Source organism: Cherax quadricarinatus, chromosome 34 (assembly GCF_038502225.1).
Source record: "Cherax quadricarinatus isolate ZL_2023a chromosome 34, ASM3850222v1, whole genome shotgun sequence".
Classification (NCBI taxonomy): domain Eukaryota; kingdom Metazoa; phylum Arthropoda; class Malacostraca; order Decapoda; family Parastacidae; genus Cherax; species Cherax quadricarinatus.
This window is the reverse complement of record NC_091325.1, coordinates 4,659,886-4,785,593: the sequence shown is the minus strand read 5'-3', so window position 1 is coordinate 4,785,593 and position 125,708 is coordinate 4,659,886. Positions and strand designations below refer to the sequence as shown.

The following is a 125,708-nucleotide window of genomic DNA, read 5'->3' as shown; positions in this document are numbered from 1 at the left end:
TCATGGCGGCATTAACGAAGCATTTTCTTCCCTTCCCCGACCTGATAACAAGAACCAATATAACTTCTTATTTTCCATAGCCTAACATTATTTCAAAGCTGAAAAATGCCTCTACGTGCAGCAGTCTTTTTCCCTTTTCCTAATAAAAACATTTATGGACTATTTTCACTAGCTGTTGCTTAAATCTTCGAAATGGTCAAAATTCTCATTTTATTACCGTAAACTTACAACAGGACATATACTTTTAATTTTGGCTATGATTCAGCTAAATTGGCATTCTCCGTATTACTTGGCTGATGTTTATTTTCACCTACCAATATACTACATTCATGAGGGAGCGCTAATTCCCTAAGGGGCCATACATCATCTAGGGTAATGGAAGGCAATCTAGTCGAAATTTATTTAGGCACAGGTACACACAGTTACATAAATCATAAATAATGTGTAAATTACCCAGTAGAACCCAAAAAAGTCTGATTTATTTCCACTGGGGTCCAATTCCTTGAATCAAGAGCCCCTCACCATCAAGGAACCTGTACCCGCCAGATAATGCAATTATCTAAATCGGGAACAAAGCATAATTTTTAGATTACTAAATTACCCTAAATTTGCATAACCTAGTCTGTACCTGACCAACCAGGCTGTGGTTCGTACGTCAGCTTGCGTGCGGCCAGCAGTAACAGCCTGGTTATCAGACTGATCCACCATGAGGCCTGGTCTCAGACCGGGCCGCGGGGGCATTGACCCCCGAAACCCTCTCTAAGTAAACTCCAGGCTAATTAGAGGGTCAAATCTAGCAGCAAAACACCGTTGTTACATATGTAGGCTGCTGCTCGTATTTTCTTACACAAAATTGTTTAAAAATGCGCTAAACCCATGAGTCATACAGCGCCGACTGGATATATGCTATGCAAATTAAGTTTCGACAACCAAAAATGGACACAAGTCACAGTGCCGACTGAACATTTTCTTTGCAAATGCCAAGTTTCAACTCCAAAAAAAAAAATGGCTAGAGGTGGGGAAAGACGAAATTGGGTCCTCCTTCACGTTTATATCATGACAACACTTGATAATTTAATACCAGAGTTTGCACTAGTTAATATAAGCATTAGATGTACAGACTACATGATAAAAATCAAGAAAATACGGTAAAATATCCTCACCATTTCGCCAGCGCCGCTGCCTCAAGTTTCTCCCGCGCAAGGCGTCCCCACAAGAGGGTTGTACTCAGAAACACAGCTTCCTATTGGTCAACTTGGAAGTGATACAGATATAACATGCAATCCGATTAGCTGAAATAAGAGCATCACGACTTGTAAGGCTTAATATGACTGGCTAGGGCAGCGATGGCAATGCGACTTGTATCTTGCAATGTGATTGATTAAATTCAAGACAATTTAATTTGATTGGTTGTCAAAAAATAATTTATTATATTATTACTATTATATTATTAGAGATTCGGTACTTATGCGAATTTGGCCATAATTTATTCTTAAAAATGTCCAATAATAAGTCAATAGAATTTTTATATACATGGAGAGCGCTAAACCCCAAGGGGTCATGCAGCACCTGGGGAGTGCGTGGTAATTAGGTTTGATCCAAGGAAGAGCAGATCCCATCAAATTCCTTGGATCAAGAGCCCCTCGCCATCAAGGAGCCTCCCACGAGGGACATCCAGGGGGAGATAATTATATGCAGAGGGAAGCGCTAAACCCGAAAGGGGGGCATACAGTTCCTGGGACAAGGCCATCAGGTTCGATCCGAGGAAGGGAAGAGTGGCTCCAATTCTTCGGATCAAGAGCCCTTTAACAGCATCAAGCCACTCCTCTTGATGGACGCTTGTGATGAAAAAAATATGGGGAGAGCTTATGAATTTTTTTTAGCAAATTTCACGAGGAGCGCTAAACCCATAGGAGTCAACCGGGTTTGATCCAAGGAATGAGAGGTCAGGTCAAATTCCTTGACTCGCAAGCCCTTCAGTGGCATTTTTAAGGGAATGTGCTACACAACAGCTAGGATAATGTTAGGTTATCAGGTTTGATCCAAGGGAAGGGCAGCTCCAGTTCCTTGGATCAAGACTGTCCTTACCAGCATGAAGGTGCAGGTGTCCCGTGGCTCAGGTGGTAGCCACCTCAGCTTGAAATCTGAGGGACCAGGGACTGAGTGTTAGCCCTGAACAAGTTCCCTGACACCTGCTGCCCCTGTTCACTAGCTATAAGTAGGTACTTGGATGTTAGGTTACTGGTGTAAGGGGCATCCTGGGGAAAATTATAATTATTATAAAATTAAGTGCTAAACCCATAAGGATTGTGTAGCATCCTGGGGAGAATCCAATGGTTGTAATTATAACCATATTTTTTAAAGGGGTGGGCCGGAAAGCCAGCAGAAGGCCTCGGTCAGATGACCAAAAGTTCCAGCTGCAAGTTATCATATGACTAAAACCTGCATCAGGAAACATTGTACAGTTTCCTGACAAACCTTACCTAACCTAAACCTGGGGAAGAGAAATATAGGACTCCAATTGAAACAAGACAGTCCTCGAAGACATCGTGGCTATTTTAGGTTAGCCTGAGTTACTAATCCTCCAAGTTAATATTATTATTATTATAATCAAAGAAAGTGCTAAACCAACAAGTCCAAGTTAATAACCCCAATAAAATCCTGTTGGGTGTAAAACTACAATACCTAGATTTACATCTGAGAGCCATGACCCACACCAATAGTTAGTTTTATATCTTTATTAATCACCCCATACCTATCCTGTGGGTGGTAGTCAAAGAGATTACAGAGGTACATAATGGAGGTCAGGGACTTGACAGCAAAGTTTTGATAGCTGAATAAGTTACAAAGGTAATGAACCATTAACAAGTTTACTCCTGATCACACCAATATTGTGCAGCTTCATCAAGTTGATTACTAAGAGACAACACAGTGTCAGGGGCCCCAAGACTGTTCAACTGCCTCCCAGCATACATAAGGGGGATTACCAATAGTCCCCAGGCTGTCTTCAATTATAATCAAAAAGAAGCACTAAAGAACAAGGGTTTGGCTGTCTTCAAGAGGGAGCTGGACAGGCACATGAAGTCACTACCTGACTAACCGGGCTGTAATTCATACATTGGTTTGCGTGTGCCCAGCAGTAACAGCCTAGCTTATCAAGCTTTGTTCTTCTGTGAGGCCTGGTCATGGGGCAATGACTCCCAGTACACCCTCTAGGTTTCAAGCAGTATAAAGGTCACTAGGATTATTTTATTCATTGGGAAGCACTAAGCCCATAGGGGTCACATAGTGCCTGAGGGAATGGAAGGCATTTATATTCAATCCAAGGGCAAAGTAAGTCCACTTTCTTGGATTAAAAGCCCTTTACCAGCAACCACCCTTGAGGGGTCACTGGGAGTCCATGAAACCTCACATTTTTATTATAATCATGGAGAAGTGCTCAAAGCACAAGTCACACAGCACCTGAAGACCCAGAGACAATCAGGTTAGATGCAAACAAGAAGGAAGCTCCAGATCCTTGGATTAATGGACCTTCAGCAGCATCATTACCTCTCTTGCAAAACAGACAGCTGGTAATTACTTCTCTTATATTAATCAGGGGAGTCAAACTCAATGCTCTTGCCTTACACACAGTGTCTGTGGTATAATCCCCGACCAAGTAGAAACATTGGGCAGGTTTCCTTACACCTGCTGTCCCCGTTCACCTAGCAGTAAGTAGGTACAGAAGTGTTAGTCGACTGTTGTAGGTTGCATCCTGAGAGACAAGACCAAAGGACCCCAATGGAAATATGACAGTCCTCAATGATGCACAGACTGTCTTGGGTTATCCTGTGTATTATTATTATTATTATAATCAAGGGGGGAAGTGCTAAACCCGGAGGATTATACAGCGCCTGGGGGGGGGGGGATGTGGAAGGCATTCAGGCTTAATTCGGGGAACTGGAGCACAGATCCAATTCCCTAAATCAAGAGCCTCTCACCAACATCACGGAACCTTCCTTGAGGGGTATCCTGGATAGATAACCCTCCAGGTTAAAAACCCGAACAAAACTTATAGTGCCTGTGGAATAGGAGGTATTCAAGATCTGTCGTTGGATCAAGAGCCCCTCACTGACAAGGCACCTCCCTCGAGGGTAATCGCCTCCATATCAGTTTGAGTATCTCCTTTATGGGGTATAGTGGAACCTCAAATATCGAACTTTCTTCGGTCCAGAAGGCTGTTCGAGTACCTTTACCGAATGAATTTATTCCCATCAGGAATAATGTAAATTAGATTAGTCCATTTCAGACCCTCAAAAATACTTATAAAAGCACTTACAAAAATACACTTACATAATTGGTTGTGTTGGGAGCAGTTCGATTTTTGAGGTTCCACTGTATTAGTGAATTTCTCGTGTTCACATTGCTCACTAAAAAATGTCATTAAGTATTTATTGTATTTATTTATTGTACTGGCAGAATAACAATAAAACAAATATTTTAAGCTTGTGATCATTACTACATTTACAAAAAAAAAAAAAATGATAAAGTGAATCCACCAGTGCTTTGATGTCCATTCTTTTCAAGGGATGGGGGAAAAGAGTACCTTGATGCTCTTGTAAAGGGCTCTTAATCTAAAGAATTGAAGCTACTTTCCTCTTCTGATCAAACTTTACTGTATTTTCTGGCATATAAGAACACATGGCAGAAGTATCAATGCTAAATCAGTGATCATATTCAAGGGATAATTACCCTCTTACTTTATACTAAAGTGTAACCCAAAGCCTACCCTCGACCCTGACCTTGAGCATGTAAGGCACAGGGTGATTTTCCAAGACTTTGCCGGAAAAAAAAGGCGTGCCTTTTATACCAGAAAATATGGTATGCACCTCCCATTCCCAAGGCACTATATAATCCATACAATTTCAGTTCTTTCATAAATATAGTGTCATATTACTATATCCACAAGAAATTCGTAACTGCTGAAATATTCTCTCTTACAGTCAAGTTTTTTCGGGGGAAACCATCCTGATGATTTCCCTTGCAGGTTTAGTGTTTCCCCACTGTTATAATAACTAGAAACCATTAGCACCATAGGATTAAAAAATTAAACAAAATCTTAGGTGAAGTAGAATTATTTATCACAACTCACAAAGGCAAGAGCTAAATTACTGTACTTAAAAAATTAATTAGGACTTCACTTAAAGTTCTTTTTTTTATTTTTGTACAAATCTAGATATCATATACTGTATAACTTAGATTATTTTTTATTGTATAATGACACCTTACACTGAAGAAAGGCTTTCCACTGGTCCACCAAGTAGATCATCACACAAAGAGAAAATGCAGAGTACAAGAGGTCTTTCCACTTACAAACGAACTGCCTTCCCTGCTTTTTAACATGCAAACAAATTGTTTGTATGGAAAACAATAATGCAAAAGGTGTTTAAGATTTGGTGTTCTGTTTACTGTTAAGTGCCCTGTTTCTAAGTGCAGATATGTGTAGGTCATGATGTTTGTAAGTATGGGACATCCTGTACTACAAATTTTTCATACCAACAGGTTAACAAAATATATTACTACTGTTACCAGTAAATTACATAAATACTAAAATTATACAAGCAACAGTAACTGAATGATTAGTTTTTTTAAAGTACACTGTAGCATTTGTGCAAGCTAATGACAGAATGTGATTTATTAGATGGATCAATACTAATTCTTGAATTACTATGGAATGATAACAGGATGAATAATTCAAGGGCAAATGCCCAAATACTTGTGTCTAATAATTAAGTGGTGTTAAAAATTACTTAGAACACAGCAAAACTAGACACTTTTTCTACATCGGAAAAATTACTGTAATTGTCACTGGCACTAAGTTTGTTTTTATACAGCCAAATTTAAAGTTTGGTTAGTAAATGTATGTATGAATAATCTATGTATACTGTATGTATGTATACATACATGCATATATATATTCTTAAATAGATATTTTTCAACAATTCAAAAATTTAGAGATTTTAATTGTTTAACAAATAGGAAATGTGAACTTCAACATTTCTCGATCTTCTAGGTACTGTATCACTATGGGTTACAAGTTTTAGCACCATCAGGCACACCTACGAGCAAATTATGCCTGAATATTAATGTATTATGTACCTTTCTAACATACTACAATCATTGTACTAAGTAATAAAGCAGTTTTGTAAGCCATATCTATCTTACTAAGAGTATATTTGTATATCTGACATGGCCTACTTTATAAATTATGAATAGCTAGAATACAAGCATACTTTTATGCCGACTCAAGAAAAATTCAAAATGGATCTTTTTCAGTTCTGTCTTGCATTGGAATTTCCTCCGACAGTAATATGCTGGTTCTTATTACCACATTCCTATTCATTATCTTGTTCTCAACTTGGAGTTTCACTGCAGGTTCACAAATTATCATCTCAACAGTTATCAGAAGTTATGCTGCTGGCTGGAACTGCTCCCTCTTCTTCTTGAATTCCTCTTGCCTCTTCTTTCTCTCTTCCTCTTCCTTTTTCTTATCCTCAAAGGCTCTGTAGGCAGCATCTCCTACCTCAAGAATTCGAGCCTTGGCCTCAAAAAATCTCTTGGCACCACCAACACCCACATCATCTACATTCACTTCTTCTTGGGCTGCCAGCTTCACCACCAGCTATGGGCACATCATCATTAATTATACACACAGTTAAACTATCATTTATTATTAAACTTCAAAAATGTTCTAAGCTCATATGGGTCACTCAGTGCTTATAATTTAAGCTGAAAAATCAAGTGCATTTTTCTATCATAATTTCTGAACAATGTACAAGTCAATGAATAATTAGTGTAAGCAATAAAAGATTGGATATCAAGTTGAAATAAGGCAAAAGTGAGTGAATTCAGGCACTGACATTCAAAAGAGGATTTACTGGAATATGGGTCTATGATATACGAGGTGAATCACAGGGTAAACGAGCGAAAGAAGGTACAGTGGAACCTCAAATTTCGAACTAAATCCGTTCCAGGAGCTAGTTCTAAATTTGAAAAGTTTGAAAAGAGAAGCAATATTTCCCATAAGAAATAATGGAAATACAATTAATCCATTCCAGAAACCCAAAAATATTCACAAAAAAAATACTTTTTAGAGATTAATTATACTTTTACATACACATAGGTAGTAGGCTGGTAGACAGCAACCACCCAGGGAAGTACTACCGTCCTGCCAGATGACTGTGAAACAGAAACCTGTAACTGTTTTGCATGATGGTAGGATTGCTGGTTTCTTTTTGTCTCATAAACACGCTAGATAACAGGGATATCTTGCTACTCCTACTTACACTTTGGTCACACTTCACAGACACGCACATGCATATATATATATATACATACATCTAGGTTTTTCTCCTTTTTCTAAATAGCTCTTGTTCTTTATTTCTTCTATTGTCCATGGGGAAGTGGAAAAGAATCTTTCCTCCATAAGCCATGAGTGTCGTATGAGGCGACTAAAATGCCGGGAGCAATGGGCTAGTAACCCCTTCTCCTATAGACATTTACTAAAAAAGAGAAGAAAAACTTTATAAAACTGGGATGCTTGAATGTGCGTGGATGTAGTGCGGATGACAAGAAACAGATGATTGCTGATGTTATGAATGAAAAGAAGTTGGATGTCCTGGCCCTAAGCGAAACAAAGCTGAAGGGGGTAGGGGAGTTTCGGTGGGGGAAATAAATGGGATTAAATCTGGAGTATCTGAGAGAGTTAGAGCAAAGGAAGGGGTAGCAGTAATGTTGAAGGATCAGTTATGGAAGGAGAAAAGAGAATATGAATGTGTAAATTCAAGAATTATGTGGATTAAAGTAAAGGTTGGGTGCGAAAAGTGGGTCATAACAAGCGTGTATGCACCTGGAGAAGAGAGGAATGTAGAGGAGAGAGAGAGAGAGATTTTGGGAGATGTTAAATGAATGTATAGGAGCCTTTGAACCAAGTGAGAGAGTAATTGTGGTAGGGGACCTGAATGCTAAGTAGGAAAAACTTTTAGAGAGGGTGTGGTAGGTAAGTTTGGGGTGCCAGGTGTAAATGATAATGGGAGCCCTTTGATTGAACTTCGTATAGAAAGGGGTTTAGTTATAGGTAATACATATTTTAAGAAAAAGAGGATAAATAAGTATACAAGATATGATGTAGGGCGAAATGACAGTAGTTTGTTGGATTATGTATTGGTAGATAAAAGACTTGAGTAGACTTCAGGATGTACATGTTTATAGAGGGGCCACAGATATATCAGATCACTTTTTAGTTGTAGCTACACTGAGAGTAAAAGGTAGATGGGATACAAGGAGAATAGAAGCATCAGGGAAGAGAGAGGTGAAGGTTTATAAACTAAAAGAGGAGGCAGTTAGGGTAAGATATAAACAGCTATTGGAGGATAGATGGGCTAATGAGAGCATAGGCAATGGGGTCGAAGAGGTATGGGGTAGGTTTAAAAATGTAGTGTTAGAGTGTTCAGCAGAAGTTTGTGGTTACAGGAAAGTGGGTGCGGGAGGGAAGAGGAGCGATTGGTGGAATGATGTAAAGAAAGTAGCAAGGGAGAAAAAGTTACCATATGAGAAGTTTTTACAAAGTAGAAGTGATGCAAGGAGGGAAGAGTATATGGAGAAAAAGAGAGAGGTTAAGAGAGTGGTGAAGCAATGTAAAAAGAGAGCAAATGAGAGAGTGGGTGAGATGTTATCAACAAATTTTGTTGAAAATAAGAAAAAGTTTTGGAGTGAGATTAACAAGTTAAGGAAGCCTAGAGAACAAATGGATTTGTCAGTTAAAAATAGGAGAGGAGAGTTATTAAATGGAGAGTTAGAGGTATTGGGAAGATGGAGGGAATATTTTGAGGAATTGTTAAATGTTGATGAAGATAGGGAAGCTGTGATTTCGTGTATAGGGCAAGGAGGAATAACATCTTGTAGGAGTGAGGAAGAGCCAGTTGTGAGTGTGGGGGAAGTTCGTGAGGCAGTAGGTAAAATGAAAGGGGGTAAGGCAGCCGGGATTGATGGGATAAAGATAGAAATGTTAAAAGCAGGTGGGGATATAGTTTTGGAGTGGTTGGTGCAATTATTTAATAAATGTATGGAAGAGGGTAAGGTACCTAGGGATTGGCAGAGAGCATGCATAGTTCCTTTGTATAAAGGCAAAGGGGACAAAAGACAGTGCAAAAAATATAGGGGGATAAGTCTGTTGAGTATACCTGGTAAAGTGTATGGTAGAGTTATTATTGAAAGAATTAAGAGTAAGATGGAGAATAGGATAGCAGATGAACAAGGAGGCTTTAGGAAAGGTAGGGGGTGTGTGGACCAGGTGTTTACAGTGAAACATATAAGTGAACAGTATTTAGATAAGGCTAAAGAGGTCTTTGTGGCATTTATGGATTTGGAAAAGGCATATGACAGGGTGGATAGGGGGGCAATGTGGCAGATGTTGCAGGTGTATGGTGTAGGAGGTAGGTTACTGAAAGCAGTGAAGAGTTTTTACGAGGATAGTGAGGCTCAAGTTAGAGTATGTAGGAAAGTCGTCACGTGAGGTCACAGACCCTGAGCTGCCTTGGGGATTAGTGTGGACGGTTACAAAGCATGGCTTGCTTCTGCAGTGTTTTAAAAATTGAGGTTGGAGAGTTGAAGGAGGAGGTCTTGCTTCTCCAGGAGGAGATTAGGAGGCTGAAGGTCCACCTCAATGGGTCTGGGAGAGAGTGTGAGGTGGCTGGAGTTGTGGGGAATGAGGCTTCTAGCAGCGAGGTGCAGTCTGTCTCTCGCTGTGAGGAGGCTGTAGTTGGGGAGGCAGCAACGGCTACCAGCAGTGAGGTGCAGCCCAGCACCTGCTACAAGTGGCGAGTAGTTCACAGTAATGGAAGGCGCATCATAAGAACATAAGAAAGGAGGAACACTGCAGCAGGCATGTTGGCCCATACTAGGCAGGTCCTTTACAATTCATCCCACTAACAAAACATTTGCCCAACCCAATTTTCAATGCTACCCAAGAAATTGTTGGTATTACTATATACCATTCTTGCACAACCAAAAGAGTAAGGAAAGTTAAGAGTGAAGATCTGAAGGTAGGAAATCGCTTCTCTGTTCTTCAGGATGAATGTACTTCAGTGGCCAGTGAAGGTAAGGGTACTACTGCCCCTGCTAATGGAGGTAAGCGCATTCTTGTGGTTGGTGACTCTCAGGTAAGATATATTGACCGTGCTTTTTGTAATAGGAATAAGAAGATGAGAGATAGAGTGTGCTTCCCTGGAGCTGGTGTTGGGGACATTGTCAACAGGCTGGATAATATCATGTCAGGTAATGGGAGCAAGCCCATTATCTGTCTCAGTGCTGGTGGAAATGATATTGGGAAGGGTAGGAGAGAAGAGCTGCTAGATAAGTACAGGTCAGCTATAGATTTCATTAAGTCTAAGGGAGGGATCCCAATCATATGTAGCATCTTGCCTAGAAGGGGAGTAGGAAATGAATGGTTGTCTAGGGCAATTGGTGTAAATTGCTGGCTAGACAGATACTGCAAGGAACTTGCAATCCCATTCATTGACAACTGGAACAACTTTTATGGCAAACATGATATGTATGCAAGGGATGGGGTACATCTCTCGGGGGCAGGGGTGGTAGCACTTGCAGACTCGATTGAGAAGGCCATTGGTGAAATGCCTATGATTTTAAACTGATGGAAGATAGAGGTATGGGTGTGTGTGGGAAACAAGCAGGTTGCAACACTTGGGTTGGAAACAGTAAATGTATAAAAGGCATTCAGCATGAAGTTATAAATAAAGACAATAGATCAGGTCAGCAAACAAAGGGGGACAGCAGAGGGCAGCAAGGGACTAGCTCCCTTAAGGTTTACTATACTAATAGCAGGAGTGTAAGAAATAAGATAGATGAGCTAAGATTAATTGCAAGTGCAGGAGACATAGATATTATTGCTATAACAGAGACCTGGCTCAATCTGAAAGATAGAGAGATGCCCTCTGAATGTCACATACAAGGCTATAAATTATTCCACACTGACAGGGTCAACAGGAAAGGTGGTGGAGTAGCGATGTATGTCAGAGACAATTTAAATTGTTGTGTTAGACAAGATATTAAATTAGAAGCGTCAGCCACTGAATCTGTTTGGTTACAGCTTCTCGAGGGCCGAGAAAAACTAATTTTGGGTGTGATTTACAGGGCCCCAAATCTTGATAGGGAGTGCAGTAAACTTCTATGGGACGAAATTCGTAAGGCATCTACATACGAAAATGTTGTGCTAATGGGAGATTTCAACTATAGACAGATTGACTGGAGCAATTTGACAGGAAATTTAGAGTCAGGTGACTTTCTTGATACGATCCAGGATTGTTTTCTAAAACAGTTTGTGACAGAGCCAACTAGGGGAAATAACCTCCTTGACTTGGTTCTTGCCAGTAGGGAAACACTAATTAATAATCTTGAGGTTAATGATGAGCTTGGGGAAAGTGATCACAAATCACTCAGTTTTAATATATCATGGAATTCCCCTAATAATGGCAATCAAGTCTCCGTCCCTGACTTTCGCTTGGCTGATTTCATAGGACTGAAAAATTACTTAGGTAGGCTGAACTGGAATGACCTGACTAAGGGTCAGGTAGGTGGTGATGGTTGCCGATATGATGTTTTCCAGGGCATAGTTCTAGCTGCTCAGTCAAATTATGTTCCAAATAGGGAAATCAGATCAAACAAAAATGATCCTAAATGGATGAACAATAGATTAAAATATCTGATTGGTCAAAAGAGAGGCATATATAGGCAAATCAAAAGAGGAGAGGGGCAATTGAGAAATCGATATATTCAGTTAAAGAGAGAAATAAAAAAGGGAATTAGAAAAGCAAAAAGAGATTATGAGGTTAAAGTTGCAAGAGAATCGAAGACTAACCCAAAAGGATTCTTTCAGGTATACAGAAGTAAGATCAGGGACAAGATAGGCCCACTCAAAAGTTCCTCGGGTCAGCTCACTGACAGTGATAAGGAAATGTGTAGAATTTTTAACACATACTTCCTCTCAGTTTTTACACAGGAGGATACCAGCGATATTCCAGTAATGATAAATTATGTAGAACAGGACGATAATAAACTGTGCACTATTAGGGTCACAAGTGACATGGTCCTTAGGCAAATAGATAAATTAAAACCTAACAAATCCCCAGGCCCTGATGAACTGTATGCAAGGGTTCTAAAGGAATGTAAAGAGGAGCTTAGCACACCTTTGGCTAATCTTTTCAACATATCACTACAAACTGGCATGGTGCCAGATAAGTGGAAAATGGCAAATGTGATACCTATTTTCAAAACAGGTGACAGGTCCTTAGCTTCGAACTATAGACCAATAAGCCTAACCTCCATAGTGGGAAAATTTATGGAATCAATAATTGCCGAGGCAGTTCGTAGCCACCTTGAAAAGCATAAATTAATCAACGAATCTCAGCATGGTTTTACAAAGGGGCGTTCCTGCCTTACGAATTTATTAACTTTTTTCACTAAGGTATTTGAGGAGGTAGATCATGGTAATGAATATGATATTGTGTATATGGACTTCAGTAAGGCTTTTGACAGGGTCCCACATCAGAGACTATTGAGGAAAATTAAAGCACATGGAATAGGAGGAGAAATTTTTTCCTGGATAGAGGCATGGTTGACAAATAGGCAGCAGAGAGTTTGCATAAATGGGGAGAAATCAGAGTGGGGAAGTGTCACGAGCGGTGTTCCACAGGGGTCAGTGTTGGGCCCCCTGCTGTTCACAATCTACATAAACGACATAGATGAGGGCATAAAGAGCGACATCGGCAAGTTTGCCGATGACACCAAAATAGGCCGTCGGATTCATTCTGACGAGGACATTCGAGCACTCCAGGAAGATTTGAATAGACTGATGCAGTGGTCGGAGAAGTGGCAGATGCAGTTTAATATAGACAAATGCAAAGTTCTAAATGTTGGACAGGACAATAACCATGCCACATATAAACTAAATAATGTAGATCTTAATATTACGGATTGCGAAAAAGATTTAGGAGTTCTGGTTAGCAGTAATCTGAAACCAAGACAACAGTGCATAAGTGTTCGCAATAAAGCTAATAGAATCCTTGGCTTCATATCAAGAAGCATAAATAACAGGAGTCCTCAGGTTGTTCTTCAACTCTATACATCCTTGGTTAGGCCTCATTTAGATTATGCTGCACAGTTTTGGTCACCGTATTACAGAATGGATATAAATTCTCTGGAAAATGTACAAAGGAGGATGACAAAGTTGATCCCATGTATCAGAAACCTTCCCTATGAGGATAGACTAAGGGCCCTGAATCTGCACTCTCTGGAAAGACGTAGAATTAGGGGGGATATGATTGAGGTGTATAAATGGAAGACAGGAATAAATAAAGGGGACGTAAATAGTGTGCTGAAAATATCTAGCCTAGACAGGACTCGCAGCAATGGTTTTAAGTTGGAAAAATTCAGATTCAGGAAGGATATAGGAAAGTACTGGTTTGGTAATAGAGTTGTGGACGAGTGGAACAAACTCCCAAGTACCGTTATAGAGGCCAGAACGTTGTGTAGCTTTAAAAATAGGTTGGATAAATACATGAGTGGATGTGGGTGGGTGTGAGTTAGACCTGATAGCTTGTGCTAACAGGTCGGTTGCCGTGTTCCTCCCTTAAGTCAATGTGACCTGACCTGACTAGGTTGGGTGCATTGGCTTAAGCCGGTAGGAGACTTGGACCTGCCTCGCATGGGCCAGTAGGCCTTCTGCAGTGTTCCTTCGTTCTTATGTTCTTATGTTCTTATGTTCTTATTTCCCAGTAAAAGTAGGCCTTAGACAAAGATGTGTGATGTCACCGTGGTTGTTTAATATATTTATAGATGGGGTTGTAAGAGAAGTAAATGCGAGGGTCTTGGCAAGAGGCGTGGAGTTAAAAGATAAAGAATCACACAAAGTGGGAGTTGTCACAGCTGCTCTTTGCTGATGACACTATGCTCTTGGGAGATTCTGAAGAGAAGTTGCAGAGATTGGTGGATGAATTTGGTAGTGTGTGCAAAAGAAGAAAATTAAAAGTGAATACAGGAAAGAGTAAGGTTTTGAGGATAACAAAAAGATTAGGTGATGAAAGATTCGATATCAGATTGGAGGGAGAGAGTATGGAGGAGGTGAATGTATTCAGATATTTGGGAGTGGACGTGTCAGCGGATGGGTCTATGAAAGATGAGGTGAATCAAAGAATTGATGAGGGGAAAAGGGTGAGTGGTGCACTTAGGAGTCTGTGGAGACAAAGAACTTTGTCCTTGGAGGCAAAGAGGGGAATGTATGAGAGTATAGTTTTACCAACGCTCTTATATGGGTGTGAAGCATGGGTGATGAATGTTGTAGCAAGGAGAAGGCTGGAGGCAGTGGAGATGTCATGTCTGAGGGCAATGTGTGGTGTGAATATAATGCAATGGAAATAAGTCACTCTGTCTGACTTTTTTGGGTTATCCTAGGTTCTCTACACATATGCTGCTATGTATGATAATTCTATGTAACTGTATTTGTGTATACCTGAATAAATTTACTTACTTACTTACTTATAGTTTGGAAGTTAGGAGGAGGTGCGGAATTACCAAAACTGTTGTCCAGAGGGCTGATGAAGGGCTGTTGAGGTGGTTCGGACATGTAGAGAGAATGGAGCGAAACAGAGTGACTTCAAGAGTGTATCAGTCTGTAGTGGAAGGAAGGCGGGGTAGGGGTCGGCCTAGGAAAGGTTGGAGGGAGGGAGTAAAGGAGGTTTTGTGTGTGAGGGGCTTGGACTTCCAGCAGGCATGCATGAGTGTGTTTGACAGGAGTGAATGGAGACAAATGGTTTTTAATACTTGACGTGCTGTTGGAGTGTGAGCAAAGTAATATTTATGAAGGGGTTCAGGGAAACCGGCAGGCCGCACTTGAGTCCTGGAGATGGGAAGTACAGTGCCTGCACTCTGAAGGAGGGGTGTTAATGTTGCAGTTTAAAAACTGTAGTGTAAAGCACCCTTCTGGCAAGACAGTGATGGAGTGAATGATGGTTAAAGTTTTTCTTTTTCGGGCCACCCTGCCTTGGTGGGAATCGGCCAGTGTGATAATAATAAAAAAAATACACATAATAAATCTAGTGTACAATTATGTATTAATAAATTTAAATAAACATATAAAATAACATTTTCACTTACCTTTATTGAAGACTAGTGATGGTATCTGGAAGATAGGGAGGAGGAGAGAGGGAGTTGGAGTTAGTGTTTGGAAGGGAAATCCCCCTCCATAAGGACTTTAGGTACCAAAGCCCTCTCTGGGGTTACTTCCCTTCTCTGTCTTTTAATGCCACTAGGACCAGCTTGAGAGTCACTGGACCCCTGTCTCACAAAATAACTGTCCACAGTCCTCTGTTTCTGGTCCCTCTTTAAGATTTCCCTAAAATGGGACATGGTTTTGCCACCGAACTTTTCACAAATAATCGTCTCTGAAACACTGTCACCTGCCATCTCTTTATCCTTGATCCACACCAGCAACAACTTCTCAACCTGATCAATTGTCTGTGGTCTTTTTTTGGTTAGCATATTAACACCTTTCGCAACATCAGCTTCCTTGATTTGTTCTTTCTTTGCCAGGATAGAAGTGATGGTCAACTTTTTTCCCATACATCCTGGCAAGCTCAACAAGTTTCACGCCACTCTCATACTTCTGTATGTCCTTCACATCTATGGTGTTTCTCACTTTCTTTACCACAGGGGTACCACTACCAAGTTTCTTTGGACCCATGGTAACTTATTTCACAGTCCCACAAGCACTAAACACAATGAATTAATCGTAAAATGTTTGAATGAGAGCGCAGGTTAGTGTTCACTCAAGCATCAACAAATCCAGACTGTCTCAAGGCGCCTGCATGGGGACACGGACAGGTCCAATATCCGGCGGTTCGAAAATAGGGGCGAGTTTGATAATAGGGACAAAGTTGGTTCGAATAAAGCTGCCGATTTTTGAAGAGTTCGATAAGCGATACATTCGAAATTTGAGATTCCACTGTACATGGAGTCCCAAGTCTGTGGAAGGAAAGAATTTGTCAATGGAAAAAGAGGGAATGTATCCGAGTATAGAGGTGTCAACACATTTATGCAAGAGCAAGATATGGTTTTGAATGTTGTACCTAGAAAGCTGAATGTTGCAGTGCTGTTTGAGAGCAATGTGTGGTGCGAGTATTACGTAGAAAATACATAATGTTTGGAAAAAAATAATATGGCGATATGAAAGATATAATTCAGAGAGCAGAAGAGGGCTTGTTTCAAGGATTTAAACAGAAAGAATGGAGCATGACAGGTTTATCAAGAGGATATGACTGGGACGAATGGCAAAAGGTTCAGAGGGATGTCCTAGGAAAGAATTGCATTAATTGAACAGGTTTTGAGAGAAAGGTGGCTTGAGTATCAAGCAGCATGTGTGAACCTGTTAAGGTTGGAGAGGGCCCAAATGGTTTTCGGGATTTGATGTGCTGTTGGATTGTGAGCAAGTTGATATCTATGAAGGGATCTGGGGGAAACTGGTTTCCCCAGGAAGAAGGAAAGTATATGGTCTGCAATTTGACAGATAATTGGGGAGGTTTTACTGGGTCATTTGGATCATATTGTCCATGCACTGTCAATACAGGCAAGGAATAAGTGCTAGCAAAAAAAAATTCTAGTGATCACCCTGCTGTGGTGGGAAATGACCTTTATTAAAAATATAATGCACAGGACTGTATAAGTACAACAGAACACCAGTCAATGAGATACAAAATATTGCAATACAAAACTCTGGACCTCTTATAACTCCAATCAAGAACTTGTAAATAAAACTAAAGTACAGAATACCTGAAACTATCCAAACTGTGTATGAACATAAAGACTTACATCCAAATTGATTTTCCCTGTTTTAGCAGTCAGATCTTTAACTAGTTTCATGAACTCATCCAAAGAGATTTTTCCATCCTTAGCAGCCTTATCGTACGTCTCCTTTGCTTCAAGATGCGTCTGTGTCAGTTCCAATGCCTCCAGTAACTTTTTGAAGCTGTCAAGGGAGATGTGGCCCTTTTTCATTTTGGGTTCGGCATAGCGGCAGAAGAGCTGGAAGAGCTTGTTCAGCTCATCTTCACTATATTCTGGGTGCTGAGGAAAAAACATTAACATTATTATCTCTGTCTTCAAAAATATAAATGTAGCACAAATTGTAGTCTTCAAATTGTAATGATTTTAAAATCACACCAAATATGGACCATATTTACTGCAAATGAAATAACAGATCTTTAAATTATCATATTTAATACACATGCTAATTCTAATTAGTGATATTCAAAGGTCTCACCAACAATTAATTTTAGATCATGTGTGTTTTGATGTTGCTTTTATTTGCAAAGGCAATGTGGCAACTTTGTTAATCCTAACACATTGTTGTGATTGTACAAATAGTACAGTGGACCCTCAGGTAAAGGCGTCATCTGTTCGCGCCAAAACTGGACAACGGTTCACTCTGGTGTAAAAATATTGGCTCGGCTAACGCAAAATAACTCTGTTAAGGGCTTTTGTCCCGAATATGTCCACGCGGCCTCAGCAGGCCCGGCCACTCCATGACTCCACGTACAGCCAGTGTGCCATTGTTTACAAGCTGCCAGCGAGGACAATTCTACGCATACATGTGATATAATTTGTATTATTCCATTGTTTTTAGTGCTTGTAACTGCTAAATAAGCTACCATGGGCCCCAAGAAAGCTTCTAGTGCCAACCCTGTGGTAAAAAGGGTGAGAAATACTATTGAATTAAAGAAAGAGATAATCGCAAAGTACGAGAGTGGAGTGCATATCTCAGAGTTGGAAAGGTTATATAACAAACCCCATTCAATCATCACTACTGTCTTGGCCAACAAAAAGGCAATCAAGGAAGCTGTTGTTGCGAAAGATGCAAGTATGCTTACAAAACAGATTGAAAATACTTGAAGATGTGGAAAGTGTGTTGTTGGTGTGGATAAACAAGAAACAATTATCAGGAGATAGTGTTTCTCAGTCAATAATACAGTGGACCCTTACCTAACAAACGCATCACATAACGTTAAATCCACCTAGCAATACATTTTAACGAAAAATTTTGCCTCAGCTAGCGCTAAAAAACTCGCTCAACGCGATTCATTCAAGATGCGTCCACGTGCGGCCTGAGCCCGCCTCACTTGTTCCGTGGGTGCCAGTGTTTACAAGCCAGCCACCACGGCCGCTTCCAAGCATACAATCGGAACATTTCATATCACAGCCTTTTTAGTGATTGCACCTGCAAAATAAGTCACCACGGGCCCCAAGAAAGCTTCTAGTGCCAACCCTACAGCATAAAGAGTGAGAATTACTATGGATATGAAGAAAGAGATCATTGCTAAGTATGAAAGTGGAGTGCGTGTCTCCGAACTGGCCAGGTTGTACACAAAACCCCAATCAACCATCGCTACTATTGTGGCCAAGAAAACGGCAATCAAGGAAGCTGTTCTTGCCAAAGGTGCAACTTTGTTTTCGAAACAGAGATCGCAAGTGATAGATGATGTTGAGAGACTGTTATTGGTGTGGATAAATGAAAAACAGATAGCAGGAGATAGCATCTCTCAAGCGATCATATGTGAACAGGCTACGAAGTTGCATGACGATTTAATTAGAAAAATGCCTGCAACTAGTGATGATGTGAGTGAATTTAAGGCCAGCAAAGGTTGGTTTGAGAGATTTAAGAATCGCAGTAGCATACATAGTGTGATAAGGCATGGTGAGGCTGCCAGTTCGGACCACAAAGCGGCTGAAAAATATGTGCAGGAATTCAAGGAGTACATAGACAGTGAACAAGTGTTTAATTGTGACGAAACAGGCCTGTTTTGGAAGAAAATGCCAAGCAGGACCTACATTACTCAGGAGGAAAAGGCACTCCCAGGACATAAGCCTATGAAAGACAGGCTTACTCTGTTGATGTGTGCCAATGCTAGTGGTGATTGGAAAGTGAAGCCTTTATTGGTGTATCACTCTGAAACTTCCAGAGTGTTCAGGAAAAACAATGTCCTCAAGGCTAATTTGTGTGTGCTGTGGAGGGCAAACAGTAAGGCATGGGTCACTAGGGACTTTTTCTATGACTGGTTACACTTTGCATTTGCCCCCACTGTGATAAATTACCTAATTGAAAAGAAATTAGACCATAAGTGCCTCCTGGTATTAGACAATGTTCCTGGTCATCCTTCAGACGTGGCAGAGCGACTTTCTGCGGAAATGAGCTTCATTAACCCTTTCAGGGTCCAAGGCCAAAATCTGAAGTCACGCACCAGTGTCCAAGAATTTTCAAAAAAAAAAATTGTTATTTTTTCTTATGAAATCGTAGAGAATCTTTTTGTGAAGGTAATAAAACAAAAAGTACGAAATTTGGTGGAAAATTGACGAAATTATGCTCTCGCGAATTTTGATGTGTCAGCGATATTTACGAATCGGCGATTTTGCCGACTTTGACTCCCATTTTACGCCAATTACATTACTCCAATCAACCAAATTCTTAGCTATTTCACTAGTATTACTTCTATTCTATCGATTGAGCACAAGAAATCGCCAAGTCAACTGTTTCAACTACAAAATAAAGTGATCGGAAATTGTTAATTTGGCCAATTTAACACAAAGTTCAAAATATTCCAATTTCAAAATAGGCTCCAGAATAAACAATGTAGGTATTCCTGGAACTAAACTAACATTTCCTCTGTTCATTAGTTACATTTTGAGGCTTTACAAATAAATTCCATTTTGATTTTTTATTCACATAATGAATTTTTATTCACACCAAAAAATAGAAGATTTACTGTTATGCAATACTGTAATAATTGTATAAATATCATCACCATATTTGTGAATGTATATTAGACCCACCAGCTGACGTGTATTAGATGTGTGAGGTCGTTTGTTTACTCTTGAATATCGGCAAAAATTTAACATTTCCGCTACTTTGAGCTCAGTTTCAAGCCATTTCCAGTGCTAAAACCAATCAAAATCATCTCTATTTCTGTAATATATCTTCCATTCTATCAAATGAGACCAAGAAATCGCAAATACAACTATAAAAAACATACGAAAAAACACTGCAAAGTCGCTGTTTTAATCGAAAAATCATGATTTCAGTTTTTTTCTCTCATTATACACAGTGTGCTGCAGGATCTGTTTTATGTGGTGCACACATACCACATAGATGTATTCTGTCATATCTAGGCCCAAATGTACCACTCACAGTTTATCAGAGTAAGCTGAGCTCATGACGTAGATCTACGGTTTGGACCCTGAACGTAAAGCCGTAGATCTACGGGACGGACCCTGAAAGGGTTAAGGTCAAGTTTTTGCCTCCTAATACCACTCCTCTCCTGCAGCCCATGGACCAGCAGGTCATTTCCAACTTCAAGAAACTGTACACAAAAGCTATGTTTGAAAGATGCTTTGTAGTGACCTCAGAAACTTGATTGACTCTAAGAGAGTTTTGGAGAGATCACTTTAGCATCCTCAATTGTGTAAACATTATAGGTAAGGCTTGGGAGGAAGTGACTAAGAGGACCTTGAACTCTGCTTGGAAGAAACTGTAGCCAGAATGTGTAGACAAAAGGGATTTTGAAGGGTTTGAGGCTAACCCTGGGAATCCTATGCCAGTTGAGGAATCCATTGTGGCATTGGGGAAGTCCTTGGGGTTGGAGGTTAGTGGGGAGGATGTGGAAGAGTTGGTGGAGGAGGACAATGAAGAACTAACCACTGATGAGCTGCTAGATCATCTTCAACAGCAAGAGGCCACACCTGGAGTTTACCTGGAGTTTACCTGGAGAGAGTTTCGGGGGTCAACGCCCCCGCGGCCCGGTCTGTGACCAGGCCTCCTGGTGGATCAGCGCCTGATCAACCAGGCTGTTGCTGCTGGCTGCACGCAAACCAACGTACGAGCCACAGCCCGGCTGATCAGGAACTGACTTTAGTTGCTTGTCCAGTGCCAGCTTGAAGACTGCCAGGGGTCTGTTGGTAATCCCCCTTATGTGTGCTGGGAGGCAGTTGAACAGTCTCGGGCCCCTGACACTTATTGTATGGTCTCTTAACGTGCTAGTGACACCCCTGCTTTTCATTGGGGGGATGGTGCATCGTCTGCCAAGTCTTTTGCTTTCGTAGTGAGTGATTTTCGTGTGCAAGTTTGGTACTAGTCCCTCTAGGATTTTCCAGGTGTATATAATCATGTATCTCTCCCTCCTGCGTTCCAGGGAATACAGGTTTAGAAACCTCAAGCGCTCCCAGTAATTGAGGTGTTTTATCTCCGTTATGCGCGCCGTGAAAGTTCTCTGTACATTTTCTAGGTCGGCAATTTCACCTGCCTTGAAAGGTGCTGTTAGAGTGCAGCAATATTCCAGCCTAGATAGAACAAGTGACCTGAAGAGTGTCATCATGGGCTTGGCCTCCCTAGTTTTGAAGGTTCTCATTATCCATCCTGTCATTTTTCTAGCAGATGCGATTGATACAATGTTATGGTCCTTGAAGGTGAGATCCTCCGACATAATCACTCCTAGGTCTTTGACGTTGGTGTTTCGCTCTATTTTGTGGCCAGAATTTGTTTTGTACTCTGATGAAGATTTAATTTCCTCATGTTTACCATATCTGAGTAATTGAAATTTCTCATCGTTGAACTTCATATTGTTTTCTGCAGCCCACTGAAAGATTTGGTTGATGTCCGCCTGGAGCCTTTCAGTGTCTGCAATGGAAGACACTGTCATGCAGATTCGGGTGTCATCTGCAAAGGAAGACACGGTGCTGTGGCTGACATCCTTGTCTATGTCGGATATGAGGATGAGGAACAAGATGGGAGCTAGTACTGTGCCTTGTGGGACAGAGCTTTTCACCGTAGCTGCCTCGGACTTTACTCTGTTGACGACTACTCTCTGTGTTCTGTTAGTGAGGAAATTATAGATCCATCGACCGACTTTTCCTGTTATTCCTTTAGCGCGCATTTTGTGCGCTATTACGCCATGGTCACACTTGTCGAAGGCTTTTGCAAAGTCTGTATATATTACATCTGCATTCTTTTTGTCTTCTAGTGCATTTAGGACCTTGTCGTAGTGATCCAGTAGTTGAGACAGACAGGAGCGACCTGTTCTAAACCCATGTTGCCCTGGGTTGTGTAACTGATGGGTTTCTAGATGGGTGGTGATCTTGCTTCTTAGGACCCTTTCAAAGATTTTTATGATATGGGATGTTAGTGCTATTGGTCTGTAGTTCTTTGCTGTTGCTTTACTGCCCCCTTTGTGGAGTGGGGCTATGTCTGTTGTTTTTAGTAACTGAGGGACGACCCCCGTGTCCATGCTCCCTCTCCATAGGATGGAAAAGGCTCGTGATAGGGGCTTCTTGCAGTTCTTGATGAACACAGAGTTCCATGAGTCTGGCCCTGGGGCAGAGTGCATGGGCATGTCATTTATCGCCTGTTCGAAGTCATTTGGCGTCAGGATAACATCGGATAGGCTTGTGTTAGTCAAATTTTGTGGCTCTCTCATAAAAAATTCATTTTGGTCTTCGACTCTCAGTCTGGTTAGCGGCTTGCTAAAAACTGAGTCATATTGGGACTTGAGTAGCTCACTCATTTCCTTGCTGTCATCTGTGTAGGACCCATCTTGTTTAAGTAGGGGCCCAATACTGGACGTTGTTCTCGATTTTGATTTGGCATAGGAGAAGAAATACTTTGGGTTTCTTTCGATTTCATTTATGGCTTTTAGTTCTTCCCGCGATTCCTGACTCCTAAAGGATTCTTTTAGCTTAAGTTCGATGCTTGCTATTTCTCTGACCAGTGTCTCCCTGCGCATTTCAGATATATTGACCTCTTTTAGCCGCTCTGTTATTCTTTTCCGTCGCCTGTAAAGGGAGCGCCTGTCTCTTTCTATTTTACATCTACTCCTCCTTTTTCTTAGAGGAATAAGCCTTGTGCATACATCGAGTGCCACCGAGTTAATCTGTTCTAGGCATAAGTTTGGGTCTGTGTTGCTTAGTATATCTTCCCAGCTTATATCGGTTAGGACTTGGTTTACTTGGTCCCACTTTATGTTTTTGTTATTGAAGTTGAATTTGGTGAATGCTCCCTCGTGACTAGTCTCATTTTGTCGGTCTGGGGCTCCATGCATACATGTCTGAACCTCAATTATGTTGTGATCTGAGTATATTGTTTTTGATATGGTGACATTTCTTATCAGATCATCATTGTTAGTGAAGATGAGGTCTAGTGTATTCTCCAGTCTTGTAGGCTCTATTATTTGCTGGTTTAAATTGAATTTTGTGCAGAGATTTAAAAGCTCGTGTGAGTGTGAGTTTTCATCAGAGCTGCCTCCTGGTGTTATTACTGCAACAATATTATTTGCTATATTCCTCCATTTTAGGTGCCTTAAGTTGAAATCCCCCAGGAGCAAGATGTTGGGTGCAGGAGCTGGAAGATTTTCCAGACAGTGGTCAATTTTTAACAGCTGTTCCTGGAATTGCTGGGATGTTGCATCCGGAGGCTTGTAGACTACCACAATGACTAGGTTTTGGTTCTCGACCTTTACTGCTAAAACTTCCACTACGTCATTTGAGGCATTAAGCAGTTCTGTGCAAACAAGTGACTCTGCAATGTACAGGCCAACCCCCCCCTTTTGCCTGTTCACTCTGTCACATCTGTATAGGTTGTAACCTGGGATCCATACTTCGTTGTCCAAGTGATCCTTTATGTGGGTCTCAGTGAAAGCCGCGAACATTGCCTTTGCCTCTGCAAGCAGTCCACGGATGAAAGGTATTTTGTTGTTTGTAGCTGGCTTTAGACCCTGTATATTTGCAAAGAAGAATGTTATCGGACTGGTGGTATTGTTGGTACTGGGGGGGGATTTTTTTTCCGGCATTAGTATCTGTATCTGTTGGTTTGGAGTGGAGGCCATCGACTGTGGTTCCACTCCAGGAATGACTGGATTTGGTGTACGATTTCTGCCATTTCCTGCCAGTTTTTTTTCCTTCCTGGCACTAAAAAACCTCTCCCTCTTGAGTGGCTGTGGCTACCCAGGTTTTCCCATGGCCTGGATGTTTTGTATCTTTTTGTCCCCTTTAGATGGTATGCCTGGCAATTTAAGTTATAGCACAGTCTTTCCTGTACTGAAGAGGTACACATTTCAGGGTGAAAAAGCTTACAGGAAGGGAGTTTGCATTTTCCTGTTTTCATATGGGCATGGCATTTTCTAGGGTGGTCATAGTTGCATGTCCCATCTGTTTTTCCAGATTTCCCATGCCAGCAGATACCAAGTGCATAGTATGTGCACAGGCTTGGTTTCCGCTTGCCTTGGGTTTCTGTGACTGTATTCCCTGTTGGTGCATGTTTCCCTGTCTTACTTCTATCCTCCCTAGCACCAACAATGGAGCTCCCACCAGTTGTTTTTGGTAATTTATCCTCACTATTGCTATTGGAAACTGCTTCGGAGGAGGGGATAGAGAAATTGAGGAAGTTGCCTACTTCAAAGATTAAGGAAATGTGTGCAATGTGGCTTAAAGTGCAAACCTTTTTTGATGAAAATCACCCTCGCACAGCTATTGCAGCCGTGCTGGTGACTATTACACTGACAATGTTGTGAAACACTTTAGGAATGTCATAAAGGAACGAGAGGTACAGGCCTCTATGGACAGATATGTTGTGCGACAGAGGTTCAGTGACTCTCAAGCTGGTCCTAGTGGCATTAAAAGAAGAAGGGAAGTAACCCCGGAAAAGGACTTGCCACCTCAAGTCCTAATGGAAGGGGATTCCCCTTCTAAACATTAACACCATCCAGTCTCCCCTCCTCCCATCCCATCAGTCATCACCAGATCTTCAATAAAGGTAAGTGTCATGTAACTGTGCATGTCTTCAGTTTGTGTGTATTAAAATTAATATTTCATGTGGTAAAAATTTTTTTTGTTCATACTTTGGGGTGTCAGGAACGGATTAATTTGATTTCCATTATTTCTTATGGGGAAAATTAATTCACCTAACGATAATTTCGCCTAACGTTGAGCTCTCAGGAATGGATTAACAGCATTAGGCGAGGGTCCACTGTATGTGAAAAGGCAAGGCAGTTGCATGATGAACTCGTTAAGAAAATGCCTCCAAAAAGTGCTGCTATTGATGAATTTAAGGCCAGCAAAGGCTGGTTTGAGAGATTTAAGAATCGTAGTGGCATACACAGTGTGATAAGGCATGGAAGGGGATTCCCCTTCCAAACAATAGAATACCTTCATCCTCTCCCCTCCTCCCATCTCATCACTCGTCAACAAGTCCACAATAAAGGTGTCATTTCAGTATTGTTTATTGTGCATTTATCATTGTTTTCTGTGTAGGGAAACGTATATTTCATGTAAAAAAAATTTTGTTTAATTCTTTTGGGTGTCTGGAACGGATTAACTGGATTTCCATTATTTATGGGGAAAATTAATTCAGCTAAAGGCTAAATCGGTTAAAGGCTAGCTCTCTCGAATGGATTAACGGCGTTACCCGAGGGTCCACTGTATATGACATTAACATCAATGGATATAAAGCTGTACTATCTAATTTTACACAACACTAATACTTCCAGGTCTGGAGCTTTCTTACACTTGGTATTTTGTCCGACTTTTCTAGGTTATCCTAAATAAAAAAAATCTATTTCTACAAGTGCATGTACAATGTACATATACAGGCCTAGCTGACATCAGTGACATGCTACCATATAAAGCCCCTTATGCAGAGCACTTCGGGCAAATTAGCAAATCACACCAGTTGACTAACACCCAGGTACCTATTTTACTGATAGGTGAACAGGTACTTATGAGTACCTGTACCTAAATAAACTTACAACTTCCAGGAGGACTGACAGTTTCTAACACTAAGACTTTTCCAGTCTTGTCTGGAGTTGAAAACAATTGCGAGACAATAATACTGGGCGACTTCAATATCTGTTTTCAGCAGCAAAATAACGGGCTATGCAAAAGGTATAAGCAAATTCTAGGATTAAATAGACAATTGTGAGACAATAATACTGGGCGATTTCAATATCTGTTTTCAGTAGCAAAATAACGGGCTATGCAAAAGGTATAAGCAAATTCTAGGATTAAAGCAACTATAGGCCTGTTAGTATACTCAGTATAATATCTAAAATTCTGGAGAAGGCGGTGTATTCTCAAGTAGTTAAGTACCTTAATGACAACAGCATTCTCCATAGCTATCAATCGGGCTTTAGAAGATCCTACTCAACCGACACCTCCCTTATTAATCTGATGGATTACCTGAGAACTGAAATGTCAAAGGGGAACCTCATAGGTATGGTAACCTTAGACCTGCAAAAGGCCTTCGATACTGTCAACCACAATATATTATGTAAGAAACTTCAAGCTATCGGTATAGGTTCTGTAGACTGGTTTAAGTCCTACCTTAGCAACAGGAGACAAATTGTCAAAATCAACAAAACGGAATCAGAACCCCTGCCGATAACATGTGGAGTTCCCCAAGGTAGTATTCTGGGTCCCTTATTATTCTTATGTTATGTCAATGATATGCCTATCAGTGTCAAGTGCAAACTCCTACTGTATGCAGATGACAGTGCTCTGTTAGTGACAGGAAAAGACCCACAAGATATTGCTAATGTTTTAACACTGAAACTGGAGTCCTGCAGCAAATGGTTAGTAGACAACAAACTATCATTACACCTAGGGAAAACTGAAGCCATTCTCTTTGGCACGAAACATAAACTGAGAAGGGTAAATAATTTTAATGTTCAGTGTAATGGGGAGACCATCACTTTGGTTTCATCAGTAAAATATCTGGGAATCCCCTTTGACCCATGCATGTCAGGAGAATTGATAGGAAACAGTGTAGTAAAGAAAGCAAATGCCAGACTGAAGTTCCTGTATAGACAAGCACAGTGTCTACCTACTGAGGCTCGCAGGACCCTATGTCTTATACAATGCCATATGGATTACGCTTGCTCTTCATGGTACTCTGCCTTGACAAAAAAACTGAAAGATAGACTGCAAATCACCCAGAACAAAATCGTAAGATTCATCCTGGGGCTGGGACCAAGAGAACATGTAGGCCAGGATGAATTACAGCAGTTGGATATGCTGAATGTTGAAGACATAGTAAAACAACTGAAGCTAAATCATGTTTATAAAATTGCTCACAAACAGTGTCCAGAATATCTTGCTGTCAATTTTGTCAAGGTTGGGAACCAAAGCAATCATAGTACTAGGGGGAGAGAGCACAACTTTGTAGTACCACAGTCATTGGCCAGGCTTCAAACACCTTTTATTGTACAGCAATAAAGGAATGAAACAGACTACCCGCACATGTCAAAGCCAGTCATAGCATGAACCAGTTCAAGAAGAGTGCCAAAAGGTGTCTAATGAATGTAGCTACAGAAAGGGAGGGGAATGATTTTCTATTTTTTAGCTAACATACGTGTAAATTTTACCTTATTCCTAGTAATGACCCTCGTATTGTAGATAGTCTTAATGACCTTCGTGTAGTAGATAGTCTTTTTAGTATGATAATAAGATGTTATCTTCATTGTAGAATAATAAGAAAATATTATAACCTTTATATTATAATAATAAGGTAAAAGGACCCCAATGGAAATAAGTCACTCTGTCTGACTTTTTTGGGTTATCCTAGGTTCTCTACACATATGCTGCTATGTATGATAATTCTATGTAACTGTATTTGTGTATACCTGAATAAACTTACTTACTTACTTAACACACATGTACAACTTCCTAAGAAAAATTTACCTCATCCATGGCCTCAAAATTTATAATTATCTTTCTTACTACAGTACATACTGGTGTCAAGATAAAAGAAAATAATACTGTTTGGCCAAAGTCAATCCCAAGATTAACTCTCTTTGAATGCCAGGATAGGCTAAAGGTTACAAGATTAACATCTCTGTAGACAAGACATGATCAGAGCAGCTCTTACAAAAACTTTCAAGATACTGAGCTTTTAATTAACTAAAACCCACACTTCTGCAAAATGTCATATTATACATAAGAATAGTGTAATTTAAATCTCAAATAACTGTGTAGGATATAAAAACACAGCATAACTAATCTTGAGTAACTGGACTTAAGAAAGTTTTAGAAAAGTTATTCAATTATAAACTGCCCAGGATAACCCCAAAATAGAGACAAACTTTTATTTTCATTGGGGTCCCTGATAGTACAAGGACCCCAATGAAAATAAGCCAGTGACTTTTTTGGGGGTTACCCTAGGTAATTTACATGTATGATAACTGTACATATGTGTACCTGTGCCTATATAAACTTAATTATATGCTAGTGGAAGAGATAATCAATCATGAAATAAATTTTGGGAAGCATGTGTGATGAAGGAAGGCATCCCCAGCCTCTTATACTGGGGCATCTCAGAGGCAATTTATTTTTAAATATAGTAATTTAAAGATAAAAATGTTTCCCCTAACTCAGTTTCATTACTACTACTATATGCATGCCATTCTTCACTTTTTTCTCTCTACATTCCCATCCTTCCTCATTCCTCGTCTCTCCTCTTTCCCTTTCATTTTCTCACTACCTTCCCTCCCTCACTCATTATCTACCTAAATCCCCTTACTTCCCTTCCTTACCTCACTCAGTCCATTCCTACCTTCCTTTCCTCCTACTCCTTCCCTTTCTACTTCCTCTCCCCCTCCCTCCTTTTCTACCCCAATTCACTCATTCCCTTCCTCTCACTCACTCTCTCCACCGTCTCCAATTAGTTACAAAGCAGAAAATTTAGAGTATAATGTTACGTGTGGCCAATAGTAACAGCCTGATTGATCAGTTCCTGTGACCAGGCCGCCCCTGAAACCCTCTCCAGGTATACTGTACTTCAAATGCATCCTATTATTAACACAAATTATTATAATAAAAACCAAGCGCTAAACCCACAAGGGTCATACAGCACTCTAACGTAGACTACAGCTCTAAAATTTTTTGATATAGTGACCAAAGCTGACAACTGTTTCACAAATACAAATTATATTATATATATATATATATATATATATATATATATATATATATATATATATATATATATAAATATATATATATAAATATATATATATATATAAATATATATATATATATATATATAAATATATATATATATATATATATATATATATATATATATATATATATATATATATATATATATATATATATATATATATATATAAATATATATATATATATATATATAAATATATATATATATATATAAATATATATATATATATATATATAAATATATATATATATATATATATATATAAATATATATATATATATATATATAAATATATATATATATATATATATATATATATATATATAAATATATATATATAAATATATATACATATATATATATACATACATATATATATATATAAATATATATATATAAATATATACATATATATATATATATATATAAATATATATATATATATATATATATATATATAAATATATATATATATATATATAAATATATATACACATATATATAAATATATATATACATACATATACATATATATATATATATATATATATATATATATATATATATATATATATATATATATATATATATTTTATATATATATATATATATATATTATATATATATATATATATATATATATATATATATATATATATATAAATATATATAAATATATATATATAAATATATATAAATATATATATATACATATTCCCAAAGCAGCCCGTCCACACGCAGCTGGAAAACTTACAGACCTCCTGAAAAAAGTAAACGATGGTTCCACTATCTTAAATGCTCCACCAACCATCAAGGCATGGCACAACTTGCTACTTTTTGGCAATGTCTGCTTAGCTGTGCCGGAAAGAAGGGGAAAGAGGCTAGCCTCAATGATAATTAAATCCTTAAGAGATTTTCCTAGAGTTGATAACCTCATTCACCTTCCCCGTCAACACAAAAAAGGGAGAGGCAGAACCCCCACTCACTCTACTGACAGTGAAAAAGTCAGAGTCCAGGTGAGCAAGAAAATTGAAGAGGGCAACACAGTGGGGGCAATCAGAATTATTACCAGTGAAGATACAGTTGCTCCCAGGGATGCTGACACGGCTGAAGCACTTAGAGGAAAGCACCCTGCCAGTGAAACCAGTGGCACCAACAGTTCCAACACCTCTGTCCCCACTATGGAACCATTGATTGTGGAAGACTCAGACATTTACAAAGCAATAATGTCGTTCCCATCTGGCTCTGCTGGGGGTTACACTGGAATAAGGCCACAGCATTTAAAGGAAATGGTTAATCCAGTTATTGGGGAAATTGCAGAGACACTGCTTTCAGAGATCACAAGGTTCGTCAACAATTCCTTGGCTGGTCTGATTCCTGATGAAATTAGACCTTTCTTTTTTGGTGCAACACTTTGTGCACTTAAAAAGAAGGATGGAGGAATTCGGCCAATTGCAGTAGGCAACACGTTACGCCGCCTCGTATCCAAAGCTGCTGTCCGAAGTATTCGTGCACAGGCAGCCATGATGCTTCAACCAAACCAGCTTGGCTTTGGGGTCTCTCAAGGAAGTGAAGCAGCGGTTCATGCAACAAGGGCATATATCAACAACCTGCCTGAGGACAATGCAGTGGTAAAATTAGATTTCAAGAATGCGTTCAATCTCCTGAAAAGAGACGTGGTATTAGCAGCAGTACAAGAACATTTCCCTGGTCTCTTCCCTTTTGTTTCAGCTGGGTATAGCAAGGAATCAATGCTTCTCTTTGGAGAGCATGAAATCACATCATCGGAGGGTGTCCAACAAGGAGATCCTCTTGCACCATTTCTCTTCTGTATTGCAGTTAGGGAAATCACAGTCAGACTGACCAGCGAGCTAAACATCTGGTTCCTAGATGATGGCACACTAGCAGGTACAAAGGAGTCCCTCCTACATGACCTTACACAGGTAATGACACGGGGACAGGAAATGGGTCTCATCCTGAATCCATCCAAATGTGAAATCATCTCAGTCAGTCAACAAGTGATAAATGCAGTGAGATCAAAACTACCAGGAGCAGCAGTCATTGCCCCCACAAATAGTGTCTTGCTAGGAGCACCTCTGGGAAGCAATGCCATTGACACAATTCTCAGGAAGAAATTGGAAGAGTTAAGGAGAATGGAACAACGAATAGGCAATCTGGACACCCACGATGCCTTGTACCTTCTCACAAAGTGCTTGAGTCTGCCCAGGTTGACATATTTCCTAAGATGTGCACCTTCATATGATAACCCTATACTGCACGAATATGACAGTATTCTGAGGCAGATTTTTACGAAAGTACTTAACCTTACTCTAGAAGACGGGCAGTGGAACCAAGCTACACTTCCAGTCAGACTAGGAGGCATTGGTGTCCGCAAGTCATCACAGATTGCGTTACCTGCTTTTCTGTCCTCGTGTATTGCATCCAGAGAGCTTGTAGCAGCGATTCTCCCTGAACATCTTAGGGACAAGATTGGAGCCCAGGACCAAAAATTCATTGACGGAGCAATGATCTGGGATAATCTAACGGGCTCAGAAACCAGACCTGCTCCCCCAAACAACTACAAACAATCGCACTGGGATGGTCCAATAGTGGAAAATATAGCCTCAACGATGCTTCAGAGTGTGTCAGGGAAGGATAGAGCCCGCCTGCTGGCAGTGAGAGCCCCTCATGCTGGGGACTTTCTGTTGGCTGTTCCCAACTCCAGCCTTGGCACACGCCTCGACCCACAGACTATCCGCATCGGTGTTGCCCTTCGACTTGCCGCCCCTATTCTCGCCGAACACAGGTGTATTTGTGGCAGTGAAGCAGCAGACCGATTCGGGTACCATGGTCTTGTGTGCCGTAAATCCGAGGGAAAGATTGCAAGACATGAGGAGGTTAATAACATCATCAAGAGGAGCCTCACAACAGCTGGATGCCCAGCAGTAAGGGAGCCACCCCAACTATGCAGATCTGATGGCAGCCAGAAGCGTCCAGATGGTATCACCCTTCAAGCCTGGACAGATGGGAAGCAGGTGGTGTGGGACTATACATGTGCATCTACCTTGGCTGATACCTATCTCCAATACACCAGGGAGGAAGGAGGGGCAGCTGCCAGCTTTAGGGAGTCCCAAAAGTCTAGAAAATATGGAGAACTTGCCCATCATTATATGTTTGTTCCCATAGGCTCAGAGACCCTTGGCTCATGGGGAAAGAGTGCATCTAATTTCCTTAAGGAGCTGGGAAAAAGACTCATCAGGGTAACTAGGGATCCCAGGGCAGCTAGTTTTCTGTTCCAGCGGCTCAGCGCGGCTGTTCAAAGGGGTAATGCATGCTGCATTTTGGGCACACGCCCCAGCTCTGAGGAGCTGGATGAGATTTTCGCCTTATAATCGGTGATACACACGTAACAACATGTACCGTATATGCCACCTTTATATCAACAATGTATCTCTTAAATCTTCTGTGCCATATTATGTATATATATATATATATATATATATATATATATATATATGTGTGTGTGTGTGTGTGTGTGTGTGTGTGTGTGTGTGTGTGTGTGTGTGTGTGTGTGTGTGTGTGTGTGTGTGTGTGTGTATAATGCACACATATAAAACTCATTTTAATCGAAGAGAGAAAAGTAATAAATGCTATATATACGGAGTGAAGTCGTGGGCATTAAATATTTCCCCTCTTTCCCCTTTCCCCCAACTGGACTGTGTAGCGAAGGACAGTATGTGCATCATTCACTACCAGACAAGACAGCGCCACCATGGACAGTGAGGGGAGTGTTACCATGGCAACACCACAGTTCAGTCTAGTCCACCTCCCGTCAACCTGGGTTGAGGTGATGGTGTACTATATTACATATATAGTAATATAGAGTAGACGGTAAAACGAACCATTAAGCACAGCACTGGTTGTATGTTGAAAGTTACGCCCTTTTAATTAACTTGTAGCTTAGAAGTAGCGCTCTCAGTTCGCAACCAAAGGATCTGGGTTCGATCCTGGGGCGGGTTGAATGCAGGACATGTTTCCTTACATCTGTTGCCTCTGTTCACTTAGCAGTAAATAGGTAGCTGTATGTTAGCCAACTGCTGTTGCAGACATCCTTTTTGAAGATATAATTATCTTAGGCTTTGAAATAAAGAGGCAGGATAAATTCGACAATGCAGAAAATACATATGCATAAAGCTTGGTACTAACTTAACCTGCTTACTGTGTTCCAGGTTGTCTTCATGTCATATGTATGCAAGCGAGTAAGAGGCGTAGTTATTAAAACAAATAAAATGGGCACTGTACTATTGTGATGCACTTTTAAAATTTCCGAGCAAGGAAAATTTATAGGGCAGATCAGTGGTAAGTATGTGAAATCAGTGTAAATGGAAGTCAGGGGTCAAAACTGAAGAAAAATTAAGTGTCACAAGGTCAAATTCTCAGGTTAATGTGTTTTAAATGATGCTCTGACCTATAGAGGTTAAGGGGGATGCACCTCAGTGTGGAATCACATGGCACACCAATTCCCTCACCTCTCAAACCCTCGACTCATGTGCCTCGGTAATCTTCTTACCACCTCCCACAAGACAGCCATGATGTGCATAATAAACTCACAAGCTATATGAGCTTGAGCATGCGAAGTAAACATTAGTTCTTACTTGAACATTATAAAAATGCTTCAACTTTAAAGTATTTCGATCTCAACTTTGGAACCGAGGATCAAGCCACTACCACCACACCAAGTGCTGTATTCTTTACATAAATCCCCTCAAGGCAGGTGCCTCAATGTTGATGATGGGCTCTTGATCCAAGAAACCGGACCTCTGGACACAGAAATCACTCCCTAAGAAAGCACTTGACTGGGCAGACGGCGAAACATACCCCAGTGAAAAGTAGGGGCGCCATTAGTGCGTAAAGAGAAAACACAATAAGTGTCCGGAGCCCAAGACTGTTCAACAGCCTCCCACCAGCATAAGGTGAATTACCAATATATTCCTGGCTGCCTTCAAGACGGAGCTAGACAGATACCTAAAGTCAATGCCCGATCAGCCGGGGTGTGATTAATACGTTTGCCTACGTGCGGCCAGCAGTAACAGCCTGGTTAGTCAGGCCCTGATCCACCGCGATACCTGGTCAAGGACTAGGCCGCGGGGGCGTTGACCCCCGGCACACCCTCCGGGTAGATCAGCATCAAACCTGATTGTCTCATTTTCCAGGGGCAGTGTGACAGCTCTATGTGTTAAACTCTTCCCCGCGATAACAGTATATCTTCATATACGAACATAAGAATGAAGGAACACAGACATAACCAAACTGGCCCATGCTAGGGAGGTTCAACTCGCATCCAACCATAACCACTCACGTACTTATTCATAGATAAAATGAATGCTCACTACAGATATACAGAAAAGTGCGACTGTACCTTTCAAATAATCATTAAGATGAACTCGGATAAAATGGTCTAGTCAGTACTTTAAAATAATGGCAGGGGCGGACAAAGAAGTGTAACTTCTTTAAATAAGCAAAAATAGATAAAGGTATATTTAAAAGTAACTTGTGTATCTACAGGGCACTTTGATAATAGTACATAATTGATTCCATCTGGACGATTAGCTTGCTTACTGTAACCTCACCAACCATGGTGAGCATTAAAATTCTGATTGTGTAATATCCACCTTAAGATATGCCAAGACATGTCCTTAACAGTCTCTGAGTAACCTCCAGATAATCGTTAGGAACTCCGTGCACACGACCGGCTGAACCACGCGACTCGCCAGTGCAATGTTAAGAAAAAACAAGATAAAACTACAGAAGTTAACATTCAGTTTATCCAAACAATTACTGATCTGGATCAATGTGGTTTTTTGAGCATCAAATAATTTCTGATACTAAGGCGTGTGCGGAGGCAGAGAGTGTGATTTTTTGAGAAAACAAAGCAATTTTCGTCTAGCTACCGCTGTCTTTACAAATGTGGTTAGACTGTAAAGCAAAAGGCTCTCTCCTTTCACTCGTGGCCTGGTAGGCAACCCTCTCACTTCACATGCTGAGTGTTTGTGGTTCGATCCCCGGGAAGGGTGGAAGCATTGGGCGTGTTTCATTACACCTGTCGTCCCCGTTCACCTAGTAAGCATGTAGGTACCTGGGTGTTAGTAGACTGGTGTGGGTTGCATCCTGGGGTACAAGATTGAGGACCCCAATGGAAATCAGACAATCCCTCGATGACGCACTGCCTTTCTTGGGTTATCCTGGGTGGCTAACCCTCCGGGATTAAAAATCGGAACAAAATCTTATCTTACCACGAGGCCTGGTCATGGACCGGGCCGCGGGGGCGATGATCCCCGGAATACCCTCCAGGTAGACCACACTGGTAATATAAAACACGAGGGGGGGAAAGCAAACCATTACACTAAAATGCTCGTGGAACTTTAATGAAAGGGAGGAGTTTACCTGGAGCTGGAGGATGTCGAACATGCAAATAACAAGAATATCAATAATACCAGTACTACTTAAAACTGTAGGAACAGTAAGCTAGTTGCTTGACCAACTGCTTGTGAGGGGAGAGAGCCTTTTGACAGTTGTTTGGGATTCCTAAACTTTTGACAGTTACTTATTGAGGATAGATAGCCTCTTGACCGCTATCAGTAGGGATAAATATCTCCTACCACTGCCTATCCCAGAAGGATAATTGGATTTTTGGTACCTATCTGAATACATCCCGTGAAATCAAGTTTGTTGGAAGATTTGCCAATAAATATGGTTAAAAGACACCGTGCAGAGCAAACTTTATTTGCAGACTACATTTTGCTCTTAAACAGAGCTTTATCAACAAAGATTAGACCAAAATATAGTCTGTATGTAGATGTTTTTCAGTCGCTGTGCAACCCTAGAAAGGTATCCCATAAGCACTTAAGTTACTCTACACTATCAAATATATCTTAGTAATTTATACAATTTAAGGTCCAACGTTTAAGCATCATTTCCAAGATGCTATTTAAGAGAAGATTTTCTTCGGATTTTTAATTCAGGAGGGTATGCCACCCAGGATAACCCAAGAAAGCCAGTATCTTGTGCTTAAAATTTCTAACTATGAAACGGGGATGGAGAACTAGAGAAAGCTAGACCTTACACCGGTGTGACCAGCAGAACAGATGGTAGTAAAACTACTAAACTAAGCAGAAATACCAGAGAAACTAAAGAAAAGCTTCTTAAGTGCCACAATCCATCTGTCTTTTTCTGCCAATCTCTGCAACCTGTCCCACCAAATAGCAAAATTTGCTTTGGAGTTTATAATTTATTTAGGCACAGATGCAGTTATCATAGCGTATATTACCTAGGATAGCCCCAAAAAAATCAGTGGCTTATTTCCAGTGGGGTGCGTCAAGTTCCCCAAGCTCTCAGTCAATACCATAATTAAATAAGGTATTCTGGGTTTGATTAGTCTAACTTACTTAACCTATATTTAAGTACATTTACCTCCCCATAACCAATTACATAAACATATGGGTAACGTCTGGCAGCGGTGGAGGCGTCGTCTTGCTTAAACTGTTGGTAACCACACGTTCATTGTGGGTGGAGAATGTTTTGCTATTTGTCAGTCAATGTCTCCCAGTCACCCTCCCCACGTCAGCCAGACCACTGCTGTTACTGCATCACACTGACTCTACAACGCTGACTCAAGACTGTTTTACCACTTCCGTTACTCGCTAAACTTTCCTGACCGCACATGCCTCGTCATAACGGCTTCCCCCCTAATTATCAGTCTTATATTCAGTAACTATTACAGAAGTAGAGAAGACTTATTCGGATTAACACAGGAGAGCTAGTAACCCAGGATAACCCATGCAGTGTGGCTTATTTCCACTGGAACCCTTACAATATTATGCATTCAAGGGAAAGCGATAAATCCACAGGGGAGAATGGGAGATATTCAAGGTTCGATCTACACAAGGAAAAGACGTCCGTGTCCTTGGATTAGGAGTACCTCCCCCCTCACCAGCATCAAGGGGCCTTCCTTAAGGGCTTCTGTTATTGCTTCTCCCAGGATGCGACCCACAACAACAGTCAACTAACTTCTACGTATCTATTTACTGAGGTAACAAGGAGACTCACCCAGGGTTCTACCACGGGCACTTTCGGTTGTGAGCTGAACACGCTACCACTGTGCCACGAGTTAGGTATAATTATTTTCAAACTAACCTTTAATATCCTCTTTTTTTTTTGAATTACAGGAATATCATGGATTGTCAACTTTTATATATACCGACTATACAGACAAATAATTCTTAACACAACTGCAAACAAATCACGGTAAGCCAGTGGCTTACGCACTGGCCTGGAGTTTACGACTCATTGGCCATGGGTTCTATCCCCACTGCTGTATAGTCCTTGTGGCTTAGCGCTTCTTTTTGATTATAATAATAATCTATCCCCACTCGTACCGTGGTTTGTTTCACTCAAATTCAAATTTCTTATGCGTAATATACTTCTGTATACTGTACGACTTTCCCAAATATAAAAGAAAATTGTAAGCTTATATAGGAAGCGTTTTAAAAACTGAAGACGAGATTCACGTAAGTTCAGTAAATCAAGGTTAAATATAGAACTGACTAAGCCTAGTCCTTGTTAAATTTTTGTTAATGTAGTTTAAACGTACCTTAGGTCAGCCTAACTATTTCGTATTACTTAACATATATAGAAATGAATTTATTTTGTAATCTTTTGATGGATTTTTGCACTTATAGCAAAAATGAGTATGCCCTTGTTTGACTAAATTATCCTAGCCGAATAAGTCGACAATTTTTATAAAAAGCATGACAAAGACATGACTATTTGAACAATTAGTCATGGATGAGAGACGCCAGTGTTCCTGCTTGTTATCTGACTGACTAGTTGATCACTCGTTTCCAATAATGACGTTGGCATTAATCATGGTAAAAGATTGTTAAGCAAGTTTATTCAGGTATACAGAAATACGATTACATAGATTATCATACATAGCAGCATATGTGTAGAGAACCTAGGATAACCCAAGAAAGTCAGTGACTAGGATAACTACTAGGAACATGCCAGAAGCATTTCACACCCCACAGCCTAATAAGTGTAGTTTGTCAGGAAACATTTGTCAGGAAACAGGACAAGTGATTCTTAAGGCGAGTCTCAGTAGTAAGATTACCCACAGCTGAAGCTTTTGGTCATCTGATCGAGGCCTTCCGATGGCTTACGGTCCACCTCTTCAAAAATATGATTATAATTATAGCTAACTATCCACTCCCACACAGTTTATCAATATATTACACATTACCGTAAGACACTGACACTCGAGGTAATAATTCATTTACTTCAGATTAAGCCGGGAATTCCATGGAAATATATATTATATTCGTTTCACATCACTGTAACCACGGAGCGAGCTAATAAAAGGCTGACATTTATTTTAAAAACTCACTTTTGCCAAAAGCACTTAATATAGGTGCAAAGTTGAATCACCTGTATTTCTAAAATGTGTCAGCCAATTTCAACAGGACCGTCACCGATAACAGTTTATCAAGGTGGGTATATGACTCTACTTTCCCGAGAGCTTGTTTGTATGCGTTGATCCCATGATAGCATATATTACTAGTCTGAAAGTTAAGAATTAATTAATATAAGATCGAAAATAATTGGTACTGATACTGGTTTACTCATACTTGCAGGTCCAGCCGACACCCAACCATTGTATTGTGGCTTATCTGACAATCCACTTTTAGGGATTCCCTGAGTTCATTTTAAAGTTCTTACTTGGCAGCTTGTTCTACTAACCTGTAAGTGTAACCAAACTAATGTTTTCTTGTATCCATTCTAATTCTTAAAATTAACAACGTCACAAAATTACAAACGCTTTATATCAAAGCACACATCCACTTATTAATACTGACCTTTAGTTTAATTCTTGACAGGGGCAAATATTTACTGTAATGCATGTGTACTCGGTTAACAAGTTTATCAATGTGAAACTACAAACCTGTAATCATATGAATACACTCGTCCTTAAGAATGAGAACAATACTATGAGAGTCATCAAATGACAGACCCTCATTTGGAGAGGTTTTCCCCAACGCAGATGACTGTAGCCCATGTGAGTAATGATAGCCTCTATGTCAAGAAAAACGATTATATCCCATAAGAGGAACAAAGGTGACAATATATTTTGAGAGGGAGAACGATGAAGATGTCCTATAAGAAGGCAACTATATAGTCAGATGTGTGTACTCGTACATTTTACTGTACTGAATGAGTGACTACTTGTATAAGTGTGTTACCCATCCTCATCCTGTGAACTGTAGCCCAAAAGAGGATTTTCAGAGGCCACAATGGGCCAATAAGAGACCCCACTTAGCGTTGTTACATCTATAAAAATATTAGCCATTTCGTGTAGCTGTTAATTTTTTTCCAAAGCTATGCTATGTTACGTTTATACAATCTCAATACAAATAAAGTATCTTATTACTAGTAAAAATATTAGTCATCGATAGCACTTCATTCATCTAGCGGCTTTCTAGCCGGTGCAAAAAATGGATACAATATCTAAGATTTCAGATATCTTATCATTAACAACGAACAGATTTTCCATTTCCTGTAGGGTACACTTAAACAAATCTCTAAATGGTTTTGTTTGAACACTTAAGACAATATTCTAATGTTGTTGTCCCCAATTTGAAGACCAATTTGAAAAGCCAAATTTAAACGAGGGCCGTAATTTGTAATTTTTTATAAATATACATTTTGCAACTGTTGACACTATGCAGTGGAACCTATAAAAGTGAATTCATAATTTCATGTGACGGGCCGTATCCATTTCCTAGGAGGGCCACATGCGGTCTAGGGCCGCAGGTTGGGGACCCCTGTCTCATGCATGACCCTGTCTCTGTCCTCAAACATTTCATGACATTGATGTGTCCAGTGACAGATACACAACGGCCTAGTCTTAGTATAGCAGAGACTGTCTTCGATCCTGCTTGTCTTATTACTTTCTCCATAAACGTTTTACGAGTACAATTCTGGTTTTCACAGCTTAATATTTTCCTAGTTATAATGTAGAACATCACTAACACTTACGGAACAGCTCTATTATAAAACAAGTTTCAGCGGGGTCCTCTAGGTGGTCATTCATCCCTAAACTACGAGGCTCTTACTCACAATACACTTGTATAAGAGGCAACAGGTCCACTTGCAGAATGTGAAGAGATTTATGCTTCCACTTCATAAGTGGGAGAATTAAATCTAAATCACTGAGGGATATTTTTACCATGAGCTGTGTGAACCTCCATTCAGATATCAATAATGCCCTGGAGTACTTTGTCATCAATGAATGAAACTGGGCGCCATTACAATATTACATTTCATTTTTGGGGGAACGCTAAACTGGCAGGGGTCATACAGCATCTGGAGTGTGAGAATCAGGTTCGATTCCAGGAAAGGGAGGGCAGGTCCAGTTCCCTGGATCAAAAGCCCCTTCACCGGTATCAAGACATCCTCCCTTGAAGGAGTTCTCAACTTCTGCACATTAGTTTTTATTTGTACTACAAGACCACAGACAACAATTCTGTAGTTGTGTGACCCGACTGTCTCTTACCACAGCCCCAGGAGCTTTCATGGCACTATTCCCATAGCACTAAGCATGTATAAGCTGAAGATTACATCGTATTTCTCCATCTGCTGCACGGTACCGACGGGTTTAGCCTGTCTCAATGAAAATAAAAAAAAATTGCCTGTAAGTGCGTCTCTGTTCATCTACACAGGGCCACGTAGGGCACAGTTGCCTATGCAACTGTGCAATGCTTTGAAAGCTAACTACTATGGCCTAGGCTGCACACCATTATTAAGTGACAGACAACGATAAAACAGACCAGAGAGGTGAAGGTGCAAAGGGAAACCAAGATTAGGAAACAATAAAATAAACTAAAATGACGCGGGAGTAAGGAGTGAGCCCCCACCACCCCAAACATACGCAGACAGGAAAATGTAGGTGAATCAATAATATGGTTGCCGCCCACATGGGTTTTCCTGGAACCTGCCACCACCTTGACGGAGATGGGTGCTCGTGTACACATGAGAAAGACAAGAGACAGCCAATTAATATTGCTGTCTATAGTAGTTTACGTGGCGAGGCTAGGAGTCGAGAGACTACCCCTGCAAATACAACCCGGGAAGCGCAACCACAGAGACAGGCACACACACACACACACACACACACACACACACACACACACACACACACACACACACACACACACACACACTTCAAAGAGACCTGGACAGACTGGACACCTGGTCCAGCAAATGGCTTCTCGAATTTAATCCTGCCAAATGCAAAGTCATGAAGATAGGGGAAGGCCACAGAAGACCACAGACAGAGTATAGGCTAGGTGGCCAAAGACTGCAAACCTCACTCAAGGAGAAAGATCTTGGGGTGAGTATAACACAGAGCATGTCTCCGGAAGCACACATCAATCAGTTAACTGCTGCACCATATGGGCGCCTGGCAAACCTGAGAACAGCATTCCGATACCTTAGTAAGGAATCATTCAAGACACTGTACACCGTGTATGTCAGGCCCATACTGGAGTATGCAGCACCTGTTTGGAACCTGCACTTGATAAAGCACGTCAAGAAACTAGAGAAAGTACAAAGGTTTGCGACAAGGTTAGTTCCAGAGCTAAGGGGAATGTCCTATGAAGAAAGATTAAGGGAAATCGGCCTGACGACACTGGAGGACAGGAGGGTCAGGGGAGACATGATAACGACATATAAAATACTGCGTGGAATAGACAAGGTGGACAAAGACAGGATGTTCCAGGGAGGGGACACAGAAACAAGAGGCCACAATTGGAAGTTGAAGACACAAATGAGTCAGAGAGATAGTAGGAAGTATTTCTTCAGTCATAGAGTTGTAAGGCAGTGGAATAGCCTAGAAAATGACGTAGTGGAGGCAGGAACCATACACAGTTTTAAGACGAGGTTTGATAAAGCTCATGGAGCGGGGAGAGAGAGGGCCTAGTAGCAACCGGTGAAGAGGCGGGGCCAGGAGCTAGGACTCGACCCCTGCAACCACAAATAGGTGAGTACAAATAGGTGAGTACACACACACACACACACACACACACACGCGCGCGCGCGCGCGCGCGCGGAGACAAATACAGGAGAGAGGGCGCTGACAGATGTATCCAATAGTGTGAAATATAAGCAGACAAAAAACGGAAAGTGGCATATTTTTTTTAGAGCTCGGAGAGGCGGTATCGTGATGGGGCTGATAAACAGCAGACAAACCAGATATGGACAAAGAAATAAGACATGCGTAACGGCGGACAGGATGACGGGACACGGTTGACGGCCTGTCAAAAACCCTATAAAAAAAAGGCATGGGGAGGATAAATATGAAACCATACTAGACGAGCGAGAACTCTCGTATTCGTAGGCCCCAAATGTCATAGCAAATTCAAACGAAAGGGGAAATATCTCATCCATTTACGCTCCAAGATATACTAGGTTCTTAAGATAGGCAAGCACCTTGTTGGGTGAGTGGCACCCTTCCCAGTGGCCCCCTACCCCTAGACACCACTGAACTGAACTACACCATGCTATGGTGACACATTATTACAATTATAACTAAGCGCTAAATCTACAAGGGTCATACAGCACTGTCTTTAAGGTGACCCAATGTCCGGGATGAGGGAGGCGCTAGAGGTAGACATGAACACCCCCGAACACAGATAGGAAGGTAATCACACGTGATATACAAGCAGGCTGGCGGCCATAAGCAAACAGACGGTTGTGATATATCAGCACATAAACGTGCACAGACACGCAAGCGGACACGAGTCCTGTTTACCAGGATTCTGATGCCAAGAATATAAGGCTAACATACGTCTTGGGTTTACATTAAGGATAAATAACTCGAGCCCCAAGGTTATATATACTACGTCTTTATAAATCCTTGGTGAGGTTTTATTTGGATTATACGGCACAATTCTGGGCGCTGCATTATTTAAATGTAATCCCCTGTAACATAAATCTTTCCAATATTAAAGGATTAACAGCAGTGAACTTGCATTCTCTAGAAAAGCGAAGAATTAAGGGGTGATACGACTGAAATCTACCAATGGAAATGGGAGTAAATAGGATATACTTAGTGCTACCATATAAATATCTAACCAAGAAACACCTGTAGCAATAAATTTAAGTTGAATAAATTTCTCTCCAACAAGAGCATAAGCACAGCAGGGCACTACAGTATCTTTTGGTAACTGTGATTGTATGTTGGCGAGACAGGAAGCGATTTAGATAATAGACTAAGGATAAATTGCATGGAGACTGGATGACACATGCAACGCAGGTGTACACGTTGCAGCACACATTCACATATGCACCGGAAACAGCACATCTTATTTAGAAAGAAAACAAGACTAGACGTAGGTGTCTTGAGGCTGCTACCAGTAACCTCACCAACACAATGAAACAAAACACGGCTGCACATTAAATCGCAACCCACTGCAGAAATTATCTTGAATTAACATATTTAACACAAACTACTACAACCCGAGACTAGACCTCACCTTGCCACCTAGCCTCACTAGATTTCACCTGCAACGGCACCTGACCTCTCCCAGTTGCACCTGACCTCTCCCATATGCTTTATATACCAGCATTTTTATGCATTCCAAGTACCTGATAAAGTCCCAATGGGTGGAAAGTCGTAATAATCACAGGTTTCTTTACTGATAATGTCATCTGTCGGATCACTAACGCAGCTATACTCATCGTAAACTTCTATATAACGTCAGAAATATTGATCCACTGACTTATTATTGTTGGGTAAACCCTGTGTGGTGGTAGTGATGGAGGTGGGGGTGTTGAAGGTGGTGGTGTGGTAGTCGAGTATGTGGGGGTAGTGGTGGATATATGGGGGTAGTGGTAAATGTGCGGGGGTAGTGGTAAATGTGGGATAGCGGTAAATGTCTAAGGGGGAAGAGGGCGGTGGATTTGGGAGAGGGATACCAGTGAATGTGTACGAGTATCCGTGGATGTGTGGGGGTGGCGATGGATGTGTGAGGGGTGAAGTGATGGATGCGTGGGGGATAGTGATGGATGTATGGTGGTGGTGTTGACAAGGGTATCATGGCGTTGGGAATGGAAGATGAATAAAGACTGAAAATAATGGAGATAAGAAAAGGGAGAAAAAAGAGAGAATCCTGCTTTTGTAAAAAGACTGCGAAAACTAAAGCCAGAGACTGAGACCGACCCAGCAAAAGGCAATGTTAGGCTACAAAAAAACGTATCTCCACATCTTTTGTAGTCTAGTCATTTTTAAGGCAACAGGTGAGCCGTGTGTGTGTGTGTCTACCATACAAAACAGAAATTAAGTGTCACTGTGAATAATAGAAATAATAGTAGTAGTAGTAGTAATAATAATAATCTATTTCTACAAGTACATGATACAGATCTAGGTGGCATCAATGGCATACTATCTAGAAAACCAATGATTATGAAGAGCATTTCGGACAACATTCAAATTCAAACTTTATTCTCTATAAGTATTACAATGCTAAGTTTACAGAATTTGGTTATTGTGTGGTTTACATGTAGTAAAATAATAATTACAGTGTACCACTAGAACGCCTAGCATGGCTAGGCATTTCGGTTAATTTTGTCCCCCAAGATGCGACCCACACCAGTAGGCTAACACCCAAGTACCTACTTACTGCTAGGTAAACAGGGACAGCATATGTCTTAAGGAAACACGCCTAATGTTTCCACCCGTACCGGGGATCGAATCACAGACCTCAATGTGTGAACTGAGTGCGCTACCAACCGAGCTACGCCTGGTAGCTACGAGTACTTCGTCAGATCTTGATTTGCTTATCTTCGAAACAGTGTTTTCAAAGCCCTGCCAACTTTCAGGCATGTTTAAGCCCCATAAATCAAAATTAAATGCAGTTATGTAAATTTTCCTTTATGACTTTTATAAGGAATTTCACGTGACTGTATTGTTATAGAGCCATTAAATCATCCAGTAGGGTTCATAGTGTCGTGGGAATGGAAGGTAATCAGGCTTGTTCTAAGGAAGATGGGGTAGCTCCAATTACTTCTATCATTATACCTACATTCCCCCCCCCTTTGATGGGAATATGTGGTGCTCACACACTTATAATGGTAGTTCTGTCAGTGACAGGAAGCCCTTATCTTATGATAGGTTCGCCTCGCTAAACGTTTGACCATCACTCAACATGTTGCTCAACAATTAACACTCGGGTATCTATTTACCCCTCGGGTATCTATTTACTGCTAGAGGAAAAGGGGCAGCAGGTACAGAAGGCTTGTCGGACGGTGGTTTCACCCTATCCAAGTTTTGTAAATGGGACCGCTTAGTTGCATGAACGAAGTGCAGTGCCTAAATGAAAAGCAACAGTGGTATGGCTAGAAATATAAACCGAGAACTTACTCATAAAAAAAAGGAGGAGAGAAAGAATATTTCAATTAAGACATTCAGCATCGTTTATTCCCCAAGCTTTAACTGAATATCTAAATACGTAGCCGAGAACTTTTAAGAAGAGCATAAGATAAAGAAAAGGTAAAAATGATAAGTTAGATAGTGTGTGGACACAATGTGGAATATTGAAGACAAGTATAATCAAAGTTACAGGTGTAAAATTAAATTTATAGAAGTAAAAAAAACTAAGCTGCTAGTGAAAAAGAGAAAGGCTTTTAAGAGGAACAATAAACAGACCTTATACGTAGCGTATGGTATGGAATGTCTTCAGAGGGAAGGTCGTTTCACTGCGGCTGTTTATCATGCAAGATAATGTGAAAGATAAAGCAGAATCTATGAAAGATAATGTACATCACAAAGTATGTCTACATGCAAAGGAATGCAAGGCATGTAAAAGATGACATACAACGTATTTAGGACACGGTAAAACGCGTACCTGACATCAAAAGTACAAGGGAAGTCAAATAAAACACACACATACATACATACATACATACATACATACATACATACACATACATACACACACACACACACACACACACACACGCGCACACACACACACACACCTAGACTTAAATTACTGTTCATTTTCATCCCTTTTTTATGAAATTGTCATGCGAGCAAGGTAGTCTTGTAACGAGTGGAAAATACATTACTTATAGCCTTTAAATACAAAATCTGACGTGAACCTTCCATATCAAACAAAATGTGCATCCGAAAATTACGATGTAGTATTTGGAAGTACAAGAGAAAACGTACTGTATCCAGAAACAAACTTTAGGGAACATAATAGAACGTCATCTCAATGGGCAAGTAGAGAAGAATCCTTCCTCCGTAAGCCATGTGTAATAAAGGGCGACTAAAATGCTGGGAGCAAGGGACTATTAACCCTGCTGAATATTATTATGCAGGTTCCATCTGTTATACCAGAGGAATTTGGTGTAAAAATGAAGATGAACAGCTGCGTCAGCATAAAATCACTCTTGAGTAAAATAAGTGTTTACGCTTTAGCAGTCAACCAGAAATATTGAGGCCAAGATTCTAATCTTGAACAAAAAGTCGCGCCTCAAAAATACATATATGACAAGGCATCAGATGTGAAACTTTCCAAAAATATCACTTGTAGAAATCGTGCATGCTACATCCCAGTGAGTCACCAACGTGCTCCAGAAAATAGAGCACATGTGACCTAATATTTTTATGGTAGAGAACAATTCACCACTAACAGTTTGTGCCTTGTCGCAGAAACTTGTACTAGCCACGATTTCGTTATTTTACCCCCGAGATAAGAGATACTTTTCAGCTTCTGTACACCTATTTCTCCCATCTCTGCTTTTAAACAGGCCATTCAAGAAGCACACAAGCTGTCAAGCTAGACATGAACAGTTATAAATATGTTCTCGTTGACAGATGCAAATCTGTCACGCCAGTGCTCCACTGTTCTTATCTCACGGGTTTCGAGAAATCCCTCAAGCGAGATTTGGCATTAATCCACACGACTGTGCAGCATGATTTTTAACCTACGTGAGTCTACCACAGGTGTTAAGAGGACTAAATACTATTTTCTGTAACTTAAATATTCGCCAAGTACCAACAGCCTGATAGATCAGACTAGCAACCAGAAGGACCGGAACCTGGCTGCGGGGGCGGTGACCTCCGGAAGTGATTACTGGTACAGGTAATCAGGCATTTGTGTAAATTGGGCTTCTAGTGTAAGTATTTATTTGCCCTTGTGTTTTGTCTGTCCGTTCGTTCCCTTATATTCCTCAATGTATACTTACCAATAGATTATCATGGGGAGCGCTAAACCCGTTGGGATTATACAGCGCCTGGGGGGGATCGAAGGTATTCAGGCTCAATTCAGGGAACTGGAGCACAGATCCAATTCCCTAGATCAAGAGCCCCTCACCAGCGTCAAGGAACCACCTTTGAGGGGCCTTACCTATAGAAATATACACGGGGGAATCCGAAGGAAGGAATGCAGTCAGTTAAAACACGGGAAAATCAATATATTACATCCTACGAGGTATACAACTCGCCGCTTTCCATTACCCGTATCACATAACTCGCCATGAATGATACCAATAAAAGGCTTCCGCAATAGCTTAACAGTCATAAATAACAAGACTCGTACATCCCATCCCCCCCTCCCTCATTCTCTTCAAAGGGGCCTTCCTTGATGCTAGGTACAAGAAATTTCAACTATCCTCTTTTACCTCAGACTGGATCTGAGGAAAAAAGAGCTGTTGACCCAAACGGGCTTAGCACTTCCCCTTGAATATAATTAACACTTCCGTCATTCACTTCATTATTTAAAGCCTATCGATTGCACGAGGATCATTAATTAAAGCAGCAATTCACTTTCATACTACAAGTATTCTATATTATATACCTTTGATGGACTGTTTTCCAACTCTCACAGCCCGGCCCTAGGCCAGGCTTCTTTGGTGCTTGCGTGGTCAACCAGGCCGTTGCTACTGGCGGTCCGCTAGCCCACATTCATCACAGCCAGGTTGATTTGCCACTTGGCGGAGGAAACTGTCTAGCTTCCTCTTTAAGAGGAAACTAGGGAAATGTTTCAGATACGGTAATTATTATTATATTCATAAGGGATGCAAAATCCGCAGGGGTCATACAGCGCCTGGGAGAAGGGGGGAGGCATTTAGGTTCGATCCATGGAAGTGCAGGTCCATTTCCTTGGATCAAGAGCCCTCTCACCTGTGTCACAGAACCTCCCTTAAGGAGACGTAAACTTAGTGAATATGGGCAGACACAAACCTCTGTACATACCTCGTGTCAGTCCACCAAGTGAAGGATGTTACAGCCTGAGAGGAAAGGGAATTTCCAACCTCTTTCCTATCCCCATCCCCCCCCCACACCCTGACACAGTGACCCCTGCATGAGTTACAGGCCATTCTATAGGATGGTAAACAACCAAGAAACAATTCGACTCCAGCTCTAAGTTCCCGTAGCTAATTACACTACAATAACCCATTCACTCCCCCCATCCATGACGTCTCCCAGCTGATGCTGACAGATTTCATTGCTTTGTGTGTGTAACCCAATATATAGGTTTGAAAATGAAAAAAAAATCATGGGGAAGCACTGCACCCTGGGAGTGTAGCGTTTTGCTATTATTGGGAAGTAATTTGGACTGTTCCAAGGAAAGGGAGGGTATCTTCAGTTCCTTTTATTAAGCAATCACTGGCATCAAGGCACCAATATGAAAGTATACGGCAGAGAAAAGACTAATTTTGGTTCAACTTCCTGGCAGCCGAAGCATGTTCTAGGCATATTCCCCTACGAAAGAAGAGCAGGAGTAAACTGGAGAGAGAAAGACGCTCCCTCTACAGAAGACGACGAAGTCACTGAGCTCCTCAGGAGTGCTAGAATATCTGATACACGAAAGGAGGCGCTGACCAGGGAAGTGGAAACTATCGAACTTAAGTTAAATGACTCTTACAGGAACCAGGAGAGGCAGGAGCAGCTTAAAGCTATTAGTGAAATTGAAAGAAATTCAAAATATTTCTTTTCATATGCCAAAAACAAGGCAAATACCAGATCTAGTATCGGGCCCTTACTCAGACAGGATGGGACTTGCACAGATGACAAGGAAATGAGTGAAATATTGAAATCCCAGTACGACTCTGTGTTTAGTGAACCACTAATCGGTCTGAGGATCGACGACCCAAATGATTTCTTCATGAATGAGCCTCAAAACTCCATAAATGTATGCCAGATTTCCGACATTACCCGAACTCCGATAGATTTCGAAAACGCCATTGACAACATGCCTATGCACTCAGCCCCGGGCCCAGACTCGTGGAACTCTGTTTTCATTAAGAACTGCAAGAAACCCCTCTCGCGTGCCCTAAGTACACTATGGAGGAGGAGCTTGGACATGGGTGAAATTCCACAGTCACTTAAAACAACGGATATAGCCCCACTCCATAAAGGTGGCAGCAAAGCATTAGCTAAGAACTATAGACCAATAGCTCTGACGTCCCACATCATAAAAATCTTTGAAAGAGTGCTAAGAAGCAGGATTGCAAATCACCTGGATTCCCAAAATCTGCACAATCCAGGGCAACATGGGTTCAGGGCAGGTCGCTCCTGCCTCTCACAACTACTAGATCACTATGACATGGCCTTGGATGCACTGGAAGAAAATCAGAATGCAGATGTAATATACACAGACTTTGCAAAAGCATTTGACAAATGTAATCATGGCGTAATAGCCCATAAAATACGTGCTAAAGGAATAACTGGGAAAGTGGGGAGATGGATCTTCAACTTCCTAACAAATCGAACACAAAGAGTAGTGGTCAACAGAGTTAAATCGGAGGCTGCCATAGTGAAGAGCTCTGTTCCACAAGGCACAGTACTCGCCCCCATCTTATTCCTTATTCTCATGTATACACCACAGCACCGTATCATCCTTTACGGATGATACTAGGATCTGCATGAGGCTGTCATCTGCTGAGGACGCGGTTAACCTCCAAGAAGATATAAACAAAGTTTTCCAGTGGGCAACGGTAAACAATATGATGTTCAATGAGGACAAATTCCAACTACTCCGTTATGGAAACCTGGAGGAGATAATAGCTAGAACAGAATATACTACTGACTCCGGCCATACAATAGAGCGGAAAAATAATGTAAGGGACCTGGGAGTAGTAATGTCTGAGGATCTCTTTCAAGGATCACAACAGTGCCACGATCGCACGTGCAAAGAAAATGATAGGATGGATAATGAGAACTTTCAAAACGAGAGATGCCAAGCCAATGATGATCCTTTTCAAATCACTTGTTCTCTCTAGGCTGGAATACTGCTGTACATTAACATCTCCATTCAAAGCAGGTGAAATCGCAGATCCAGAGAGTGTACAGAGATCCTTTACTGCACGTGTAAGTTCTGTCAAGCACCTTAACTACTGGGAACGCTTGTAAGCACTTGACTTGTACTCGTTGGAACGCAGGAGGGAGAGATATATCATAATCTACACTTGGAAAATCTTGGAAGGAATGGTCCCAAATCTGCACACAGAAATCACTCCCTACGAAAGTAAAAGACTGGGCAGGCGATGCAAAATGCCCCCAATAAAAAGTAGGGGCGCCATTGGTACACTAAGGGAAAACACCATAAGTGTCCGGGGCCCAAAACTGTTCAACAGCCTCCCATCAAGTATTAGGGGAATTGCCAATAAGCCCCTGGCTGCCTTCAAGAGAGAGCTGGACAGATACCTAAAGTCAGTGCAGGATCAGCTGGGCTGTGGCTCGTACGTTGGACTACCTTTGTAACTTGGTCATGATTATGACCAGATCTAGTTCATTACCTTTGTAACTTGCTCAGCTATCAAAACTTTGGAGTCCAGTCCCTGGACCAATTATGTACCTCTGTAATCTTTTGACTACCGCCCACAGGATGGGTATGGGGTGCATAATAAACATATTAAACTAAAACGTTGGACTGCGTGCGGCCAGCAGTAACAGCCTAGTTGATCAGGCCCTGATCCATCGGGAGGCCTGGTCATGGACCGGGCCGCGGGGGCGTTGATCCCCGGAGTAACCTCCAGGTATCCTGTAATGTCATCATGCACAGCAGTCGTCGCACAATGCTGAATTCAATTTTGTAAAAAAAAAAAAAAAAGTTCAAGTGAATTTACGCACACACTAACAAAACCCTTGATGCTGGTGAAATGTTCTCGGACCAGAAAACTGGAGCTACCCTCTTTTCCCCTTGAATCAAAACCGGATTACCTCCCATTCCCTTGGCACTGATTATCCTTACGGTTTTAGCGCTTCCCCACGAAAATAATAAACAAAATATATTAAACTTTCAAGTGCATATAGATACACTAGTATGTGTATACTATATCATGTAAGGACACCTCAATATAAGAAGCAGGGAGATTAGCACCGTTTTCCAGACTCTTCACACATATACATCATGGGTCCTGGAGCGGAGATTCGACCCCCCCACAAACAATTAGGATAATGCAAAGCAGTAAATCACGTTCTGTGGGTCAGATGCCACTGCTATGCCTTGAGAACTCAGGTGTTCAAGGGCGTTTTGGGGATGGAGAGATCGGCTTTAAGGCAACGTCAAGGCTAGCTAGCTTGTTGATACTCACTTGGCCTAGATATATGGGTCACCATTAGGAAGATTTTTTACGATATCCAAGAACAACAATAAGTAGTGAATAGCACTTTGATTTCTATATACTGTTTTCAGATGCCTGAACAATATTTGATGGTAACTTATACACAGTTATGTTTATCAAGAACGTATATAATTACCATGTATAATGTATAATATATACTAAAGAAAATAATGATCATTTTGATGCATATACACGCAGCCTCCACTAAACATAACATTCTAAACACATGACCACTGACGAACAGGAAGTTCTTATATTCATCCATCATGAGCGGGTCAAAAAGGTCAAGGTAACCAGTGTAAGTGATGTCCATGATAGCCTTAGCAGCAATCAGCTAATCTGGGGACTTGATCCCTACTACCAAGTGACCAGCCGATCATGACAGCTAAGCATCTTACCTTGGCAATGTCCAGCAATGTGACGAGCTTTACATCTCCCATTGTAACGATTGTTGGAGAACACTAGAGCACAATGTAGTCTTCCTCACTGCTCAAAGAGTTGTGTAGGTGACTCCGGATGACGGGGAGGTAGGCGATCAAACACTGAGAGGGAGAGAGACAGAGAGAATGTTAGAGAGTAGAGAGGCAACCACGCGTCTCTCTCACGCACACTGGTCGATCTACCAGATTTAAACTGTTTTCCCCTTATCACCAGTTTTGTGAATGGAGCCTTGTATGAGGCAGCATAATAGTTCGTCCAAGTGACTTAGATTGGTTGTATCATAGGGAGGAGTGTGGTACAAGCTGAGAAAGTTCAGGGTTCTTGCTTTTATACGACAGTGGTTGTGAAAGTCATGAATAGTGGCACTAAGTATTAATAATTAAAGACGTATCGCATGGTGGGCTGCTAATCCCGCGCCTCACCTGAACACTGGGAGATTCCCACTCTTCTCAAGTTCACACATTGACCCTTGGATAACCCAGCAGCAGCAGTGTCAGCTTCAACCCCTAGAGAAGCGCCCTCTCACCACCACAAAACAACACCAACTGGCTTACTCCCTCGCTCGCTAGACCCACTCAGCGCGTGCGGTAACCAATCAGTTAACCTTTTATATGTACTATCTACGGTTGCCGAACGTTCTCTCTCTCTTCCTAGCACTCGTCTTGACACACATGTCGCCTGAACACTGCTTATATCCTACTCTTTCTAGTATGTGACGGGAAATGCCCCACCCAAGACCACTGCGCAGCGTCCACCACTACCCTGACGCTCGTCCAACTACAGTACATTGTAAGTTAATACTCTGTTAGATTAGCATAGTTCCCTTTCAAATAAAACTATAAGACACTTTGCTCTCTCATAACAAAGTACTATATAGTTACACGAGTATGCTTACCATGATCGCCTATGAGGAATAACTAATATTCGATAATAGTGATCTTGGAAACTGTTGTAACCTGCCCCACCCTTCATAGCGTATATCCCTGTGGACTAGTTGGTCAGCTTGAACAGTGTGGGAACAGTATAACCTACGAGGATTAATAGAGAAAGAAGGGGAGATGAGCCTAGCACAGTACTTTAAATAAACATCCAGTTCAGTATTTTCCCATTAAAATACTTTGCTATTAGTGATATAGTACTATATTAACTAAGCATGGTATTGTTTAAACTGCTATTAAACGCTAGAATTTTCCTTTCTTGTTGGGCTTAACGGCTATCGACCTATAAGGACCTTCTGAAAGTTTATGTACACAGTTGCTAAAGTACTCACCGTCTGCCTCGTTGTTTGTGTGCTCATTGACGTCATAACCCAGGAACCTTTAATACCAGTAAGGAGCACCAGGCCATGTGAGTACCCACACTCCCTGAATTGCCCTCATATATCTTCTGACCTTGGATTTTATGGCTCTTTTTTTTTGTCCTAGCACCTAAAACAGTTTTTTTTCCAAGTCATATCAAATAATGGTGATAATTGAGGATAATTACGCTAACTGTCCAAAATTAAGTGATTGTCTTAGGATTAAGGTTAGATGACAGTCATAATGCTATCTTTGTAACATAAACCCACGTCTCCTATGTTTTCTAACAAGCTGAAAAGTCACAAAATTTTGACTATTTTCGTAAGTAATCTCATCACAGACATCTGTTAATTTTTTGATTTAATTTATAGTAATACAATTAGAATTTGTTATCACTTTATACAGAACAGTTTGATTGAAACTAGATTCACATTTCGCTTACACACACACACACACACACACACACACACACACACACACACACACACACACACACACACACACACACACACACACACACACTAACTAACTAACTAACTAACTAACAGATGGAACGATATGGACAGTGGATCTATAAATAGCTTTAAGGAAAGGTACGATAAGGCTCTCGAAGTAGTGAACCTAGTAGCTGCCAGTGAAGAGGCGGGGCCAGGAACTGAGACTAGATCCCTGCAATCATATAGGTGAGCATACACAAATACACATGCACATATGACCGAGCATATCGCCAGGGGGCATATCAACCAAATAGCTTTCAGAAACGTAAACAATTATTCTTTATACAGCAAGTATCAGACCGTTCACATAATATATAGCGCAGCATGGGGCCCACTTCTGATCAACTGTGTACAGAAGCTAGCGCGAGTCAACAGATTTGCAACAAAATTAGTCCCTGAACTAAGGGAAATGACTTTTAAAGAGACTAAAAGAAGCGAACCAGATGACATTATACTGGAATGTCATTAGATTATGTGCACCTTGTAACTTTTTCCTGTCTTTCAATCATTTTTTTCTTTCCACACAGTCAACTTTTGTAAATATTTTAAACGTTGGAATCATATCTCTCATGGACCTACTCCAACCACAGATTTAAGAATGGGTATGGTGGGACCCACAAGGCTAGGAATGAGTGAAAAGTCACGATTAGTAAACACAGCTAAGCCACTAGCTAAGATTCACAACCACAACTTGTTGAGTCCACGAGCGAGATACGTGAAGTTCCACAGAATATTTACAAAATACAACGCTTCAGATAAAACAGATTTAAACCTCTTAACAGCATGTTCAAATTCATCCCACGTAAATAAAGGAATAAAGAAGCTAATGTTAGATATTGATAAACAGAATCGGGGATCACGGGGAACACAAAAAGCTGCAAATAACCGCTACAATAATAGTGTGCAGTGTATACACACTGAAAAGTTGTATACTTTATTGCGTATATACTCTACATCACAGAATATATGAGCCTATATCTATATGGTTAGCAGAATTAATTCGCTGTTTACTCTTCATGAAGGTCAACAGTTATGAACAACAGAGTCAGCTATTTATAACCTATTCCCATTCTATTTTACCACATTTACTCCAATATCCGTATTGTCTATCATTCGTCCGTATCTTAACCAAACAAGAGTGCCTGTAGTGCCCAACCACTTTCTTGTGTTTATCATGTCTTTTTTTTAATTTCATTTAAAAATGTATTTTTTTTATCATTCCCTACCATCCCTGTTTTTTCCCATTCTCACTGTAAAACTGAATTATGTTTATCAGTTCACAGATAACCCCCACTGTGGAGAGGAAACTTGATAATGATGTACGACGTTCAGATCCGTCGTACTTCATTATCAAGTCAAACTCCAGGTCATTGTGAACTCTTTCTTCCACTGTAATGTAATTCTTATTCATCAATGTAAATTTGAACTACATTTGCTTCTTATCAATTTCGGTAGTTTACCCGTTTTTAACACCCTGTATCCTACCCCTATATGTTTAACCGAATTATTATTACTAATGCTTGTTTTACAGCATAGTGACGTGACTCAAGCATAAACCTGTAGTCATATTCGCTGCCTGACCTCGGTGGAGTGCGGTTGTGCACGGCACCCCTCTGCTGTTTTCAGGCGAGCTACCTCAATTCGTCACAACCATTGAGAAGTGAGGACGTGCGCTGCTCATTTACCAACATGGCGCTGCAGAGCTACAGGCGCATCAACACTGTTTGCGTGGAGTTGACCCGTGGGGCTGTCACTGGAGCCACGATGGACTTGTTACTACCGGCGATTATCCGTGATACCTACGGTATCGCAAATGAAGAGATATGTGGTGTAGCACTTAATGGAACGACACGGATCTTCGTTAAAATGACGTCAGCAAATGTTTATGAAGCGGTGGTGGATAAGTATCAAGAGACCATTATAGCCGTCAATTCAGCTGTATCAGTACGTCTACATGATGTATCACGACACTACACATGGGTTAAAATAAGGAATGTGCCTTTTGAGGCGAATGAATTTGTTATAAAAGATGTACTACGTAATTATGGTACGGTTCATATGGCCTCGGCAGGTCGGTGGGCCGCTGGACCTTATGCTGGAAGTTTGGAGGGAACATATTCAGTCAAAATGACCTTACGCCATCCCATACCGTCCTATATTATGTTGCAAGCATTTCGAACTCAAGTATATGTAACATATGCGGGGCAACGTCGTACGTGTCGGCTGTGTGGATCGTATGACCACATAGCGGCACAGTGTGGTAAGCGTCGTGGAAATCTCCAAATATCGCAACAGCAACAACCGGAAGAGGTCGAGGAAGTGGAGGGACGAGAACAGTCTTATGCTCACCCGTCTCGACAACGGACATCTTGGAGTGAAGAGGTAGAAAAAGCGCAGGAGAATGCTTTGGAGGATGCAAAACAGCGAGAAGAATCACCATCACTGGATATAAATAAAGTATTTGAAGAGACTCTGCCCACTATGGGGGACGAGGATGTAGCGGCGTCTTTAGTGAAGGCACTGGATGTATTGTTAGACGAGTCGATCGTCAACCGTGTGGAGGAATCAGGTGCAAATTTGGGATCGGTTGAGCATCATGGTGAGGCGACGGATGAAAGCATTGAGTCTGGGGTGTCGCATGGTATGATGGTAAATATAGCAGAAGTGGAGGTGCATCATGATAGTACTAAAGAAATCCCAATGCAGGTGGAGGGTAGGACGCGAAAGCGAACTGCGACCCCACCAGACTCAGACGACGTGCTTACTCCTGCCCAAAGGCCAGGGAAAAAGTCTTGGGCGGATGTACAGAGGAAAGGGAACAGTGCATCCACGAAACAAGAGTTTATCAAGGTGATTCCCAAAAAAGGGGAGAGGGATAGAGGTGTAAAATGTATAAGTGAAAAGTCTATACCTAGAACCAAAGGAAAATCCCATTAATTGACTTTAAGGTTTTGACAATAAATATTAACGGTTTGAGATCTGAGCGGAAGCGAAAGTGGTTTAATGAATTTTTGGTGCGTCTAGATGTGGATGTGGTATTTATCCAAGAACACAATTACAGAATTGGATATGAGTTAGAATTAGATGGTTACGATGTGTATATGGAATATGCGACGAGGTTAAAAGGAGGCGTCGCCATTCTGGTAAAGGAAAATAGCCCGTTTGTAGTACGCCATAGTGAAAGGGGGGAGGGGAGAGTGATTAGGGTGGATGGTTTATGGGGTAGAGTACATATAAGTTTTGTAGGTGTATATGGGCCGGCCGAGGGAGATGTACGACTTAAAACTCATTTTGTACAAGATGTATTAGTATATCATCTACGTAGTTTACCAAATGTAGCGATAATAGGGGGAGACTGGAATTGTGTAATACGACGAAAAGATGTGGAGCCTCGAGGAGCGGGTTGTTGCTTGGGGTTCCTGGGAGATTTATTGACGAGTGTGGGTTTAATGGATGTGTGTGGGGGGGGTGGCAATGTGGAGCATACTTTCATTAGACGAGATTATGCGGCGAGATTAGATAGAATGTACGTGTCTAGTGCGGTTACAGTGCGGAGAGTGAGTGTGATAAATGTGGTTTTTTCGGATCATAGAGGAGTTGTAATGGATGTAGATATTGAGGGCGTGCCTAGACGGGGTCCGTCATTTTGGAAATTAAATGTAAAGTTATCGAAGAGAGAGGAAAGTAGTTTGTCTTTTGGGCATATGTGGGAACGCCTTGTGGTTGAAGCACCTGGAGATGTGGCTTTGGTTAACTGGTGGGAAATGATAGCCAAAAAGCGAATTAAGGAATTTTATATTAGTCAGGGAGTGAGATATAATCAGTTACAGTATGGTTTCCAACGATATTTAGAGGGGCAGTTGCGCGACTGCTATGTACAAGCGAATGCTAATTATCCTGTTACAGAAATTGAACGAATTAAGGAGCAACTACGAAATTTACAAAACGAAAGGTTTGATGGGGAAAGGCTTAAGGGTGGAATCGAAGAGGTTTTGTGGGGAGATCGGCCGTCGGCGTGTGTGTTGAGGAATCAACACAGACGTCGCAAAGCAATGGAGTTAATGGGGTTGAATGTCCAGGTAGGTATGCAGGGGTATAGAGTGAATCAGGTGTTGACGACGACGGAGGGTATGAGTGGGTATATTGATGCTTGGGTTAAATTGAAAACGCAAAGTGTTGGAATAAGTGAAATTGCATTGCAGTCAATCGGTAGGTTTGTGCAGTGTGAGCTGGAGGAACATGATCGTTTGATGTTGGGAGGGCCGATAACGGAGTGTGAGACTTGGGAGGCTTTATCTGGGGCGCAATTGGGTAAGGCGCCAGGAATAGATGGGTTGCCCAGCGACTTTTATATTCAAAATTGGAACGTTTTAAAGGGGTTTTTGGTACGTTTATTCAATATCATGAAGCGGGATGGGGTTTTAGGGGAACAACAAAGGTTGGCTGTGGTCGTCCTAGTTCCTAAAGGCGAGCCATTAACGGTTAAAGATTATCGTGCAATCTCGTTATTATGTGGGGACTATAAAATTTTTGGAAGGATCTTGGCCAACAGAATAAAAAAAGTCCTGGGCAAAGTGATTGACAAGGGACAATATGGGGTGCCGGGCAGGTCTATGTATGAAGGTCACGGTATGATTAGAAGTTTTATTGAAGAAAGAGTAAGATTGGGAGGGGGGGGGGGTATTGGCTATAGATTGGGAGGCGGCATATGATAGTGTGGAACGGGAGACGCTATGGAAGATAATGAGATGGCAGGGGTTTGGGGCGGAAATTATATCATGGGCCAAATTAATGTATCAAGAGGCATCTTTGCGTGTGCAGGTGAATGGGAGGTTGGGAGATCGGATTCAGATGGGAAGGGGTTTGCGTCAAGGTTGTCCCCTTTCACAAATTTTTTTTGCTTGTTTTCAAGATCCCTTTTATAGAGGGATAAGGGTTTTATTGGAAGTAAATGGGATGGGTAATGTAAGGGGTGGGGGAGCGGGCATTGTTGGATATGTCGACGACACGACGATTTTGGTGAGAGAAAACATGGATTTGATTCGGGTAGAAAAGTTAGTGAAAGTTTTTGAAAAGGCTACTGGCATGACGATCAACATGGGGAAAACAAAGTATATGAATCTTGGAAAAGGGTCGCGTGAGGAAGGAATGGTAGCTGAAAGGTGGGAAAGGGTGGACCAAATAAAGATATGTGGGATCGTTTATGTAAATGATATCAAGTCAGCACAACAAATAAATTCCGTGCGTATCGTTGATAGTGTTCTGAAGCGTCTTAGTGGGTTAAGAGCTGCTAATTTAAGTTTGCAACAAAGGGTGATAACAACGAATGTGCTATTATATAGTAAACTATGGCATGTTACGGTAATATTTCCGATACTTCGTTGTGAATTAAAAAGGTTACAAAAAAGTGTTTTTAGATTCATTTGGGGAACAGGGAGCGAATGGTTAAGTAGAGCGGTTGTCACACTCCCGGTTGGCCGTGGAGGGCTGGGTCTTATAGATGTCGAAAATAGGATAATAAGTATGTATTTAAAACATAGTTATAAGCGGGAGGGGGGGGCGAAAGAAGACGGTCTTCAGAGGATACATCAGGATATGCGACGGTGGTGGGGGGGTCGGGAGTTCATGATAGGTGAGGCAATGTTACGGGTCTTCATAAACGTGAGGGATCACTCACAAATTAAATTGAGGAATCTTGATAGGGCAGATGGTAAGGCTCTGGTAGCGGCGGTAGAAGGAGTTTATCCGATGTATGATTGGCATAATATTTGGGGGCGTTTAAATAAATTGCGTTTAAAACCTAAAGTCAGAGAAGTTATGTATAGATTTTTACATGGAATCTTGCCGTCAGGAATGGTTTTATTCTATAAGAGAATACGAGAGGATGGGGAATGCAAGGATTGTGGAGGATTGGCGACTATTTATCATACGGTATATTTTTGCGATTGTATTGAACTTATAAGGGTTTGGATGGGTAAGGTTTTAAGGTTAGTGGGGGGAGGGGGGTTGCAGGTCTTGAGGGTTTTAAGTTTAGATATAACTGGGGTGAATAAAAGGGTTGAGAATGCGATTGGGTATATCATTACGGATTATATATACATGATGTGGGCTATGAGGGAGGCGGACGTGCGTGCAAGAATTAATGCATTGGCAGCAACTTTTTATAGGACACAGTGTAGAAATAAAGGGGTGTATGGAGGGAGATGGGAGAGAGATTTTAGTGAGGGTTATCGAAATTTCACATTAAGGGATTTATGGGATTTGCAAAATGGGTAAGGGGATACGACGGGCTATTTTCCTAGACTTGGGTGTGAGCATGGAGAGCTGTTTATATGGATGTATAATTGAGTTTTGATATCTAGAGGCAATAGGTTTATTACCCCGAGGGTTTCAGCAACTACACAGTTATCATTAGAAAGGTGTAGCTCTACTATTGCATATTTTATCATGTATAAATCATTTCAAGGACTTTATGATGAAAATTTTCAATGTGACTCAAATATGTTATGGGTGTCTTTACTGTTTTTTGATTCAATTGTAAGTGGTAAAAAGTGTTTCCTAGCATATAGCAATTGGTTTAATTTATGTTATATTTTATGCTGTGTTACAGTGTGCTTTTCAGTAATATTATACTACATGTAACTAGTTTGCATTATTTTTCTTTTTTTTTTTTTTTTTTTGCTGAGATGTAAAATATCACATCGTAGTTTTGTTTTGTTATATTGGATGTTTTTATAGTGACTTTTAGTATTATACCGTTTCCTTCTTTGAATACTAAATACCTATGTATGTTAAGATCTCGTGATAATCGCCAATATTAATGTTTTGAGTATCGTGGTGCTCTGTTAAGCACCTGAGATCTTAGAATTAGTCTTGCATACGTGTGAGTTGACAGGCAGAAACCCCACCTAGTATGTGCCTGATGTAGTCTCATGTAGTGTAATGTGTGTGCTTGTGTGTGTCATTTTGGCGTGTTTGTTTGTTTTGTTTATCTCTGTTTTATTGTACAATCTTCATAATTTCCAGTGTTTGATGTTTGGTAATATGTAACCTTGTTAGAGATGTTCTTTAACAAATAAAACAATATCACTGTAATGTATAGTGTTGTGTGTGAGTGTATTTATCACTGTAATATACGGTGTGTTGTGTGTGTGTATATTCACTGTAATATACGGTGTGTTGTGTGTGAGTGTATATTCACTGTAATATACGGTGTGTTGTGTGTGAGTGTAATACCAATGTAACATACGGTGTGGTGTGTGTGAGTGTGTATTACCACTGTACTGTATGGTGTCGTTATTAGGTCTCGGGTTAAGTGAGATTCTAGTGCAGTAATCTGTTGTCGTGTATCTTTTTAATATATTTCTGTCATTTGTTTTAAATAAAATATAAAAAAAAAAACCTGTAATCAACATTGGTCAGTGGCACCAACGATCTGCTTGGAGACATAACAATAGCACTCAAATTCTCGCTTCAGTTGTCGTCATCTCGTGCGTTCATTTGGTACAGAAATAAGGTACGGTTTCCCCCTCCTCTACCTCCTCGTTTTATATATTATTTTAAGTCTGTAGATCCACCTAAAATTCCTGCATATACCTATTCCACCTAGTATATCTCCTTGTATTGTAACTTTTTCACATAGCTGAGTTAGCGTTTTTTTAACTGTAAAGTTTCAAGTAATAAGATATTACAAGGACCCCAATGGAAATAAGCCACTGACTTTTTTGGGTTATCCTAGGTAATCTACACTTATGCTGCTATGTATGATAATTTATGTAATTGTATTTGTGTGTACCTGTACCTGAATAAAGTTACACCTTCAAGCGTATGTGAGAGAACTGAGGCAGCCTTGTTTGTACCAAGTGGCAGAGTAGCTGAGTGAGACATTAGAACGCTGACGTGACAGGAAAGTGGTGAAGTTGGGCTGACGTGATATCTTGGTGCAAGACCCACTGTGGTGAACTAAGTTATCACCCATAGTAACAGGCCACTCTCTGATAAAGCAAAGCTAACATCGCCAGGAAGGCCTCGGTCAGATGACCAAAAACTCCAGCTGCGGGTCATCATATAACTAAGACCCGCGTCAGGAAGCACTTTGTCCTGTTTCCTGACGAATCTTATCTAACCTAACCTAATCGCCAGTCCTCATTTTTAGATTTACTTCGAGGAAAGCCAGTGGAATTTCCAGCTCAGCATATTCTGTGGAAACGATTTCACTATTTGATTCGCATGCAAGAATCTGTTATTTATCAGTGTCATTGCTGATATGGTTCTCCCTACGAAGTCAAGTTGCCAACATTAACATTCCAACAACTCGATGTAATATAGCAAAGTTGTCATTTCTCGCCTAGTTACTTGGGTGGCATAGCCTAACTTGAACAGTAAAATGAAAAGTTGTTATTGGCAGAAGGTAAGCACTGATCGAGCATAAAACATTACTGACAGATCCTCTTGGGTGGGTTGTGAAGGTTCGGATTCACCACAACCCGACAGATGGCATGCGGATGTGAAGCATTGGATACCTTCCTCTCTAGTACCACACTACTGCTGTTACTCTCTCCCTAGTACCACACTACTGCTGTTACACTCTCCCTAGTACCACACTACTGCTGTTACTCTCTCCCTAGTACCACACTACTGCTGTTACACTCTCCCTAGTACCACACTACTGTTGTTAGTCTCTTCCTAGTACCACACTACTGCTGTTTCTCTCCCTAGCACCACACTGTCGTCCCTCTCTTTCTAGCATAACACTACTGCTGTTACTCTCTCCCTGGTCCCTCACACCTGACGTTCCTCCCTGGTCCCTCACACCTGACGTTCCTCCCTGGTCCCTCACACTTGACGTTCCTCCCTGGTCCCTCACACTTGACGTTCCTCCCTGGTCCCTCACACTTGACGTTCCTCCCTGGTCCCTCACACTTGACGTTCCTCACTGGTCCTTTACACTTGACGTTCCTCCCTGGTCCCTCACACCTGACGTTCCTCCCTGGTCCCTCACACCTGACGTTCCTCCCTGGTCCCTCACACTTGACGTTCCTCCCACCCTACAGCCACCCCTGGCGATCTATTAATAAACACTTATATCCGGCTTCATCTTACTTTACCTCTTATGCGCTGTTTTGTTAATCAAGAGCTATTTTGGTTCACATATATTAATAAAAAAACATATAGTTTTCTCCACAAACCGGCCGTCTCCCACACAGGTAGGGGTCCCCCCCCCCATTAAAAGAAGAAGAAACACTTTCAACATCACTCACTCCATTTTGCATATTGCAAGGATGAGAAGACGTGTATGGTGTAGTGACTTTAACATCCTGACGTGCCGTTACTATCATGGCTGCTGTAGTTGTAAGCAATTAAGAACATAAGAAAGAAGGAACACTGCAGCAGGCCTACTGACCCACGCGATGCAGGTCCATGTCCCCCCCCCCCGGATTAGCCCAATGACCCACCTAATCAGGTCACTTCCACTTAAGGAAGGAGCACGGCATCAGACCTAGTAGCACAAGCTAGTCAGGTCCAACTCTTACCCACCAACACTCATGTATTACAGATAATTTCCCTTGGAAGCATCTTAGCTCAGTGTCGAGACGTTAGTACGCTTACCATTGTTCATCTACCAGTAAATAGGTACCTAGGAGTTATTAGGCTACTCTTATTTATTTACTAACCCTTAAAATGTCTTGTATCACTGCTGTAAGTTTTCATGAGTTTATGTGTACAGGCTGAGATATTATGCTACCTCAGTTTATTTCAAGCCCAGCCTTATCTAGGGTACACTTACGATGCGACCCACAACTATCGGCTAACACCCAGGTGTTACAGATATAAGGAGGCTGTCACTCCTACCATTAGATCAAAAATGGTTATAATAACCATAATTTTTCAAGGGGTGGACCTGTAAGCCAGCGGAAGGCCTTGGTCAGATGACCAAAAGCTCCATTGGTGGGTCATATGACTAAGACCCGCGTCAGGAAACACTTGTCCTGTTTCCTGACAAACCTTACTTAACCTAAACCATCCTACCACTGCGTCTATCATTCCTTCAAGGGGAGGGTAAGGGAGTGCTTCGAGGGTGGTGAAGGGTTCCTGTAACAAGGAAATGGAGCTAACATATTCTTCCTCAGATCAGATCTGACTACCTCACATTCCCCAGGCGCTGCATAACCCTAAAAGGCTTAGCGATTCCACATGAATAGAAAAATACTGCTAATATTACTACTATCACCACCACCACCACCACCACCACCACCACCACCACCACCACAGGATTATTCATTATACTTCAGCATTCTTAGGAGAGTCAATAAAGGCTTAGTGTTACCGTAGTGATGTGGGTCAAGCCGTGTAGGAAATCCGTGTCAAATTGAAGATGAGAGTGCTACCTTATAATGGAATTACTAAGCAGGAGCGTTCACGTGTTCACCCCACCACCAGGATGTCTTACTAAGTCTTCCCTAGAGGCTTTCCCAATCCGTTCTCACACCACCAGTGTCACTCGTTCAGAAATGAACGTTCTTACTCCGTTGTTACACCACTAGTGACACTACTCGTTCAGACATAAACGTTCTCACTACGTTCTCACACCACCAGTGACACTGCTCGTTCAGACATAAACGTTCTCACTACGCTCTCACACCACCAGTGACAGACATGAACGTTCCTACACTACCAGTGACACTGGTAGTGTAAGATACTGTTGAGTGGACACTGTCTAAATTTAGATTTAGATTATATTAAATTACTACATGTACAAATCATACGATAATCAGAAAGTCCATAGGAAGCACAACATTTAGAACAAAACTTAGTCTAGCTTGAAGAGCGTCAAAGTTTATTTTTTTTCTAAGATTCTATACAAAGAGAATCAAACCGGGAGTTGAGAGGACTACAGCATCTCAAACATGTCAAGTATTTGCTGAGACAGAGTATTAAGATCAGTAACTGAATGCTGATGTTAGCAGAAGAAGCGTTGTACTGCAGTGCTTGGAGAAGTCTGGTGATACCGACGGTATGTAGATGAGGGCACACATGAGCAGATCAAGATCTTTACTAAAGAAACGTTTCGCCACGGAGTGGCTTGAAAGGTATTTCCCTGTGGAAGGTAGACACCAGTTTTAGGCTGTGTATACCCATTTTTATTGAGGAAATTGGAATATTAGTTTCCACATATTTAACTTCATTAGAAACTTATGCCGCACTCTGCACTACTTCGTGGATTGAGATACAGGGGGGCTGGGGGTTATGAATACAGGGATAGCTTTCTCGGATCACACAGGCACCGAGACACATCTGGTAGTTATTATTATATTTATGGGGAAGCTCTAAGCTCCTAGGGCTTATACAGCGTCAAGGGGAGGGAAGGTTATCAGGTGTGATGCAAGGAAAGGGAGAATAGTTTTAGTTACTTGAATCAAGAGACGAAATGTAAAAAAGGAACACAGCATCAAAGGACATAATAATAATGATATTATTATTACTAATATTAATAATAACTCGCAGGCACGTTCCGGATATTCAACACCAAACATCGCGTCCTTCCTGCACTTGAACAAACATGGTGACAAGCAAACTGGGCACCTCCTTGTCAGCCTTGTACTGACGCCACAGTGAAAGTTGAGTGCTGTACATGTGACCGGATCAGAGGCTTGATAAAGAAGCTCTACACAGCGAAAGGTTGTCCCAATTAAAGCTTGTTCTGCAACGTGTGTTCTGTCTTCACCAGAGACGGGACAGAGGGCGAAGATGGATAGGAAGTTAACATACAAGGGAAGAGAGTATGAAGGCATACGTACAATATATATGTTATTCTCTCTCTCTCGTCCATAACCTTGTATGATGTGCATGTCATTGACATTGGCCTATAGGTTAACGCTTATTGTTTGTGTCCTTTCTTAAACAGAGGGTTTACATTCGCTGTTTTCCACACCTCCGATAGTTGCCCTGTTTCAATTGACTTGTTCAATATCACAGCTAGTGGCTGACACAGTTCTTCCACGCCTTGTCATAGAACCCACAGAGAGATGTCATCTGGCCCCATTGCCTTCGAGGTATTTTTAGCTCACTCAGTAGTTTCTTCGTCTCTTCTCCCATTGTGTATATTGGCTCCAGTACTTGCTGGTGCACTCTTCCTTGTTTGATTCTCTGATAGTGTTTCTGTTTCCACCTACAATTCCTAATTAAATCTTTTGTTCAGATCCATGCAGACTTCCTAGTCATTTCTAGTGAGTTCCTCTCTTTCCTTCTTCAGCCTTATTAGTTCGTCCTTCACTGTTGTCTTTTTTCTGTTGTGGCTGTATAGCAGCTTTGGTTCAGATTTGGCTCTCAATGTTATGTCATTCACAAATTGTCGTTGAGCCTGTCTTATTGATGCAAATTCGTTTCTATCTATTTCTCAGCGGTCTTTCCATATTTATTCCATGCTCTTGCACTTTTAGCCTTTGCCCCTTTGCATGTCTGGGTAAACCATGGTCTCACTCTTTCTTGTCTGCGCTTCTGCTTTTGGGTACGAATTTCTCCTCCCCCTCCTGGCACTTTACAGGTACATATCCATCATTTTGTTCACTATCTTTCCATCTAGAACCCTTTTCCATGGAACTCCCTTTTGGAATTGCTTTATGCCGTCATAGCTTTTTCTTTAGATGTCAGGTTTGTCCCTTTCTGCTCTGTGATTCTCTCCATATTCACTTCAGTACTGCATGGTCGTTAGCACTGAGGGGCCTTTCATATTCGACAATTCCTATATCCGAGTCACTTAGGGTAAATATGTTATAAATTCTTGTGATTTGTCCCCTCCTCTTTCTTTACCTGAATTCCTGACAAGCTGACACTTGTAATTTTCCACCACCACCTCCACGTTTCTTGCCCATGTTGCTGCAGATTCTCCTGGTCTATTTTCTTATGGGCGAAGTCTTTCATGATCAGTAATTCTGAATTGCATGTGTGGGCTCTTTTAGGTACTTTTACTAGCTATCCACCGTTCCTCTCTTGTTGTTTTCACATTTCTATTGTGGTCTCATGCTGTTTAGTGGTGGCATGTACATCACTGCTATTACTTGGTCCCAGAGTTCTGAGTGTCCCTACTATGTAGTTGTATGGCCCCTCTCCATCTATCCCTTCATTCCCTCAAAAATCCACTGGTTCCTAATTAGCCACACTGCTTCACCACTTTCTCTGTTTCCTGTCCTTTCTCATTATTTGATATCCTTCTGGGAAGATTACATCTGTTATCACTGTGAGCCTTGTTTCCATTAGTGCTATGATGTCTGAGGATGCTGCAAATATTGGCTCTTTCCACTCGTCACTCTTGTTTCTTATATCTGCATTTGTGTACCACACTCTCAGTTGTCTTTCTGTTACTGTCGTGGTTTTTGGGTTCCTGTTCTTCTGCTCCTTGCCCATGTGTCTGGGAAGTCTTATTCCGGGTATTATATAACGAATTGTTAATGTGATTAACGTTGATGCAAATTGACAATAGTTTCATCAATATTTTTAAATAATAATTTAGTTTACTACATTTTTAATGTGGTCAGTTTGCACAATTTCTAATGACCTTCCTCATGATAATTTCTATTTTTTATTGTATTCACATGTAAGCTCTAAATACCTAAAGGTCATAAAGTGCTCTGGGTAAATTGGAGGTAATCAAGTTTGATCCAGGGAGGGAAGGGTAGCTCCTATGCCTTGAATCAAAACCCCATCACAGCCAACAAGATTCTTCCCATTCTATAATAAAGGAGCAACAGCTTTTCGGACTGATTCAATTCATTTTTACTCTCCACTGCTTCTGTCGCCTGTGTATTCGAGTGACGAAGCCTACCACGTAGACCAAACGCTTCGACTATAAAAATGCCCAACAGACGCACATATATCTTACTCATCTACATGTTGGTACTGTGTAGTGTTAATATATTTGTCGTTCCCTGTGTCTCTCCCTCTCCCACCGCTGGAGGGGTAGGGACGGGTACTACCGCTAATCGTAATGTTTACTTGATACTTATAATTCAGCTCCTGGCCCCTCCTCTTCACTGATTGCTGCGAGGTCCTCTCTCTTCTCCATGAGCTTTGTCGTACCTCGTCTTAAAGCTATGTATGGTCCCTGCCTCCACTACATCACTTGTTAGACTATTCCACTTCCTGACAACTCTATGACTGAAGAAATACTTCCTAACATCCCTTTGACTCGTCTGAGTCTTCAGACGTGTGTGTGTGTGTGTGTGTGTGTAAATATAATAATAATCTTGTGAAGGAAATAATGGTAATCAACCTTTTTCACCATCTTCACACTGTGAGCTTATTGTCTAATGGTTTATGTATCTCAGAAAGCAGGGACATATAAACCTGTACAGAAGTGTATAATTAACTCCAAACATTTATAAAGCGAGTGAGGCACATTTATCAGCTCAGTGTCTCGGAGAACTCTGGTAACATTGAAGTTATTACGTTCTTGACGAGTGGTTTGAAGATTAGCTGTATACTTATTGAGATTTACAGTTTCGTTGGATTTTTATAGTGATTTACAATTTCGGGAAAGGGCAAACATGAATTGTCTTAAAAAGTATGCTCCTGTTCACCTAAAAGATTGCTTGGATTTTGAAATAACCTTTATATTATTATAATCAAAACTAAGCGCTAAACCATATGACCTTTATAGGCAACTTAGGACTCTCGAAGCCTTAGCATGTCAGCGGTATAGTATTTATACGCGTGGCTCATTAGTACAATCTCAAGAGAGGCACATGAAAGCAAAGGGCTTCACCCGAAGGAAAGGCCATTGGGATCAAACTCGTGTTAGATGAAAGTCACACATCCTACCGCATCGTTGTGCAGAGGTACAGAATGGGAATGTACCATTGCAGTGCAGGGGTACAGTTTGGAAATATACCATCACAGTGCAAGGGTAAAGAATGGGAATGTACCATCACAGTGCAGGGATATTGTGTGGGAATATACTATCATAGTACAGGGGGTACATGTGTAATAATGCCACCTGGATAGCCCATGTTCGATCTCACATCATGTATTGTTTGCACAACTTACATATGGTGGGAAGCTGCACACTACAAGCGGAGAACTGTCCCAAACCTGAAGAAGACAAAGACTGTATCGAGTCAATGAAGGAGAGAGGTGAGATTTGCATAGACATGGCCGGTAATGGCGGCATTCTTCCATCATTGTTTCGTGGAACAATAAGACGTTTAGAGCAGATGAGAGGCAAACGCTCGGGAGAAGGAATATATGCGTTAGAGTGACTCACGAAATCGTAATGACACGATAGCAAACAAACGACTCTAACCGCGGGTTCAAGCCCCACCCATGGTATGGTTTATATGTGTTAGAGGTTTCCGGGGCTTTAGGGGGTTTGTCAGACTCAAGTTCCGTGGAAGGAGTGAGGGCCTCTACAGTTTAAATATATAGCTTGTTCACGAAATCTTAATGATATGATTTTAAACAAATGACTCCTGCCATGGGTTTGAATCCCACATGTTCTGTGATTTATACAGTTTCCGTCTCTCCATTTCTCGTTGTTTTTTTCTTTTGCCCCATGGCTTGGAGGGTCACTTTTTGGGCTCCTTGTTCTAGTTCTTTGTTCTCTTTTGCTTATTGCCAATTTGTGCTATCTGTAGCTATTTTGATCTAGAATAACAGAAATGTACTCATGGCATGAGATTTATAACAAGTGATTAACACCCAGGTACCTGCTTACTGTTTGCTGATCAGGAGCAGCAGGCACTAGGAGAGCTGCACGGCCTTCTTAATGTCCGGGAATCGAGTCCTGGACCTTTCTGTATGTATGTAATTAGCTATTTTGAAACTACATTTGTGTGTGTGTGTGTGTGTGTGTGTGTGTGTGTTTGCATGTGCTCGGAAGCCTAATTTCAGCAACATGTTCTCTGATTCCTAAGTTAGTTATGTAATTTATTTACATAATTTTCAAAATGGACGCAACATCATTAGTTTTTCCAAATATAAGCAATACACGTTAAGTTTGAACGATGGGACAAGTTAAGCGGATTGGAGTTGGTGATTCATGTCTCCTAGTTTGCTCTGGTGTGTACTCACCTAGTTGAGGTTGCGGGGGTCGAGTCCGAGCTCCTGTGTGTGTGTGTGTGTGTGTGTGTGTGTGTGTGTGTGTGTGTGTGTGTGTGTGTGTGTGTGTGTGTGTGTACTCACCTAGTTGAGGTTGAAGGGGTCGAGTCCAAGCTCGTGTGTGTGTGTGTGTGTGTGTGTGTGTGTGTGTGTGTGTGTGTGTGTGTGTGTGTGTGTGTGTGTGTGTGTGTGTGTGTGTGTAAATGATTTTAGAAAGCCTACAAGTTGATAAATGAGACACTTGTGCAACATTTGGGTATCTTTATTCTGGAAACGTTTCGCCAGCCAGTCTGTATTGGACTGAAGAAGTCACTGGCTAGTGAAACGTTTCCAGAATAAAGATACCCAAATGTTGCACAAGTGTCTCATTAGTTAGTGTGTTGCACTGTTTATCTGTCCTCGTCTCCATCCCCATCCTTTTTTGGAAGGGTGTTGCAGTAAGGCTCGGTGAGTAAATATTTTGACAAGTGTTGATTGCTGTAAGACTGGTTTCACCTAATATTAGTTACCATAACTTTAGTTTTGGTAAGTATTAATTACCAACAGCTTTCATTTGACATTCAACATATATCTTCTGTGTCATCTCTTTTGTTCTTCTTACCCCTGGTATATGTACAGTATAACGAATGTGTTGTATACGCATTTTGTATACCAAGCTCTCTTATGTGTCTTTTTCTCACTATTGTCGGTAACTGGTCATTAAGATACGATTAATTAAATGTATAGCCAAAATATTTGATGACCTGTGAATATGATTGTATACAATATACACGTTGATAATTAAGACACGTGTGTAATAGTTAGGTATCTTTATTCCGCAACGTTTTGTCTACACAGTAGGCATCTTCAGTCGAATACAGAGGCAACAGAAATAGTTGAGATGTGAAAATGATGTAATCAGTCCATCACCCTGGAAGACGATGTTATGAGGTAGTCAGTCCCTCAGCCTGGAGAAGAGCTCTTCTCCAGGCTGAGGGACTGACCACCTCATAACCATGTCTGCCAGGGTGATGGACTGATTTCATCGTCTTCACATCTCTATTGTTTCTGTTGCCTCTGTATTGGATGATCTGTAGCTTAGTGGTCAGAGCGACTGGTTCACAACTGACAGTCTTGGTTTTGACTCCCGGGTAGGGCGAAAAGGGGAATTTTCGCCACATTCGCTGCCCCTGTTCACCTAGCAGTATACAGATACCTGGTTGTTAGTTGGCTCTTGTACTCGCCTATTTGTGATTGCAGGTGGGTACATATAGATGAGTACAAGAGCCAACTAACAACCAGGTATCTGCATACTGCTAGGTGAACAAGTGCAGTGGATATAGCGAAAATTCCCCTTAATTCTCACCCTGGGTAGGTGTTCTGGAGCGTGCTGTAGGGGTGAGGGTGATTGCGAATGTTGAGGGCATATACCCAATGTATGCATGGGGAGACATTTGGGTAAGGTTGCGGTTGGTGCGCATCAGACCGCGAGTGAGAGAGGTAATGTTTCGTTTCCTTCATGGAATATTGCCGTCTGGTGTGGTGCTTCGGGAGAGAGGGTTGATGGTGGAGGACGTATGTAGGGCGTGTGGGGATAGGGAGACAGCTTTTCATGTAGTTATTTTTGTAAAAATTTGGAGTGTATACGGGAGTGGATGGGTGGGATTTTGAGGAGGGTAGGTGGGGGAGGGATATCGGTAATAAGGGCATTGAGTTTAGATGTGGGAGGTGTGGAAGAGTCTGTGCAGCGTGCTTTGGTGTACATCATAACGGATTTTGTTTTCGTATCATGGGCCATGAGGGGTAATGGGGATTGGGTGGTGCAAAAGAAGGTATTGGCTGCAACAATGTACAAAACACTTAGTCGTAATAGGGGGATATACGGAAGTAGATGGGAAAGGGCTTTTCCTGAAGGATATCGAAGTATGAATGTCAGAGGTTTGTTGGCGGAGTGAGAAAAAAAAAAGGAGGGGGGATGTGTTAGGAATTTCAGGGGTTGCACCGGGCTCGTCTCAGAATTTGAGAACGTATGAAAGGTTACTGAAAGCAATGAAGAGTTTTTACGAGGATAGTGAGGCTCAAGTTAGAGTATGTAGGAAAGAGGGAAATTATTTCCCAGTAAAAGTAGGCCTTAGACAAGGATGTGTGATGTCACCGTGGTTGTTTAATATATTTATAGATGGGGTTGTAAGAGAAGTAAATGCGAGGGTCTTGGCAAGAGGCGTGGAGTTAAAAGATAAAGAATCACACACAAAGTGGGAGTTGTCACAGCTGCTCTTTGCTGATGACACTGTGCTCTTGGGAGATTCTGAAGAGAAGTTGCAGAGATTGGTGGATGAATTTGGTAGGGTGTGCAAAAGAAGAAAATTAAAGGTGAATACAGGAAAGAGTAAGGTTATGAGGATAACAAAAAGATTAGGTGATGAAAGATTGAATATCAGATTGGAGGGAGAGAGTATGGAGGAGGTGAATGTATTCAGATATTTGGGAGTGGACGTGTCAGCGGATGGGTCTATGAAAGATGAGGTGAATCATAGAATTGATGAGGGGAAAAGAGTGAGTGGTGCACTTAGGAGTCTGTGGAGACAAAGAACTTTGTCCTTGGAGGCAAAGAGGGGAATGTATGAGAGTATAGTTTTACCAACGCTCTTATATGGGTGTTTCTGGAGATCTGGAGTTTATCTGGAGAGAGTTCCGGGGGTCAACGCCCCCGCGGCCCGGTCTGTGACCAGGCCTCCTTAGGTCAGTGTCCCAGGATGCGACCCACACCAGTCGACTAACACCCAGGTACCCATTTTACTGATGGGGAACATAGACAACAGGTGGAAAGAAACACGTCCAATGTTTCTACTCTGGCTGGGAATCGAACCCAGGCCCTCACCGTGTGAAGCGAGAGCGTTAACCACCAGGCCACCAGAGCCCTGATGTAGTGTGAAGCATGGTTGATGAATGTTGCAGCGAGGAGAAGGCTGGAGGCAGTGGAGATGTCATGTCTGAGGGCAATGTGTGGTGTGAATATAATGCAGAGAATTCGTAGTATGGAAGTTAGGAGGAGGTGCGGGATTACCAAAACTGTTGTCCAGAGGGCTGAGGAAGGGTTGTTGAGGTGGTTCGGACATGTAGAGAGAATGGAGCGAAACAGAATGACTTCAAGAGTGTATCAGTCTGTAGTGGAAGGAAGGCGGGGTAGGGGTCGGCCTAGGAAAGGTTGGAGGGAGGGGGTAAAGGAGGTTTTGTGTGCGAGGGGCTTGGACTTCCAGCAGGCATGCGTGAGCGTGTTTGATAGGAGTGAATGGAGACAAATGGTTTTTAATACTTGACGTGCTGTTGGAGTGTGAGCAAAGTAACATTTATGAAGGGGTTCAGGGAAACCGGCAGGCCGGACTTGAGTCCTGGAGATGGGAAGTACAGTGCCTGCACTCTGAAGGAGGGGTGTTAATGTTGCAGTTTAAAAACTGTAGTGTAAAGCACCCTTCTGGCAAGACAGTGATGGAGTGAATGATGGTGAAAGTTTTTCTTTTTCGGGCCACCCTGCCTTGGTGGGAATCGGCCAGTGTGATAATAAAATAATAAAATAAATGAGGAGTTCCTTGATATGGTGTGAAATGGCAGCGTAGTTGTGGAGTGTGTTTTAAGTAAGTTTGTGGTGGTTCGTAAGGGAAACGTTGTTAAGATTTTTATGGACATGGAAATGAGCAATATTTGTGTGAATGTGAAAAGTATACGGTCATACTCAGGATGGTTTACTGATGTATCTAATGGATAAGTTAAATTTGGAATATGTTGTAATGTATTATCAGGACTGGTGGTTGTACTAAAGCAAAGGACATGCGGGCGTGATAAATATGTCTGTGTACCAAATGTACTGCTAATAATGAGATAATGTAATGTGTGTGATTTTTATCATACATTAAGTGTATATAGCAGTATGTAAGAGAGAATTTCATGTACTCAGTATGGGTTTTATATTAGTATTCGGTGAAGTTCAATGAATATTATTGACGTGATGGGTATATAAGGACGTGTTCATGTACAATGTGTTAAGTAGGGTTAGGATGGTGAGGCAAGAAATGCTGCGGTCTGTAGAATAAGAATATAGTACTTGTTTAAGTTAATGTTTAATAGTAATGGCTATGTATATTTTATTATATGGTAGAAGAAGTTTGTTACTTAAAAATGGAAATTATATTTGCAAAATATTACTAAATATACGTGATTGTGTAAGTTCGCTTGTAGGATGATGTAGTGTTTGTTCGCTTGTGGGATGATGTAGTGTTTGTTCGCTTGTGGGATGATGTAGTGTTTGTTCACTTGTGGGATGATGTAGTGTTTGTTCACTTGTGGGATGATGTAGTGTTTGTTCGCTTGTAGGATGATGTAGTGTTTGTTCGCTTGTAGGATGATGTAGTGTTTGTTCACTTGTGGGATGATGTAGTGTTTGTTCGCTTGTAGGATGATGTAGTGTTTGTTCGCTTGTAGGATGTAGTGTTTGTTCGCTTGTAGGATGATGTAGTGTTTGTTCGCTTGTAGGATGATGTAGTGTTTGTTCGCTTGTAGGATGTAGTGTTTGTTCGCTTGTAGGATGATGTAGTGTTTGTTCGCTTGTGGGATGATGTAGTGTTTGTTCACTTGTGGGATGATGTAGTGTTTGTTCGCTTGTAGGATGATGTAGTGTTTGTTCGCTTGTGGTATGATGTAGTGTTTGTTCGCTTGTAGGATGATGTAGTGTTTGTTCGCTTGTGGGATGATGTAGTGTTTGTTCACTTGTAGGATGATGTAGTGTTTGTTCGCTTGTGGGATGATGTAGTGTTTGTTCGCTTGTGGGATGATGTAGTGTTTGTTCGCTTGTGGGATGATGTAGTGTTTGTTCGCTTGTGGGATGATGTAGTGTTTGTTCACTTGTAGGATGATGTAGTGTTTGTTCGCTTGTAGGATGTAGTGTTTGTTCGCTTGTAGGATGATGTAGTGTTTGTTTGCTTGTGGGATGATGTAGTGTTTGTTCGCTTGTAGGATGATGTAGTGTTTGTTCGCTTGTAAGATGATGTAGTGTTTGTTCGCTTGTAGGATGATGTAGTGTTTGTTCACTTGTGGGATGATGTAGTGTTTGTTCGCTTGTAGGATGATGTAGTGTTTGTTCGCTTGTGGGATGATGTAGTGTTTGTTCGCTTGTAGGATGTAGTGTTTGTTCGCTTGTAGGATGATGTAGTGTTTGTTTGCTTGTGGGATGATGTAGTGTTTGTTCGCTTGTAGGATGATGTAGTGTTTGTTCGCTTGTAAGATGATGTAGTGTTTGTTCGCTTGTAGGATGATGTAGTGTTTGTTCGCTTGTAGGATGATGTAGTGTTTGTTCGCTTGTGGGATGATGTAGTGTTTGTTCGCTTGTGGGATGATGTAGTGTTTGTTCACTTGTGGGATGATGTAGTGTTTGTTCGCTTGTAGGATGATGTAGTGTTTGTTCGCTTGTGGGATGATGTAGTGTTTGTTCGCTTGTAGGATGTAGTGTTTGTTCGCTTGTAGGATGATGTAGTGTTTGTTTGCTTGTGGGATGATGTAGTGTTTGTTCGCTTGTAGGATGATGTAGTGTTTGTTCGCTTGTAAGATGATGTAGTGTTTGTTCGCTTGTAGGATGATGTAGTATTTGTTCGCTTGTAGGATGATGTAGTGTTTGTTCGCTTGTAGGATGATGTAGTGTTTGTTCGCTTGTGGGATGATGTAGTGTTTGTTCGCTTGTAGGATGATGTAGTGTTTGTTCGCTTGTAGGATGATGTAGTGTTTGTTCGCTTGTAGGATGTAGTGTTTGTTCGCTTGTAGGATGATGTAGTGTTTGTTCGCTTGTAGGATGTAGTGTTTGTTCGCTTGTAGGATGTAGTGTTCGCTTGTAGGATGATGTAGTGTTTGTTCGCTTGTAGGATGATGTAGTGTTTGTTCGCTTGTGGGATGAATGTAGTGTTTGTTTACTTGTGGGATGATGTAGTGTTTGTTCGCTTGTAGGATGATGTAGTGTTTGTTCGCTTGTAGGATGTAGTGTTTGTTCGCTTGTAGGATGTAGTGTTTGTTCACTTGTAGGATGATGTAGTGTTTGTTCGCTTGTAGGATGATGTAGTGTTTGTTCGCTTGTAGGATGATGTAGTGTTTGTTCGCTTGTAGGATGATGTAGTGTTTGTTCGCTTGTAGGATGATGTAGTCTTTGTTCGCTTGTAGGATGATGTAGTGTTTGTTCGCTTGTAGGATGTAGTGTTTGTTCGCTTGTAGGATGATGTAGTGTTTGTTCGCATGTAGGATGATGTAGTGTTTGTTTGCTTGTAGGATGATGTAGTGTTTGTTCGCTTGTAGGATGATGTAGTGTTTGTTCGCTTGTAGGATGATGTATTGTTTGCTTGTAGGATGATGTAGTGTTTGTTCGCTTGTTAAATGATGTAGTGTTTGTTCGCTTGTAGGATGATGTAGTGCTTGTTCGCTTGTAGGATGATGTAGTGTTTGTTCGCTTGTAGGATGATATAGTGTTTGTTTGCTTGTAGGATGTAGTGTTTGTTCGCTTGTAGCATGATGTAGTGTTTGTTCGCTTGTAGGATGATGTAGTGTTCGCTTGTAGGATGATGTAGTGTTTGTTCGCTTGTAGGATGATGTAGTGTTTGTTCGCTTGTAGGATGATGTAGTGTTTGTTCGCTTGTGGGATGATGTAGTGTTTGTTCGCTTGTGGGATGAATGTAGTGTTTGTTCGCTTGTAGGATGATGTAGTGTTTGTTCGCTTGTAGGATGATGTAGTGTTTGTTCGCTTGTAGGATGATGTAGTGTTCGCTTGTGGGATGATGTAGTGTTTGTTCGCTTGTAGGATGATGTAGTGTTTGTTCGCTTGTAGGATGATGTAGTGTTTGTTCGCTTGTAGGATGTAGTGTTTGTTCGCTTGTAGGATGATGTAGTGTATGGAAGTGAGGTGGGACGAATCATTTGTTATATTATACTGTGTTTAGTTTTTCTGTGGTGAGGTGTGGAGATTGTTATTTTCTAACCTTTATTTGATTAGTAATTTATTGAGGTGTTATGTATTATGTATTTGATATGAAGTTTAATATACAATAATAATAAGTGTGTAAAGAATTTTTGGACAATTGAGAATGTCTTCGTACATACAGTTTTATGTAAAATGTAAATACCTGTGACATTCTTTGGGTTATATTGCATATTGTGTTTATGGCTGCAATTTTGGATGTAATAAATCCACCTGTATTTGAAGCTGTGGGTTGTCTTTAGTTTAGTTAAATGTATGTTATGTGTGATGGTTGTTTTTTTTTGGGGGGGGTATCAAACTTTTTTAGTTGAACGTGTGTTTTCTTATGTATAAGTTTAGTGCTAAGGTAGGGAATGTGGAGTTTTCTTTTGTTATATATAATGGATACGTTTCATTGCTTACATTGTCTACATGTATAATTGTGTATTGCGTTTTTCAATAAAATATAAAAAAAAATTCTCACCCTACCCAGAAATGTCACCATTGTGGGTGACATACTGGGGAATGGGGTGTTATATCCTTGTATGGTAGTTCTTATCCCTTAATGTAAGGTCTGTAAAAATCAGTGGTATTCCGTAAGAAAAACAATTTGTTAGATGTAAATAAGCGAGTTACTTTAGGGAGCGGTCACTGTTGTTGTAAAGGTCAACGATATGAACATTGTCCTGCTAACCTCAGAATAATGAATATTTAACGAGTGAGAGAGAGAGACGTGTGTATGTGTGTACTCACCTTTATGTACTCACCTAGATGTGATAGTAAAGATCGAATCTTGGCTCCTGCCCCACCTCTCAGCTTGCCAGATTCACCCTCCCCTAGCCTCGTGGACCCTGTCGTGCCTGCTCTTAAAACTGTGCATGAAGCCTGCCTCCACCACAACTTCGTCAAGGTCATTCCACTTCCTGTTTACCCTGAGTCTGAAGAAGTACTTCCTGACATTCATATGACTCATTTGTGTATTTAACTTCCAATTATGCCCCTGTGCACCTATTCGTTCCCTCTCCTGCAGTCTATCCCTGTGTACTTTATCAGTTCCCCTCAGAATTTTGTATATCATGTCTCCCCTTGTTCTTTCCTGTGATGATGTATGTTCAGTTCCTTTAGCCTCTCATAGCTCATAACCCATAACACTGAGGCTAGATCGTTGCATACCTCTGCACTTTCTCCAATTTCTTAACATTATTAAGTGTTGATTCCATCATGCCCTTGCTACGTGTGTGTGTGTCTTTGTGTAAGTGTGAATGTGACCGTGAGATTCTTTCATAATAAGAAACATTCGTATTTATACGGATAAAAATACTAGGTTTTTCAACCTGCCAATATTTTACTATGTGACACCTCTGTTCCGGACGTTGCAGCCTAGCAGACTATTGTGCACAACTTAATTCAATCACCCACAATTCGTCGAAGCTACAGTTCAGTTCACAAGGACAGGATGACACCACCAAACATCCTGTGCCACGTACAATGATACTGAATGTCATTACCTTTTCCCTTACCAGCTCCAGCGAGGCGGATAGCCTCTTCCTGCCCATTCACTGGGATCCCATATATATTATTGCTGTTTACAAAAGTCCTCATCTAACTTGGTTATGTTCTTTGTGTTAAATTTGCAAAAGAAAGGCACTATATGAGAATGTCCAGCAGGTGGTTGTGTACATTTGAAAGCGTCTGCTTGTGCATTATAGAACGTTGGTATATGTGTGTACGTTAGTGAGTGATTGTGTCTGATGTATAAACGTGTCTGAGACCATTCCAGTAAGTGTGCTTGAGGACATTGGTGAAGAATGTGTCTGAGCGGCCGTGTAAGTGCATCCGTCTGAGAGCGTACGAGTGTACTCCCCTATATGTCTACCTGTCGATTCACAGCTCCTGGCCTCTCCAGGAGTTGTGTGCGCGTTTGAAAGCATTTGTGTGTGTGTATGAATCTGAGAGCTCTGGTGTATGTTTACAGTTTAGAGAGGTGAGTGTGTTGCGTGTTGTGTAGCCTCGCCCAGGGTAGTTCACTGGTCTATTGCACGTAGTCCCTCATTTAATATTCATACCCCCATTGTAATACACACACGCACACACACACGTACGTACATACGTTTGATGAAACCAGTATTGAGACAAACAAACCTTCCAAATATTAAACTACTGCTTACCGTCATTAAGAAACACTCATACACTATATTAACAGAGATTATGTATATGTATTTCTTATTGTATAATTGCTGAAAATTTTCTTTAATCGTTATTTAAAGTATTAAAGTATAATTCCTGAGCTAGTGACATGCGGACTCGATGACCTGTTGAGTAGTTGATATTCTAATTAACCAGTCAGCTCCGGCACAGTTGGTTACTCCCATAGATGAACTTATCCTCTCTGTGGTCAGTCAGGCTGTGACCTTCTCATTGTGGTGACCTTCCTGACATCGTCACAGTCTGTTAAAGAGAACTCGCTTCAGCTGTTATGTATCTACGTATGTTTCTTCCATATTACTTATCCAGTAGTAGTTTTTTATGTATCTTGTACAGGTTTTACCAGTCTTGACTTACTCGGATTTTTGGTATTGTTTCTAGCTATGCTTATTGTCAGCATTTGTACGTGAATAATTTTTCGCGTATCTCGTAGTTTTTTGTTCATTGTTAAACTGGTTTTATGTCTGACAACTTTATGTACAGTGCCTGTATATTGGTTATTTAGAATTTATATTGTTAATGTTTTTTTAACTGTTATACACACAATGTTTCAGAGATGTGACACAGCAATAAGGGGTCACAACTTGGAAGTTGAAAATTCAGATGAGTCACAGGGACTCAGCCATAGAGTTGTCAGGAAGTGGAAGTCTAGAGTGATGTAGTGGAGGCAGGAGCCATACATGTCTTTAAGAAGACATGATAAAACTCATGGAGCAGGGAGTGAACATAGTAGTGACCAGTGAAGAGCGGGGCCACGAGCTGTGACTCGATCCCTGCAACCACAATCAGGTGAGTACACACATACGTATATACATATATTGCTAAGAATCATTTTTGAAAATGCATGACGATTTTATAACGTCATGGTTAAAAAAAAAAAAAAAAAAAAAGCCGAGTGCTGGCTGTCAGCTAATCCATTCTATTATTAGACAGTGTGAGGTACTCGTATATTCAAAGCTTCTCACCTTACACATTTGTGGAAGTTTTATGTTATCTTGCTTGTACCTTTTTAAAAGTGCGTGTACTCGTCTAGTCGTGGGTGCTGGGGTTGTTATAGCCACTAGCCTATCCTTTCTTCATGCAGTTGACATTACTTGATTCTAGCCTCGAAACCATGCATAGAATTTGCTTCCTCAACATTTTTCAATTTTACTAAAGAATGAAGTACTTCCCAACATCCCCGTGATTCACCTTCGTTTTAGCTTTCATTAATGTCATTTGTCCCAATTCCTCTCCTGTTTTTCCTATCCATTCTCTCAATGTATCTTGAGTTTCATGTATGCTACCAGTATCTCCGATGGTTCTTTTATTCTTCATGGTCGTTAGTTTCAGTACCTTTAGCCTCTTCGGTTGCGGAACTAATCTGGTTGCAAAGCTCTGGATCTTCTTAAGCTGCGTCATGCTAGTGCCGCTTACTTTTAAGCTGTGCCTGACAAAATGTGGCATGTTTCTGAAGGCATCTTAAATTTGTCAGTAATGCATATGCTACCTATGTCATTCAGATGGCTGTGATATTCACACCAGGTCATTTTTTTCCCCGATATTTAAAGTTGCGCTCCTCCCAATCTATACTGTAACAGGTTATATCTCTCCCTTCCCAGTATTCATGACCTTCCAATGTTCATAATCTTTCTCTGGCTGGTTTGATCATGCTGAGAACCTGTTTTTTATCTTCTTGTACACTCTACCTATGCTTAAAAAGGACGTGCAGCACAAAAAAAAGAACGTTTTTAGTGCGATGTTTCACCTACTCAGTTTTATATAGTACAGTGAAAACCTAAAATGGCAGTTTGAAAATATTTTCGTGTTACAAGCTTGCATCTACTATATTAGTTGATGGGGCAAGAAGCCCTACGTATCATCAGGGTGGATGGCGGCGTAGGTTTGTCCTCAAAGGTCATAAAATATTCTTTTTTTCTGAAATCCGTGGGAGAGAGAGAAATAAAAGATGTATTTTTTATGGACTCTTCATGGAAATGGTCACAATACATCAATCCTTGAGTGCACTGGACCAAGTGATGCAGGATATTTCAACAAACCGCATCACTCGGGTCACCAAATGTCTTGGCCTCTGTGTTTTACAGTTGCCTTTCTGAAAGCTGGCTCATTACCACGTAAGCCTGTTTTGGCTTTACTGTCAGGCATCTTTGCTAAAATCTCTGTTCTTTGTCAGTCGTTCCAGTGGTTTATTCCTCTCATTAGTTTTACATCATCCACAGTGACGCATGAGACTGTTGTCTCTGATAGGTCATTCATATATGTTAATAATCTTTATTTCAGCATACAATGTTTGTATAGAGATGGGTGACATTTAAGTGTGCGTGCAGATAGCCCTTTGTTATGCAGAGCATTTCGGGCAAATTTAGGCTTAAGACTAAAATGGCAATAACTGATTGCTTATACGTTCTCTAAGGGGTCATGAACAATAAATTTAGAAATTACAACAGTAGTGGTCCTACAACTGATAACTGACTGGACCATGAATTTTTTTTTTCTTAATGTTTGGAACTTTTTTCCTTTGCCTCTTGGCACTTTGTTACCTCTATCCTTTCTTCCATATCTTTGCCCTCCACTTCTTTCCCATTGCACTTCGATGTGTCTCATTCCATCATAATCCCTCTTTTTTGTATTCTTTGTTTCTCACTTTCTCTTTCTCTCGCCATTCCCATTTCCGGTTGTATCTATTAATTTCCCACAAATATTTCCGGCCATATAATAATAATTTTGTGTAAAAAAAAATCAGGGCGAGTTTTGCTACTTATCTCCTTTCCCTCTCATTTTCTTCAAGCGTAGTCTTGGAAAATTTTTCCTTGTGGTTGAAATTTCCTGGCAATAGTTCACCTTTTGTTTCTTCATGTTTTCTATTGCACTGTTTGTCATTGTCCTGTTCTGATCGCGCTCCACTGTCTCCTAACACTTGATTATAGTTTAATCAGGGGTAAGAGTTACACCAAGAAGTATCATAATAACACCTGGGGAATGGGAGGCATTCAGGTTTGTTCCAAGGAATGGATCAAGAGCCCCTCACCGACAGTTATTTATCACTTTTGTCTTTCCATATATTATGGTATCTACTATATAATCCGTATATACCCCTCAAGGGAGGTTCCTTCACGCTGGTGAGGGGCTCTTGATCTAGGGAATTGGATCTGTGCTCCAGTTCCCTGAACTGAGCCTGAATGCCTCCCCCCCCACAGGCGCTGTATAATCCTACTGGTTTAGCGCTCCCCCATGATCATAATAACCCGTATATAATCCTGAGAGCTGTCTCTATAATAACTAGCATATCAGGGTTTTCCTCTATATGTGGGCGCGTGTGTGGGCGTGCTGGCGAGGTTGCATACAAACGTTTGCACTCCCAGACTTACACTTTTATTGTTTTCACCATTTTACTCACTATACCCGTGGTTTGAAGGCAGAGCACCGTTAGATACCAGAAGTTTACCTGGAGAGAGTTCCGGGGGTCAACGCCCCCGCGGCCCGGTCTGTGACCAAGCCTCATGGTTATAATTATGTGGTTATAGTAATGGTTATAATTATAACCATTATTTTTAAAGGGGTAGACCGGTAAGCCAACGGAAGGCCTCGATCAAATGACCAAAAGCTCCAGCTGCGGGTCAAATGACTACAACCCGCGTCAGGAAACAGTTGTCATGTTTCCTGACAAACCTTACTTAACCTTGTCAGCTATGGGTGATACTGAACAACACAGATCTAGCAGTTACTAACGTGTTGCTGGGTCTTTGTCAGTCCTCACAATATCCATACATTCTTACTGTTCAAAACTTTCCTTGAACACTCGGTTTCTAGATTCCGGGGATTTGACCGTTGGAGGTGGATGTACGTCCGCTAAAACGTTAAAACTGTTTAAGGCTCTTGGAAGTGCCGTTAGATTATCTTGCCTTATCAGCTGACGTAACTAGAGCCGTTTTCATGACTTTTTTTATTTTCCAATAAGATTATTATTATTCATTGTTGGGTAACCGTTAACTCCATAGAAATCATGTAGCACCTGGGGAATCAAAGGAAATCAATTTTGATTCATGGTATGTGAGGTTGGGTTCAGATATTTGAATCAGAGACCTGTGGGGAAGGGGAATGATGCGGAACGCAATTTATTTGTTACTTAACTGTTCATGTTTTAATCAATATATTATTATTGTATTATAGAATCTACAGTATTGAAATCTGATTAAATTTAGCTACAGTATTAGAACCATTGAAATATTTATATTACCAGAGAGAATACTGCAGGTGTGCCGTGTGTCATGTGCCACGTTCGACGTTCATCACACGATCACTTCTTGTATTCCCTCTGTACCAGCCAAACTGGTAGTTAGGTCGGTGTAGTTGTAGGGGCCCCAAGTAGTGATGATTTGCTGTCAGATTTATACAACTAATTGGTAAGAGGTGGACTCGAGCCGAATTCATTCTATACTTACAACCCCCCCCCCTGATTGGAGTCACCCTCATTAGCAGGCTGAGTACACGTACTCGCCTAATTGTGGTTGCAGGGGTCGAAACTCGGCTCCTGGCCCCGACACTTTGTGAGAGTTGTAAGCCAAGTGAGTGAACTCACTTTGCTCTTTTTATTTTGCTGCCCTACGCTACTGTAAATATTAGTGGAGGGAATATATAAATTCTTGGAAAATACCCTTTGTGTTTGCCTTTATTATCGAGGTTTGTTCTTTCTCTGAGTACTTGATCTATGGTCTTATCTGGCCATAAATCAAGAGTACCTGCGTTCGTAATAGCAGGGCATACACTCATTGGTTAATAGATTATTATTATTTAAGGTGTTATTTTCAGCCAGTGAGAGAGTGGGTAGATATGTAGCATAGTTTAGCTGCTGGCAGCGGGCATCAACAGCTTGATCGATCATCCCAGCAACCAGGAGGACTGGTCTGGGACCGGGGACCTCAATAAGCGACTACTGGCACACGTGAGCTAAAAGTTTGATTTTCATGCCAGAATCCTTAGTATCAAGTTACTAATGTCCATGGGATAAAAATGTTCGCTATGCAAATTTAATAATGTAATAATTGTTACTAAAGTGTTTCAGTTAGTGGCTTTTAATGTATAAATTAATTTTAGTGAGATAATGGCTACTCAAACACATGAGGGGAAGCGTCATCATGCTGAGGGACAGTGTCTTCCATTGAATATGGGAATAGAAGGAGGTGTGTGTTTACCCTGCCCGAAATATTTTTTTTTGTAATACCCATTCCACCTTCATTAAAAGGACTAGAACAATTCTTGTTAATCCAGTGCTATAGACTAGTATATCTACCACCAATGCCTTGTACACCAATACTTGTGAAGGCGTAACTTGTGGCCAGTCCCATGGCCGTCATATCAGGAATTACATCATTCTTCTATACAATTTTTGTTCAGCTGTTGGTCATCTTATGACTATGAGCGGCGTCAGGAGACAATTGTCCTGTTTGCTGACAAACCTAATACCTACTTGGTAAACAAGTGCAGTCTTAATGACCCTTTGTCGACAGGATTTTGTTCTATCATAATAAATTAATAAAAATGATAATGAAGATAATGATATGAAACAAACTATGACGCCACATCCGGACCATGAAGTTTGTCAGTAGTGGGGGGGGGGGGGGGGAAGGTGCATCAGATCCGCTGTAACACCACAAAACTACGTTGGTTCTTCGTGACACATTTCCTCCGTCGACCTGGTGACTAAAGTAGCTGTAAAACATTCCCACGTTTTATACGTTATTCTTCATTAGTACTGTGGGGTCGAGTTACAGCTCCTGGATCTGCCTTTCAACCTTCAATTGGCCAATTAAGACGCATGTACCTCAGTTACGTATCTTCATTCTCCGAATAAAGATACCTAACTATTGCATGTTTTTCTTACCTACTTGTTAGTATTGTATGCTATAATTAATCTTAAGGGGGATATGGTGTTGGTCCAGATGTGGTCTAGTAGGGAAACACTAGTCTCTAACTCTTGTAGGTTTTGTTACTGTTGGTAGCAACATGTAGTTACTCAGTGTTTGTGAATTCAGTAACATGTGGGTCTTGGTCTTGTAGGAGATTTATATTGAAATCACCTGAGAGTAGTAAGTGATCTTTGTTCATGCGTGCATCAGTTATCATACTTCCTAGGTTGTCACTAAAACGGCTAATGTTTGACTGCGGTACTCTGTAGATGTTTATCACTGTGAGAGGTTTTTGTAGGTATTTGGATTTGAATTTAACTATTATATATTCCCCATGTTCATCCCTTGTGCAAGTATTAGTGATACATTGTAGTTGGTCTGAGTAGTATGTAGTTGTGCCACCCCCTAGTTGATCTGGCCTACAGTTGTGTATGGCTGTGTAACCAGGAATGTCATAGACGTATGTAGTATCAGGCTTTAGCCAGGTTTCGGTGAGAGTAATGATGGATATACTGGCATGCAAGGAATTTAGTAATGCTATGAGGTCATCGTAATGTTTGCTTAAAGATCTGATATTGTAGTTAAAGACAGTTATGTTGTTGTTGGCTCTGAGAAGTGCCTTTGATTGTTCTCCACAAACACGCACGATCCTGCGTGCACGCGCGCACACCAGCAAACCAGCGAACACACACAGGCCAGGAGCTGTGACTCGACCCCTGCAACCACAACTATGTGAGTACACACACACACACACACACACACACACACACACACACACACACACACACACACACACACACACACACACACACACACACACACACATGTAAAACAGAAAATAAGCTATGGGTTGATTGCATATTTTTTATTAGTAAGGTTTTTAGGTACAATACCGTACAAAAGACTGGAACAAAAACTAGAGCAGACAGGAATAACACAGAAGTCCATTCTCGTAAAGTATTCATTGACCTCTTGGTCAGTGAATACTTTACGAGAAAGAAAGAAGAGGTGTCGGAGTGGGCAAGTGTAACTAGTGGGGTTCCAGCTAGACAAGTACTCTTCCATGTGTATGTGAGCGGCATGATGGTGATAGTCAGAGGTATCCCAGTTTGTAGATGTGACACTAAAGAGAAGACGAACGGAAGCTACAAACGGACCTGGACAAGCTGCTGGGTTGGTCTGACATGTGTCTGTTAGAATTTAACCAGCAAATGCAAAGTTCGGAAAATCGAGGAAGGGCAGAGAAGACCACAAGCGAAATACAGACTCCTGGAAAGTAAAGTAAATCTTACTCAAGGAAAAGGACCTAGGGGTAAGCATTGTACTGAACATATTGCCTGAGGCTCATATCATCGGGAAACTCCCACATAACTCCCAACCCTTGCCGGTTGATAACTTCTCCATAACTAGAATTGTACTGTTTTAAACTCGAGCTATTATACCGTCCTGTCTCCTGGGCATCTCATGGCGAGGTGCCCAGTTCTACGCTGAGAAATGTCAGGTTCCAATTTCAGTTTGCCATATTTTATTGGACTGTCCTGTCTACCAACGAGCACGCAGAATTTACCTCCGACTTCATCACCGCTCTAACATCCTTACTTTATCTTCCCTCCTCGCCGACGGCCCCACCTTTGACACAGACTCCCTCTTTGACTTTTTGACAGCAACAGATTTATTACACCACTTCTGATTAAACTTTAGCACTCTTCACCGCTTTTTCTGACTCTATCTCTGTTCTATTCTTTACCCCTCGCTGATCTCTGATCACGCATATTACACCTTCTAGCATACCCTACCCTGCAGTGTCGTATGACCCTTACAGATTTAGCGCTTGGTTGTGATTATGATAATTTAAACTCAAGATTATATAAATTTACGGCCGAAACTCTCTTCTTTTGAAAAAAAATTTCGCCGTCATAAGTTTTAACTTAACGATTTAATAATCAGATTTTTCAATATTGCCTAAATTACACTGCTTGTATTCTAACATATTAATAATTTGAAGAGAACAAGATAACGTACAGATTATTTTAGCACATAGGACTATGTCCCATTGCTATGAGATGCAGCCGCATAGCCTAAACTACTGTTCTTTTGTGCTTCAGGTCTGGAGAGCTGCAGCTGTAGTGCCAAGTGTCTGGACAGATCCAGATAAGTAGCACACATGGTCGAGTCCGGGGACTCCATTGGCTCTCATCCAGCCACCTGCAACACCACCACTCACGGCGATCCTCGGTGATATCCACACGTCTAGTGGACCAAAAAGTGACTTGGCCATGCCCATGTACCTAGGCCCGCTGCCTTCGCTACTCAGGAAATATCAACAACGTCCCTTCCAAACATTGTCCCCATCAGTACTCAGTCCTCCGTGTGCTTTCAAGCTGTTGTGGTGATCAAAGCCACTATGCAGCTTTAAAACCACATGGAAGGTTGGGCACTGATATGGGGAGGGTGTCTGGAAAGAGCGTTATCGATACTTCATAGCTGGGTGAGGAAGGCGGTGGGTCCAGGGTAGTCTGGACGTGACCAGGTGCAGACAGGTATGGTGAAAAGTGTTTGCAAAGTCATTATTCTGACTACCTAACACCCAGTGTTGAGCTGTATCGTCATGATAAAGCTCAGCACTGAGGGATAAGGAAGTCAGAACACAGGCTAATGAAAGCAAACTGCCATTGTGCAGCTGTAGTGTCGGCTACGTGGCTGTCATGAATGACTACATCTACAGTAGCAACACACTCGCTGCCTAAATAATAGTTCTGTATTTTTCTAATACATTGCATGAATAAATTTATGGTATCATTTGGTCTTTTATTTCTTTTGAAACAAAAAATGGAGTAAAAATACAGAAGGGAACAGTACTAAGCAGAAGCTGCTGTAGCAGGGTGCCTTGGGAATAACTTCCACGGTACCGTGAAAATAGTGCTCCCGTAGGGTGGTTATTTTCACGGTACCGTGTATGTAACCTTTTCACCACTAGTCAAAGGTCTAAAATACATTCTAAGTGTGTGTATATATATATGTCGTGCCGAATATGTAAAACTGGACAATTAGCAAGAACTCATTTAAAAATTAAGTCCTTTCTTAAATTTTCTCTTATACGTTTAAAGATATATTTTTTTCATTAATGTTAATGTAAAAATTTTAATTTTGCACCAAAAGAATCTTAGAAAACTTACCTATCCTTATTATAACAACAGCAATTTATTTTAGCCTAACCCAACTAAATAGATTTTAAATACGTTTACAATAATTTAGTACTAAACTAACACAATCAAATATATATTTTTCGTTAGGTTCAGAATGATTTTGGCGAAATTATTGCATACACAAATTTTCACTTGTCCTATATGGCAAGATGAGCGTTGCTATTTAAGCCAAGATCGCAAGTTCTGCCTATTCGGCACGACATATATATATATATATATATAATATATATATATATATATATATATATATATATATATATATATATATATATATATATATATATATATATATATATATATATATATATTAGGAGTGATTGGTGGAATGATGAAGTAAAGGGTGTGATAAAAGAGAAAAAGGTAGCTTACGAGAGGTTTTTACAAAGCAGAAGTGTTATAAGAAGAGCAGAGTATATGGAGAGTAAAAGAAAGGTGAAGAGAGTGGTGAGAGAGTGCAAAAGGAGAGCAGATGAAAGAGTGGGAGAGGCACTGTCAAAAAATTTTAATGAAAATAAGAAAAAAATTTGGAGTGAGTTAAATAAGTTAAGAAAGCCTAGGGAAAGTATGGATTTGTCCGTTAAAAACAGAGTAGGGGAGTTAGTAGATGGGGAGAGGGAGGTATTACAAGACCCTCGCATTTACTTCTCTTACAACCCCATCTATAAATATATTAAACAACCACGGTGACATCACACATCCTTGTCTAAGGCCTACTTTTACTGGGAAATAATTTCCCTCTTTCCTACATACTCTAACTTGAGCTTCACTATCCTCGTAAAAACTCTTCACTGCTTTCAGTAACCTACCTCCTTCACCATACACCTGCAACATCTGCCACATTGCCCCCCTATCCACCCTGTCATACGCCTTTTCTAAATCCATAAATGCCACAAAGACCTCTTTAGCCTTATCTAAATACTGTTCACTTATATGTTTCACTGTAAACACCTGGTCCACACACCCCCTACCTTTCCTAAAGCCTCCTTGTTCATCTGCTATCCTATTCTCCGTCTTACTCTTAATTATTTCAATAATAACTCTACCATACACTTTACCAGGTATACTCAACAGACTTATCCCCCTATAATTTTTGCACTCTCTTTTGTCCCCTTTGCCTTTATACAAAGGAACTATGCATGCTCTCTGCCAATCCCTAGGTACCTTACCCTCTTCCATACATTTATTAAATAATTGCACCAAGCACTCCAAAACTATATATATATATATATATATATATATATATATATATATATATATATATATATATATATATATATATATAATATATAATATAAAATATATATATATATGTGGTATATGTGGAGTCAAAAAACGTTATCTATGGAGGCAAAGAAGGGAATGTATGAAAGTATAGTAGTACCAACACTCTTATATGGATGTGAAGCTTGGGTGGTAAATGCAGCAGCGAGGAGACGGTTGGAGGCAGTGGAGATGTCCTGTCTAAGGGCAATGTGTGGTGTAAATATTATGCAGAAAATTCGGAGTGTGGAAATTAGGAGAAGGTGTGGAGTTAATAAAAGCATTAGTCAGAGGGCAGAAGAGGGGTTGTTGAGGTGGTTTGGTCATTTAGAGAGAATGGATCAAAGTAGAATGACATGGAAAGCATATAAATCTATAGGGGAAGGAAAGAGGGGTAGGGGTCGTCCTCGAAAGGGTTGGAAAGAGGGGGTAAAGGAGGTTTTGTGGGTGAGGGGCTTGGACTTCCAGCAAGCGTGCATGAGCGTGTTAGATAGGAGTGAATGGAGACAAATGATACTTGGGACCTGACGATCTGTTGGAGTGTGAGCAGGGTAATATTTAGTGAAGGGATTCAGGGAAACCGGTTATTTTCATATAGTCGGACTTGAGTCCTGGAAATGGGAAGTACAATGCCTGCACTTTAAAGGAGGGGTTTGGGATATTGGCAGTTTGGAGGGATATGTTGTGTAGCTTCGTAAATGTATTGTTTTTCTTCAAAGAGAATCAATCTGCACATATTCTGACGAGCATATATGCATGTGTACTAACAGTGCATATGTACTTGATGGGATGTATAATTCAATATATACACAGATTTTAATCCACACACACACACACGCACACACACACACACACACACACACACACACACACACACACACACACACACATTATATATAATATATATATATATATATATATATATATATATATATATATATATATATATATATATTGGGATTCAAGTAACCTCGACTGCTGTTGACCAAAGTTTATTCTCTATAAGGATTACAATGCTGAGTTTACAGAATTTGGTTATTATGTGGTTTACATGTAGTAAAATACTAATTACAGAGGGGGCCACTAGAACACCTAGCATGGCTAGGCATTTCGGACAGACTTAGATTAATTCTTAACTTTAAAATTACAAATTATGAGGCAAGTTGGTATGGCTAAGTGACTAAATACTAGTTTGTGAGTTTAGCAATGTGAATGCTTTTGTTTTGGCACAATACATAGTTTCAGTATTGGAGTATCACAGGCCAACTTATGACTAGTCAGGATTCATTATTTTAAGATTGAGATTGATATTTCTGTTTATGGTCAAATGGGTGAGTGAGTGTAAGTGTGAACCACCAGGTGGTATTCGTGTAATTAGTTGACAGGGTGTATCAGGGAGATAAGATGTTTTCTAATGGTAGTTTTGAAGGTGATGAATGTGTCTGCAGTTCTAGAGTTTTCAGGTAGGGTGTTTCAGATTTTAGGGTCTTTGACATACATTGAATTTTTGTAAAGGTTTAGTCGGACACGGGGAATGTCATAGAGATGTTTGTGTCTGGTGTTATGCCTGTGGGTTCTGTCACAACTATCAAGAAAGCGCTTTTGGTCAAGGTTAATATTGGAATTTAAGGTCCTGTAGATGTAGATTGCACACTAGTAAGTGTAGATGTACTGAAGAGGGAGTAAGTTTAGATCTATGAAGAGTGGGGGGTGTGTTGCCAGGGATGGGATTTAGTGATTATTCTTACTGCAGCTTTTTGTTGGGTTATTATTGGCTCTAGGTGTGTTGCTGCAGTTGATCCCCAAACACAAATAGCATAGGTGAGGTATGGATAAATAAGTGAGTGGTATAGTGTGAGAAGGGCATTTTGCGGCACGTAGTATCATATCTTGGAGAGGATCCCAACCGTTTTGGATACTTTTTTGGTTATGTGTTGGATATGGGTGCTGAAATTCAGGTTGTTGTCGAGGTATAGGCCTAGGAATTTGCCCTCATTATGTCTAGCAATTAGTGTTGTCGATCTTAATGTTAATTTGCGCAACTCCTGCTCTGCTACCAAACATAATATAGTAGGTTTTGTCAGTGTTAAGCGTAAGTTTATTGGCCGTCATCCAAGTCGATATTTTGATCAGCTCCTCGTTAACAATGGTGTTGAGGGTGGCAAGATTAGGGTGAGAGATGACAAGTCGTGTCGTCAGCAAAGAGAATGGGGTTCAGGTGTTGGGATACGTTTGGAAGATCATTGATGTATATGAGGAAGAGCAGGGGACCAAGGACACTTCCCTGCGGAACTCCAGTATCAAGTGGCCGTGTTGTTGATGCTGTGTCTTTAATGGTGACATACTGATACCTATTAGTAAGGTAAGATTTGAAATATGCAAGCGCAAGGCCTCTTATACCATAATGGTCAAGTTTGTGGAGTAGGATGTTGTGGTCTACTGTGTCAAAAGCTTTTCTTAGGTCAAAAATTCCTAGTGGATATTCCTTATTTTCCAGTGCTGTATAATGCAGATCTAGCATTTTTATAATTGCATCATTAGTGCTTTTATTTTTTCTGAATCCAAATTGGCAGGGGTTGAGTATGTTTTGTGCCGTTATAAATGAATATAGTCTCCTTAGCACGAGTTTCTCAAAGATTTTGGATAGCAATGGTAAGTTTGATATTGGCCTATAGTTGTTTAAATCTGTAGGGTCACCACCTTTATGTATTGGTGTAACCCTTGCTGTCTTGAGTAGTTTCGGGAAGGTGCTAGTTTCTAGTGACTTGTTAAAAATGAAATAGCATGCGAAAGGACATGGGCCGCTCGCTTGTACAATAATGGTGGGACATGAGACAGGTTCCCCCGAGTTATTTTTAAGTGACTTTATAATCTCGGTGACTTCCGTGGGCTCAGTTGGTACAAGATAGAAGGAATTTGGGAAATCCCCATCTAGGTAGTCCCTGGCATGGGCATTGGTACGTGGGATTTTATTGGCGAGATTAGATCCTATGGTTTTTATAGGACAGTGTTTGTTGTATAGTCTAAGTAATTTGTTAAGAAAAATATCTGTCCAGTCATCAATACCATTGGCCTTGGAGAATTCTGTAGGCCAGTCAACAGTCTCTAGGTCAGCTGTGAAATTCCTTATTGAGGCCTCATGGAGTCTAAATGAAACTTTGTTGTATTCAAGTGGTGGTTTACTAATGTTTGTAAAGAGGAAGGTAGGGTAGTGGTCTGTAGTGCTATCTGTGATTATCCCTGATTTAAGGGGGGCTAGTACATTGGTCCATGTGGTCTATTATGGTTGCACTTGTCTCAGTGAGCCTGGTTGGTTTAGTTATTGTTGGTATGAGAAGTGTGTTGTTCATATTGTTGATGAGATCAGTTACAGGCTGATCATCTAGTAGGCCAAGGTTGATGTTGAAATCTCCAGCCAAGAGAAGGTGGTGCTTATTCATTTGTCTGTTTGTTATTAGTGCCTTTAATTTCTCACTGAAATTTGGGATGTTTGTGTGGGGGTATCCGGTAAATGGCGCCGATTGTTATAGGCGTCTTAAGTTTTTTTACAGTAAAATTAGCAAAAATGTATTCCCCATATTCATCACTATAGCAAGTGACATGCAGTGAGTTGGCTTAAAACTCAATTAACCAACCAAAAGAGGGAGGGGCTCTTGATGCAAGTGAAGAGCTCTTGATGCAAGTGGAGGGCTCTTGATGCAGGCCAAGGTATCTTTTATGCCGGTGAAGGTCTCTTGATGCAAGTGAAGGGCTCTTGATGCATGTAAATGGCTCTTGATGCAGGCAGAGGACTTTTGATGCAGGCGAAGGACTTTTATGAAGGCAAAGGGCTCTTGATCAAAGGGTCATACAGTGCATTATTATAATCAAAAAGAAGCGCTAAGCCACAAGGGCTATACAGCATCATACAGTGCAGCAGAGCAGGGAAGGATGCAGGGGTATTGGGTAGCAAGCGAGAGAGGGATGATTAGTAGGGCATGGAGTACAGCAGAGCAGTGGATAGTGCAGGGGTAGAAGGGTAGCAAGAGACTGAGGTAGAAAGGACTGTGAGGAATGCTAGAGGCATCATCAGAGTCACTGAGTCTGGGTTCAGGAGGCTCTATCAGCAAGAAATGAAGGTGAAGTAAGGGCAGTAGAGCGGTGAGGACGTTGGAGGTAAATTCTGCGTGATAGAGTGGGCAGTCCAACAGTATGTGGCTAACAGAAACTGGAACCTGACAACTCAAACGTAAAATTCACGACAGTGAGGAACACATAAGCACAATATCGTGACTGGAACAATACACAAATAACCCGCACACAGGAGAACCTTATAAAGACATTTTGGTCCATCTTGGAACATTACAAGTCAAGGGAGCCAGTATATATAGGAAAGGATAGGGACAGGACAGTTTCGACCTTCCTATTTCTGCCAAGGACTTACTCAACGCGACTGACCTTGTGGCAGCTACATTCACCGCTCCTTCAAAAAGTCCATAAACATATTCGGTATGATTATGATTAGAAAGAAGCGCTAAACCTACAATTCTTTAGATCAAGAGCCCCTCACTAGCATCAAGATACCTCCCTTGAGGGGATTCGATCCTAGAGGGGGCATCTCTAATGCCGTGGATCAAGAGCCCCTCATTTGCAAGGTAATTTGTATCTTATTTTTTTTGAAACGCTAAACCCATAGGGGTCAAAGAGCGCTTTAGGAATAATGAGGTCCACGGGGAATTACAATGGGGGAGCGCTAAATCCGTAGGGACTATACAGCGTAAGGGAAGGTTAAATTCTTACAATGATCATTAAGCGCTAAACCCATAAGGGTCATACTGCGCCGTCAATTCCTTGAATCAAGAGCTCTTACTATCCCCCGGCATGCAAGAGTTGTTGCAAGTCCTGGAGAGCAAGAACTCGCTGGTGCTGACCAGCCAAGTGAAAGCTATATATACAGTTTTATTTAAACCCATCAGTTTATCCAGGTTAATAAAACGATCACTAAGATTCTGAGGTTTTATTTCAGTTTTTTTTTTTTCAGAAAGAAATGATCGCATGTTAGCCTTGAAGTGGCATTTATCAGGCAACAAATAAAAAGTATATTCAAGATACGGTTACTGCTTTTAACAGATGTATATGAATGGTATACAATATCTTCAAGATGAATTAAGACATGTGCAACATCTGGCCATATTAATAGACGTTTCGCCAACCAGTGGCTTTATCAGTACAAGGAAGAGTGCAAAAACGTTTACAAAGAGGTAATCAGTCCCTCAGCCTTGTAGTGAACAGCACAGTAGTCTTGAAGACTACGGTGATCTTCAACTCCAAGGCTGAGGGACTGATTATCTCATCCTTTGCATATATTTCTACATTCTTCACATTATGGCCTTGTATTGTACTGACAAAGCCACTGGCTGGCGAAACATCTACAAATAAAGATACCCAGATGTTGTACATGTGCCTAATTCACCATATTTTAAGAGATGAATGCAGCTCCAAGTTACACCGGCTTACCACGATGAGGTCTGCGATCTTCGAGCCGGACCAGGGTTACTCGTCCAAAGGTTCTCATAGAGAACCTTTGTTACATGGAACCCTAAACCATGCACCGAAGGTTACTTTGGCTGATAACCAGTGGCAGCTAGGCTACCACCAGAAATCGCTCACCAACTGCCAGGACAAGAGGCTGAAGGTGATATGCGGCAGGCCAGCTCCCGTAGGGAGCGGCGCGAGAGAGAGTTGGGTGGGGGAAGGATAAGGTTGGGAACTCCAGCAAACACCACATAACTTACGCTCTAACAATGTTGCGTCAACATCACAATGTGGACATTACCAATTATGATGTTTAGGCAACGTCGATACAACGAAAAAACTATGAAGCATAAATGCTGGGAAAGATTGCAGTGATATATGGGACACAAAGTAACATTACTGCACACAGTCCAGTAACATTACAGTTCCATATAAACTGATATGGGACAATGCAATATTACTGGACGAAGTCCAGTAATATTGCAATCCCATATAAATTGAAGTACATACGGGCCACAACGCAACATTACTGGACACAGTCCAGTAACATTGCAGTCCCATATATATATGGAAATATATACAAGGGACACAGTGCAATATTACTGAACAGATCAGTAATATCGCAGTCCCATATATATAGAGTATGGACAAAGTCCATGGCATTTAGTCTCTAGACTGAATGATAGGAGTGGTATTCACTCTTTAAAAAGCTCAAGGAAGTTGAGCGGTGTTCACTCTGAAAAAGCTCGAGGGAGCCGAGCAGTGTTCACTTTGAAAAAGCTCAAGTGAGCTGAGTGGTGTTCACTCTGAGAAAGCTCAAGTGAGCTGAGCGGTGTTCACTTTGAAAAAGCTCAAGCGAGCTGAGCGGTGTTCACTCTGAGAAAGCTCAAGGGAGCTGAGTGGTGTTCACTCTGAGAAAGCTCAAGGGAGCTGAGTGGTGTTCACTCTATAAAAACTCAAGGGAGCTAAAAGTGGTCACACTCCAACACAGTGGACTCAAGGTTTATGGCTAACACTAGGCCCATTCTTAGGTAAATAACAGAACACTGGGCAGTATTCAGTCTCCACTGATTCCTGTTAGTGCTTACACTCCAACACCAGTTGACAAGGATCCACCCTCCAACAGCAGTGGACTAGGACCCACCCTCCAACAGCAGTGGACAAGGGTCCACCCTCCAACAGCAGTGGACTAGGATCCACCCTCCAAAATCTGTGGACTACAGTCCACCCTCCAACATAAGGGGACTAGGGTCCACCCTCCAACACCAGTGGACTAGGTTCCATCCTCCAACACCAGTGGACTAGGATCCAACCTCCAAAACCAGTGGGCTAGGGTCCATTCTCCACAAGGGAACTAGGATAAACCCCCCAAAACCAGTGGAAGAGGGTCCACTCACCAACACCAGTGGACTAGGGTCCACCCTCCAACACCAGTGGACTAGGATCCAACCTCCAAAACCAGTGGGCTAGGGTCCATTCTCCACAAGGGAACTAGGATAAACCCCCCAAAACCAGTGGACTAGGGTCCACTCTCCAGCACCAGTGGACTAGGGACCACCCTCCAACACCAGTGGACTAAGATGCACCCTCCAAAACCTGTGGACTAGAGTTCCACCCTCCAAAATAAGGGGACTAGGATCCACCCTCCAAAAAAGTGGACTAGGATCAACCCTGCAACACCAGTGGACTATGATCCACCCTCCAACACCAGTGACTAAGCTCCATCCTCCAACACCAGTGGACTAGGGTCCACCCTCCAAAAAAATAGGACTAGAATCCACCCTCCAAAACCTGTGGACTAGGGTCCACACTCCAACATAAGGGGACAAGGGTCCATCCTCCAACACCAGTGGACAAGGATCCACCCTCCAAAACCAGTGGACTAGAGTCCATCCTCCAACACCAGTGCACTAGGGTCCACCCTCCAAAAAAAGTGGACTAGGATCCACCCTCCAACACAAGTGGACTAAGGTCCATTCTCAAACACCAGTGGACTAGGGTCCACCCTCCAAAACCTGTGGACTAGGATCCACCCTCCAACACAAGTGGACTAAGGTCCATTCTCAAACACCAGTGGACCAGAGTCCATCCTCCAACACCAGTGGACTAGGATAAGATAAGATTTCGTTCGGATTTTTAACCCCGGAGGGTTAGCCACCCAGGATAACCCAAGAAAGTCAGTGCGTCATCGAGGACTGTCTAACTTATTTCCATTGGGGTCCTTAATCTTGTCCCCCAGGATGCGACCCACACCAGTCGACTAACACCCAGGTACCTATTTGCTGCTAGGTGAACAGGACAATAGGTGTAAGGAAACGTGTCGGAATTTCCACCCGCCGGGAATCGAACCCAGGCCCTCCGTGTGTGAAGCGGGAGCTTTAGCCACCAGGCCACACTCCAAAACCAGTGGACTAGGATCCACCCTCCAAAAAGTTGGACTAGGGTCCACCATCCAACACCAGTGGACTAGGATCCACCCTCCAATACCAGTGGACTAGGGTCCACTCTCCAGCACCAGTGGACTAGGGTCCATCCTCCAACACCAGTTGAACAGGATCCACCCTCCAATACCAGTGGACTAGGGTTCACTCTCCAACACCAGTGGACTAGGGTCCATCTTCTAACACTAGTGGACTAATTTCCACCCTCCAACACCAGTGGACTAGCCAAGAGACTAGCGTCCATCCTGAAACACCAGTGGACTAGGATCCACCCTCCAATACCAGTGGACTAGGGTCCACTCTCCAGCACCAGTGGACTAGGGTTCATCCTCCAACACCTAGTAACCACCCTCCAACAACCTTGGACTAAGGTCCATCCTCCAACACCTGTGGACTAGGGTCCATCCTCCAACACCAGTGGACTAGGGTCCATCCTCCAACACCAGTGGACTAGGGTCCATCCTCCAACACCAGTGGACTGTAGTCCACGCTCGGACAGTTGTGTACTTGGGTCCACGCTCGGGGAGCCGTGGATTTGGGTCCACGCTCGGGGAGCCGTGGATTGGGGTCCACGCTCGGACAGTTGTGGACTTGGGTCCACGCTCGGACAGCTGTGGACTTGGGTCCACGCTCGGACAGCTGTGGACTTGGGTCCACGCTCGGACAGCTGTGGACTTGGGTCCACGCTCGGACAGCTGTGGACTTGGGTCCACGCTCGGACAGCTGTGGACTTGGGTCCACGCTCGGACAGCTGTGGACTTGGGTCCACGCTCGGACAGCTGTGGACTTGGGTCCACGCTCGGACAGCTGTGGACCTGGGTCCACGCTCGGACAGCTGTGGACTTGGGTCCACGCTCGGACAGCTGTGGACTTGGGTCCACGCTCGGACAGCTGTGGACTTGGGTCCACGCTCGGACAGCTGTGGACTTGGGTCAATGCTCGGACAGCCGTGGATTTGGGTCCACGACCGAACAGCTATGGACTTGCGCCCTCGCTAGGATAGCTTTGGACTTGCGCCCTCGCTAGGACAGCTTTGGACTTGCGCCCTCGCTAAGATAGCTGTGGACTTGCGCCCTCGCTAGGATAGCTTTGGACTTGCGCCCTCGCTAGGATAGCTTTGGACTTGGGCCCTCGCTAGGATAGCTTTGGACTTGGGTTCACGCTCGGACAGCCGTGGATTTGGGTCCACGCTCGGACAGCTGTGGACTTGGGTCCACGGTCGGACAGTTGTGGACTTGGGTCCACTCTCAGACAGCCGTGGACTTGGGTCCACGCTCGGACAGCTGTGGACTTGGGTCCACGACCGAACAGCTATGGACGGGTCTTCGCTAGGATAGCTATGGACTTGCGCCCTCGCTAGGACAGCTTTGGACTTGCGTCCTCGCTAGGATAGCTGAGGACTTGCGCCCTCGCTAGGATAGCTTTGGACTTGCGCCCTCGCTAGGATAGCTGTGGACTTGGGCCCCCGCTAGGATAGCTGTGGACTCGGGTCCACACTCGGACAGCCGTGGATTTGGGTCCACGCTCGGACAGCTGTGGACTTGGGTCCATGCTCGGAAATCTGTGGACTTGGGTCCACTCTCGGACAGCCGTGGACTTGGGTCCACGACCGAACAGCTATGGACTTGGGTCTTTGCTAGGATAGCTATGGACTTGCGCCCTCGCTAGGACAGCTTTGGACATGCGCCCTCGCTAGGATAGCTGAGGACTTGCGCCCTCGCTAGGATAGCTTTGGACTTGCGCCCTCGCTAGGATAGCTTTGGACTTGGGCCCCCGCTAGGATAGCTGTTGACTCGGGTCCACACTCGGACAGCCGTGGATTTGGGTCCACGCTCGGACAGCTGTGGACTTGGGTCCACGCTCGGAAATCTGTGGACTTGGGTCCACTCTCGGACAGCCGTGGACTTGGGTCCACTCTCGGACAGCTGTGGACTTGGGTCAACGACCGAACAGCTATGGACTTGCGCCCTCGCTAGGATAGCTTTGGACTTGCGCCCTTGCTAGGACAGCATTGGACTTGCGCCCTCGCTAGGACAGCTTTGGACTTGCGCCCTCGCTAGGATAGCTGTGGACTTGCGCCCTCGCTAAATAGCTGTGGACTTGGGTCCACGCTCGGACAGCCGTGGATTTGGGTCCACGCTCGGACAACTGTGGACTAGGGTCCATCCTCCAACACCAGTGGACTAGGGTCCATCCTCCAACACCAAAAGAGTAGGGTCTATCCTCCAACCCCAGTGGACTGGGATGCATCCTCCAACACTAGACTAGGTTCCACCCTCCAACACCAGTAGACTAGGGTCCATCCTCCAACGCCAGTGGACTAGGGTCCACCCTCCAACCCCAGCGGACTAGGATCCACCCTCAAAAACGTTTGGACTAGGGTCCACCCTCCATAAGGGGACTAGGGTCCATCGTCTAACACCAGTGGACTAGGATCCACCCTCCAAAACCAGTCTACTAGGGTCCATTCTCCAGAAGGGAACTAGGATAAACCCCCCAAAACCAGTGGAGTACGGTCCACCCTCCAACACCAGTAGACTAGGGTCCATCCACCAAAACAAGTGGACTTTGGGTCCATTTACCTTAAGGCAACTAGGATAAACCCCCCAAAACCAGTGGACTAGGATCCACACTCCAAAACCAGTGGACTAGGGTCCATTCTCCAGAAGGAAACTAGGATAAAACCCCCAAAACCAGTTCACTAGGGTCCACCCTCCAATAACGTGGACTAGGATCCACCCTGCAACACCAGTGGACTAGGATCCACCCTCCAACACCAGTGGAGTAAGGTCCATCCTCCAACACCAGTGGACTAGGGTCCATCCACGAACACCAGTGGACTAGGATCCACCCTGCAACACCAGTGGACTAGGATTCATCCTCCAACACCAGTCGACTAGGGTCCATCCTCCAACATAAGGGGACTAGGATCCACCCTCCAAAAAAGTGGACTAGGATCAACCCTGCAACACCAGTGGACTATGATCCATCCTCCAAAACCAGTGGACTAGGGTCCACCCTCCAAAAAAAATAGGACTAGGATCTACCCTCCAAAACCTGTGGACTAGGGTCCACCCTCCAATATAAGGGGACAAGGGTCCATCCTCCAACACCAGTGGACTAGGATCCACCCTCCAAAACCAGTGGACTAGGGTCCACCCTCCAAAAAACAATAGGACTAGGATCTACCCTGCAACACCAGTGGACTAGGGTCCATCCTCCAACATAAGGGGACTAGGATCCACCCTCCAAAAAAGTGGACTAGGATCAACCCTGCAACACCAGTGGACTATGATCCATCCTCCAACACCAGTGGACTAGGGTCCACCCTCCAAAAAAAAGTGGACTAGGATCCACCCTCCAACACAAGTGGACTAAGGTCCATCCTCAAACACCAGTGGACTAGGGTCCACCCTCCAACAGCAGTGGACTAGGATCCTCCCTCCAAAACCTGTGGACTAGGATCCACCCTCCAACACAAGTGGACTAAGGTCCATCCTCAAACACCAGCGGACTAAGGTCCACCCTCCAACACCAGTGGACTAGGATAAGATAAGATTTCGTTCGGATTTTTAACCCCGGAGGGTTAGCCACCCAGGATAACCCAAGAAAGTCAGTGCGTCATCGATGACTGTCTAACTTATTTCCATTGGGGTCCTTAATCTTGTCCCCCAGGATGCGACCCACACCAGTCGACTAACACCCAGGTACCTATTTGCTGCTAGGTGAACAGGACAATAGGTGTAAGGAAACGTGTCGGAATTTCCACCCGCCGGGAATCGAACCCAGGCCCTCCGTGTGTGAAGCGGGAGTTTTAGCCACCAGGCCACACTCCAAAACCAGTGGACTAGGATCCACCCTCCAAAAAGTTGGACTAGGGTCCACCATCCAACACCAGTGGACTAGGATCCACCCTCCAATACCAGTGGACTAGGGTCCATCCTCCAACACCAGTTGACTAGGATCCACCCTCCAATACCAGTGGACTAGGGTCCTCTCTCCAACACCAGTGGACTAGGGTCCATCTTCTAACACTAGTGGACTAATTTAGACCCTCCAACACCAGTGGACTAGCCAATAGACTAGCATCCATCCTACAACACCAGTGGACTAGGATCCACCCTCCAATACCAGTGGACTAGGGTCCACTCTCCAGCACCAGTGGACTAGGGTTCATCCTCCAACACCTAGTTACCACCCTCCAACAACCTTGGACTAAGGTCCATCCTCCAACACCTGTGGACTAGGGTCCATCCTCCAACACCAGTGGACTAGGGTCCATCCTCAAACACCAGTGGACTGTAGTCCACGCTCGGACAGTTGTGTACTTTGGGTCGACGCTCGCACAGGTGTGGACTTGGGTTCACACTCGGGGAGCCGTGGATTTGGGTCCACGCTCGGACAGCTGTGGACTTGGGTCCACGCTCGGACAGCTGTGGACTTGGGTCCACGCTCGGACAGCTGTGGACTTGGGTCCACGCTCGGACAGCTGTGGACTTGGGTCCACGACCAAACAGCTATGGACTTGGGTCTTCGCTAGGATAGCTATGGACTTGCACCCTCGCTAGGATAGCTGAGGACTTGAGCCCTCGCTAGGATAGCTGTGGACTTGGGCCCCCGCTAGGATAGCTGTGGACTCGGGTCCACACTCGGACAGCCGTGGATTTGGGTCCACGCTCGGACAGCTGTGGACTTGGGTCCACGCTCGGAAATCTGTGGACTTGGGTCCACTCTCGGACAGCCGTGGACTTGGGTCCACGACCGAACAGCTATGGACTTGGGTCCACGCTCGGACAGCTGTGGACTTGGGTCCACGCTCGGACAGCTGTGGACTTGGGTCCACGCTCGGACAGCTGTGGACTTGGGTCCACGCTCGGACAGCTGTGGACTTGGGTCCACGACCAAACAGCTATGGACTTGGGTCTTCGCTAGGATAGCTATGGACTTGCACCCTCGCTAGGATAGCTGAGGACTTGAGCCCTCGCTAGGATAGCTGTGGACTTGGGCCCCCGCTAGGATAGCTGTGGACTCGGGTCCACACTCGGACAGCCGTGGATTTGGGTCCACGCTCGGAGAGCTGTGGACTTGCGCCCTCGCTAAGATAGCTGTGGACTTGCGCCCTCGCTAGGATAGCTTTGGACTTGTGCCCTCGCTAGGATAGCTTTGGACTTGGGCCCTCGCTAGGATAGCTTTGGACTTGGGTCCACGGTCGGACAGCTGTGGACTTGGGTCAACTCTCAGACAGCCGTGGACTTGGGTCCACGCTCGGAAAGCTGTGGACTTGGGTCCACGCTCAGAAAGCCGTGGACTTGGGTCCACAGTCGGACAGCTGTGGACTTGGGTCCACGCTCGGACAGCTGTGGACTTGGGTCCACGCTCGGACAGCTGTGGACTTGGGTCCACGCTCGGACAGCTGTGGACTTGGGTCCACGCTCGGACAGCTGTGGACTTGGGTCCACGCTCGGACAGCTGTGGACTTGGGTCCACGCTCGGACAGCTGTGGACTTGGGTCCACGCTCGGACAGTGGTGGACTTGGGTCCACGCTCGGACAGCTGTGGACTTGGGTCCACGACCGAACAGCTATGGACGGGTCTTCGCTAGGATAGCTATGGACTTGCGCCCTCGCTAGGACAGCTTTGGACTTGCGTCCTCGCTAGGATAGCTGAGGACTTGCGCCCTCGCTAGGATAGCTTTGGACTTGCGCCCTCGCTAGGATAGCTGTGGACTTGGGCCCCCGCTAGGATAGCTGTGGACTCGGGTCCACACTCGGACAGCCGTGGATTTGGGTCCACGCTCGGACAGCTGTGGACTTGGGTCCATGCTCGGAAATCTGTGGACTTGGGTCCACTCTCGGACAGCCGTGGACTTGGGTCCACGACCGAACAGCTATGGACTTGGGTCTTTGCTAGGATAGCTATGGACTTGCGCCCTCGCTAGGACAGCTTTGGACATGCGCCCTCGCTAGGATAGCTGAGGACTTGCGCCCTCGCTAGGATAGCTTTGGACTTGCGCCCTCGCTAGGATAGCTTTGGACTTGGGCCCCCGCTAGGATAGCTGTTGACTCGGGTCCACACTCGGACAGCCGTGGATTTGGGTCCACGCTCGGACAGCTGTGGACTTGGGTCCACGCTCGGAAATCTGTGGACTTGGGTCCACTCTCGGACAGCCGTGGACTTGGGTCCACTCTCGGACAGCTGTGGACTTGGGTCAACGACCGAACAGCTATGGACTTGCGCCCTCGCTAGGATAGCTTTGGACTTGCGCCCTTGCTAGGACAGCATTGGACTTGCGCCCTCGCTAGGACAGCTTTGGACTTGCGCCCTCGCTAGGATAGCTGTGGACTTGCGCCCTCGCTAAATAGCTGTGGACTTGGGTCCACGCTCGGACAGCCGTGGATTTGGGTCCACGCTCGGACAACTGTGGACTAGGGTCCATCCTCCAACACCAGTGGACTAGGGTCCATCCTCCAACACCAAAAGAGTAGGGTCTATCCTCCAACCCCAGTGGACTGGGATGCATCCTCCAACACTAGACTAGGTTCCACCCTCCAACACCAGTAGACTAGGGTCCATCCTCCAACGCCAGTGGACTAGGGTCCACCCTCCAACCCCAGCGGACTAGGATCCACCCTCAAAAACGTGTGGACTAGGGTCCACCCTCCATAAGGGGACTAGGGTCCATCGTCTAACACCAGTGGACTAGGATCCACCCTCCAAAACCAGTCTACTAGGGTCCATTCTCCAGAAGGGAACTAGGATAAACCCCCCAAAACCAGTGGAGTACGGTCCACCCTCCAACACCAGTAGACTAGGGTCCATCCACCAAAACAAGTGGACTTTGGGTCCATTTACCTTAAGGCAACTAGGATAAACCCCCCAAAACCAGTGGACTAGGATCCACACTCCAAAACCAGTGGACTAGGGTCCATTCTCCAGAAGGAAACTAGGATAAAACCCCCAAAACCAGTTCACTAGGGTCCACCCTCCAATAACGTGGACTAGGATCCACCCTGCAACACCAGTGGACTAGGATCCACCCTCCAACACCAGTGGAGTAAGGTCCATCCTCCAACACCAGTGGACTAGGGTCCATCCACGAACACCAGTGGACTAGGATCCACCCTGCAACACCAGTGGACTAGGATTCATCCTCCAACACCAGTCGACTAGGGTCCATCCTCCAACATAAGGGGACTAGGATCCACCCTCCAAAAAAGTGGACTAGGATCAACCCTGCAACACCAGTGGACTATGATCCATCCTCCAAAACCAGTGGACTAGGGTCCACCCTCCAAAAAAAATAGGACTAGGATCTACCCTCCAAAACCTGTGGACTAGGGTCCACCCTCCAATATAAGGGGACAAGGGTCCATCCTCCAACACCAGTGGACTAGGATCCACCCTCCAAAACCAGTGGACTAGGGTCCACCCTCCAAAAAAAATAGGACTAGGATCTACCCTCCAAAACCTGTGGACTAGGGTCCACCCTCCAATATAAGGGGACAAGGGTCCATCCTCCAACACCAGTGGACTAGGATCCACCCTCCAAAAAAGTCCAAAAAACAATAGGACTAGGATCTACCCTCCAACACCAGTGGACTAGGGTCCATCCTCCAACATAAGGGGACTAGGATCCACCCTCCAAAAAAGTGGACTAGGATCAACCCTGCAACACCAGTGGACTATGATCCATCCTCCAACACCAGTGGACTAGGGTCCACCCTCCAAAAAAAAGTGGACTAGGATCCACCCTCCAACACAAGTGGACTAAGGTCCATCCTCAAACACCAGTGGACTAGGGTCCACCCTCCAACAGCAGTGGACTAGGATCCTCCCTCCAAAACCTGTGGACTAGGATCCACCCTCCAACACAAGTGGACTAAGGTCCATCCTCAAACACCAGCGGACTAAGGTCCACCCTCCAACACCAGTGGACTAGGATAAGATAAGATTTCGTTCGGATTTTTAACCCCGGAGGGTTAGCCACCCAGGATAACCCAAGAAAGTCAGTGCGTCATCGATGACTGTCTAACTTATTTCCATTGGGGTCCTTAATCTTGTCCCCCAGGATGCGACCCACACCAGTCGACTAACACCCAGGTACCTATTTGCTGCTAGGTGAACAGGACAATAGGTGTAAGGAAACGTGTCGGAATTTCCACCCGCCGGGAATCGAACCCAGGCCCTCCGTGTGTGAAGCGGGAGTTTTAGCCACCAGGCCACACTCCAAAACCAGTGGACTAGGATCCACCCTCCAAAAAGTTGGACTAGGGTCCACCATCCAACACCAGTGGACTAGGATCCACCCTCCAATACCAGTGGACTAGGGTCCATCCTCCAACACCAGTTGACTAGGATCCACCCTCCAATACCAGTGGACTAGGGTCCTCTCTCCAACACCAGTGGACTAGGGTCCATCTTCTAACACTAGTGGACTAATTTAGACCCTCCAACACCAGTGGACTAGCCAATAGACTAGCATCCATCCTACAACACCAGTGGACTAGGATCCACCCTCCAATACCAGTGGACTAGGGTCCACTCTCCAGCACCAGTGGACTAGGGTTCATCCTCCAACACCTAGTTACCACCCTCCAACAACCTTGGACTAAGGTCCATCCTCCAACACCTGTGGACTAGGGTCCATCCTCCAACACCAGTGGACTAGGGTCCATCCTCAAACACCAGTGGACTGTAGTCCACGCTCGGACAGTTGTGTACTTTGGGTCGACGCTCGCACAGGTGTGGACTTGGGTTCACACTCGGGGAGCCGTGGATTTGGGTCCACGCTCGGACAGCTGTGGACTTGGGTCCACGCTCGGACAGCTGTGGACTTGGGTCCACGCTCGGACAGCTGTGGACTTGGGATCACGCTCGGACAGCTGTGGACTTGGGTCCACGCTCGGACAGCTGTGGACTTGGGCCCACGCTCGGACAGCTGTGGACTTGGGTCCACGCTCGGACAGCTGTGGACTTGGGTCCACGCTCGGACAGCTGTGGACTTGGGTCCACGCTCGGACAGCTGTGGACTTGGGTCCACGCTCGGACAGCTGTGGACTTGGGTCCACGCTCGGAAATCTGTGGACTTGGGTCCACTCTCGGACAGCCGTGGACTTGGGTCCACGACCGAGGACAGCTGTGGACTTAGGTCCACACTCGGACAGCCGTGGATTTGGGTCCACGCTCGGACAGCTGTGGACTTGGGTCCACGCTCGGACAGCGGTGGATTTGGGTCCACGCTCGGAAAGCCGTGAACTTGGGTCCACGACCGAACAGCTATGGACTTGGGTCCTCGCTAGGATAGCTAGGGACTTGCGCCCTCGCTAGGACAGCTTTGGACTTGCGCCCTCGCTAGGATAGCTGAGGACTTGCGCCCTCGCTAGGATAGCTTTGGACTTGCGCCCTCGCTAGGATAGCTGTGGACTTGGGCCCCCGCTAGGATAGCTGTGGACTCGGGTCCACACTCGGACAGCCGTGGATTTGGGTCCACGCTCGGAGAGCTGTGGACTTGCGCCCTCGCTAAGATAGCTGTGGACTTGCGCCCTCGCTAGGATAGCTTTGGACTTGTGCCCTCGCTAGGATAGCTGTGGACTTGGGCCCTCGCTAGGATAGCTTTGGACTTGGGTCCACGGTCGGACAGCTGTGGACTTGGGTCAACTCTCAGACAGCCGTGGACTTGGGTCCACGCTCGGAAAGCTGTGGACTTGGGTCCACGCTCAGAAAGCCGTGGACTTGGGTCCACAGTCGGACAGCTGTGGACTTGGGTCCACGCTCGGACAGCTGTGGACTTGGGTCCACGCTCGGACAGCTGTGGACTTGGGTCCACGCTCGGACAGCTGTGGACTTGGGTCCACGCTCGGACAGCTGTGGACTTGGGTCCACGCTCGGACAGCTGTGGACTTGGGTCCACGGTCGGACAGTTGTGGACTTGGGTCCACTCTCAGACAGCCGTGGACTTGGGTCCACGCTCGGACAGCTGTGGACTTGGGTCCACGACCGAACAGCTATGGACGGGTCTTCGCTAGGATAGCTATGGACTTGCGCCCTCGCTAGGACAGCTTTGGACTTGCGTCCTCGCTAGGATAGCTGAGGACTTGCGCCCTCGCTAGGATAGCTTTGGACTTGCGCCCTCGCTAGGATAGCTGTGGACTTGGGCCCCCGCTAGGATAGCTGTGGACTCGGGTCCACACTCGGACAGCCGTGGATTTGGGTCCACGCTCGGACAGCTGTGGACTTGGGTCCATGCTCGGAAATCTGTGGACTTGGGTCCACTCTCGGACAGCCGTGGACTTGGGTCCACGACCGAACAGCTATGGACTTGGGTCTTTGCTAGGATAGCTATGGACTTGCGCCCTCGCTAGGACAGCTTTGGACATGCGCCCTCGCTAGGATAGCTGAGGACTTGCGCCCTCGCTAGGATAGCTTTGGACTTGCGCCCTCGCTAGGATAGCTTTGGACTTGGGCCCCCGCTAGGATAGCTGTTGACTCGGGTCCACACTCGGACAGCCGTGGATTTGGGTCCACGCTCGGACAGCTGTGGACTTGGGTCCACGCTCGGAAATCTGTGGACTTGGGTCCACTCTCGGACAGCCGTGGACTTGGGTCCACTCTCGGACAGCTGTGGACTTGGGTCAACGACCGAACAGCTATGGACTTGCGCCCTCGCTAGGATAGCTTTGGACTTGCGCCCTTGCTAGGACAGCATTGGACTTGCGCCCTCGCTAGGACAGCTTTGGACTTGCGCCCTCGCTAGGATAGCTGTGGACTTGCGCCCTCGCTAAATAGCTGTGGACTTGGGTCCACGCTCGGACAGCCGTGGATTTGGGTCCACGCTCGGACAACTGTGGACTAGGGTCCATCCTCCAACACCAGTGGACTAGGGTCCATCCTCCAACACCAAAAGAGTAGGGTCTATCCTCCAACCCCAGTGGACTGGGATGCATCCTCCAACACTAGACTAGGTTCCACCCTCCAACACCAGTAGACTAGGGTCCATCCTCCAACGCCAGTGGACTAGGGTCCACCCTCCAACCCCAGCGGACTAGGATCCACCCTCAAAAACGTGTGGACTAGGGTCCACCCTCCATAAGGGGACTAGGGTCCATCGTCTAACACCAGTGGACTAGGATCCACCCTCCAAAACCAGTCTACTAGGGTCCATTCTCCAGAAGGGAACTAGGATAAACCCCCCAAAACCAGTGGAGTACGGTCCACCCTCCAACACCAGTAGACTAGGGTCCATCCACCAAAACAAGTGGACTTTGGGTCCATTTACCTTAAGGCAACTAGGATAAACCCCCCAAAACCAGTGGACTAGGATCCACACTCCAAAACCAGTGGACTAGGGTCCATTCTCCAGAAGGAAACTAGGATAAAACCCCCAAAACCAGTTCACTAGGGTCCACCCTCCAATAACGTGGACTAGGATCCACCCTGCAACACCAGTGGACTAGGATCCACCCTCCAACACCAGTGGAGTAAGGTCCATCCTCCAACACCAGTGGACTAGGGTCCATCCACGAACACCAGTGGACTAGGATCCACCCTGCAACACCAGTGGACTAGGATTCATCCTCCAACACCAGTCGACTAGGGTCCATCCTCCAACATAAGGGGACTAGGATCCACCCTCCAAAAAAGTGGACTAGGATCAACCCTGCAACACCAGTGGACTATGATCCATCCTCCAAAACCAGTGGACTAGGGTCCACCCTCCAAAAAAAATAGGACTAGGATCTACCCTCCAAAACCTGTGGACTAGGGTCCACCCTCCAATATAAGGGGACAAGGGTCCATCCTCCAACACCAGTGGACTAGGATCCACCCTCCAAAACCAGTGGACTAGGGTCCACCCTCCAAAAAAAATAGGACTAGGATCTACCCTCCAAAACCTGTGGACTAGGGTCCACCCTCCAATATAAGGGGACAAGGGTCCATCCTCCAACACCAGTGGACTAGGATCCACCCTCCAAAACCAGTGGACTAGGGTCCACCCTCCAAAAAACAATAGGACTAGGATCTACCCTCCAACACCAGTGGACTAGGGTCCATCCTCCAACATAAGGGGACTAGGATCCACCCTCCAAAAAAGTGGACTAGGATCAACCCTGCAACACCAGTGGACTATGATCCATCCTCCAACACCAGTGGACTAGGGTCCACCCTCCAAAAAAAAGTGGACTAGGATCCACCCTCCAACACAAGTGGACTAAGGTCCATCCTCAAACACCAGTGGACTAGGGTCCACCCTCCAACAGCAGTGGACTAGGATCCTCCCTCCAAAACCTGTGGACTAGGATCCACCCTCCAACACAAGTGGACTAAGGTCCATCCTCAAACACCAGCGGACTAAGGTCCACCCTCCAACACCAGTGGACTAGGATAAGATAAGATTTCGTTCGGATTTTTAACCCCGGAGGGTTAGCCACCCAGGATAACCCAAGAAAGTCAGTGCGTCATCGATGACTGTCTAACTTATTTCCATTGGGGTCCTTAATCTTGTCCCCCAGGATGCGACCCACACCAGTCGACTAACACCCAGGTACCTATTTGCTGCTAGGTGAACAGGACAATAGGTGTAAGGAAACGTGTCGGAATTTCCACCCGCCGGGAATCGAACCCAGGCCCTCCGTGTGTGAAGCGGGAGTTTTAGCAACCAGGCCACACTCCAAAACCAGTGGACTAGGATCCACCCTCCAAAAAGTTGGACTAGGGTCCACCATCCAACACCAGTGGACTAGGATCCACCCTCCAATACCAGTGGACTAGGGTCCATCCTCCAACACCAGTTGACTAGGATCCACCCTCCAATACCAGTGGACTAGGGTCCTCTCTCCAACACCAGTGGACTAGGGTCCATCTTCTAACACTAGTGGACTAATTTAGACCCTCCAACACCAGTGGACTAGCCAATAGACTAGCATCCATCCTACAACACCAGTGGACTAGGATCCACCCTCCAATACCAGTGGACTAGGGTCCACTCTCCAGCACCAGTGGACTAGGGTTCATCCTCCAACACCTAGTTACCACCCTCCAACAACCTTGGACTAAGGTCCATCCTCCAACACCTGTGGACTAGGGTCCATCCTCCAACACCAGTGGACTAGGGTCCATCCTCAAACACCAGTGGACTGTAGTCCACGCTCGGACAGTTGTGTACTTGGGGACGCTCGCACAGCTTGGGTTCACACTCGGGGAGCGCCACACAGCTGTGGACTTGGGTCCACGCTTGGGACTTGGGTCCACGCTCGGACAGCTCTTGGGATCACGCTCGGACAGCTGTGGACTTGGGTCCACGTCGGACAGCTGTTTGGGCCCACGCTCCACTGCTCGCTCGACAGCTGTGGACTTGGGTCCACTCTCGGACAGCCGTGGACTTGGGTCCACGCTCGGACAGCTGTGGACTTGGGTCCACGCTCGGACAGCTGTGGACTTGGGTCCACGACCAAACAGCTATGGACTTGGGTCTTCGCTAGGATAGCTATGGACTTGCGCCCTCGCTAGGACAGCTTTGGACTTGCGCCCTCGCTAGGATAGCTGAGGACTTGCGCCCTCGCTAGGATAGCTTTGGACTTGAGCCCTCGCTAGGATAGCTGTGGACTTGGGCCCCCGCTAGGATAGCTGTGGACTCGGGTCCACACTCGGACAGCCGTGGATTTGGGTCCACGCTCGGACAGCTGTGGACTTGGGTCCACGCTCGGAAATCTGTGGACTTGGGTCCACTCTCGGACAGCCGTGGACTTGGGTCCACGACCGAACAGCTATGGACTTGGGTCTTCGCTAGGATAGCGGACTTGCGCCCTCGCTAGGACAGCTTTGTTGCGCCCTCGCTAGGATAGCTGAGGACTTGCGCCCTCGCTAGGATAGCCTTGACGCTCGGACAGCTGTGGACTTGGGTCCACGCTCGGACAGCTGTGGACTTGGGTCCACGCTCGGACAGCTGTGGACTTGGGTCCACGACCAAACAGCTATGGACTTGGGTCTTCGCTAGGATAGCTATGGACTTGCGCCCTCGCTAGGACAGCTTTGGACTTGCGCCCTCGCTAGGATAGCTGAGGACTTGCGCCCTCGCTAAGATAGCTTTGGACTTGCGCCCTCGCTAGGATAGCTGTGGACTTGGGCCCCCGCTAGGATAGCTGTGGACTCGGGTCCACACTCGGACAGCCGTGGATTTGGGTCCACGCTCGGAGAGCTGTGGACTTGCGCCCTCGCTAAGATAGCTGTGGACTTGCGCCCTCGCTAGGATAGCTTTGGACTTGCGCCCTCGCTAGGATAGCTTTGGACTTGGGCCCTCGCTAGTATAGCTTTGGACTTGGGTCCACGGTCGGACAGCTGTGGACTTGGGTCAACTCTCAGACAGCCGTGGACTTGGGTCCACGCTCGGAAAGCTGTGGACTTGGGTCCACGCTCGGAAAGCCGTGGATTTGGGTCCACGCTCGGATAGCTGTGGACTTGGGTCCACGGTCGGACAGCTGTAGACTTGGGTCCACGCTCGGACAGCTGTGGACTTGGGTCCACGCTCGGACAGCTGTGGACTTGGGTCCACGCTCGGACAGCTGTGGACTTGGGTCCACGCTCGGACAGTGGTGGACTTGGGTCCACGCTCGGACAGCGGTGGACTTGGGTCCACGCTCGGACAGCTGTGGACTTGGGTCCACGCTCGGACAGCTGTGGACTTGGGTCCACGCTCGGACAGCTGTGGACTTGGGTCCACGACCGAACAGCTATGGACGGGTCTTCGCTAGGATAGCTATGGACTTGCGCCCTCGCTAGGATAGCTTTGGACTTGCGCCCTCGCTAGGATAGCTGTGGACTTGGGCCCCCGCTAGGATAGCTGTGGACTCGGGTCCACACTCGGACAGCCGTGGATTTGGGTCCACGCTCGGACAGCTGTGGACTTGGGTCCACGCTCGGAAATCTGTGGACTTGGGTCCACTCTCGGACAGCCGTGGACTTGGGTCCACGACCGAACAGCTATGGACTTGGGTCTTTGCTAGGATAGCTATGGACTTGCGCCCTCGCTAGGATAGCTTTGGACTTGCGCCCTCGCTAGGATAGCTGAGGACTTGCGCCCTCGCTAGGATAGCTTTGGACTTGCGCCCTCGCTAGGATAGCTTTGGACTTGGGCCCCCGCTAGGATAGCTGTGGACTCGGGTCCACACTCGGACAGCCGTGGATTTGGGTCCACGCTCGGACAGCTGTGGACTTGGGTCCACTCTCGGACAGCCTTGGACTTGGGTCCACTCTCGGACAGCTGTGGACTTGGGTCAACGACCGAACAGCTATGGACTTGCGCCCTCGCTAGGACAGCTTTGGACTTGCGCCCTCGCTAGGACAGCTTTGGACTTGCGCCCTCGCTAGGATAGCTGTGGACTTGCGCCCTCGCTAAATAGCTGTGGACTTGGGTCCACGATCAGACAGCCGTGGATTTGGGTCCACGCTCGGACAACTGTGGACTAGGGTCCATCCTCCAACACCAATAGAGTAGGGTCTATCCTCCAACTCCAGTGGACTGGGATGCATCCTCCAACACTAGACTAGGTTCCACCCTCCAACACCAGTGGACTAGGGTCCATCCTCCAACACCAGTAGACTAGGGTCCATCCTCCAATGCCAGTGGACTAGGGTCCACCCTCCAACCCCAGCGGACTAGGATCCACCCTCAAAAACGTGTGGACTAGGGTCCACCCTCCATAAGGGGACTAGGGTCCATCGTCTAACACCAGTGGACTAGGATCCACCCTCCAAAACCAGTCTACTAGGGTCCATTCTCCAGAAGGGAACTAGGATAAACCCCCCAAAACCAGTGGACTACGGTCCACCCTCCAACACCAGTAGACTAGGGTCCATCCACCAAAACAAGTGGACTTTGGGTCCATTTACCAGAAGGCAACTAGGATAAACCCTCCAAAACCAGTGGACTAGGGTCCATTCTCCAGAAGGAAACTAGGATAAAACCCCCAAAACCAGTTCACTAGGGTCCACCCTCCAATAACGTGGACTAGGATCCACCCTGCAACACCAGTGGACTAGGATCCACCCTCCAACACCAGTGGACTAAGGTCCATCCTCCAACACCAGTGGACTAGGGTCCACCCTCCAACCCCAGTGGACTAGGATCCATCCTCAAAAACGTGTGGACTAGGGTCCACCCTCCATAAGGGGACTAGGGTCCATCGTCTAACACCAGTGGACTAGGATCCACCCTCCAAAACCAGTCTACTAGGGTCCATTCTCCAGAAGGGAACTAGGATAAACCCCCCAAAACCAGTGGACTACGGTCCACCCTCCAACACCAGTGGACTTGGGTCCACCCTCCAACACCAGTAGACTAGGGTCCATCCACCAAAACAAGTGGACTTTGGGTCCATTTACCAGAAGGCAACTAGGATAAATCCCCAAAAACCAGTGGACTAGGATCCACACTCCAAAACCAGTGGACTAGGGTCCATTCTCCAGAAGGAAACTAGGATAAAACCCCCAAAACCAGTTCACTAGGGTCCACCCTCCAATAACGTGGACTAGGATCCACCCTGCAACACCAGTGGACTAAGGTCCATCCTCCAACACCAGTGGACTAGGGTCCATCCTCCAACACCAGTGGACTAGGATCCACCCTGCAACACCAGTGGACTAGGATTCATCCTCCAACACCAGTGGACTAGGGTCCATCGTCCAACATAAGGGGACTAGGATCCACCCTCCAAAAAAGTGGACTAGGATCAACCCTGCAACACCAGTGGACTATGATCCATCCTCCAACACCAGTGGACTAGGGTCCACCCTCCAAAAAAAATAGGACTAGGATCTACCCTCCAAAACCTGTGGACTAGGGTCCACCCTCCAATATAAGGGGACGAGGGTACATCCTCCAACACCAGTGGACTAGGATCCACCCTCCAAAAAAAATAGGACTAGGATCTACCCTCCAAAACCTGTGGACTAGGGTGCACCCTCCAATATAAGGGGACAAGGGTCCATCCTCCAACACCAGTGCACTAGGGTCCACCCTCCAAAAAAAGTGGACTAGGATCCACCCTCCAAAACCTGTGGACTAGGATCCACCCTCCAACACAAGTGGACTAAGGTCCATCCTCAAACACCAGCGGACTAAGGTCCACCCTCCAACACCAGTGGACTAGGATAAGATAAGATTTCGTTCGGATTTTTAACCCCGGAGGGTTAGCCACCCAGGATAACCCAAGAAAGTCAGTGCGTCATCGATGACTGTCTAACTTATTTCCATTGGGGTCCTTAATCTTGTCCCCCAGGATGCGACCCACACCAGTCGACTAACACCCAGGTACCTATTTGCTGCTAGGTGAACAGGACAATAGGTGTAAGGAAACGTGTCGGAATTTCCACCCGCCGGGAATCGAACCCAGGCCCTCCGTGTGTGAAGCGGGAGTTTTAGCCACCAGGCCACACTCCAAAACCAGTGGACTAGGATCCACCCTCCAATACCAGTGGACTAGGGTCCATCCTCCAACACCAGTTGACTAGGATCCACCCTCCAATACCAGTGGACTAGGGTCCACTCTCCAACACCAGTGGACTAGGGTCCATCTTCTAACACTAGTGGACTAATTTAGACCCTCCAACACCAGTGGACTAGCCAATAGACTAGCATCCATCCTACAACACCAGTGGACTAGGATCCACCCTCCAATACCAGTGGACTAGGGTCCACTCTCCAGCACCAGTCGACTAGGGTTCATCCTCCAACACCAGTGGACTAGGGTCCATCCTCAAACACCAGTGGACTGTAGTCCACGCTCGGACAGTTGTGTACTTGGGGTCCACGCTCGCACAGCTGTGGACTTGGGTCCACGCTCGGACAGCTGTGGACTTGGGTCCACGCTCGGACAGCTGTGGACTTGGGTCCACGCTCGGACAGCTGTGGACTTGGGTCCACGCTCGGACAGCTGTGGACTTGGGTCCACGCTCGGACAGCTGTGGACTTGGGTCCACGCTCGGACAGCTGTGGACTTGGGTCCACGCTCGGACAGCTGTGGACTTGGGTCCAAGACCAAACAGCTATGGACTTGGGTCTTCGCTAGGATAGCTATGGACTTGCGCCCTCGCTAGGACAGCTTTGGACTTGCGCCCTCACTAGGATAGCTGAGGACTTGCGCCCTCGCTAGGATAGCTTTGGACTTGCGCCCTCGCTAGGATAGCTGTGGACTTGGGCCCCCGCTAGGATAGCTGTGGACTCGGGTCCACACTCGGACAGCCGTGGATTTGGGTCCACGCTCGGAAAGCTGTGGACTTGGGTCCACGCTCGGAAAGCTGTGGACTTGGGTCCACGGTCGGACAGACAGCTGTGGACTTGGGTCCACGCTCGGACAGCTGTGGACTTGGGTCCACGCTCGGACAGCTCTGGACTTGGGTCCACGCTCGGACAGTGGTGGACTTGGGTCCACGCTCGGACAGCTGTGGACTTGGGTCCACGCTCGGACAGCTGTGGACTTGGGTCCACGCTCGGACAGCTGTGGACTTGGGTCCACGCTCGGACAGCTGTGGACTTGGGCCCCCGCTAGGATAGCTGTGGACTCGGGTCCACACTCGGACAGCCGTGGATTTGGGTCCACGCTCGGACAGCTGTGGACTTGGGTCCACGCTCGGAAATCTGTGGACTTGGGTCCACTCTCGGACAGCCGTGGACTTGGGTCCACGACCGAACAGCTATGGACTTGGGTCTTCGCTAGGATAGCTATGGACTTGCGCCCTCGCTAGGACAGCTTTGGACTTGCGCCCTCGCTAGGATAGCTGAGGACTTGCGCCCTCGCTAGGATAGCTTTGGACTTGAGCCCTCGCTAGGATAGCTGTGGACTTGGGCCCCCGCTAGGATAGCTGTGGACTCGGGTCCACACTCGGACAGCCGTGGATTTGGGTCCACGCTCGGACAGCTGTGGACTTGGGTCCACGCTCGGAAATCTGTGGACTTGGGTCCACTCTCGGACAGCCGTGGACTTGGGTCCACGACCGAACAGCTATGGACTTGGGTCTTCGCTAGGATAGATATGGACTTGCGCCCTCGCTAGGACAGCTTTGGACTTGCGCCCTCGCTAGGATAGCTGAGGACTTGCGCCCTCGCTAAGATAGCTTTGGACTTGCGCCCTCGCTAGGATAGCTGTGGACTTGGGCCCCCGCTAGGATAGCTGTGGACTCGGGTCCACACTCGGACAGCCGTGGATTTGGGTCCACGCTCGGAGAGCTGTGGACTTGCGCCCTAGCTAAGATAGCTGTGGACTTGCGCCCTCGCTAGGATAGCTTTGGACTTGCGCCCTCGCTAGGATAGCTTTGGACTTGGGCCCTCGCTAGTATAGCTTTGGACTTGGGTCCACGGTCGGACAGCTGTGGACTTGGGTCCACGCTCGGAAAGCTGTGGACTTGGGTCCACGCTCGGAAAGCCGTGGATTTGGGTCCACGCTCGGATAGCTGTGGACTTGGGTCCACGGTCGGACAGCTGTGGACTTGGGTCCACGCTCGGACAGCTGTGGACTTGGGTCCACGCTCAGACAGCTGTGGACTTGGGTCCACGCTCGGACAGCTGTGGACTTGGGTCCACGCTCGGACAGTGGTGGACTTGGGTCCACGCTCGGACAGCGGTGGACTTGGGTCCACGCTCGGACAGCTGTGGACTTGGGTCCACGCTCGGACAGCTGTGGACTTGGGTCCATGCTCGGACAGCTGTGGACTTGGGTCCACGACCGAACAGCTATGGACGGGTCTTCGCTAGGATAGCTATGGACTTGCGCCCTCGCTAGGATAGCTTTGGACTTGCGCCCTCGCTAGGATAGCTGTGGACTTGCGCCCACGCTAGGATAGCTGTGGACTCGGGTCCACACTCGGACAGCCGTGGATTTGGGTCCACGCTCGGACAGCTGTGGACTTGGGTCCACGCTCGGAAATCTGTGGACTTGGGTCCACTCTCGGACAGCCGTGGACTTGGGTCCACGACCGAACAGCTATGGACTTGGGTCTTTGCTAGGATAGCTATGGACTTGCGCCCTCGCTAGGATAGCTTTGGACTTGCGCCCTCGCTAGGATAGCTGAGGACTTGCGCCCTCGCTAGGATAGCTTTGGACTTGCGCCCTCGCTAGGATAGCTTTGGACTTGGGCCCCCGCTAGGATAGCTGTGGACTCGGGTCCACACTCGGACAGCCGTGGATTTGGGTCCACGCTCGGACAGCTGTGGACTTGGGTCCACTCTCGGACAGCCTTGGACTTGGGTCCACTCTCGGACAGCTGTGGACTTGGGTCAACGACCGAACAGCTATGGACTTGCGCCCTCGCTAGGACAGCTTTGGACTTGCGCCCTCGCTAGGACAGCTTTGGACTTGCGCCCTCGCTAGGATAGCTGTGGACTTGCGCCCTCGCTAAATAGCTGTGGACTTGGGTCCACGATCAGACAGCCGTGGATTTGGGTCCACGCTCGGACAACTGTGGACTAGGGTCCATCCTCCAACACCAATAGAGTAGGGTCTATCCTCCAACTCCAGTGGACTGGGATGCATCCTCCAACACTAGACTAGGTTCCACCCTCCAACACCAGTGGACTAGGGTCCATCCTCCAACACCAGTAGACTAGGGTCCATCCTCCAATGCCAGTGGACTAGGGTCCACCCTCCAACCCCAGCGGACTAGGATCCACCCTCAAAAACGTGTGGACTAGGGTCCACCCTCCATAAGGGGACTAGGGTCCATCGTCTAACACCAGTGGACTAGGATCCACCCTCCAAAACCAGTCTACTAGGGTCCATTCTCCAGAAGGGAACTAGGATAAACCCCCCAAAACCAGTGGACTACGGTCCACCCTCCAACACCAGTAGACTAGGGTCCATCCACCAAAACAAGTGGACTTTGGGTCCATTTACCAGAAGGCAACTAGGATAAACCCTCCAAAACCAGTGGACTAGGGTCCATTCTCCAGAAGGAAACTAGGATAAAACCCCCAAAACCAGTTCACTAGGGTCCACCCTCCAATAACGTGGACTAGGATCCACCCTGCAACACCAGTGGACTAGGATCCACCCTCCAACACCAGTGGACTAAGGTCCATCCTCCAACACCAGTGGACTAGGGTCCACCCTCCAACCCCAGTGGACTAGGATCCATCCTCAAAAACGTGTGGACTAGGGTCCACCCTCCATAAGGGGACTAGGGTCCATCGTCTAACACCAGTGGACTAGGATCCACCCTCCAAAACCAGTCTACTAGGGTCCATTCTCCAGAAGGGAACTAGGATAAACCCCCCAAAACCAGTGGACTACGGTCCACCCTCCAACACCAGTGGACTTGGGTCCACCCTCCAACACCAGTAGACTAGGGTCCATCCACCAAAACAAGTGGACTTTGGGTCCATTTACCAGAAGGCAACTAGGATAAATCCCCAAAAACCAGTGGACTAGGATCCACACTCCAAAACCAGTGGACTAGGGTCCATTCTCCAGAAGGAAACTAGGATAAAACCCCCAAAACCAGTTCACTAGGGTCCACCCTCCAATAACGTGGACTAGGATCCACCCTGCAACACCAGTGGACTAAGGTCCATCCTCCAACACCAGTGGACTAGGGTCCATCCACCAACACCAGTGGACTAGGATCCACCCTGCAACACCAGTGGACTAAGATTCATCCTCCAACACCAGTGGACTAGGGTCCATCCTCCAACATAAGGGGACTAGGATCCACCCTCCAAAAAAGTGGACTAGGATCAACCCTGCAACACCAGTGGACTATGATCCATCCTCCAACACCAGTGGACTAGGGTCCACCCTCCAAAAAAAATAGGACTAGGATCTACCCTCCAAAACCTGTGGACTAGGGTCCACCCTCCAATATAAGGGGACGAGGGTCCATCCTCCAACACCAGTGGACTAGGATCCACCCTCCAAAAAAAATAGGACTAGGATCTACCCTCCAAAACCTGTGGACTAGGGTGCACCCTCCAATATAAGGGGACAAGGGTCCATCCTCCAACACCAGTGCACTAGGGTCCACCCTCCAAAAAAAGTGGACTAGGATCCACCCTCCAAAACCTGTGGACTAGGATCCACCCTCCAACACAAGTGGACTAAGGTCCATCCTCAAACACCAGCGGACTAAGGTCCACCCTCCAACACCAGTGGACTAGGATAAGATAAGATTTCGTTCGGATTTTTAACCCCGGAGGGTTAGCCACCCAGGATAACCCAAGAAAGTCAGTGCGTCATCGATGACTGTCTAACTTATTTCCATTGGGGTCCTTAATCTTGTCCCCCAGGATGCGACCCACACCAGTCGACTAACACCCAGGTACCTATTTGCTGCTAGGTGAACAGGACAATAGGTGTAAGGAAACGTGTCGGAATTTCCACCCGCCGGGAATCGAACCCAGGCCCTCCGTGTGTGAAGCGGGAGTTTTAGCCACCAGGCCACACTCCAAAACCAGTGGACTAGGATCCACCCTCCAATACCAGTGGACTAGGGTCCATCCTCCAACACCAGTTGACTAGGATCCACCCTCCAATACCAGTGGACTAGGGTCCACTCTCCAACACCAGTGGACTAGGGTCCATCTTCTAACACTAGTGGACTAATTTAGACCCTCCAACACCAGTGGACTAGCCAATAGACTAGCATCCATCCTACAACACCAGTGGACTAGGATCCACCCTCCAATACCAGTGGACTAGGGTCCACTCTCCAGCACCAGTCGACTAGGGTTCATCCTCCAACACCAGTGGACTAGGGTCCATCCTCAAACACCAGTGGACTGTAGTCCACGCTCGGACAGTTGTGTACTTGGGGTCCACGCTCGCACAGGTGTGGACTTGGGTTCACACTCGGGGAGCCGTGGATTTGGGTCCACGCTCGGACAGCTGTGGACTTGGGTCCACGCTCGGACAGCTGTGGACTTGGGACCACGCTCGGACAGCTGTGGACTTGCGTCCACGCTCGGACAGCTGTGGACTTGGGTCCACGCTCGGACAGCTGTGGACTTGGGTCCACGCTCGGACAGCTGTGGACTTGGGTCCAAGACCAAACAGCTATGGACTTGGGTCTTCGCTAGGATAGCTATGGACTTGCGCCCTCGCTAGGACAGCTTTGGACTTGCGCCCTCACTAGGATAGCTGAGGACTTGCGCCCTCGCTAGGATAGCTTTGGACTTGCGCCCTCGCTAGGATAGCTGTGGACTTGGGCCCCCGCTAGGATAGCTGTGGACTCGGGTCCACACTCGGACAGCCGTGGATTTGGGTCCACGCTCGGAAAGCTGTGGACTTGGGTCCACGCTCGGAAAGCTGTGGACTTGGGTCCACGGTCGGACAGACAGCTGTGGACTTGGGTCCACGCTCGGACAGCTGTGGACTTGGGTCCACGCTCGGACAGCTCTGGACTTGGGTCCACGCTCGGACAGTGGTGGACTTGGGTCCACGCTCGGACAGCTGTGGACTTGGGTCCACGCTCGGACAGCTGTGGACTTGGGTCCACGCTCGGACAGCTGTGGACTTGGGTCCACGCTCGGACAGCTGTGGACTTGGGTCCACGCTCGGACAGCTGTGGACTTGGGTCCACGCTCGGACAGCTGTGGACTTGGGTCCACGCTCGGACAGCTGTGGACTTGGGTCCACGCTCGGACAGCTGTGGACTTGGGTCCACGCTCGGACAGCTGTGGACTTGGGTCCACGCTCGGACAGCTGTGGACTTGGGTCCACGACCGAACAGCTATGGACGGGTCTTCGCTAGGATAGCTATGGACTTGCGCCCTCGCTAGGACAGCTTTGGACTTGCGTCCTCGCTAGGATAGCTGAGGACTTGCGCCCTCGCTAGGATAGCTGAGGACTTGCGCCCTCGCTAGGATAGCTTTGGACTTGGGCCCCCGCTAGGATAGCTGTGGACTCGGGTCCACACTCGGACAGCCGTGGATTTGGGTCCACGCTCGGACAGCTGTGGACTTGGGTCCACGCTCGGAAATCTGTGGACTTGGGTCCACTCTCGGACAGCCGTGGACTTGGGTCCACTCTCGGACAGCTGTGGACTTGGGTCAACGACCGAACAGCTATGGACTTGCGCCCTCGCTAGGATAGCTTTGGACTTGCGCCCTCGCTAGGACAGCTTTGGACTTGCGCCCTCGCTAGGATAGCTGTGGACTTGCGCCCTCGCTAAATAGCTGTGGACTTGGGTCCACGCTCGGACAACTGTGGACTAGGGTCCATCCTCCAACACCAGTGGACTAGGCTCCATCCTCCAACACCAATAGAGTAGGGTCTATCCTCCAACTCCAGTGGACTGGGATGCATCCTCCAACACTAGACTAGGTTCCACCCTCCAACACCAGTGGACTAGGGTCCATCCTCCAACACCAGTAGACTAGGGTCCACCCTCCAACCCCAGCGGACTAGGATCCACCCTCAAAAACGTGTGGACTAGGGTCCACCCTCCATAAGGGGACTAGGGTCCATCGTCTAACACCAGTGGACTAGGATCCACCCTCCAAAACCAGTCTACTAGGGTCCATTCTCCAGAAGGGAACTAGGATAAACCCCCCAAAACCAGTGGACTACGGTCCAACACCAGTAGACTAGGGTCCATCCACCAAAACAAGTGGACTTTGGGTCCATTTACCAGAAGGCAACTAGGATAAACCCCCCAAAACCAGTGGACTAGGATCCACACTCCAAAACCAGTGGACTAGGGTCCATTCTCCAGAAGGAAACTAGGATAAAACCCCCAAAACCAGTTCACTAGGGTCCACCCTCCAATAACGTGGACTAGGATCCACCCTGCAACACCAGTGGACTAGGATCCACCCTCCAACACCAGTGGACTAAGGTCCATCCTCCAACACCAGTGGACTAGGGTCCACCCACCAACCCCAGTGGACTAGGATCCATCCTCAAAAACGTGTGGACTAGGGTCCACCCTCCATAAGGGGACTAGGGTCCATCGTCTAACACCAGTGGACTAGGATCCACCCTCCAAAACCAGTCTACTAGGGTCCATTCTCCAGAAGGGAACTAGGATAAACCCCCCAAAACCAGTGGACTACGGTCCACCCTCCAACACCAGTGGACTTGGGTCCACCCTCCAACACCAGTAGACTAGGGTCCATCCACCAAAACAAGTGGACTTTGGGTCCATTTACCAGAAGGCAACTAGGATAAACCCCCCAAAACCAGTGGACTAGGATCCACACTCCAAAACCAGTGGACTAGGGTCCATTCTCCAGAAGGAAACTAGGATAAAACCCCCAAAACCAGTTCACTAGGGTCCACCCTCCAATAACGTGGACTAGGATCCACCCTGCAACACCAGTGGACTAGGATCCACCCTCCAACACCAGTGGACTAAGGTCCATCCTCCAACACCAGTGGACTAGGGTCCATCCACCAACACCAGTGGACTAGGATCCACCCTGCAACACCAGTGGACTAGGATTCATCCTCCAACACCAGTGGACTAGGGTCCATCCTCCAACATAAGGGGACTAGGATCCACCCTCCAAAAAAGTGGACTAGGATCAACCCTGCAACACCAGTGGACTATGATCCATCCTCCAACACCAGTGGACTAGGGTCCACCCTCCAAAAAAAAAAAAACTAGGATCTACCCTCCAAAACCTGTGGACTAGGGTCCACCCTCCAATATAAGGGGACAAGGGTCCATCCTCCAACACCAGTGGACTAGGATCCACCCTCCAAAACCAGTGGACTAGGGTCCACCCTCCAAAAAAATAGGACTAGGATTACCCTCCAAAACCTGTGGACTAGGGTCCACCCTCCAATATAAGGGGACAAGGGTCCATCCTCCAACACCAGTGGACTAGGATCCACCCTCCAAAACCAGTGGACTAGGGTCCACCCTCCAAAAAAAATAGGACTAGGATTACCCTCCAAAACCAGTGGACTAGGGTCCACCCTCCAACAGCAGTGGACTAGGATCCTCCCTCCAAAACCTGTGGACTAGGATCCACCCTCCAACACAAGTGGACTAAGGTCCATCCTCCAACACCAGTGGACTAGGATAAGATAAGATTTCGTTCGGATTTTTAACCCCGGAGGGTTAGGCACCCAGGATAACCCAAGAAAGTCAGTGCGTCATCGATGACTGTCTAACTTATTTCCATTGGGGTCCTTAATCTTGTCCCCCAGGATGCGACCCACACCAGTCGACTAACACCCAGGTACCTATTTGCTGCTAGGTGAACAAGACAATAGGCGTAAGGAAACGTGTCGGAATTTCCACCCGCCGGGAATCGAACCCAGGCCCTCCGTGTGTGAAGCGGGAGTTTTAGCCACCAGGCCACACTCCAAAACCAGTGGACTAGGATCCACCCTCCAAAAAGTTGGACTAGGGTCCACCATCCAACACCAGTGGACTAGGATCCACCCTCCAATACCAGTGGACTAGGGTCTATCCTCCAACACCAGTTGACTAGGATCCACCCTCCAATACCAGTGGACTAGGGTCCACTCTCCAACACCAGTGGACTAGGGTCCATCTTCTAACACTAGTGGACTAATTTAGACCCTCCAACACCAGTGGACTAGCCAATAGACTAGCACCCATCCTACAACACCAGTGGACTAGGATACACCCTCCAATACCAGTGGACTAGGGTCCACTCTCCAGCACCAGTGGACTAGGGTTCATCCTCCAACACCTAGTTACTACCCTCCAACAACCTTGGACTAAGGTCCATCCTCCAACACCTGTGGACTAGGGTCCATCCTCCAACACCAGTGGACTAGGGTACATCCTCAAACACCAGTGGGCTGTAGTCCACGCTCGGACAGTTGTGTACTTGGGGTCCACGCTCGCACAGGTGTGGACTTGGGTTCACACTCGGGGAGCCGTGGATTTGGGTCCACGCTCGGACAGCTGTGGACTTGGGTCCACGCTCGGACAGCTGTGGACTTGGGTCCACGCTCGGACAGCTGTGGACTTGGGTCCACGCTCGGACAGCTGTGGACTTGGGTCCACGCTCGGACAGCTGTGGACTTGGGTCCACGCTCGGACAGCTGTGGACTTGGGTCCACGCTCGGACAGCTGTGGACTTGGGTCCACGCTCGGACAGCTGTGGACTTGGGTCCACGCTCGGACAGCTGTGGACTTGGGTCCACGCTCGGACAGCTGTGGACTTGGGTCCACGCTCGGACAGCTGTGGACTTGGGTCCACGCTCGGACAGCTGTGGACTTGGGTCCACGCTCGGACAGCTGTGGACTTGGGTCCACGCTCGGACAGCTGTGGACTTGGGTCCACGCTCGGACAGCTGTGGACTTGGGTCCACGCTCGGACAGCTGTGGACTTGGGTCCACGCTCGGACAGCTGTGGACTTGGGTCCACGCTCGGACAGCTGTGGACTTGGGTCCACGCTCGGACAGCTGTGGACTTGGGTCCACGCTCGGACAGCTGTGGACTTGGGTCCACGCTCGGACAGCTGTGGACTTGGGTCCACGCTCGGACAGCTGTGGACTTGGGTCCACGCTCGGACAGCTGTGGACTTGGGTCCACGCTCGGACAGCTGTGCCCTTGGGTCCACGACCAAATAGCTATGGATTTGGGTCTTCGCTAGGATAGCTTTGGACTTGCGCCCTCGCTAGGACAGCTTTGGACTTGCGCCCTCGCTAGGATAGCTGAGGACTTGCGCCCTCGCTAGGATAGCTTTGGACTTGCGCCCTCGCTAGGATAGCTGTGGACTTGGGCCCCCGCTAGGATAGCTGTGGACTCGGGTCCACACTCGGATAGCCGTGGATTTGGGTCCACGCTCGGACAGCTGTGGACTTGGGTCCACGCTCGGAAATCTGTGGACTTGGGTCCACTCTCAGACAGCCGTGGACTTGGGTCCACGACCGAACAGCTATGGACTCGGGTCTTCGCTAGGATAGCTATGGACTTGCGCCCTCGCTAGGACAGCTTTGGACTTGCGCCCTCGCTAGGATAGCTGAGGACTTGCGCCCTCGCTAAGATAGCTTTGGACTTGCGCCCTTGCTAGGATAGCTGTGGACTTGGGCCCCCGCTAGGATAGCTGTGGACTCGGGTCCACACTCGGACAGCCGTGGATTTGGGTCCACGCTCGGAGAGCTGTGGACTTGCGCCCTCGCTA

General features: G+C 44.6%; 1 protein-coding gene and 1 long non-coding RNA gene across 3 annotated transcripts; one reads left to right on the top strand and one right to left on the bottom strand.

Annotated features, from left to right (window-relative positions):
• Positions 1-5,098: 5,098 nt before the first annotated feature.
• Positions 5,099-52,924, bottom strand: LOC128693711 (EF-hand domain-containing protein D2 homolog). The gene is made up of 4 exons (XM_053783536.2): positions 52,651-52,924; positions 52,186-52,329; positions 16,918-17,172; positions 5,099-6,661 (listed from the first exon to the last, which is right to left on the bottom strand). The coding sequence occupies exons 2-4, from the start codon at positions 52,225-52,227 to the stop codon at positions 6,449-6,451; spliced, it is 510 nt and encodes a 169-aa protein (XP_053639511.1). The 5' UTR covers positions 52,228-52,329; positions 52,651-52,924; the 3' UTR covers positions 5,099-6,448.
• An 8,491-nt stretch (positions 52,925-61,415) lies between these two features.
• On the top strand, positions 61,416-87,992 carry LOC128693712 (uncharacterized). 2 transcript variants are annotated; one of them, XR_011392755.1, is made up of 3 exons: positions 61,416-61,539; positions 79,842-80,076; positions 87,299-87,992. It is a non-coding gene; the product is annotated as an uncharacterized lncRNA (long non-coding RNA). The 2 variants fall into 2 exon arrangements; XR_011392756.1 differs by lacking the exon at positions 61,416-61,539 and adding an exon at positions 79,416-79,568.
• The last annotated feature ends 37,716 nt before the right edge of the window (positions 87,993-125,708 follow it).

Excerpts from the sequence above, each read along its gene's own strand:
- LOC128693711 (XM_053783536.2), bottom strand. The coding sequence starts at position 52,227 with ATGGGAGATGTAAAGCTCGTCACATTGCTGGACATTGCCAAG. Across the intron at positions 17,173-52,185 it reads CATTGCTGGACATTGCCAAG|CACCCAGAATATAGTGAAGA; the intron begins GTAAGATGCTTA and ends TTTTTTCCTCAG. Across the intron at positions 6,662-16,917 it reads CAGGGAAAATCAATTTGGAT|CTGGTGGTGAAGCTGGCAGC; the intron begins GTAAGTCTTTAT and ends ATGTGCCCATAG.